At 34.8% G+C, this 109,408-nt stretch overlaps 15 protein-coding genes and 2 pseudogenes across 16 annotated transcripts; 11 read left to right on the plus strand and 6 right to left on the minus strand.

Annotated features, from left to right (window-relative positions):
* Nucleotides 1–2,655: 2,655 nt before the first annotated feature.
* On the minus strand, nt 2,656–4,951 carry LOC120260555 (pentatricopeptide repeat-containing protein At1g08070, chloroplastic-like). The gene has a single exon (XM_039268051.1). The coding sequence runs from the start codon at nt 4,932–4,934 to the stop codon at nt 2,844–2,846; it is 2,091 nt and encodes a 696-aa protein (XP_039123985.1). The 5' UTR covers nt 4,935–4,951; the 3' UTR covers nt 2,656–2,843.
* A 2,258-nt stretch (nt 4,952–7,209) lies between these two features.
* Nucleotides 7,210–8,040, plus strand: LOC120260172 (cyclin-dependent kinase G1-like). Its single transcript, XM_039267614.1, has one exon. It carries the CDS (start codon nt 7,357–7,359, stop codon nt 8,038–8,040), a length of 684 nt encoding a protein of 227 aa, XP_039123548.1. The 5' UTR covers nt 7,210–7,356.
* Nucleotides 8,041–9,356: 1,316 nt separating this feature from the next.
* On the minus strand, nt 9,357–13,687 carry LOC120261536 (serine/threonine-protein kinase STY13). 2 transcript variants are annotated; one of them, XM_039269457.1, is made up of 6 exons: nt 13,330–13,687; nt 13,118–13,250; nt 12,834–13,029; nt 10,002–10,126; nt 9,755–9,913; nt 9,357–9,671 (listed from the first exon to the last, which is right to left on the minus strand). In XM_039269457.1, exons 1-6 carry the CDS (start codon nt 13,458–13,460, stop codon nt 9,357–9,359), a joined length of 1,059 nt encoding a protein of 352 aa, XP_039125391.1. In that variant the 5' UTR covers nt 13,461–13,687. The 2 variants fall into 2 exon arrangements, with proteins under 2 accessions (XP_039125391.1, XP_039125393.1); XM_039269459.1 differs by having other exon boundaries at nt 13,334–13,465.
* A 5,411-nt stretch (nt 13,688–19,098) lies between these two features.
* Nucleotides 19,099–20,431, plus strand: LOC120260629 (fatty-acid-binding protein 1-like). The gene is made up of 4 exons (XM_039268157.1): nt 19,099–19,465; nt 19,563–19,809; nt 19,909–20,000; nt 20,111–20,431. The coding sequence occupies exons 1-4, from the start codon at nt 19,216–19,218 to the stop codon at nt 20,242–20,244; spliced, it is 723 nt and encodes a 240-aa protein (XP_039124091.1). The 5' UTR covers nt 19,099–19,215; the 3' UTR covers nt 20,245–20,431.
* A 962-nt stretch (nt 20,432–21,393) lies between these two features.
* Nucleotides 21,394–22,667, minus strand: LOC120261692 (annotated as a pseudogene).
* A 913-nt stretch (nt 22,668–23,580) lies between these two features.
* Nucleotides 23,581–24,317, plus strand: LOC120260173 (pentatricopeptide repeat-containing protein At3g16610-like). The gene is made up of 2 exons (XM_039267615.1): nt 23,581–24,257; nt 24,311–24,317. The coding sequence occupies exons 1-2, from the start codon at nt 23,581–23,583 to the stop codon at nt 24,315–24,317; spliced, it is 684 nt and encodes a 227-aa protein (XP_039123549.1).
* A 12-nt stretch (nt 24,318–24,329) lies between these two features.
* LOC120261378 (pentatricopeptide repeat-containing protein At3g26782, mitochondrial-like) lies at nt 24,330–25,265 on the plus strand. Its single transcript, XM_039269252.1, has one exon. It carries the CDS (start codon nt 24,353–24,355, stop codon nt 25,244–25,246), a length of 894 nt encoding a protein of 297 aa, XP_039125186.1. The 5' UTR covers nt 24,330–24,352; the 3' UTR covers nt 25,247–25,265.
* LOC120261377 (C2 and GRAM domain-containing protein At5g50170) lies at nt 25,266–30,292 on the plus strand. The gene is given in 10 exon segments (XM_039269251.1): nt 25,266–26,029; nt 26,559–27,746; nt 27,887–28,069; nt 28,164–28,447; nt 28,519–28,635; nt 28,714–28,976; nt 29,197–29,371; nt 29,551–29,823; nt 29,939–29,965; nt 29,967–30,292. Coding segments are annotated over 10 exon segments (3,021 nt in total). The 5' UTR covers nt 25,266–25,698; the 3' UTR covers nt 30,147–30,292.
* A 2,774-nt stretch (nt 30,293–33,066) lies between these two features.
* Nucleotides 33,067–34,016, plus strand: LOC120260174 (annotated as a pseudogene).
* An 853-nt stretch (nt 34,017–34,869) lies between these two features.
* On the minus strand, nt 34,870–37,656 carry LOC120262215 (ferric reduction oxidase 8, mitochondrial). Its single transcript, XM_039270293.1, is given in 9 exon segments — nt 34,870–35,148; nt 35,244–35,397; nt 35,399–35,924; nt 36,006–36,258; nt 36,368–36,428; nt 36,430–36,696; nt 36,779–37,016; nt 37,092–37,380; nt 37,459–37,656. Coding segments are annotated over 9 exon segments (2,130 nt in total). The 5' UTR covers nt 37,619–37,656; the 3' UTR covers nt 34,870–34,966.
* A 7,177-nt stretch (nt 37,657–44,833) lies between these two features.
* On the plus strand, nt 44,834–56,137 carry LOC120262344 (copper methylamine oxidase-like). Its single transcript, XM_039270443.1, has 12 exons — nt 44,834–45,412; nt 47,233–47,342; nt 47,413–47,718; nt 48,294–48,406; nt 49,477–49,807; nt 49,910–50,125; nt 50,234–50,470; nt 51,131–51,316; nt 52,608–52,748; nt 52,923–53,191; nt 54,242–54,323; nt 55,745–56,137. The coding sequence occupies exons 1-12, from the start codon at nt 45,193–45,195 to the stop codon at nt 55,865–55,867; spliced, it is 2,334 nt and encodes a 777-aa protein (XP_039126377.1). The 5' UTR covers nt 44,834–45,192; the 3' UTR covers nt 55,868–56,137.
* A 1,785-nt stretch (nt 56,138–57,922) lies between these two features.
* On the plus strand, nt 57,923–60,412 carry LOC120261328. The gene is given in 4 exon segments (XM_039269182.1): nt 57,923–58,472; nt 58,474–59,153; nt 59,155–59,665; nt 59,667–60,412. Coding segments are annotated over 4 exon segments (1,866 nt in total). The 5' UTR covers nt 57,923–58,097; the 3' UTR covers nt 59,967–60,412.
* A 3,179-nt stretch (nt 60,413–63,591) lies between these two features.
* LOC120262352 (ribosomal L1 domain-containing protein 1-like) lies at nt 63,592–65,124 on the plus strand. The gene is given in 3 exon segments (XM_039270451.1): nt 63,592–64,115; nt 64,117–64,569; nt 64,571–65,124. Coding segments are annotated over 3 exon segments (1,188 nt in total). The 5' UTR covers nt 63,592–63,653; the 3' UTR covers nt 64,844–65,124.
* A 961-nt stretch (nt 65,125–66,085) lies between these two features.
* Nucleotides 66,086–76,215, minus strand: LOC120261026 (F-box/WD-40 repeat-containing protein At3g52030). The gene is made up of 9 exons (XM_039268684.1): nt 75,926–76,215; nt 75,144–75,332; nt 73,756–73,810; nt 72,794–72,892; nt 71,470–71,573; nt 70,466–70,555; nt 69,037–69,179; nt 67,354–67,438; nt 66,086–66,652 (listed from the first exon to the last, which is right to left on the minus strand). Exons 1-9 carry the CDS (start codon nt 76,096–76,098, stop codon nt 66,301–66,303), a joined length of 1,290 nt encoding a protein of 429 aa, XP_039124618.1. The 5' UTR covers nt 76,099–76,215; the 3' UTR covers nt 66,086–66,300.
* A 4,364-nt stretch (nt 76,216–80,579) lies between these two features.
* Nucleotides 80,580–101,041, plus strand: LOC120260638 (histone-lysine N-methyltransferase TRX1-like). The gene is made up of 25 exons (XM_039268167.1): nt 80,580–81,358; nt 81,459–81,510; nt 81,593–81,667; nt 82,136–82,352; nt 83,337–83,460; nt 83,704–83,808; nt 84,988–85,190; nt 85,371–85,463; nt 85,616–85,713; nt 88,231–88,395; nt 89,368–89,493; nt 89,707–89,754; nt 89,823–89,940; nt 90,033–90,098; nt 90,193–90,254; nt 90,454–90,510; nt 90,630–90,698; nt 90,792–90,984; nt 91,551–91,817; nt 92,427–92,488; nt 92,573–92,650; nt 93,489–93,584; nt 94,758–94,861; nt 94,943–95,087; nt 100,072–101,041. The coding sequence occupies exons 1-25, from the start codon at nt 80,751–80,753 to the stop codon at nt 100,117–100,119; spliced, it is 3,279 nt and encodes a 1,092-aa protein (XP_039124101.1). The 5' UTR covers nt 80,580–80,750; the 3' UTR covers nt 100,120–101,041.
* Nucleotides 101,042–102,592: 1,551 nt separating this feature from the next.
* LOC120261753 (glyceraldehyde-3-phosphate dehydrogenase, testis-specific-like) lies at nt 102,593–103,416 on the minus strand. The gene has a single exon (XM_039269735.1). The coding sequence runs from the start codon at nt 103,221–103,223 to the stop codon at nt 102,747–102,749; it is 477 nt and encodes a 158-aa protein (XP_039125669.1). The 5' UTR covers nt 103,224–103,416; the 3' UTR covers nt 102,593–102,746.
* A 2,813-nt stretch (nt 103,417–106,229) lies between these two features.
* LOC120261703 lies at nt 106,230–108,525 on the plus strand. Its single transcript, XM_039269685.1, has 2 exons — nt 106,230–106,921; nt 107,017–108,525. Exons 1-2 carry the CDS (start codon nt 106,315–106,317, stop codon nt 108,336–108,338), a joined length of 1,929 nt encoding a protein of 642 aa, XP_039125619.1. The 5' UTR covers nt 106,230–106,314; the 3' UTR covers nt 108,339–108,525.
* The last annotated feature ends 883 nt before the right edge of the window (nt 108,526–109,408 follow it).

The following is a 109,408-nucleotide window of genomic DNA, read 5'->3' on the forward strand; positions in this document are numbered from 1 at the left end:
TACTTATAAATAAACCACAAGAAAATTAAAATTAGTTATCTGAATAAAATACCTGTAAGGAAAATATATTATCGCCATGTATTATTAACAAATTTATAATTCATCTTTATTTTTTAAAGTAATTTGGTGGACATTTTAAAATTTTTGAGGAGAAAAATGTTTTTTTTTTATTTTTTTTAAAAAAAGGGAGAACCTCAACAGAAACAACTACCAAGTACCAACAGCCAAGCAAACTATGAAGTAAAAACAAGCGAGCGCCAGCGACCTGGGGGTCATTGAGTACACGGGTCGCCGATGGAGCTCTCACCGAGTGGTGAGAGTTCGATTCTACTGAGCGGACATTTCGGGAGTTGTGAATAGTGGTTGTGTCTGGGTGGTTTCATGGCACGTGGTCATGCCCCGTCCCCACTTGTCTCCAGGCGCACATGCGCCCTCGCGGCCTCAGTGGGTTCGCCCCTGCTCCTCTTTCCCAAAAACAAACAGGAAACTCCATACAAAAGACACCAGTGTTGGTCATTAGGCCATCCAATGAAGGAAATTGAGAGGCCATTGAAATAAATTTATAATTATAAACTACACAACAAACAGCTTCTTTCCTGCCATTCTGCATCTTTCTATTTCTTTTGTCACTTTCATATTGTATGTATCTCCTTTTCTTGTTTCAAGTTTGATTAATTAAAAAATAAAATAAAATAAAATAAAACAAAGTGAAAGCAAAAGCAAATAAAGTAAAACAATTCCCTTAAAAGCAAGCACATGAGCTTTGTCCAATGCTGCTCATTGCTATCTATAAATCAGCACAGTTAAGACTTATGTTGCTCTATGAGCTCAAACTAATTTTTAAATTTTAAGTTTATAGAAAAATAAAAAAAGGAGATTATAAATCATTAATCTATGTTAAACAATATAAATACTCCTCATCACTTGAACAGAATAATATGAAGATCCAAATACAAATGATATAGAGGTATAATGATGTGTCTTTTGTCATTATATATGTATGGTAACATGACCTGGTCTAAATAAGAATAATTGCCATTTAGAATTTGATAGAAAATTTTATTCATTGTTGTCATATTGAAGTGGAATCTGTTTTGAATGAGTTTGGGGGGGATCAATGCAAGTATAGAAATACATTTTAATAAATAAACCATTTGGATTGATAGTAAAGAATGGAAGGTATTAATACGATTAATCAGACAAACAAATAAAAAAGGTCATCTATTTGTGATAAATATGGCTGTCCAAAGATGTCCTTGTTGGTACAAAAAAGTCATGGTCATGTTTAATGCTTAAAATTGTAGGTGACCTTACCTTTATACATTTCTGCAAATTTTCTAAGTTCTTCATTGTCTTCTTGACTAAGTCATTGCATTCATAGTTACCAGCACTTCCTAACTCTTTTTAAATAATTTAAAAGTATTTTTCTTTTTTGTGATTATATATATATATATATATAGGTTTATTAAAAAATAGATATTTTTAACTTTTTAAAGTAAAAGTTATTGAGTGAAAAAAACCCACAAAATGGATAAAGGTTTGAAACTTTACACACATGGTACTATTTAGAACGGTTTACTTTGGCACAATACTTTAAATTATTGTTTGTTAACTATATAATGTGTCAATGTGTGAGTACTCTATGGGAGAAGTCATATTTTTTTATCTTTCTAATATTACATGGTCAAAAAATTTACTATTATGAGGTTATAATCCATGATATATCATTTTAGATAGACATAATATATTTTTATTATCAGGGTGTTAGCTCATGCAAGAACATACATAGAAAAGAAAACATCATTTAGTTGATTTGGTGGGAAATTTCGAAAAAAACATAACAAATCTTAGAAGCATATGTTTTATATGAACTTCAATGTGAGAATGGTAAGGGAATCAACGAATTGTTGACTAGATCGAACCATATAAGTTCATCAGTTTTTAATTATTTATTTATATTAATTTATTTTTGGGATAGATCATCAATCATGTGTGAGAGGCTTAAAGTCAAGACATATACTAACCCAACTTATACTTGCAGCCTATAATTTTGTTAAGGTTGTTTTCAGATTAACAAAAAGTAATCAGAAAGACTCATCAATTTACAACCAAGCATTCAATAATCCAAGCCGTCCAACGTTGCTCATAATATTCAAATTTCTTTTCTGAAAACAACAGGCAATTAGGCAAGCCAGTAATAAAATACAAAAATGTTAGAACAATAATTGTAAACACAAAATTCAAGAGCCATCTCATGAAAACTATTGCAGAAAAAGGCAAACACTTGATGGGTGACTCTGAAGACTTTTCTTTTTGTTATGTATCTTGCCAATGGAAATGTGACCCTTGTCTAATGTTGTTAATCAATTGAGTTCCTCATGAATACGAAACTAATTACTTTGTTAAATACCCGGATAAGGATGGTGATAAGCTTAGTAATACTTTCTTGGAATCGAATGAAAGTTTGAAATAGTGGTCTTGATTTTATTATTAGATAAGTCAACTAGCATGAATGAAATAACACAAATTCTTAATTGAATCAGGGAGCAATTTGATCGTTTACTTTATGTAACAAAATTATAGTTTGAATTGATTTTCCCTACTTCAGAGTGTAATTAAAGACTGCAATATTTGAAACAAATGAACCAAAAAAAGTTCGGCAAATCACAGTATATAATATCTATTCATCATGAACTTAAGCTGTTAATCTCTTCAGCCATTTGGCATTAGGCACATTTCATTACAGAATGCAATATGGTTTGTCTCAATTTCTGAAATGTAAGCAACAACACTGCAGAAGATGAATATAGATCAACAACCTCAGTAAAGTGCTAATCTATGAGTTACCAATAGTCATTGCAAGAACAATCCCCATCTCTAAAATGATGGAATCTATTCCTATCTCTTACAACAATGTCCCTTTGGTACACCTTAGAGATTAGCTTAGTTGCTAAGTGGCAATCAGTGCACACCCTGAGATTCTTCGACACTCTGATGACACTACCAGGTTGAGACTTGATGAGCCCAAATGCAATTGCTAATTTTTCACTATGGTGTGAAACAGAGACTTCTTTCTCATCTTCTTCTGCGTCTAGTCTGGCCTCAGCTACGTTTGGCACATAGCCGGCTAACTTGATCTTTGAGACCATTTCCTCGATCTTCTCGTATATCTCCTTTGAGAGAGGATGAGCACTGTCTTCTGCAAAGAACTCATGGATCATCCCATCCATCTCAATCAGACTACAACCTGGTGTTTTCTTGATTCCTTTCTCCTTCATTTGGTTCCTCACAATAACAGCATCCTCCCATCGACCGACAGATGCGTATATGCTTGATAGTAGTATGTAATCCCCACTATGCTCAGGGTCCAGTTTGACAAGTTCCTTCAATGATTCTTCTGCAAATTCAACATTTTTGTGAATTTTACATGAAGACAGCAATGTTCTCCATATAACAGCATTGGGTTCTATTGGCATTCTCCTAATAAAATCATATGCCTCGTTAAGGAGACCAGATCGGCCGAGAATATCAACCATACAACCATAGTGCTCAATTCTTGGTTGAATCCCATATTCTTGACTCATACTATCAAAAAACAGCTGCCCCTCCTTGATCAGTCCAGCATGACTGCAAGCAGAGAGAACGCACACGAAAGTCACGTCACTAGGTTGTTCATTAGTTTCTTGCATTGCCGAAAAGAACTTGAGAGCCTCCCTACCACGTCCATTACTAGCTAGGCCCTTAATAAGCACCGTCCATGACCAAGAATTCTTCACTGGCATCTTCTCAAACACTTCAACTGAATTCTCAATACATCCACACTTGGCATAGAAATCCATCAGAGCAGTGCCAAGATTGACCGTGAGCTGCATCTGCTTTCTTCTTATATAGGAATGCACCCACTTACCAGTCTCTAGAGCTCCCAAAACAGCACAAGCAGAGAGGACACTAACCATAGTAACTTCATTTGGATCAACATTTGTCATCTGCATCCTATGGAACAATTCAAGTGCCTCTTTACACTGATTCAATTGTGTATAACCAGAGATCATCGCACTCCAAGCAACAACATCCTTAAAGGGCATTTCATCAAACAAAGAGCGCGCTTTATCAATCCGTTCACACTTGGCATACATATCCACAAGGCAAGTGACTAAATTCAGGTTACTTTTGAGCCCATTTTCCTCTATATAGTGATTAATCCATTCTCCTAAGCTCAACTCACCCAACCTCCCACAAGCTGTAAGAACACTGATAAGTGTAACCTGATCAAACTCAGCACTGGTCTCCAACATCTCTCGGAACAAACTAACAACATCCATCCAATCCCCAGCTTTGAAATACCCAGCGAACATAGCATTCCAAGTGACCACTCCTTTAACAGGCATTTCATCAAACAGTGCCCGTGCAGTCCCAACCTCACCGCAGGTTGCGTACATATGGATCAAACTATTGATCACAAAGTCAACAGAATCAAACCCGGATTTCAGAACAAGGGAATGGATTTCTCGGCCATGGGCGAGGGATTTGAGTCGGGAGCACGCCTTGAGAGCGCAAGAGAAGGTGAACTTGTCCGGTGAAACAGAGCTGGTGATCATCCGGCCAAAAAGGAGCAGGGCATTCTCTGGGGCATGGTGGAGGATGAAGGCACGGATGAGGATGTTGTAGGATTGAGTACGAGGGGTGGGGATCTGAGCGAAGACTTTGAGGGCGTAGGCGAGGTTGTTGGGGAGGAGGAGGGCGGAGGATTCGAGTAGGTTCTCGGCGAGGAAGGGGAGGTGGAAGAGGAGGCCTGATTTGATGAGATGGCCGTGGATTTGGCGAAGCTCTCGGAGGGTTTTGCATTGCTCCAAAAGGAGCTTTCTTGGATTGCTTAGGATTGATCTTTCCGGAACGACCAAGGGTTTGGCGGGGGCGGGAAGGATAACCGCCATGTTTGAATTTTGCCCACCCAAACACCTGCTCTAACATTATTATGATAATCATTTACTATAAAAATTATTATATATATATATATGACAAAAACTTTCTTTTGTTTAGATATTTATATGGAGCTGTGTAAGTAGAAAATTGTTGGAGTCACGTGGAGATTTTTAATAAAAGTTGGAAATTTTTTTATTATATATATATATATATATTAAAGTTTTTATTCTTGATTAATGTTTGTGTGCTTCAAATAAGCCGAAGTTAGAACTTTTGTCGTGAACTTAATAAATAGCCTGTGATTTAATATTTTTATCAACAGTCAAATCAATAATTCACTTTTTCAATATTTCTAAACTATATATATACATTGAAGAGTTTAGTTTGATCAAACACAATTTGATCGGTGATAATTATCTACCTCCAGATTCAATTATTATTAAGAGTAGACATATATTTTTTAGCAAATTCTATGTAGCCCTTAAATTCAATAAAACCAAAATTAGAAGAATTACTAACCTAAATTAAGTGAAGTATTGATTTCACTAATAAAATCACATATATGTTTGTTTTAAGAAAACTTTCAATTTTACACTTAAAAATCTTTGATTTTTTTACTAAACTAACTACCATAGATGGATGACATATTCATGGTATGGTTGTTACGTGTTTTTATTGTATTGATTAAATGTCTCTATTATGGAATCACTGTATAATAATTTATGCTAACTTAGTGAATGGTAGTTGGATTATGTCCATTTTTTTAGGGAGTTTTGTAGGTGTATCTCTAAATAATTTTGAAAATTATATATTTATCCCTATAATAAAAGATAATTACATACATACCTCCGAATAATACATATAATTGCATATATACCCCTAGGGGTTCAAATCGGTTGAAAAACCATCCATTAACAAACAAACCGATATATAAAATGACCATTATACCCATTTTCATATATACCCTCGAACACTTTTTTTAATTGTAAAATGACTATTTACAAGGATTTATTTTGGATTTTTTGTATATTTTAATCCAAGTTATAACCATAGTTAATAAAGTTTGATTAACTTCTGTTAGCGGAATCTAACAATAGAGCATATATACGATTACCTATATTTTTCGGGGTAATATATACAATTATGTTTTTTCTAAGGGTAAATATGTAATTATATAACTTTTGAGGGGTTTATAATTAACCAATTTTTCTTTTTTTTATGGCAAATGTTTAAAGTCATTTTTTGTTAATTAATTTTAAAAATAATAACTATTATTTGGAAACATTATAAACAATAAATCATTATAACCTTATACAGATTAATAAAGTAACTATCATAGTCAATCGATTGGATAAATTTTAACTTTTAGGGAGGGAGAGAGATTAGAGGTGTATTTAGATTAGGATGTGAAAACTAAATAGATAAAAAAAATTAAGACCATAAATTAAAAAAAAAATCGTGAAAACATAGATAAATAACAATTTAAAAATAATGGGAATTTTAATTTGTTTTTTGTTTTTAAGTCCATGATAATATATAAAATAAGTTTAAATTCAAATGTAAAATTTAAAATTTAAATTCTAAATATCTTCTATTGATATTTAAAAGGTTTTAATTAAAAAATCTAAAAGGTTTTTTTGGGTTGATTTAGCCAAAATGAAGTATGGTTCTTTTTTGAATTGGAGTCAAATTGAAGTACGGTTGTTTTTTGAATTGGAGTCTAACTCCTCCTGGCAATTATTATTGGTTTTTCAGATATTTATAATATTATAATAATGATCATTAGATTTTATTTTATTTTTTAAGAAAAATCATTAGATATTAACATGTGTAACTATTTCTCCTTACTAAATATAAATATCATCAAAAAATAATTCCAAGATTTTACAATGGCCTAAATTTATAAACTCTTTTTTTTTCTCCAACTTTCTAAAATGATATTGGATAAATATTTAGAAGTTTAATTATCGCTTCAACTCCAAGCTATCCATTCAAACACTCCCGCCCAAATAAACTATATAATCTCACCCTTACCTCTAACCTTCCAAATTTGCATTGCTCTCTCTCTCTCTCTCACTCTCATGGCGCTGGCGTTCACAAAATACATAGCAATGGAGCCTATGGATTTGGAAAGTAGACAATTAGAAGCAGATCATCGCCGGAAAAGCACAATTGCAAACTACCAAATAGTGAAGATGCTCGGCAAAGGAGCCTACGGCTGTGTTTTCGAAGCCATAGACCTTAGAACCGGCCACAAAGTAGCCATCAAGCCAAGTTCGTCAAGCCAAGTTCGTCTGTTGCACTGAAGACGTAGAAGACGTCCCTTCTACTTCTCTCCGTGAGATCGACATCTTATCATCGTGTCACCACCCGAACATCATCGGCTTCAGAGAATTCATCATCGATGCTGCCCTCCACTCCGTTTTCATCGTCATGGACCAGGCAGTCACAGACCTCAGGACTCACTTGATTTTAGCGCCGGGGGACTTGAACGAAGCCAAGGTGAAGAAACTCATGCTCCAACTTCTTCTAGGAGTTGCTTATCTTCACTCTCATGGGATTCTCCACCGTGATTTGAAACCCGGAAACCTCCTCTTGACCGGCGCCGGTGACATGCAGCAGCTTAAGATATGTGACTTCGGCCTCGGCAAACGTTTTCAGTATCTTTATTACGAAGAAGGAACGGAATATGATTTGTTATCTCAGACTGTGGTTACGCAGTGGTACCGATCGCCGGAGCTTCTTCTTGGAGATGAGAAGTATACCGCGGCGATTGATGTTTGGTCGGTGGGTTGTATTATGGCGGAGATGGTGACGGGGAAGCCGTTGTTTCCTGCGAACTCGAAGATTGATCAGCTTGATATGATTTTCATGGTGATGGGTACGGTTGGGTTGAAGTCATGGCCGGGATTGGATCAGTTGGTTATGGCTCCCTATTTTTTGGGTGGCCCGACGAGGTATAACACTCTCCGGTCGAGAGTGCCGGCGACGAAGCTATCGAAGGCAGGGTATGATCTGTTGAAGAAGCTATTGGAGGTGAATCCAAGGAAGAGGATTAGTGCAGAGGTTGCTCTCAACCATGCATGGTTCAGTGATCTTTTCATCCATGTAACTTAAATTTTTTGTTGCTTCTTTGTTGCCAAATATGTATATATATATATAATATTGAAGGGAAGCCATGGTTATTTGGTTTATGGTATTGTGATTTGCCTAGTTTGTAAAAATATATATATTATATATATACATTGAAAGGAGAGTTTGTCTTTGAATATATTACATTATAAAACATAAATTTTTAATTTTGATTTAATTTATAATTTTATCATGAGATTTTTTTTTTTTGTTTCGTTTATTAATGTCATAGCAGTAGCTTGTGATACTCTGACCAGAACCATGATATTTTTTTTGTCCCAACCTTCCTCTTCGAACTTTTAATTTCTCTCTTGATAAATATGATTTATTCATTTATATAAAGATCAAAAAAGAAAAATCTAAATAAGTAATGGTATAACTAATTTTTTTCAAAAAAAAAAAAATCTAAATACCAAACAGCAAAATAGCTATAAGAAAACACCCACAGTATGGAAACTTCTCTCGATTTGATGAAAATATCCTTATCAATTACAACTACATTTATTTTGAGATTTTGAGGACCAAAACCAATTTACAGATATGTAATACATTAACAAAAAAACATATTTTTGTCTAATGATTTTTATTCGCTGATTTTTTAGAAGTCACATACTTAACAAAATACTAAAAGCCCTATAAAAAAAAATAGTCCTTCCTACAAGTGTTTTACATATACCCAAAGATTTAAATTCGAAACTATTTGTTTAAACAACTCAATTCTCTAATCACTTGGACAAACACTATTTATCTGATAGGAAATTCAGTGCACTTCAACATGCACCCTTGTAGGATTACCATTCCAAGTTCCTGAACCTAAATGCAAAAACCATATTCATCTTGATGATCAGATCAGCTCTCAAAGAAAAAAAATTCTTGACAATGTTACATTAAACTTTAACACATTAACCCTGTCGTTTTGACTACCAGCATACATAATGATCCTAACAAATTTGATAGGCATGGTAGTAAGGGAATTATTCAATGCACAGTAACTTGTCATGGTAACAGTATGACCTTGCGGCTGTAATCTACCCATATGCTGGCTCATGAGCATGTTCGAAAATTGAAGTTACCCTAGAGCCATATCACCATCCTTCTGGAAGGTAGTTTACAAGTATTAGCAAGGTGTTCTGGAGCTGACTTCACTTTTCTAATTGCCAAGCATATCATCAGAACTGATGGGCCTAAAAGCATCGACTCATTCATCATCGTATTCAGATAAAGCCTGCTGCTGCAGGATCAGCATGAGCCCATTTTCGACATTCTCCAACATTGCCATGGCCGTATTTTGACTAGAGCAGCTAATAGCATTGTTTGAAACAGAATAGGAATCCTCCCGATTTCTCTTCTGACTGGGCCTTTGGAGTGTCACCCATATCATCTCGAACAGCCATCAATGAACTTGTCCCTGGAGATTCGGGCGGTAAGACCACATTCTCAGAACTAAATACTCGTGCAGGGACTACTGGTTCAGGTGGTGAGATAGTCGACAGATATTTCAGAAGCATCTGCACTATTTGGCTGAAGTTCGGTCTGGAATTCGGGTCTTCTTCCCAACAAGATGTTAAAATCAAAGCTAGCTCCTCAGGGAGATCTTCTGCACTGGGCCTGACATTCTGAAACAGAAATCATTGCCACTCTATCAAACATGGTATGATGATGGAAAGAATTGTTTTATGCTTTGGGCAAAAGAATTTACTTTGAAAGCTGCAGCATAAGCGGCTTGTAGATTGGACATTCCTTCAAATGGCAATCGATTGTGTAACAGCTCCCACAGTACTATGGCAAAGCTATAAATATCGACCTTGTGATTGTAATGTTTCTTCTCCCCATGCCTCAATGTGACAGTGCTGTATAGCTGCATAAAGATAAATATTTCAGTTGAAGAGGTAACTGATCACATAAAGTCAATTATCACAATTAACACAATGCTTTCCAACTGTTACCTCTGGAGCCATCCACCGGTATGTTCCAGTTTCAGCTGTCATCATCTCTGTTAGTGTCTCTTCCCTTGCAAGACCAAAGTCAACAAGCTTCACTGTTCTTTGATCGGCAGTTAGTAACAAGTTCTCTGCCAAAAAAAAAAAAATATAGCCGGTATTTATTAACTATTACAAAATTTATTTTGTAAGAAACATCTTTGTCTACATTATCAACAGTCAACAGTCAAACCATTAGAAACATCATATTCCTACAAAAGCCACATTTTGCACATGCATATCCTTATCTTCAATGAAAACTTGTTTATGATTTATTGGCATCATCCCAAATAAATGAAGTAAAGCAATATGCATTCTAAAACTGAAACAAAAATAAGAGGACAATTAGCATTTCTTTTGACTGATGACAGAACCACCGTGATTTGAAACAGGAATGAGCCAAATAATTCAATTTCTAGCATCAGCTCATGGTACAGATATGGCCCCAAACTAGTTAGGTGAGGTAGGCAGGTAGGATTGAAACTTTCAACCAAGTTTTAAAGAAGTTAGGCAACGTCAGAATATCAAGTATCAATATTTTGAGAATAATAGTACTTTAAATTAATTAGAATGCAATCGCAACCGCCAGATTTTCATGCCATAAAGTCAAACATTCAATATCAATTGACATGAGTACATACATCAATTGAGTTCCCGAAATTATCAAATATGGCAACATCTAAAAAGTGGTCATAAGAAATGCATACATCAAATTACATATGGTGAAAATTGTCAATTAAAAAAATTTACACCCACAATTCAGACTTCTGATCACAATAAATGTCCATTTCCAGAACGAAAATTTTTTTTCCCTAGATATTTATTTCGACATATATCCAGCTCTTTGTAAGGATTTTTGGGGATATTACATCTCAAGTTCTCAGTAATGGCAACAGAAATACAGAGGAAAACTGAAAAAAAAAATATACTAAATAAACAAAAATGTATTTGATTCTAGTTCAGATATTTAGCTCAAATTCATCCTCCTAAATCATGTCTTCTATGCCTTCAACTCTTGAGGAAATGTTTAGTGAAATTAAATGATGGATGTGATTAATATAGTTTTATTCTTTGAGCCATTAATGTTGCATTTAACAAGTTCTCCAAATATGATTAATATTCAAAACAAATGTAGCATTGTAAGAATAAACTGAACCAGATGGACAAAAAAATCACAAAATCTCCTACAAGACAGAAAAGAGTCTGCAGAAAGGGATGCGGATATTTGAGTAATGGCTGAATCACAAACAACAGCAAAAGAAATTGAGTCAAAGCCTAAAACACTCCCATACAATTGGACTATATTTGCTGAATGACAACAATATACCTAAAAGGTCTGCAGCAAAAATGAAAACTATTGGAAAACTAACTGATTGAAGGTTCACCATCCCAACATTATTTATTAAAGGAAAAAAGAAATGAAGCGGAAAACAATGTTCCAGAAGCTTTAAATATGAAACTCACAAAACTAAATTAAGAAATGAAGGGAAAGAGAACAATGGCATGGAAAAGGATATCCAAAAAAGTGGGTCACCAACTCAAGAGAAACAATTCAAATGAATTCTAGTTCACAAATTTTACTATCCTAGTTATAACATAGAAATGAAAACTACCCTAGTTACAAAACCATATAAATGTGAATTTTAATTCATATTAAACAAACACTAGAAGCTTAAGCCAACAATTCAAAAGTAACTACTATCTAGCAGTTTCATTGTGCTCCACTATTAAAAGCCAGCAGATGCCTCCAAAAAATTAATAACAGAATACACTATGTCCCTCTTGCCAAGTTCATACAGCACTACTTAAATTGCTATGACATTGAAGACAGATAGTAGGCTTATGACCACAAATCTCTGCTTATTGTTAGTTCAATTAGTGACAGCAACCACAAGTCTTTGCAAATGCCAACACTGCACTATTCTTAAAATTCAATATCACAACATAACTAGTTATTACAGCCAACATAGTAAAAACATAGTATATGGAAGACAATTTGACTTGCTAAACCTATCTCCTATAATTTCATTTAAGCAAGGAAAATCTAAATCCTGTAGATTATCTTATCTAGTAACAGACTTTCTTGAGCCGACAAACAAAATAGGAAGGCTAGACCAACCTTTCCAATCCCATATGGTATCAATCTCCCACCCTCTAGTCTACACATAAAAAAAAAATATCAAATCAAGACATCCATAAAAAACCCAAAATATAAAGCACATCAGATAACCTTTCCATCAATCAGAATTCAGAATGCACCCAAAAGGATCAGCTGTTTTGAACAACATGTATTTCTCAAACAAAGAACAACAGATCGATGTTCATAAGGTTTAAAACAAATAGATTCAAAGCCAAAAAAGTTCAAAACAGATAACCAATCCATGTATGGAACCATAAACAGTCATAATTTTTTTCTTTTTGCCAAAATTCATAACAAAAGGCAAGCCATAAAGTGCAATGGAATATCGCTCATTCTGGCCAAGCATATCTCATTACCCAGCAGCAGCAGATTAACCATTGAAGGAATAAATAAATAAGTTATTTGAAGAAGGGATCTACCAATTAAAGCAGAGATGGATTTCACCAGAAATTATGAATCAAATCTAGAGCTTGATCACCTACCAAGTCATTAGTATCATGCATCCAGCACCTTAGTGTCTAGCAGGTAACAATACTTCAAAAGACAATTGAACGAACTTAAAAGAGGCATAAACCAGAACAAATAGGCATTGCAGCATAAAATTCCCATGTGAAGAACAACTAATACAACTCAAAGAGTTCAAGATCTAAGAGAAATACCAGGCTTCAGATCACGATGAATGATCCCATGAGCATGCAAACACTCCATTGCCCGTGCTATATCAAGCGCAAATCCAACAGCAACACGAGTGTCCAAGCACCGGGGCCTCATGCTAACCATATACTTGCGAAGAGAGCCCCCAAGCAAAAGCTCAGTGACCACCACCATCACAGGCTCACTACAAGCCCCAATAAACTAACCAACCATGCACACATACAAACACTAAATGAGCACCAACAAAAACAAAAGCACATAAACAGAAGAAATTCAACAACATTGAAACCTTGACAAGATTCTTGTGCTGAACTCTAGACAACATGTTGACCTCTCTCATAAACCTAGCCTCCCTCTTTGCAGCCTCCTCAGGGTTATCCCCTTTATGCACAATCTTGATAGCAACATTCTGATTCTTGTACCTACAAAACCAGAACCACACACTCAAATCCCCAAATCAAACAAACACAGATCAAGAAAAAGGCCATTAGAAAACCATACTTGCCCTCATAGACTTTAGCATGAGCACCTTCCCCAATCCTAGGTCCAACAAACAACAGCTTAGGGTCAATAAGCAACTTGGGATCTATGCAAAAATTATCCACAGAAAAGAATCCATCCCCAGACTCCATCCTCCACAAACTCTCACCACCACCACCACCAGCAGCAAGTAACAACACCACCACCACCACAAGTGCTTGAATTGCCAGCCATGTAGTCAAGAACAACCACTACCTCATGCTCCCCAAACTCCATCTATCTCCAGAACAACATCCATGCTGCTCTCTACAAAAACTGAGCAAGGCAGAGAAATTCAAGTTTCATCAAAGTTGAACTAGGCAGAGATAAATGTTGACATGGTAAAAAGATAATGTTCAGTGACGTCATTCACATTAAAAATACCAATAATAAAATTATCTGGATCTACCTCAAGGGGGATAAAAATAAGTATTGATGGAAATGGTATCCATATATTTATGCTTTAAGAGAAGGTAGAAGGAACCATCCGATTCCCAGCCACTAGTGTTTTATCTTCTTGTTGTTTTATAATACAAAATTTGTCATTGGGGTTCACATGGAGGTTGGAATCGGAAAGACCACCGAGCACCAACCTCAACCTCATGTGGTCGAAAGCTACATGGCTCATGGATGTTGCTGCCGACTAGGGGTCATGACCTGATCCTATCATCATGCATGTATGATATGATTTGATATGATATGTTACTTACCTACTTGTTTCTACTTGTTCTGTTAAAAAAAAATTTCATTATTTTTTTTTTTATGTATGCCGTTATTATACTGAATAATTATGTATTTTAAGATATGAAATATTTATTATCATGTGTGATATAGGTGGTTTATAATTTTTTTTTTGTTTTTAAAAAATAGATAAATCACTTTAAATTAATTTTTTTTTTAAAAAAAACACATCATAAATCGATAAGAAAAGTAAGATACAACATAGATTTCCTACTAGATGTGAAACATCGTATGAAAGAGATTCAAAAAATTAGAAAATATAAATAAAATAGTACCCCCTCTCTAGAACAGGGATGTGAGCGATCGTATCATGAACCATTACTACTAAGTTAGTGCTTGAGCTAGTCATCGACTCTCTTGGATAGCTCATGTCATCTCCTCGAGACCCCAGCTTCTTTTAGTGTCGGTCATAGATTTCTTTAATGTAAGTGTTTTTTATTTTACAAAAAAATGTAGACACCCAAATAATGAATATATGAATGACTTTGGTTATGATCAATAATCCTGACGGTTCTAATGTGTGATTAAAAATCAACTCGTTTTTAACAATTCACACATTTTAAATAATTGCTTGTAAAATAATGATTTTATGTTATAAATTTTCTATGACACAATTTTTTTTTATTCTCTACTAATTATTTTTAGATTAATTATGAAAAAAATAAATTTATTTGAGTAAAAAATAATGATTAAAACGTGGTTTATCCTCCCCTCTTTCTTCATATTGTCACCCTCCCAGTTTTTCCTTGTATTTTTTTTTATAAAACATTATTTATCAATTTTTTTAAAAAATGATTAAATGTGATTTTTAAAATTAATTTAGAATTATTAAATTTAACTGAACTTCAATGAGATTTGGAAAATACTTTTAGAAACAAAATTGGATTCATTGCATGCATTATGCTTCCTGTGAGATGAAGGGATGGAGAGGTATTGAAATTAAAAGGAGATTCTTTAGGTCCCATTATTAATCATGTGAGTTGTGGTGGAGGTTGGCCACTATTAATGTAATTGGGACAAAATGGAAAGAAGAAGGCGGTGGATAGATTTCAGGGTCAACACTTTACTTGCCACAAGAGTCTAGTGCATCAGATATATGTCATGATTCATGCCCCTCTTTCATCCATCTCTTTTATATATATATATATATATATATATATATATATATTTATATATATATATATATCACTATTTTTTAAATATTGTTCATGTACTTTTTTGATAGATCTGGTGAATGCACATGTGAGATGCATGTGCTGATGTTTTTAATTAAGATAAGTGGGCATTGATCAAGCAACTCATTTTCATTACTGTTCCAATCACAGAGAGCTTAAAGATTGACATGATCTACTCCAGCAAACTGGGAAAGAAGCAGCTGCAATCAAAGCAAACATGAACAGAGCAAGCATCTAATGCTATTCTATTACTAGATGAAAAATTTAAACTAAATTATTAACACACTAATATATACGTTAAACTCCTCCAATCAAGCTAGCAAGCAATTCACTAATTACCAAATAAATACAAGAGTCTAAGTCTTTAGTTGATACTTTAACATGAAATTATATCGTACAAAGAGAATGACCCAAGAAAACACAATCAGAGAGCCCCAAAGTTTCAAGAAATGGAGCAAATGATAGCTCCCTTTGATGTAGATAATAGACAACATTTCCTCTCCTCTTGATTTACCCTTCCTTGTTGAGATCCCAAATAGCTCCAAATCCCTCCTTGATTAACCTCTTTGTCTGAAACCTTCATGTCCTAATCTTTTCAGATTAGGAACACTGCTTGACAGTTTGAGTCAGTCTTGGGACAAATGAATTCTTGCATGCACAAGAAGGATGCAATAAATCAAACTGCAATGTTGTTGTTGGGATTGATTTAATTAACCATATATTGTTGCCGTTTTATGAATGTAATGTAAACAAACAATATATTCAAGCAGGATTTGTCTTGCTTCAAATCCAAGGTATTGTGATTTGTGACTGGTATATGACTGACTAGGATTGCCTAACAAGCTACGCCATTTGTGAACACGCACCTCACTCAACCTTGGCTACTTTTATCTGTTTTTCTTTTACACCCACTTTGTTTAGAAAGTCAGCAAGACCTGACTTCAGAGTATCAACTTAATGAACTAGGTTTGATAGAAGTTGATTTGGCAACATTGTGACATGCGGACTAGAAGAAACCCAAATTTCAGAAATTGAATGTGTTTTTTGACAAGAGGAACAAACAGTCCGAATACACTGCTAAATCGTCAGGAGCGTGCACAAGCCTTGGTGGCATAAGTGGCCATGCACAAATGGGCACTGGGACCACCTGCTCACAACCACCGCTCACATTTCTCAGAAATGTACCTTCAGCCAAGAATCGAACTTTCACCACTCGGTGAAAAGCTCTATCGGCGACCCATATATCAATAGACTATTTGATCATTGGCAAATTTCAGAAATTGAATATTGCTATCAAACACAATTTGAACTTCACTACTATAAAACACACTCTATTTTGGAAGCTTATAAAAATTTATTTTGCATTGATGTAAAATAATAAAACTCCAAGTTGTATATGTAGCAATAAATTAATAAGATAAGATAAGCATATTATTATTATAGTGATTTCATGCAGTCAAAATCAGACTACATGAAATCAAAATGCCCTTAGACTTATAGTTGGGGTATAGCACAAACTACAAAGTGGAGGAGTGATTCATGCAGAATCATTCCTAGCTCATTTACTAATTGCGTTATTGCTATCTATTTGAAAATCATGTAGATAGCACAAGCTTTATAGGGAGGTCCATTCCCTAACGAGAAAGAGACAAACGTGTAGCATGCCTGCCATGAGCTGCCAATCTATCTGCAAAGAGGTCCAAGACCTTGGAATTATCTCTACTCTTTTATCCCCAGCTTCATTCAGTAAGTTGATAATAGTTGTTTTCACTTGTTCCAGCCTCCAATTTGACATCTCCTGGGTTTGATTTAAGCTTCTACAAAGTTCTGCACAGTCAAGAATAAACATAGTCAATTACAATATTAAAATCCATGGCTACTCTAATGCAATCTGCATTGCTTTCGCTTCTGCAGTAATGCTTGATGAGGCAACAACTCTGCTACAACCTGCTAAGAGGATACATATAATTAATTATTAGTCTATGCTATAACAAATATTGCACCCCCAAAAGAAATTTTTGAACCAACGACTAAATGGTCTATTGGTATACGGGTCACCAATAGAGCTCTTCATCGAGTGATGAGAGTTGAATTCTCGGTTGAAGGCACATTTCTGGGATATGTGAGCGGTGGTTATGTGCGGGTGTGTCCCAAGGCCTATGTGTGCACGGGCTCCGCCCTCCACTTGCTCCACCGGCGCTGATGCGCCCTCGACGATTTAAGCGAAAGCTTTTCAGGGCTGTTTGTTCATTTTGTCAAAAAGAAACTTCTGAATGCCAAGAGGCATCTGAGAACAGCATAGTTTGAGGATATGCAAGGGTGTTCAAATTAATCAGAAAGCTTTTCAGACGAGTCACAGAAGACGAACTATATTCCTCAACATAGTTTACAGCAGCTTAGCTACCCAATTAATATGATTGAGGGGATTGTTTTTGAATATAGCATTGCACACACATGGCTTTCCAAATCCACCGAGTAACTGCAGCGCACACTGAAGCTTTGAATTTATACTCAGGCGACTTGCTGCATTCAAGCCAAAATGCCAGAAGTAATCCCACCCTCAAAATCAGACATGATATAAGTAAGCCTATGGTCCTATGGACCTCTCTCCAGATGTGTCCAGAATGGTGACACAAATTAGTCAGCGACTCAGCCCACAGAAATGCAAGAAGAGGCAGGGCCATTGTTTAAGGAGTGAAGATAATCTTTTATTTTTGGGACTTTTGACCCTGCCATGCAGTCGACCGTGGTGAAGTCTATATTTCTGTGTGTGTGTGTGTCTTTGTGTTTCAGCTTTGTTATTATTAGTTATTATACTCAAAGGTTGCACTATACCTTGGCATTCAAATATTAGACTTCTTAAATAATATCATTGTTCTGGAAAAAAAATTATATTCCACCTCTAATTCACAATCCACTCTTATCTCTAATTGTCCAACCCCAAAAAATTTGCTTTGGAGTGGATTAAAATTACAATGAGTTTTAAGATCACTATATTTTTGTTTCCTAAACATTTCCATGTATACCAACCATTCTCTTTATACCCCTCAATCAAGACATGGATATTCACTATTCTGAGGTGTACATGTTTAATTAGTTTAATCAAAATTTTACAAAGGGCTTCACTCTTGTTTTAAGGAGGCCAGAATGGCAACTAAAAACAGAGAGATGAACTAAGTGAAAGAGAAATGGTGTCGGCAGACAGAGATAAAACGTAATTAGTTAAACAGTAATTAGAGGGAATCTTGGAGGGAAGGTTTACACCTATTTTTAAAAATAAAAGACCATTAATGATGTAAATTATATATAAGAAAATATTACTAGATACTTTTTCTTTTCTTTTTTTTGAGAAAAAATTGCAAATTAAAAGAATGATATAAATGAAAATAAATAAATGGTCAGAGTTTTTGTTGTGTTTTGTTTGATCCTTTCAGTCTTTTTGTAGTCACTTTTTGTGGTTTGTTGTTTTTTATTTCTGTATCTTCTGTGTTTGTGTTGTTTATCACTGTATAGTGAGGTGTTTTTTTTAAAAAATTTTTTTATAATTTAGAATGGTTTATCCAATTTTTTTAAAAAAATAATAAATAAATAAATAGATAAATAAATGGGTCAGCGACATGGATCTACTCTCACCGGTATGAAAAAAATAGGAAGATGGTGATATAGAAGCCTTCATAGATGTGCCATCATGGATGGCTACTTTTGAACTCCTGCACTTAATTACGTCTCAGAGACCCATCAAAATTGAATGCATCGCCAAACTTTCAATCCTCTCAACTACCTCATCATGTCAGTCTATAATGCTCTTGCTGTCCATTATCCATTTATACAACCAACTCAAACCAATCCCATCCACAACACATTCATATGCTCACTCACCCCTTGATCAACTGCAACCGCTCTTCACTCAGATCACTTCGTCTGTTTCTAGATTCATTTTTAGCCTTAAAGAATGAACAAAGAGAAGGATTTGGAGACAAAAGTGAATGAGATGAAGTTGGATAATCAGAAAGATGGCAAAGAAGGAGAGACCAATGCTAAAAAAGTAGTAGAAGAAGAAGCAGAAGAGGAAGTGAAGATGGAGGTTGAGGTCAAGACCGGAGTTTCATTTCCAGTTAAGTTACCGGATGGTAAAGCGCTCAACTCTGTTGGTATTCGAAAGAAGAAAATCCTCGCCCTCGGCATCAACGTCTACACTTTTGGTATATGTTTGATACTTTCAAGGAAAAAAACAATATATAGCTCTGATACCATATTAAAAATAATCAAGTATGTATCATTACATGGTTTTGCAAACAGGGATATATGCTGATAATGCTGCGCTGGGAAAGCTTCTAGTGGACAAATTTACTAAGGGCGCACCAGAAAAACCAACTAAGGAACTCTATGAAGCTGTGATCAACAGTGATGTAGGGATGATGGTGAGGTTGGTGATTGTCTTTGGAGGTCTCACCATGAGTATGGTGAGGAAGAACTTTGATGAAGGGCTTGGTTCATCCATCAAGAAGCTTAATGGTGGTCAAAAGAATGAAGAGCTGGTTAACAAGTGAAGCATTCTTAATCCTTCACTTGCTATGTACATGCACACACATACACACTAGCATGTTGGTTTTAACCATTAAATATTTGTGGCATGATAACACAGGGTTATGGGAGAAGCAAAGGATAGCATCAAACTTCCATCAAAGTCCATCATAGAGATCACTAGGTTGCCTGGATTTGTGCTCCAGACTAAAAGTAAGTGAAAACAGAGAATTTTTTATTATAAAACTTTGTAACGATTTTATAATTAGTTGAAAGTAGTAGTTGGAGAATATTTAATGGGAAATTGGATTGAATATGTGCAGTTAAGGATGAGTTGGTAAGTCAAGTGGAGAGTGAGCTGTTATGCAGAGCCTTCTTCCATATGTATTTGGGTGATGATCCTTTTGACAAGGAGGCCAAAGACAAGTTTGGGGAACGCTTGCTCACCCTTTTCTAGGCATTTGGGCGCTTGTTTAATTTTCATTTGTCTTTATGGTTTGTGTGTTGTGTTTGAAAGAGAATAAAAGAACATTTACATGTGGTTTTAGCTCCCACGTTTTGGAGCGTCTGAAGTGAAACTTGTATGAATAATAATTGTCATGAACTTTCTGATTAATAAGTAATCAAGTGAGGAATGAGGATGAGATGGACCATGGTATGTATTAGCTTGGTTAATGAACTTTATTATATTTATTTCAATGGCGAGTTATTAGTGTGTGGGGCTCCGGATCACATGCACTTCTGAGCAAGTTCAGTACTGTTGGTACGTACGAACATCCACCTTAATTCTTTCTCTTTAGTGCCAATATGATATTACTTATCCAGTGAATATGCACCATCAAGATCAAAATTTAATTGAAATGAGAAAGAATCTCTATGAGGCTCTGAATCCTTTCTAAGGTTTCCTAATTTCCTGAAATGCATATGAGTGTCATGAAGACAGTTTGTAGTTTAAGTGGCTTAATTAGTAACATAATTATAATTTTTTTTTTTAGCCAACGACCTTCGGGTCTATTGGTACACGGATCGCCGATAGAGCTCTCACCGAGTGGTGAGAGTTCGATTTTCGGCTGAGGGCACATTTCTGGGAGTTGTGAATAGTGATTGTGTATGGGTGATTTCAACGCCCATGTGAGTATGGCCCCGTTCTCACTTGTTCCACCAAAATTTGTGCCCGTCCCTGGGTCTCTAGTGGGTTCGCCAAATGCCACGCAATTTTTGACACAATATTTTTGGTTCCAGAATCCAGTACATTGAATTTGTACTCAAATTAAGTATTGACAAGAAGGAAAAAAGCAAAAAGAAAAACAATTATATTATAAAAAGAGTTGAATATGACTAATTTTTTTCACTCATTTTCAACCAGAGATTACTTCTAAAGAAATACCATGTGAATCCTCTTCTTCTTCTTCTTCTTCTTCTTTGATCAAGCAAGCTTTTAGTTATCCCTTGCTTCTAAGCAGCTCCAAACATTTAATTTAAGCAAAAACTCCCTCACCAGGCAAGGTAAAAAAATATACATTTTTAATTTATCTAATTAATATTAATTCAGAAAACAATACCCTCAATAGGCAATAATAATAATAATAATAATAATAATAATAATAAAACATAATATTCTACATATGTTTTGGTGGAAAGAAATTAATCCCACGCCCACATTCCAAAATTCCAAATCCATTCCATCTTTCTGCCACAAAACCAATATCCTCTTTGACCCTAAATTTAGAAAACAGTGTGTGTGTGTTTTTAGTAGTCCCTCCCAAATCCCAAATTTCCACCAAAATCCCTAAAATTTTTCAACATCGATCGCAGCAGCCGCAGCAACAGCAGCTACCGATCATCTTCACCCATCCCTCGTCTCCGAATCAACAAAGCAAGAAAGCTCGCAACCGCGCAGCAGGCAGCCACGAAGTTACCCTCTCTAATCAGAAATCCTGAAAGCAAACCCAGCGATGTCCCCAGTGATCCTCCGCCCCTCGCGGACGAGCGCACGGCGAGGTTTCCCAGCAAACGCCAGCAGCACCAAGACCGTGATCCACGTGACCAGAGTCGCCGGCACCGCAACAGCCAACGCCGCCCCCATGGCGAGCAAGCCAAAAACCCCACCGTAAAGCACAGAAGCATAAAGCGTGGGCCAGCCGATGGAGGTGGTCGGCCGGCGGTGGGAGATGGCAACGTTGTACCAAGAGCGAATAGAAACGACGAGGTTCCAAGAGGATGAGAGGAGGAGGGCGTAGACAAGGAGGAAGATGCACACCCAGGTTCTTCTCTTGCTCATCGCCTTGAGAAGGAGGGAATTCCACTGGAGATCCGCCATGATCGAGAGCTCGCTTTCCTTTGGGTATGAAATGAAGGTATAAGCACGTGATGAGGATGTACTGCGGGTGGTGCTGGTGCTGGTGTTGGTGATGGCGTGGTGGTGGGTTAATAATAATAATGTTCGAATGGAAAAAGCACTGACTCAAGTGTCGAGTGAGATTCGGGTTTGGACTCAGAGCTGTAGCTTGTTTCAGGGCTTAGAGCCTTAGAGCCAGATGTGTGTTTGTGTGTACTATTTTTGACGTATTTAGAACGGCTTGGTGGCCTACTTCTTCTTCTTCGTTTTGCTCTGTCGTGTCTTTTTATGGTAACTGTGTCCTTTTGTCTGAGGGTAAAAAAGATGACTAGTTTTACCCGTGAGTGAGTGATAAAATTGTTTGCCCTTTAAGAAACAAAGGCTTGTGAGTTGTTCAGTAAGTTCGAGTTCTAGTCCTTTTGGTCCGCCCACTGTTTTTTTTTTTCTAGTTAAATTATGATTTTGATAGAACCACAAGTTTATCATGAAACCGTGCAATTGTGTGTGTGTGTTTTTTTTTTAAAATTAATGGATAAATAACTCAAAAATGAATATAAACATTATAAATGTAGAGCAGATAAATTACAACAAATATATGTAGCTAATATTGGTATAACCGAAAACGTGGGAAAAATCATGAGAGATTAAAAAGTTAAATCTCTGAACATAGTGAATAAACATAAATAATAACACAACAGATACATTACAGGTGAGATATGACAAGTGGATAGAAGAAATAAATGAAAGAAGAACTATACAAAATTACTAGATATAATTAGATTTTTATAAGATAAAGGTACCACCCTACTAGGTCGCAAAATGATTATCAGTTTATCACAAAGTCTATTTTTTGTTTTTATGTATATATGTGTTAATTTGGATAATAAATAAAATTTAAACTTGTTTATCTTCGTGATTTTTTCACACATGTCACAGTCAAATGCTTGATCAAAATAAAATATAATTATGTGGTTTGTTTGTCCACACATTTAAGAATATGTTTTTAATTAAAAAGCCAAAACTAAACAATAATCTCCCACTATTAATTATTAAAAATAGTGTGACGACTCAACCAAATTCAAAACATTTTCAATAACTAACTTTCAATATATTATAAACATACATATTAAATAATCATATTTTAAAAACAATAAGTCAATGTGGGTTCCACATCACATCAACAGTCCAGCAAACATTTTCTCATAAGCACTGCAAGACCGATACTTAAACAAGTGATAACCAATAAACAATAAACATTATTAACACTCTTCCCTTGCGTTGCAACTTGCATGAGACTTTTCCATCCAACTTCTCTTCTTCCCCTCAAAACTCCATCTCTGACAAAACACGTAAAACAAGCCTCCTCTTCGTCTTCAACCTCTCGCCACCCACAAACATCCATCATCTCCTCCCTCTTGAAATCATGCTCCCATCTCAACCATCTCAAGCAAACCCATGCCAAGATCCTTATCCCTCGCCCTCCACCATCATCACTCCTCCTTCATCTCCTCGCTCACCCTCGCTTACATCTCTCACGGTCTCATCCACTCCGCCCACCTCCTCTTCCACACTATTCCCAGTCCATCCCCCTATCTCTACAACCTCATGATCCGCTCTCTTACTAATCATGGCCATTTCCACCACTCCCTCGGCCTCTACTCCTCCCTCCTCTCCTCCACCACCCACCGCCCTGACAAGTTCACCTTCCCTTTCGCTCTCAAATCTTGCGCTGCCCTGTCCGACATCCACAACGGCAAACAAATTCACCAGCATTCCATTTGCCTTGGCTGCGAGAATGATCCCTTTGTGCGTGCCGCGCTGGTCGACATGTATTCCAAGTGCGGATACATTGACTCTGCTCGTCAAGTGTTCGACAAAATGCCCCAAAGAGATTTGGTTTCTTGGACTTGCATGATTTCAGGCTACGCTCATAACGGATGTAACTTTGAAGTGTTGGAGTTCTTCCATCTCATGAGATCTTCCGGTGTGAGGCCTAATCGTGTCAGCTTGCTTAGTACCCTGTTGGCGTGCGGCCGTCTCGGAGCTCTTTGCAAAGGACAATGCATTCATGGACATGCCATCCATACCGGTTTCGATGCCGACGTTTTGGTGGCCACATCCATCATTGACATGTACGCGAAATGTGGAAGTTTGATTGTTGCCAGATTAATGTTTGATATCACAGATGGTAAGGATCTGGTGTGTTGGAGTGCGATGATTGCTTGCTATGGATATCATGGTCTTGGAAGAGATGCCATTGATATCTTTCAATTGCATGGTGCGAGCTGGCACTAAGCCAAATCATGCCACATTCACAAGCCTGCTCTCTGCTTGTAGCCATTCTGGACTTGTCAATGAAGGTCGTAAGTGTTTTGATTCAATGGTATCAGTACATGGTGTTGAACCTAAGTTGAATCATTATGCATGCATGGTGGATCTTCTTGGACGTGCTGGTAGAGTTCATGAAGCTTTAGAGCTAATTGAAAGAATGCCGATGAAACCTGACTCTAGCCTATGGGGATCTTTGCTTGGAGCATGTAGGATTCACGGTGACATTGATACCGGAGAGAAGGTTGCTGATAAGATCTTTGAATTGGAGACTACTCACTCTGGATACTATGTTCTTCTTTCAAACATATATGCCGCCAAATCTAGGTGGAAGGAGGTGGAGAGAGTGAGGAAGTTGATGGTTGGAAATAAAGTGAGCAAAGTTCAAGGCTTCAGTTTGATTGAGTTTGGTAACCAAGTTCATAAATTTGGGGTGGATGATAGGTCCCATCCTCAAGCGAAGGAGATCTACTCCTACTTGGAGGAGTTAACTGGCAAATTGAAGCAGCATGGTTATGTTCCTTTGATTGATCTTGCACTGCATGATATTGAAGATGAGACCAAGGAAGCTTCTCTGCTTTACCACAGTGAGAAGCTTGCTATAGCTTTTGGCTTGATTAATTTGAGCCCTGAAGCACCAATACGTGTTACAAAGAACCTTCGCATTTGTGCAGATTGTCATGATGCTATAAAGATAATTAGCAAAGTTGTGAGCCGGGAGATAGTTGTGAGGGATATGAATCGTTTCCATCACTTTGAGAATGGATATTGTTCTTGTGGAGATTTCTGGTGATTGGATTTTGCTCAAGTATTTGTTGCCAAGTTACCAAAATTTGGACTTATAAGTGATTTGTTTAGTGTTTCACAGTCAGATGAGCCATGGAACTTATTAGCTGCTTAATATTTCACATTGAAAATAGGGGAAATCGCTAGGTAAGCACATATCAAAATTCTCCATTCTAGAACATAGCAGCAGTCAAAGAAAGCAATCTCGGTGCATGTGAGCTGATGTAATGAGAATGGCTTTCTTCTCTTCAGGAAAGCAACACACGTCCAAGAGCAGCCACTTGGAACGCCCACAGACGTCCTCATGCTCACAATAATTCCCTTTGCCGCCATTTGTTTTTCCGTGGCACCTCCTCATCCCCTCCACGTTTCACGCCATGGATCCCTCACCGCCTCTCTTTCCTTTAATCTCCCAATCAAACGTCTTCCCCCTCGTCTTTTCCTCGTCATTGATAGGCAATGAGGCTCTACGTGTACGTCCTGGAAGCTCGGGGCTTTCCTGCCGTGAAGGCCTCCGATGGTGTCTACACGAAGCTGCAGGTTGGGAAGCACAAGACGAGGACCAGGACGGTGAAGAATGGCACCGACCAAGTGGCATGGAACGAGGAGTTTGTGTTCCGGTTGGAGGATGAGAATGCTGATGTGGAGCTCGAGGTTAATGCTGTTGGTGGAGAGCTTCTTGGGACCGTCCAGGTTCCTCTCCGCTTGGTTCTGGATGATGGTGCCTGGGCATTGCCGCCTACTTGGTTTCCCCTTCGATCCAACCATGCTGGGGGTTCCAAATCCCCAGGTAAGAACTGCGGTACACGCACTTCGTCATCCTTTTCTTCTCGCATTGATTATCATCATCTGTAACGCCTGATTGGATAATGCAATTGTTAACTTTGGGCTTCCCAAAATTTGTGATCTCTTTAGCAACATTTTGATTGGTCTATTTGTTGGAGAGGTATACCACTCTGTTTCGACTGAAAAACACTCGATTTTGCAATGATTAATTGATCGGCTGATTTGAGCAGGAGCATGTTTTGCTCAACAACCTATCATCTACTTGTACATTCTACGCACTAGAGCTAAGATGCATGTCAAATTCTTGATGATATGGTTATGTTCTAACACCTGTTAAATTTAGGAAAACTAGTTGTGAACATCTGTGCGGCCAGTCTTAATGAGAAGGCTTCATTTTGCGCTTAATGTTTTAATGGCAAATTCATAAAGTAATCAACATGTCTTTTCTTCTGCTTATGCATTAGACCTTCTAGAGCTAATATGCTTGTTAAATTATCAATATTATGGTTATGGTCTAACTCTTGGCATTTTAGGAAAAATACTACTGACCATATCAGTGTGTGGCTGGTCTAATGGTCATAAGGCTTCTTCTCCCAAAGGCTTTTTTCACAACACCAGTGTGCAGGAGCAGACAGACGGAGTGGTTAGAGCTTCCAACATTCATGCCGAGATAGACACCATGGGAACCATGGGCATTGATAGACCCAAATTTGCTTCTGAACAAACACAGATTGCACAAACTCTTGATAGTTCTTTGGTTCAAAGTTTTTCCCAAAAAAATGAAGAAAACCCTAGAGCAAGTTCAAGCAATAGTGATCCACTAGTTCCTTCTGCTACTTTTGAGAAAGCACTTAATGCCATGCAATCTGAAGATGAAACTGAAATGCCTGATAATCTTCAAGGTGGTATTCTTCTTGAACAAACATATATTGTAGATTCTAAAGACTTGAACCTGTATCTTTTTGGACCCGATTCACACTTCAAGAGAGATTTGGCAGAATTAGAGGGCATAACAGATTTCCAGGAGGGGCCTTGGACATGGACATGCGCAGAACGAACTTGTTTAAGAAGAACATTGACTTACACAAAAGCTAGTAAACTTGTTAAAGCTGTGAAAGCAAGAGAAGAACAAACATACGTCAAAGCAGATGGAAGAAGCTTTGCAGTATCAACCTGCGTGGTTACACCAGATGTACCATGTGGTAACTGTTTCGAGGTTGATTTGCTCTACAAGATCATGCCTGCCACACCATTATCATCAGGTGAACCATTGTCTCATCTAGTAATATCCTGGAATGTAAATTTTCACCAGAGCACTCTAATGAAGGGCATGATTGAGAGTAATGCTCGTCAGGGACTCAAGGAGAGCTATGAGAAATTTGCTGATTTGCTTGCCCAAAATATCAAGCCTGTGGATTCTGCAGAGCTTACATTGGACAAGGAGCGCTTGTTGGCTCCATTGCAGCTAGATCACCGGTCGGATTGGGAGCTGGCTAGGGAATATTTTGTTAATTTCACTCTACTTTCTTTCCTTTTCATGGCTCTCTATGTTCTTCTGCACATTCTCTTATCAAAGCTTGGTAGAGTGGGAGGACTGGAGTTTAATGGTCTTGACTTGCCAGACTCTTTTGGAGAGTTGATTACATGTGGTATCTTGGTTCTTCAGGGAGTGCGTGTCTACAATATGATGTCACATTTTGTACAGGCAAGACTTCAGAGAGGTGATTCCTCTATTTTCTTTTCACAACATGAATGGGCAGCTTCCCAGGTTTCACTTCTGGAGCTGCTGGTGTACACTGAGTGAATTCTAATCTTGTTGAGTATGTGGTTTGTTTAACATTTTTCTTTTCCTCTTTTATAGGTAGTGATCATGGGGTCAAAGCACAAGGTGATGGTTGGCTTCTGACTGTAGCGTTGATAGAAGGAAGTAACTTGATGTCAGTGGCTTCAAATGAACTTGCGGATCCCTACGTCGTCTTCAGCTGCAATGGCAAAACCAGAACAAGTTCAGTTCAACTTCAGACACGTGATCCTCAATGGAATGGTTAGTTTGTTTTATGCCTTTTATTATGGATGTGCATTCCTTGTCTTTCATGAGTTCACTTGTTTTTCCATTTTATTGACTAGTGAATTTGCAGAGGTATTGGAGTTTGATGCGATGCCCGAGCCACCATCTGTTTTAGATTTAGAAGTTTTGGATTTTGATGGCCCATTTGGTTTAGCAGTCCCCCTTGGCCATGTGGAGATCAATTTTCTGAAGCATACCTCTGAAGAATTAGCTGATATCTGGATTCCTCTTGATGGAAAACTTGCTCAAACATCTCAGAGCCAGCTGCATTTGAGAATTTTCCTAGAAAATACGAAAGGAGATGAAACCATTAGAGAATATCTTAGAAAGATGGAGAAGGAAGTGGGGAAGAAGGTGATTAATTTATAGGATCTGTTTGATGTGCAATCTTTTGTTGCCTGGCTAATCAGTTTGTATCCTACCAGATAAATCTTCAGTCACCTCACAAGAATGCAACATTTCAAAAGATCTTTGTGTTGCCACCAGAAGAATTTCTCATCAATGATTTCTCCTGTTACTTGAAGAGAAAATTGCCATTGCAGGTTCCTATTTTCCTGTTATATTAGTTGAGGATATCTTTGAAAGATGATTGGATTGAATAACATTGATTTCTTCTGCAGGGAAGGCTTTTCCTTTCAGCTAGAATTGTAGCATTTTATGCTAATTTTTTTGGTCATAAAACCAAATTTTTCTTTCTCTGGGAAGACATTGAAGATATTAAAATGATGCCCCCATCCTTGGCAACAGTAGGCAGTCCAGCCCTATTATTTGTTCTGAAGATTGGTCGAGGCCATGATGCTAGGCTTGGTTCTAAGTCTTGCGATGAAGAAGGAAGGTTGAAATTTCAATTTCAATCATTTGCGTCCTTTGGTAAAGCAAGCAGGTATGTCTTTTTCCACATACACGTTTTGTCTTTGATGGAAGGTGCGATCAGTATAGGAACCATGCTGCTATTATATTGGTCAAAATAAGAAAATAAAATTTAGATGCAGAATGGATGGTTACTTCAACTGCTAAGAGCTTTTCTCACTGATCAAGAACTATGCCATCCTTGCATATTAGTCTCTCTGTGGAGAAAGTGTTAATTTGACAGCATTTTTTAGGACAATCATGGCTTTATGGAGGGCCAGAACCTTGACATTTGAGCAGCAAGCAAAGCTAGAGGAAGACCATCTTTTTCGTGGTGATAAGTCACCCCAAATTGAGAATATGGACTCTGTTTCTTGCGGTGAAGATAATAAGCTTTCGAAGTGCTTTCAAACAGATGTTCCTTTACAAGTGAGCTCATTCTTCACTTATATCTGTGCCTATACTTCTAAATTTTATGTTGCTAATGTTGACAAGCTTACCAATCCGAATGTTAAAATTTACTCTTTAGATACCTTGCTGCGGACTGAATTCTATGGTATCATCTGATTCAATCTTTTCCTCACTAAAATTTCTCGAGCTGTCTGCAGATCACGTTACTCATGAAAATATTTGATGGTGGGCATATAGAAAAGAAAATAATGGAGAAAGTTGGATGCGTTGGTTATTCAGTTACACAATGGGAATCTGCAGGACCTGATTCCCATGAAAGGCATATTAATTATAAGTTCAACCACATTATGTCGATATTCGGTGGTGAAGTGGATAGCATGCAGAAGAGGACTCCTACTCCAGATTGTAATGGTTGGAGCATCGAAGAAGTTATGACTCTCCATAATGTGCCATTTTCAGAACATTTTCATGTATGCTTATCTCATTATGCTTTCAGCTCTGTTATAATGTTTTATTAGCTATATACTGTTCTTATTCCTTTTTTTTTTTTGGGTTAGTTTATACTTATTTGGTTTTTTTTTTTAGATCCACTTGAGATACCAAATTTGGACCAGTGGCAGCAGAGGATGCCATTGCGAAAGTATCTGTTGGTGTCTTATGGACGAAGAAGAACAAATTCCATAAACGGATCACCAAGAATATATGTGATAAATTATGTCATAGGTCTCAAGAAATTTTTGAAGTTGCTGAGGATGAATTACTTTCTGCAAAAGCTCAGGAGCATGTGACCTAGAACCAGAGGTATCTTACAGCTTATTGGTTCCATTAATGTTCTAGAATTTGCGTGTGAAAATCCATTCAAATACAAGTGTAGGCATAGTTGCTGCAACTAAAGTTGTTCCATTAGTTAGTATTATTCATCATGTGTCATTTGTCAAATTTTTCTTCTTTAAATGGATAAACCATCAAATTCATTAAAGAGGTTAGTATATTTTTCTGATGCAGAAAGTTGTCTGCCTGTAGTGAAAGTAGTGACAGTTCAAATTTGAAAGAAAATAACCAGTTAGCAACATATATGATATCTTAAATTGCTCTTTTAATCATACTTTAGATTTAAGTAGGTCGTTTTGGATTGCAAAATTTAGTAGAAGGCTGTGCAAACACTAAGATTAATGTTGGATGGGTCTTCTCGGTCTACTCATGAAATAGATGGGACATAGGAAAATAGAAGGAAAAGCACCTGCTTTCATGTTTGGTCTAAGTTTTAGCCTTAACTCACAACACTGACCGTCCACCAACCAATTGGTATGGAATTGCTTTTTGGGTATGTTTGCTTTCATTCAGAGTAATCCTTCTCACAATAAACGTATTTCGTTTGCTCCATAAAATTCAATAATTTAGAGATGTCTAATTAGCTCAAATCAGTGTGTTAATAATATTTTTCTAAGATATTCTGAATCAAAGTCCATGGTTCCTGAGAATAAATTATGAATTAATCCAATTGGCACATACATTGAATTGTGAGAGATGGTGATTCACACGTCTCATATGGATTCTCCACAAACAGCCACTAGACCCCACGGTGCCATTTAATCTTTTGAAAGTAGTCAAGAAAAGTAAAAGTTATCATGAGGCTTTATGTGCAAGGATTTACTAAATGATTAGACAGAAATTTAAAATGTAAATTTATTTTTCCACCAAAAGAAAATCAGAAAAAAAAAATGAAACAGAGCTTTATCCTGTCAAGAGGATCATAATCCTCTACCAAGAATTGATGGATTACCACAGAAAACAATTCACTAATGAATAATTTGTTCTTATGATTAATAAGAGAGATAACACAAGAAAGAAAGAAAGAAAGAAAGAAAGAAAGAAGAATTCCACAATTTCTCATGACTTAAACATTCCATGAAACAAAGCATCTAAATAGAAAAACCAGTTCATAATCAGACACAGAGACACATATATATATTATAACAAAGAGGAGAAGGGACAAACAAATTGAAATAAAATAAAAGAAAGACCTATATAGTTTGGGGCTTGATCAATGGTGGTGCACAACACAAACTCCACGGCGGCGTGGCCTATAGCAGAGAAGCATAAGCATGAGAGCTATGATAAGCGCAAGGAGGAGGCCGGTGATATTGGGACCTTCATCTTCAGTCTCAGTGCAGCATACCTTTCCCATTGAAGATGGTCAGTGATGGATGGGAAACACACCACTAACTTAGAAGCCTCTGTCAACCACCACCACCACTACTTTCATTGTTTCATTACTAATTGTGACCCATTATTAGAGTTAGGACTAAGGAGCTTTATTTAATGCGCCAACTGCAGTAACATTTTTAGCTATCAAGAGAGTATTTTAATATATATATATATATATATTAATACTCGGTATTATCAGTTTTAAATTTTTTATAAAAAGAACTTTGCTTTGCAACAAATAGTCGAGCTATTAAAGTATTTAATTTTTATATAAAAAAATAGAGTTTAATTTTCTCTCAAATTTTAGTTAAGTTATAAATTATAATATTACAATATGTATGTGTTTTGTATGGTTGGCGATATTATAAAAAAACTTTTTGAGTATTATCAATTTTAAATTTTTATAAAAGAAAGATTGCTTTTTTTTTGTGCTTCATAATTTGGTGAGTGTATATATGAGATGTAGAAAGCGTCCCTACAATGAAAAAAAAAAGTTAATATTTTATTATTACTCTCAAATGTCAGCGTTTGATCCGTGATTTATCCAAGTTTTTAAAATATTAGCATACGATTTAAAATATAATTTTAATCATTCTATATAATTGTACACATGTGCACAATTATTGATTTGTTAAAAAAAATATGAAAATATCTTACTGAATTATAAATAATAAAATAACTATGAAAATAATTCTTTTAAAACTCAAAAAACATTATATTTAGATATGTAATATAACAAGGGGTTTAAAGTCTAGTGATATTGACTTCACTTCATAAAGAGTTGGCCTGAGATTTCAAAACCCTCAATTCAAATTTCTGATTATGTTTAGGGACTTGTAGCTTAAATCTCATGTCACCAAGTGAGGGTACATGGGTTAAACGATCAAATTTCGATCTATATACACACTCACTGTATACACGAGCTTGTGATATTTATCATATATATAATTCTAAGTGAAATTTAAAAAAAAAAAACTTAAACCGCATTCATTAAAAACCCGAGTAAAGAGATCTCCAACCCAGCATTGGATTTGAAACAAATTGTCTCCAATCAAACGCCATTTTTTGCGCCAATTTTAATTTTATGCTAGATGGCGCGAGGATATATGCCACCCTGTAGCTATGCTATTTCAATTTAAATTTTATTTTTTTGTTTGTTTTCAATTTCAGTTTTGATTTTCTGTTTTTTAAATTTTTTTTTTATTTTATTTGTAATTTTGCTTTTTAATTTTTTTAAAAATTTATATTTTTTATTTTATTTTTTTATTTTTTTGTTTTGATTTTCGGTTTTGGATTTTTGTTTTATTCTTTTTTAATTTTGCTTTTAATTTTTTAAATTTATATTTTTTTATTTCTATTTTGATTTTCAGTTTTGATTTTCTATTTTTTAATTCTTTTTAAATTTTAGTTTTATTTCTTTACAATTTATATTTATAACTTTATAATTTAATTAAATTAATAAGTTATAATTTAATTTTATATTTTTTAATTAATAAAGACATCAGATGTCACGAAGTTTATTTCCTCGCATTGTTGGGGCAGTTAAGAACCATAATAGTTACTTTCAACAACGATGGTCTTGGTCGAGGTGGGTTATCTACTTTGCAAAAAATTACTGCTGCTTTTCGAATGTTTGCATATGGTTTACCTGCTGATGCTACAGACGAATATATCAAAATTGGTGAATCAACTGCAATTGAAAGCTTCAAAAGATTTTGTCGAGCACTCGTAGAGATTTTCACTGACCAATATCTTAGATCACCTAATTCTAATGATATTGCAAGACTCTTATACATTGAAGAACAACGCGGCTTTCCAGGAATGTTAGGAAGTTTGGACTGTATGCATTGGAAGTGGAAAAATTGTCCCACGACATGGGCTGGACAATATAGAGGAAGGTATGGATATCCAACCATTATTCTTGAAGCAGTAGTAGATTATGATCTTTGGATATGGCATGCTTATTTTGGTATGCCAGGCACCAACAATGACATAAACGTTTTGGAGTCTTCTAATTTGCTCTCCAACCTAGCACAAGATATTGCTCCTCCTGCTCATTATATCATTCAAGGAAATGAATACAATTATGAGATATTATTTAGCTGATAACATATATCCAAAATGGTCTACTATTGTACAAACTATTCATCAACCACGAACTCCGAAGAAAAAATATTTTGCAATGAGACAAGAAGCATGCCGAAAAGATGTTGAGAGAGCATTTGATGTTCTACAATCTCGTTTTGCAATTGTGGGAGGCGCCTTGCGCTTTTGGAGGAAAAATGGTTTACACGACATAATGACTGCATGCATTATAATGCACAACATGATAGTCGAGGATGAACGAGATATCATTGCAGCAATCGTGGATGTAAGAGAAGTGACGACCCCAGTAGTTGAATTGGTACAAGATGAAGATGCTCGATTTGAACAATTTCTTGGTCCTTACAGGTAAATTAAGGACAAAGATGCTTATATTGCACTTTGCAATGCCTTGATTGAACATTTATGGTTGCGCTATACAAATAACGAAGATAATTAAAAACTTATGTGTTACTCTAGTTTCCAATAATGTGTCGTTTTTACCAATGGTGCTTGTTTGTATGTTATGTTTTTATTAAGTAATTAATGTAATATTTGTTTTTGTATTTGCATTTTTTAACCAATTGAATTTTATTTTATATTTAATAAGTATTTATAATAATTACAAAACTTAAAATCATATTTTAAATAATTCAATGGTTAAAAGTGGAAAAGATTTAAAGATGATTAAATTTGTGGATAGTATGAATATATAAATTGTGAAATATATTTTTAGAATATTCTATTTTAAAAGCTTAAAAAAATAGAGATGTTGATTTGGAGAAACTTTTACTCGTAGAAACTCTGATTTTTGAAAGTATCAAGACTAAATATAGAGCTTTTGGGATTTGGAGATCAAACCTCGCTTGCTCTCTCACCACCTTTTCATTAACTATTTTTATTTGATTATTTTGCCCCAACAAAATTTTATTTAAAAGTTTTAAAAAAACAATAAAACTTCTTGTCCATGAGGTCACATTAAATTGTCACATTTAGCCGACAAAAACAAATAAATAAATAAATAAACTACAGGAACTTCGTTGATGTGGATTTTGGCATTTTGCTGATGTGCCAACTGCCAATAATAACTCTTTTGGCAGTCTCATCCCTCAATTGTGAGCCACCAAGTCATGGTTAACATTTTGGCTTGGTTTAGAAACCAAATTGTAATTTTTTTTCTCTTTTCTTTTTGTTTTTACTCAACACTGCAAATAGAAGTGGAAAAATTACTCCTAAAAATCACTTACATTAAGATTAAAAGTTCAACAGCTACCATGTTATTTCAATGACAAATTAATATTAAGTTGGACATAGAACATACACCTACAGAGAGAAGTTAATTGAGTGAAAAGTAAATAAATTCTCATGTTTTGTTCCTCCTGAATGTTTCTTTTTCCCATTAGTTTTGCAAAATGAGGCCACTGCTTGTTTCATAGACTCCGGGCCACATACAATAACACCAACTTCATCTTCACCTGTTTCTCTGGGCAACTCTGAAAGCACATCTGTAGACAAAATCATATTAGTTAGTGTTTTTAGAACATATTTACATGCTAAACTTGATGTTTCAATTAATTTGCAGGTCTGAAACCTCACTCACCAACCAAATTTGGTCTCTTTCCAAAATTTATTTCAATATCTTCTTGGCAATTCCTTATTTCCACATCTTGAATTTCTGAGGCTCTAACATTGCTCTGTGAATCATAACACATATCCTTCACTGACTTCCTCAACTTCAGTAAAGATGGTGGCCATGATGGTAACACTTGCAGCAATTATCAAGGAACATAATACTAGAAGATCATTAACCCATGAGGGTGCTTTGTCTTGTGATGCTCTCTTTCCTTGATGACCGAAAACTCGGTTCAACACAACAACACAAGCTAGAAATGTTAATGAGGACAATACAGTGACTGTAGCCTTCCACAATAAACTTTCAGGCCTGATTACATCTTCTTGAGATGATTTTACATCCAAGATAACAGTCTTTACTTGACACATCTCATGAAGTATTTCTCTAGCTGTGGCAGAGTATTTCTCTTCTTGTGTAACAAAAATCTTTAACTCAAGTTGTCGAAACCCATCTAATTCATTGTACAAAAGTAATTCAGAAATTGGGGCCAACATACTCAGATCTTCTGACCTTTTTACTGTATAAATTAGCTGTATTTTCACAGCACAAGTATTTTTAGGACCAATTCTTTGAGCAACAATGTCTTGTAAAATACTCAAAAATGGTGTGATACCAGATCCTCCAGCAATTAGTATTAAGCTGTCATATCTGTCAGAAAGCATAACGTCTATGTAAGTTCTCATGTTTTATGAGGAATTTCTGATTCTGAAAAATATTGCACATCTGTACCTTTGGTAGGGAAAAGTTGCAGGTCCATATGGACCTTCAACTGCAACAGAGAGTTTCTTTTCATGATCATTATTTAACATTGCCTGAATCCGGTTGTATACTGAATCAGTCCAGTGTCCCTGGCATTTAATCAACACCGAGAGTTTGTCACCGTCGATGTTTGCACTTGAAGTTATGCTAAAAGGATGCCACTCAACTTTTGATATGCATGGTATCTTTAGAAATATGATACTTGTAGGGGTGTATTTCAATCCTGCATAAAAAACAGACAATGGTTTGAACCCACAAAAGTTTTTTTTTGGTTGTCCATTTGGAATGGATACATTAAAACTGTTGGCTCTATTTTGCAGGTAAAGGCTTACTAGGATGCTTTCGGAGAGTGAGTTCTACTGCTTTGCATGTTAGTATGTTTGCTGAAATAATATCAACAGCTTTGCGATGACTGAATGAAACGCAAAATCTTATCGAGAGCAAAGAGGAGTACACCGGAGAATATTAAGTAGAAATGCCTGTCTCCAGCATGCAGCAGGAAAAACAAAAGGAAGACAACATATAAATGGTGGAATGAGTAGAACATAAGAAACTTCTTTTTTCTTATTTGAGGAAGAGATGTCATCCAAATAAAAAGGCCAACAACAAGTGTGATTGCACCAGCAGGATATACCCGTCCTGTTCTCTGCCATTTTGTTATCTACCAATTGAAGTAGAACAGTTATATTATTAGTATACATGAAGCATGTCAAGCCAGTGGAAAGTAGAAGAAATTAATTTACCTCCTCTAAGAGGCTGTTTTTGGCCGCCAAACTGAACATGATAAACAGACCATGCAAAACAGAGAACATAATCAGTGTGTTTCCAATCCAAATATGGTATCTTACTGAAGCCTCAAACTGAATACCAAAGAGTCTGAACAAAGCCATCCCTCTGAGAACTGGCAATAACAAGACTGCAAGGCATGCTTCACTGAGTGAACCAAACCTCACACCTAACCTCATTACCTTCAGTTGCCATCTGAAATTAGATTCTGGTCAAATGGTCATCCAAATTCATAGGAAAGTTAAGGATTTTAGTGATTCTTGCACAAGCCTGCTCAGTTTCATAGACTTTGAGGATGTCATACTCTTGAAGTCACTGGAGACATTACTGTAATATGTCCAAGCTAGGAGCAGAATGAAGATAGCCACAAAGATAAGCTCACCAATTGAAATTACTCCTACAGGACTTCTCACAATGAGTGGGTTAAATTTTCCCAGCCTGCTGAGCAATTCAATGAACCCATACCTGACCCTCCCCTTCCTTGCACCCATATGAATATGAACATAAACCATGGCAGCCACAGCCAAAAGAGGGAAACAGAATACTACTACATTAAAACCTGCAACAAAATAGAGGTAAAGAATCAATAATACAAGATTTTTAAAAAAAAGAATGAAAATTAAAGCAGAAAAAGTACCAGAGGCTCCCAGAAAAGTAATGGTTGCCCAATCCTCTGCATCATGCCAGGAGCTTTTCCAGACATGGGTTGGTTTGAGAAACCAGAGGCAAAGCCAAGCTGCAAAAATGACAGTCATGGAGAACTTGAGGATGGAAACAAGCAGTGCTTTTGGCACCATGACTGACTGGCTCACTGACTAGAGCTTTGTTTGTGATAAGATTATTTTGGAATGAGGCTACACAATATATATAAAAAGCATTCTCGTTATACTTGTACGGTTCTGACACGCATCAGTTACAGTAAAATGCTATAGAGATAGAGTTGACGGTGATGGTCTTCTTCGTGCGCACTAACAGAGATAGAGTTATTAGTGCTGGTCGTCCTCAAGTCTTCACTTGATTGAAGTCATTCATGTCCATTGTCAAAGAAAGGTGGTGAAAAATCACTAGCCATGTGTGGTATTTAGAGAGGATAAACATGATGATCAGAAACACTCACAAACACGGAAACACTCGCTCTTGTGGCTATTGCGACAAAATATGTAACCGTCTTGGTTGGCACAAAATGTGATTTGATGGATTAAGCACCTTTGGTAGGTCCAATGTTAGCATGATCATCAGTGAACGAACCAAAGAACTTGAGTTTTTATTTAATAACAGAAGAGTTCTCCAGCTTAATTCTTTTTCCCCTCAGAGATATTGAAATTCAAAATAAAAATATATGATTGATTTTGATTAAAATCAAAATATCCGCACCTCGAGGTGTTTTTCACCAAGATCAAATACAGTCTTGTTTTTACGAGAACCAAATTTTCTAAGATTAATTTTAGTTGAACCGCTAGCATCAGTAAGTGAGCCAGTTGTGACCCCTTTTGATGGTGCCTCCTTAGACTGTGTTATTCTGCATCATCCATCCCTTGGATGATTTTTTGTTCCCAACTTCTTTTTCTATTAGCTTTTTATCGGTTTTTTCTTTTTTGTCCCGCATTTCATTTCTAGTGACTTGGTTCCTTTTGTTTTGATGTTGTGTCCCTTTCTGTCCTTGTTTTTTATCTGTCTGATTGTCCCCACAACTTTGCAATGCATTTATGGATAATCCTTTTTCCAAAGCATGCATTAAAAAATCATTATTAAATATACCGTAATTTTGTTTTGACCAAATATTTGAAAAGAAATTAACCCCAAGAGTTCCCCAAATATTGCTGAGCCAGGTCTGGAGGCTAACTCTTCCAAAATACTACACTTCAAAAAAAAAATCCCTAAGATGGATGAATATATAACTAAAAGGTGATCAACAAATTCTCTGCTGCATAAGATGGCCAGCAGCCTTTTGTCTTGAGTTATGTATGGTTTTTTTTAATATATATTTTTATACAATAATACGTTGATATAACTCTTGGGAAAAAGATATTTGGATTATAATTTAAGAAATTTATTAATATCTAATGGGCTTATGCATGAAATCAGGACAGCTCCCCTCTGTATTAGTTTTACTGGGCTTGCACGGGCCAGTCCATTCTTAGTGCTTTTTGTAATTTTTATTTTTTCTTGCGCAGAAGAAAAATTTACAAATCGGTTATAAGAAGATATTGTGACAATGGTTTAAAAGGTTTGAAATTGAGAGATTTTTTTTATAGTTATTTTATTATGTTTCAATTAATATAATATTATTTTTGTAAATTTATGTCAACTAATATTAAAATCTAATATCTTTTTTTATGTTGATAAAAATGTAATTTTATGTATTTCAACAAATAATAAGAATGTAGAATATTTCACTTTACTATGCTTCCACATAAAAGTATTTCTAAATATATATTTATTGTTATTTTTGCATTTAGTTATACTCACCTTAGATAAATTATAAGTGATTAAACATATAATTTTTTTTTAAAAAAAATATAAACTACATTTATTCAAATGATTAAACCAAAATATATATATAGATATATATATATATATATATATATATGACGGGGGTGGACATGTTCGGTTTATGAATAATAAGCCCAAGCGTGACGAAAATAGTAGACTTATGAATCCACATATGAGAAATCGAGAAGCGCATCTCATTCCTCTTGTATGTCATAATATATTATATATTAAATACTATAATGTGAATTAATAACATATTGATATATTATATATTTTATGTAATATATCTAATAGAAGTATACTTGTATTGTTCTCAAAAAAAATTATAAAATACAATTTTTATTTATTAAAAATATTATATATATGGAGAAAAAAAATTATATCCATCGGCAATTCTACTCAAGAATATTTATATATATGGCGCAAAAAAACTAATAAATCTGTAAAAATGTTGTAACATGTAAATAACTAAGAAAAAAAAAAGTAAATATTATATCTTTTTAATAAAAAAAAACCTTACACCTGAAAGCTATTTTAAAAAGGAAAAAATTTAGAAAAACAAAACAGCGATATAAAATCTTCATACCTTAAAAAAATAAAATAAAATAAATAAATAAATAAATAAATAAATAATCGCCTATATAGGTATACTCACAAATCAGAATGTTGACTCTCCCATAAATCAAACATCAAAACATGAATGAAACTGCATCAATTCCAAGTCTATCAAATCATAAAAAAAGTGTAACTTTCATTTAGACTATAGAATTTCATGTGTGACTCTCATAAGTATTTTAATTATTTACATGACAGATTACATTCCAATATTAATTAGAAAAAACAACTTTTTAATGTAGAATAATTTTATTATAATCATTATCATTAATTGAGTTTAGATTTAATGAAGTTATAGATTAAAATTTGATTTATAAAACAACTTCAAACAACCAAACACATAAAGCTTTATAGTTTAGCCAAAACCAAAGCAACAAGCAACAATTTTCAATCAATTGTCTCTATTATATATTTTTTTATTAATTACTTGGATGATATTTAGAATTTTTTTATCAATGTTTTAAATTTAGAGTTAAGTTTAGATTTTGCCATAAACATGAGAAAAGAAAATTTTAAATTCATATTTGATTATTATCATATGACTCATATCAATTTAAATCTTAACGTATGAGAAACCAATAGTATAGTTATAATTTACTACAATATGTCAAAGGAGTCAAAAGTTTGAAATTTTGCTTTCATAATACTATTTTATCAGCATTGATTACACATTATGTACTATGCTATAATATTTTTACTAGTCATGATATAGATTTATATAAAAAAAATATTATTTTTTATCAATTAAAATTATGTAACAGATTATATATATTTAGTGATTGTTATTTTTTAAATCATTATAATTGATGTATCTCTATCTGATTATTTTTTTAAAGTGAATTTGTTGCGTGTTATTAGAACAAAAAATTATAAACAGCTGTGGGTCATTATAGGTACATAGTTTGTTATGATGGATACCATTAGCGCTTGCCAGCAACAAGGCTGGTACTATTTTGCAATCATTCCATAAAACGCATCATTTTTAAGCTTAGAAGTTAGAACCAAAGCGCAAATATCTAGCTGTTTTCCAATTGTTATTATTTTTTCTTAATATATACTTGTATTTAAAATTTATTGAAATTTTATTTAATGAACAAATATCTACGATCTGTATCAATTTTGATTATAAATGATGTGACCATGACCTGCACCTGCCTAAAGTGATTGATGGTTTCTACTTTAGACTTTATTTTTCCAAATAGTGATTCAAAAGTGTGCTCAGTTTTCAAAAATGGCCACAAAGACTAATCTATGGGAATATCCAACATGTTATTTAATTTAACTCAATGGATTCAAAATCTATGCTTATTTTCAACAAGAAAAACATTTTAAAAATTGCAAGTCTTCCATTGTTTTAATGTCATGAGAGCGAAGGTTGGTTAAACTTAGAAGTTAGAATATAATCATAGTAAACTATATATATAAAAATAATTTAAATCCATTAGTCAAAACTGAAAATTGCAACCAATTATTATTATAATTTTTTTAGATAAATATGAAATAAACCACTGATTTATTGAAAAATTAAAAGACAACCTTATGAAATGAAAGCAATCTGAAAGACGCTCAGGAAATGAAAAAGCGAAATATTACAAAGAAAAGAGCAAAAAGTATCTGAAAATAAACATTGAGACCGACGAAAGGCACCGATATGGTAACCAATTACTTCTCTACTTTGTCACCGATATGCACTTACTCCGCAATTGTTTTTGGGAAATTATAATTTTTTAAAAAAAGTTCATTTATTTATCTATTTATTTTGCCATATCCAATAACCCAAAGTGGGGCAAGCATAAGAATGAGTATCCTTGCCAGTTGCCAATATGTTTGATATGGGACTCTTCGCGTACACCTGCACATCTTTTGCCTGCCAGATGGGTCACCCCCACGTTGACATATTGATGCGTTTTAGACAACCTTGATCCAAATATGAAAATAATATATATGTATATATTTTATCAAAATAGATAAACTATTATTTATAAAAATAAATGAACAACTAATACATTTTAAATAGAAAAATTATAGTAAAATAAAAGGATATGAATAAATTATCAGATTAACAAAAACAACAAAGAAATATTAAAAATAAATATAATAAGAAAAGACATAGAAAAAAGTGATACCGTGACGATTAATACAGGGGTATTATCCCTCTAAATAATATAACCTAGCAATGCTATAAAAAGAACTTAATCAAAACTATTATAGATTGTAGATTGTGGAATTCCAGAATCACTGATATATAACTTCAAAATCTCAAAACTTTTCTATATAAGAAAATATTAATTTACAGTACTTAATAAAAAAAATGCGAGTATAATACATATACATCATAGACACACTCAAAAGCCTGGATAAAGATGAAGCTAGGGGGCAAAAACGCCTCCCAAAATAATTTAAAAAAAATAAAAATTTAAGCTGATCAAAACATAGATCTGTTTGAGGACGAGGGAGGGTGACGTCCATGAGAACTAGCCAGCCTGGTTAAGTGCAAATTAATGTTTAGCTCCTTAATTTTTTAATTAAATTTGACCTCAACTAATTGAATCAACAATATTCATATATAACGCATAGTTTGTGTTTCACTCCGGTTCAAAAGTTTTGAGGATTCCAAATTTTTTTTTGTGAAAAAATAGGTTGTTTGTTATTTTTCAAAGTACGGTTCTTGTAAATTTTTTTAGCGTGCATATAATAGGTTTTTATTGTTTCATATATATGGTATCTGATTGAGTTATTAAACTTTAGGTATCAATAAACTATCATAATTAGTGTAGTTTTACATATTTGTCTCTTAAAAAACTCTTATGTAGTTGAAAATGTATTAGATTTTTAATTACAAGCAGTTGTAAATATTGGAGTTGAAAATCGCAGGAGAGTTAGGAGAGTCAAATCTAGTGATTAATTGACTGTATTTGAAAATACTGGATTTCAAAATTTTATATTTGTTTTGAAGGATTTGTAAATTTGAATTTTGAAAACATGTGTTTAGTTGGATGTATTTTAAGATATAAACACCCTTGATGAGATTGCCCCACTTTGGATCATCATTAAAATTTTTATATAGATTAGGGACTTTATTAAAATAAATATTAAAATAAGTTTAAATGTTTAATTACAATACTTATCTTAAAATAAATAAACAAATAAATAAAATTACACGTTGTACATCTTTTAAATTGATTTTATATTTCAAACCTAAAAATTGTTTATAAGATTGCTTTATCTTCTCAATATTTTCACAAATATCTTTATTTACTCTTTACTTTTATGATATAAATCTTATCAGTTTATAATTTCTTCATATTTCAATCCATACGATTTTAAAACATATTTTTAAATATAAATTATATTTGAGTGATGATACACTAGAAATTAACACTTTTATACATTTTTTAATCATTCAGTTTTCACGTGATACCATGTGTGAGACTATTAAATTACAAAGTGCAGGATTTGGGTGTAGTTAAAAATCTAACAAAATTTATTTAAAAGTTTTCAAATTCAGCTAAACGGACCGTAGATGTTAAGAAATTATATAATTCTAATTATATGTAGTATTATAACTGGTCAAACAAATACATCCTTAAATGAAAGACAGTAGTAATCTATTGTTATAAAGAATAAATAAATAAATAAATAATTGAAGATACTAACGAAAGGCAAAGACTCACGTCAAAGGCATGCATTTGATGAAACGAACAAAACATTCTTTGGAATGATATCATTGGATATAATAAACCATATTCCAAGCATCTCATGCTGCTCCAAGCATTTATAATAACTATTAGTTTATAGTGTCTGCCAGTCTTAATTATGTTTTTTTGCGGTTGATACTTGATAGCCCTGGTACACAACAACCACAACAACCACAACAAAACACCGTTTACAAAGAAGATCAGAATTCCACGTCATCCCCTGGATAAGTTCTCATTATTAATTATTCGCCTCCATTATTAAGCAACATCTCATCTCTCTTGCTTATCCTATCTTTTACTCTGTTATACATAATCAAAAGTGGCTCAACTTCTTTATTAATATGATCCATACAAAAATAAACTCATGTAATAATTTAAACTTATTACTCAATTGTTTTTTAATCATCAGTGACAGTGATTATAATAAGTGGTTTATATATATATATATATATAGATAAAGAAAGGGTGGGTGGGTGTCAATGGTAGTGACTGAGTGGAAAAGCAGCAAAAGAAGTTAGTCAATAACGCACCATCATAAGGACCCAAGTGATTGTTATAAATTAGATACTATTGGACAGTCCTTCTCAACTCCAACTATACATATTATTATATAATAAACTGAATTTTTAAAAAAACAATACTAAAAACAAAATTAATTTATGTACTTGACTGCCATGCCAGCCAAGCGCACCCAATTAATATTTTACACTAAAATCTAGCTAAAGGCTCATGCCATGACAACACACCATCCTCTCCAATACTGTTTTCTTTATATATATATATATATGCTTGTCCCTTTCAACAATGCCTTCTGGGAATGAGTAAAGAAATGACAATGGTGCTGCAAGCCAACGTGGCGATGCCTACTTTTTGGACCTTTGTTTAATCACTTTGTATCAGTGCTAGTTCCATTACAAGCTGGTGGTGCTCCTATCACCCTTTCCTTTCCCTATCGGTTGCCATAATTGGTTTGACTGGGTGGTGAGTTTAGCCAGGTTGAGACTAAAGATTACGAACGTTGGGTTCGTGGTGATGGATCCGGTTCGGTTGGGACGGGTGGTGACGTGACCGAGTCGGTGGGTGCGGTGGTGAAATGATAATATCTCGTTCTTATCTGAAGGGAGGTGATATATGGTGTTTATTATTATTATTATTATTATTTTATTTTATTAATAATTTAATCACGTGAGCCGATACGAGAAGAGACGAGGCGGTCCTGTTCCGTGGAGCAGTGTATATCTCTTTCTCTTTCATTTCTTCTTCCGCTTGGCGGCGAGAACTCAAGAGAAAAGGTTTCGTTTTTGGGAAGGAGAGAGGAGTCTGGTTTTATCTATAAATAGAGTTTCATTTTCTTGAATCTTGGAGGGAGAGAGAGGAGGAGGAGGAGGAGGAGAAGGGGGTGTGTGAGGATTTGAGAGAAGAGAGGGAGAAGAAGAAGGGAGGGAGAAAGGGGGGGAAGAGAGGAAAGAGGGTTTGAGAAGGGGAAGGCATTCGGCTGTTTGCTGTATGTCAGATTGCTGTGAGGAGTACTACGGCGGATTCGGTGAGCTCGCGAACCCTTTGCAATGGCCACAACTGCGGAAAAAGCGACGCCTTGCTGCTCTGCCAACCGGGGAACGGCTGTCGGTGCTGCTGCCAAGGTGAAGGCTGACTCGGTGCTACCTGTCGGCAATGATTGGACCGTGGATCAGAAGCGGTCTGCTGCTTCTGCTGCTGCTTCGTCGGCCGTGACTGCGGTGATCCGCCCTGTTGAGGAGCCTGCCATCTCTAAGGCTCCGCCTAAGGGTAACTCTCCGTTCTCTCTCTGCTAGGGTTTGTTTTTCCCCCCTAATGTTTGTTGAATCTGGTTCTGGTTGCTACTTTTGTGATCCAAAGCGATGTGCCTGTGATATTCTGTGTCTTTGCGTTGGATGATGGCCTATTCCGGAGTCGAAGATTATTCTAAAGTATTATCTTTTAGGTTGAAAGAATAAGTTAGTCAAGTCTGTTGTTTCGGATTATCTTGCGTTTTTTGGTTAATGTGCATTCTTATTGTATGGCTGATTAGTCGCCGTAATGGAGAAGTAGCTTGCTTCCAATTTGCATGGTCATGTACCTAACGCCCAAATATCTTTGGAGACTTACCTGCAACATGCAAGTTCTACTTACTGTGCCATATAGTGGTAGACCTGCAAGATCTATTCTAGTCAATAGCTGTTCCGGATGCATTCCCACACCTCCTGGTAGTTTGTTTTCATTGAAACAATTGTTTATCTGAAAGTAGAAATTGCTGGTTAATGAAATGTGTGCAGGATGTTGTTAGAAGCGAAATTTGCATGAGATATATGTAAAATATGAAAGGATTACTGTTGTTTATCTTCCATATTGCGTTGGTTCTAGCTGACAGCAGATATCTTCTGCACATTTAATTAGTGTCCAAGCTAGGCGAAGCTAATATGTGTTTTGTTGTATCGGTAATAGCTGTAGCTATAAGAGATGCAGGGAGTGCAACATGTGAGAGAGCTGCCAATTCGATTTTGTTCTGTGATAGGTGATGATTGGTTTTTGCTGTGTTTCAACTTGCCTGCAGGGGGAGCACTTGCACTCGCTTGTAGTATTTCTTACTTGCTCATCCATTTTCAAGTATTTTTAATATGTTGAACACTCAGAAGCCTCGACAATAGGGAACAATTATTTGACATTAGATAACACTCCAAAGTGTCAGATCATTATTGTATTGGCTGGCATTTGCCACGTAATGTTTATTCTACCAATCTATCCACCTCATCATGTTAACCTATACATTTAGATTGTTTCAATATAAACTGATGGTATTTTAAGTCATAGTTAAGCATCTTGTGTGTAACCTTTGAAAGTTGCCTTGTTTATTTCTCGGGAGCGCTCAGAGTTTCAAACTACTATATTGGACCATGGAAGCATTTGCATCTTTTTCTTTATTTTGTAACCCTTGTTTTTGTATGATGTTTTTCTCTTGTTGCAGTTTCTGTTCATAAGAAGTTCATTAGGTCAAAAATTTCTGCTGTTTAAGGAGTAATATGAATATCTCAAATGACTTGTTTGTAATGAGAAACCTTCCAAATCAGAGGCTTGTTTGTAACAAGTAGGATATTGAGAAGGCCTATACCTTTACAAGTATGTTGTTTGAATGTTAAAAGTGAAATAATTAGGGAAGTGATGATTTTAGGAAAATATGATGCATGTTGTAAGCATTTTAATTCTGGTTGAGGTGTTGTTGTGATTCACTTTGTATCAATCAACTATTGGAAGATAATTTGTCATATAATCTAATGCTTGCCTTGTGCAATAAGCATCTAGAGCAAAAATCCCAGAGATTAGCCATATAATTTTATAATACAGTTATTTTTTATTGCAGATTTTCAATGTGGGTGAGTGAACAGGTTTCTGTTTAGTGCATTTCAACCTGTATAGATGTAGAACATATGCTGAAGTCTACTTGAGTGGCTATTTTGCCAGTGGTATTGTGTTTCCGGTTGATTAAGTCTTGTGACCTTCTTTTTACATGTGTTGATTACCTAGATTTGAATGTTTGTTTGACTTTGGTTATTGCTTTCTTGTTAATTCTAGTTTTTGTCCTATGATTTCAGGGGTCCAGTTACTAACAAGGGCTCAGACAATGCACCCTTTAGATCCACTATCTGCTGCTGAAATCTCTGTGGCAGTAGCAACTGTTAGGGCTGCAGGGGCAACCCCAGAGGTAACACCTCATTGTGTAACTTCCTGGTTATATGTGTACATGAATAATTTGATATAAATCTTTTGCTCAGGAGCGAGATAGCATGCGTTTTGTGGAAATTGTGCTGTTGGAACCTGAGAGAAGAGTTGTGGCATTAGCTGATGCTTACTTCTTCCCTCCTTTCCAACCTTCACTACTTCCGAGAACAAAAGGTGGTCCTTTCATTCCAAGTAAGCTACCCCCCAGGCGGGCTAGGCTTATTGTGTATAACAAGCGATCAAATGTGACAAGCATATGGGTTGTTGAGCTATCTGAAGTGCATGCTACCGCTCGAGGTGGCCATCACAGGGGCAAGGTCATCTCATCTAAAGAAGTTCCTGATGTCCAGCCACCAATGGTACATAGCTTAGCTTTTTAGAAAAGCTATTATGTGAAAATTTGATATGTTTTTATTAATGATGACAAATTAAAATATAAGTGGGCATAAAAATAGTATCTAGAAGAAAACCCAGTGGATCTAATGTTATTTTGAACATCTTGAAAAATATCTTTTTCAGGACATATTCACAGAAAAGTCAACTTATCCCTAGGCTATGCAAATGGTGCTATCCAATAGATTGTCCATTGATTATGTATTCATGTGACATCAGGTCCATATGTTATTCTGTTAATCTGGCTGAAATGCAGAACCAGAATAAATTACACCAATCTACCCCAAACTTGGCGGTTAAACTCTACCGCGGTGATGATACTTGGGGATATTACGTTTCTTAGAAAGTGTTATCGTAAAATGTGATGTTACCTGAATTGTATCTTCCTGTTTCCCTTTTCTAACACTTCCAGAAGTTTATGGCTAAATTGATTGATTGGGTCTTATGATTAACTTTAGTTATAAAAGTAGTTGACTAGTTTCCGATATTGTAATTAAAGCATTTCTGTTGATTGTTGTACTCCTCTTTTGCTTGACCTCAGGATGCGGTGGAATACGCAGAATGTGAAGCTGCTGTAAAGAGTTATCCTCCTTTCATTGAAGCAATGAAAAGGAGGGGCATAGATGATATGGATCTTGTCATGGTAGATGCCTGGTAAGATATTTCCGAGTACTAAAACTCAGTTGTAACATACCAGTTTTGGTCCAATGTTATCTTCAATTGTTGTCATTTGCTGAAATTATACCCTTTTGATTACTGAACCCTGAGTTTAAGTTAATTGCATCAAGGGCTTAATTTATTTAGCTAGCCTATCTTGTATAAACTATGAAGGAGCCTGGGCCTCCTATATGATTTTGCTTGATTAATTGATTACCAAATCATTAGACATTTCACGTATAAGTTAATTGCATCAAGGGCTTGATTTATTTAGCTAGCCTATCTTGTATAAACTGTGAAGGAGCCCTGGCCTCCTATATGATTTTGCTTGATTAAGTGTTAACTAAATCATTAGACATTTCACATAGATTAAGGTAGAATTAGTTGATTGTACCATTGTATCAATCTGTAATACCTGAGGTTATTTGATTGGGCAGAAATTGATCAAAATCCATAGGCATTTCAGTGCGAATATGATTGAACATTGAACATGTCCAATTCGATGTCTTAATCATATGATTAAGGATAAACCAATGACATAGTGTAGATAGGATACGTTGGATTTTAATTCACTTCTGTATCACTATATGTGAGGGATTTAGTCAAATAGATGAAGTATGGGTTGATTTGAGCTTTGGTGAAAAGTGTTCTCTTTGTGGTTGGTAATAGTAGGCCAAATTCAAAACAGTTATGCTTGAATTGAAGCTCAATTAGATAGCAATATACTGTCACAGGGATTCTCTTGAATAAATTGGAATTTGTAATTTATTTTGCAAGAACACTTTATGGCATGCCAATAATACTGTGGTGGTTTAACTTTTTCTAAATTTACTTTGCAACTCCATTTTTTGTGTGTTGCACCCATTTTAAATTTTAATAGAAAAATCCCTTGAGATGATGATTGGAAGCTAATATGACCAAATGGTTTGGTTTCAACTTTCAATCCAGAGTTAAACCAAAACTTAAAACCATGATCATCATCAGAACTTGTTGGTGTGAAGGTGCTACAGCCAGTTCTTGCAATTTTTGGTTTAGAAGTGTCAATATTGTTGGTTTGTGTTATGCAGGTGTGTTGGTTATCATGGTGAGGCTGATGCTCCCAGTCGAAGACTTGCTAAACCACTTATTTTTTGTCGCACTGAGAGTGACTGTCCTATGGAGAATGGTTATGCAAGGCCTGTTGAAGGCATTTATATCCTCGTTGATATGCAGAATATGGTAATAATAGAGTATGAAGACAGAAAGCTGGTGCCTCTTCCTCCAGCAGATCCATTAAGAAACTATACCTCAGGGGAAACCCGAGGAGGGGTTGACCGAAGTGATGTGAAACCCCTGCATATTCTTCAGCCCGAAGGCCCAAGTTTTCGTGTTAGTGGCCATTTCATTGAATGGCAGAAGGTTTGTATGGCCCGAATACGTTTATTCCCCTTCTCCTCTTTGATGCATTACACTTTTTATTAAACATGATCTGAAGTGGAAATTAATCTTGTTGCTTTTCAGTGGAATTTCAGAATTGGTTTTACTCCCAGGGAAGGCTTGGTTATCTACTCTGTAGCATACACTGATGGCAGTCGAGGTCGTAGACCTGTGGCTCATAGGCTGAGTTTTGTTGAAATGGTGGTTCCTTACGGAGATCCAAATGAGCCACACTACCGTAAGAATGCATTTGATGCAGGGGAAGATGGTTTGGGCAAGAATGCACATTCTCTTAAGAAGGTCAGTACTTTGCCTTAACATGTTATTTTAATAGAATATCGGTTCCAAATTTTTTTTCTGTTCTTGGGCTTCACTGTGCTTATATTGTGGATAGCTTCAACGATACAGGGATGTGACTGTTTGGGGTACATAAAATATTTTGATGCTCATTTTACAAATTACACTGGAGGTGTTGAGACTATAGAAAATTGTGTTTGCTTGCATGAAGAAGACCATGGGATTTTATGGAAGCATCATGATTGGAGAACAGGCCAAGCAGAAGTTAGGCGATCTAGAAGGCTTACTGTTTCATTTATATGCACGGTTGCTAATTATGAGTATGGCTTTTTCTGGCACTTTTATCAGGCAAGTTTTGATCCTTCTGTTTGAATTATCCAAATTTTATTATGAACCTATGCCTGGATTGTTTTTTTTTGACCCTGAAAGACTAATTCTTAAATTATGGATCTTAGTTTATATGTATGTGCTAGTGTTTTTTGAAGAAGAACATGGTAGTAATGCTTCTTGCAAAGTTTTACTGAAGAAAAATAAGTGTCACTGTTCCTTTGTTTTGCACTCATGTAAACATGTGCCATTCTGTGGAAGTTTTAGCTAGGTACTTGAGCAACTATGTGATACACCCTCAAGAATGCTTTCCCATGTCTGTGGCACGTAGCCTGTCTGAGTACTGGAGGCTTATCCTTATTTCATATTTCCAATAAAAACACAATCAAATGAATAAAGCATTTGCCTTTTCTTGGTTGATAGATATATCATCAAATCTTCATGACTCTTGAGGAACAAATGCTTAATTTCCTTCTCCATTGGAAGGATAAATTTATCTGACTTTTGCATTCTAGAGGTTTTGACTTTCGTTTACTTCAGTGAAACTTTATTCTGGTTTAGCCACTTTAACCTAATTCTGGTTTGCCACTTGCCAACATTAGTAACTGGTATTGCCTTCCGATTTTAATTTAATCATGTTTATTTGGTATCATTTAATAGGGTATACTGTTTTAAATGCAGGATGGTAAGATTGAAGCTGAGGTAAAACTTACTGGCATTCTCAGCTTAGGAGCATTGCAGCCTGGAGAAACAAGGAAATATGGCACTACTATTGCTCCAGGTTTATATGCACCTGTTCATCAACATTTTTTTGTTGCCCGCATGGACATGGCTATTGATTGCAAACCTAATGAAGCCTTTAATCAGGTGATGTTGCATTGTGCATATGCTTGTAGTTGCTTCAGGTTCACAAGACATTTAAATTTGCTCATAACAATATCTGCATGTAAAAGCTTGAAGTGAATTGGAGAGTCTCTGCCATACTCAACAGACTGTTCTCCATGATAATTTATTTTAATAAACTATCATCACTTGAAATGTTGTAAACATATACCCTAAGCTCATCCACTTCATGGTACTTGCAACCCTTGTTCTTACTTAGCACGCCCTTCAATATAGATGGATGAAGCTTCACTAACTCGAACTTTGAGTTATACTCATTTACAGTGCAAAATTAAGATCAGCCCTTGTTTTCTAATTTGGTGCTTAAACAAAATTCAATCTATGTAGTGCTCAGGGCTAAGCGGCTAGCCCAGGCTCTGCATGAAGCCAGGTTTGCACAACAAGCCTTAAACCTGAGCTTAAGCCATAGTAGTAGACACCCAAGTTCCTGTCACTATGCTTGATTGAATTCTAAAATTATGTACCCAAGTTCCTGATTTGATTAAATTTGATACTGATCTCATGTCTTTTTTGACTTTTGTGCTCCAATTGCTTTGTTTATTACACCAATTCTGGACAAGATTTTGAATCTAAGTTATATGGTCTTGACTTCAAAATTAATTCAATTGAATTTGTGGGGAAAAAACTAATTTTCTTATTCCACCACTCCAACAGACTTGACTTGCCCAGCTAAAGTATGGTTGCAGGATTTTAGTTTACTCAATTGACCACAAATTATATGCAACTGCTGAATGTGTTTGGAACTATAGAAATCATCTGCATGTAGGAAAGATGAGTCCAATATTTTCTGTTTGCACATGCCACCTGATGCAAATGCTTGAAATGATTTGAACTATATGTTTCTGCTCCTCACAATTAATGATTTGACACAACTTGTCATGTTGGTTTGCTTTCCTTTTCATTTTAATGCTATGTAATCAGCCATGTTCTTTTACTTACAACAGGTTCGAGATTCGAGATCATTGTTGATCATTTGGTGCACACAATGCAAGTGGAGAACACTAAGACCAAGTAGTTAATTGCTAGTTTAAATTTGTCCTTGATGTATATCAGTTTTCTTCATTGTTGAGCTGGTTGATTGCTTGTTGGTTGTCTTCATTGTATATTGTTATTGTTATGTGTATTTAGTTTCTTTTTTTTTTTGGCCAACAACACCTACTAATATAATTACTTTATGATGAACAATGATTTTAACTTTGATGTCTTATTTTAATTATTGCTTCATCATTTTTGTGCCTTATGCTCTTTCCTGTAGGTGGTTGAGGTGAATGTCAAAGTTGAAAAACCTGGCCAAAACAATGTTCACAACAATGCTTTTTATGCTGAAGAAAAAATTCTCAAGTCTGAATTGCAAGCTATGCGTGATTGTGATCCTTCTTCTGCACGCCATTGGATTGTAAGTTTCATCAAAACTAGGGTTTTATTATTATTTTCTAAGACTATTTGGAAAGTCTTAAATTAACTTTTTGAAAAGGCAGTTCATATGAGCAAACCTTAGCTGAGGAAATAGTTTCTCATGAAAATTTTCACTGAACTTTTACTAACCTTTGATGCCTTGCTTGCAATTCAGGTAAGGAACACAAGAACTGTCAATCGAACCGGGCAGCTTACTGGATATAAGCTTGTACCTGGTTCAAATTGCTTGCCTCTTGCTGGTCCAGAGGCAAAGTTTCTAAGGAGAGCTGCCTTCTTGAAGCATAATCTTTGGGTTACTCCTCATGACCGTGAAGAGAGGTATCCTGGAGGAGAGTTTCCAAACCAAAATCCACGTTTAAATGAGGGATTGGCAACATGGGTTGCGAAGGACAGGTCCCTTGAAGAAACTGACATTGTTCTCTGGTTAGTTTCTCCCATATTGATTTATATTTGACAAAACTTGGTCTTCAAATATGCACTATCTACTTATGTGAATTGTTCTTTTTTAAGTTTCTAATGTTGATTTCTATTCTTTGATTTCCCTGATTTCACAAGTGAACCGTTGTCATTTCTATGTGCCAGGGAGGACATTTGTTCATACTTGAGTATTAGTTTTGTTTAGAGCGGTAATAATGTACGTTTAAAAGATAAGAGTATCAATGTGTTTTTGGTTAAATTTAGAACCCTAATCCTACCCTTATTTAAAGAGAGTTATGCCTCAAATGTATTTTGGTGTGCAAGACTATCCTTTCAGTTGAAGTATTGCATCCTTTTGTACTAGTGTGTTTGCATGTTGTGGATTACTTTAATATGGTATCAGAGACAAGTTGTGAAGAAGAAAAAGGATATAATATTTGAATTAAAATAATGGTATTTCACACCCATATATAATTGGGGCACAACTCTGTTTATATAAGAGTAGGATTAGGGTTTTCTAAACTTAACTCAAATGGCATTAATACCCTTATACATGAAATATATATTATTACTACTCTAACAGTTTTTATGGATCTTGAGGGCGTATAGCTTCCAGTGATTCTTTATAGTTGTTTTTATATGGCTTTCGATAATAACCAATATTGATAAACTGTTTACTAAAGCATTTTGATAATGTGGCAAAATATATGTGATGATCAACTGTGTAATGTTCACTGATTTTCCCTAAAGTTAAGCCCAAATAATAAGTTTAATCAACATATTAGTTAACATTGTATTCTAGAGAGTTTGTCTGCCTCATGTTTTTGTAAAATGAAGAAAGGGAAAGATCTTATCTGTTTTGGTAATTTTTTTTTTAAAAATTTTTATAATGTTTTGGGGTATGTTAGGCTTAAGTTTTTGAAGTTGTTGGTTTTCAGCATCTGAATAATTTCTCCAGTTTTATGTAATTAATCGCCATGATTTCTGGACTACCCAAAGGTTACATGATACGGTCTCATAATTTTCATTTTTTTTTTGTCTATGATTTTATTTCAGGTATGTGTTTGGCGTCACCCACATTCCTCGGCTGGAAGACTGGCCTGTCATGCCAGTAGAACGGATAGGTTTTATGCTCATGGTATTGCAGTATTTTCAATTTGATAGTATTTTCAATTTGATATTGCTTTCTTTTCCTTTGGGAGTTATGTTTTGTTTATTACTATGAGGTTCTAATGTGGTGAGCATTATCATTCCTACATTGGGTTTTGCCTCTTACTTTGAAACTGCATTGAATTGTATAGTTTGAGAGGTCCAAAGACTCCAGAAGATTTGTCCTGATGATTCATTAGCATGTTAACAATTTAGATTTACTGGCCAATTAGTTACTGGTAATTATCTAAGAACTGAAAAGTTTGTAGTTACTGTCCTTTGTTGCCAATTATGGTGGCCCTGTAAAATTATAAGCGCTAAAAGGCTTGTGGGCTTGCATTGTTTGTTATTTCAAGGTGGATTACATGAGAACCTTAGAACAGATTTGCACATCTTCTGTAAAACGAATTCCATATTCTTAATGCTTTGTGGTTGAAATGAATGTCTAAGAGAAGGTTCAGATCGGTAATTTTGGCTTTTGAGGTTAACTTGTCTAGAAGGCAGGCTTCAAAATTGATTCGAAGTAGCAAACTCGAATCTTAGTGTATGCATAAGCTTCTAATTTTCCCTATCTCTACTGTCAGAAATTTATACAATATCCATAGTTGTAGCATTTTGCATAGTTTTTGCTGACGTTAATTTGAGAAAGTGCGGAAAGCTCAATAGAGGCTGTGTTGCTATGGTATTACAGAACTAGTTGTACTGGAGATGTCAGTTATTTGGACAATGACTTCCATCTTCTTTTGCAACTTTATTAGATGTTCATGTGCATTAACTAGTCAAATCAGATTCTATCTTTTGTTGAATAAGAGACGAGTAACAGATGTTCTTCCATAGCCTTCCAGTATAAATCTCTGCTGTCAGAAATTTATACAATATCCATGGTTGTAGCATTTTGCATAGTTTTTGCTGACGTTAATTTGAGAAAGTGCGGAAAGCTCAATAGAGGCTGTGTTGCTATGGTATTACAGAACTAGTTGTAATGGTGATGTCAGTTATTTGGACAATGACTTCCATCTTCTTTTGCAACTTTATTAGATGTTCATGTGCATTAACTAGTCAAATCAGATTCTATCATGTTGAATAAGAGACTAGTAACATATGTTCTTCCGTAACCTTCCAGTACATATGTTTCACTGGCTTGCTATTGTTCTTTCTGTCAGTTGTCTGAAGCTGATGTTATTGCACATGCATTTTTGTATTTCTTTGGAAAAGGGAAAACTATAACATAAAGCACTAATTCTTATCCTAGGTTTATTTATTATTCATTTGTGTGAATTTTGATTCTCCACAAAGATCACTGCATTGTTTAAGTTTGTGCGTTAGTGACTGTTTGAATCCTTGGTAACATGGATCATGCGAGTTTGCAAACTTCTAGCCAAGCCTTAAATTGACTTGCATTTTATGCAGCCTCATGGGTTCTTCAACTGCTCCCCCGCCGTGGATGTCCCGCCGAGTTCCACTTCTGAGATCGAACTTAAGGAAACTGGTGGATCGAAGCCCGTTTCAGCTGGTTTGCTCGCAAAGCTGTGAAGGATTACCTGAAGGTTGTTAATGATGTCTATCAAAATAAAATACTTTAAAACTCTATTGCTGTTGACAATGTCTAGTTTGAGGTATGCCTGGTTGTGTATTTTGATTTACTTTTATTAGATAAAATATCCTGTTAGATACAACTCAAGACTAGTGGGGGGGATTATGACCCCTTCCGAATATTTCTCTAGATGCTGTGAATTTGGATGTGATAATTTTGCCAAGTGGCTATCAACATACAAGAGTTGTCAGATTTGGGGTATGAAATCACATGTTGCTATTTGGTTTTTTATGTACTTTGTGATGATAAAGCGAGTAAACTTGAAATTATCAGAGTTATGAACTGAGTTAAGCATTTGGTCTGAGGGAGATGATTGGCCTTTTATTGAAGCATGTTCAGATGTGGGTCAATGCTTGGCATGTTTCTGCAGCTATTCTATGGTCTTAGATTCATACGGATAAGCATGAATCCTGTCATGTACTCTGATTTGGTGTTGGTACCTAATTAATAATCTCCTATAAAACACCATCCGACGTGGCGTTTGCCAATCAATTGTTCTCGAAAGGAGTAGCAGCAGTAGCTGCAATGTCACTTCAATCAGTGCTTTGTGCTAAATAAAAATAATAACATTTTTTTTTTTTATGTTTCTGAATAAAATATCAAGAATGTTCCTTCATGCAGTGTGTTTTGTGCTTCTTGTCTATGTCCCTGTGGGATCATTGTTTCAATTCCCCTTATGTCATCTGTTTGGTAATCACATGTTAAATACATGGCAATTGTTCGAATTTATTACTCTTTTACTCCCATGTGTTATGGTAGTTTTTATATTTGTTTATGTCTTTATTATATTCAATTGAACTCCCAATTGTGATATTGTGATATCTTAATGTTTGTATGAGGTTTGGTAGACAAATTAATTAATGCTATTATAGAATCAACAATGGAATTGAAAATTTTCATTTTATTATTTGGGGGTAAATAAATGAGCTATAAATTATTTTTTTTTTATTACGTTCAATGCATTTGGAGCATATTCCTGTACAAAGTGAGTCAGCTTGTTAGTTCTAATTTGATCTCAGATTCATGCCAACATGTGGGCCCATTACACGTCGGATGCTTTTCAAATATGCATCATCTTTACATTTAAGAGACGTTGCTTACTTAAACTTTCTAATCATTCTAGATTGTTAATTTATCTACTGTTATAATACTGTTTCAACAAGAACACATCTAGAGCCTTTTATTTTTTTCCATCATAATCTTCCTATCTTCGTATTAGCTTGATTATTTTAATTTATAATTAACAAAATAGAGCAAATTTATTATAATTTAACATCCAAATTTACGTCATTCATTAGAATAAATGTGGCCTAGTGATCTATAGACACAAACTAACTAGTGGTATAGTATTTCTCATAGCACTCAAACTAAAACTAAAGCTAAAGCAAGTCAAAAAAACTATATTAATTGCAATAATCAACACAAAATTCACAAACTACTCATCAAACCTTTTATTTAAAAAATAAAATTAAAAAAAAAAGAAACGCATTATCTAACTTTATAAAACAAGCAGCCCAATCAAATGATTCTAAAATCATATTTCCTTTAAAAAAGCAGTCTAGATAAATAATGAGGCCAATTATTCCAAAACATTTAAAAATTTAAAATACACATACATATATATATATATATATATATATATTATTTCAAAAAAAAAGTATATTAATTAATTAATTATATAAAAATTTAGAGAATTATCTTTCTAAAATATATATAAAAAAATGCACATATAAAATTTATATCAATTAGAGATAAGGTACGTATAATTTAACAAAATAATAATTTTTAATTTAACAAATAAACCGAGAAGACCGGTATAGTTAGACTGACAAGAGTCAAGAACACAGCATCAAAACTAGAAACGTAATCTGCAAGACACCACCGGTTCACCGGATACTACTACGTGGACCGAGGGCAATTACGTAAAATCGCTCGAATCAGAACAAGTGAGAAAGATATAAAAATTCTAGCTTGACCGGGTCACCCAACCCCCGCAACACACTCTTTCTCAGCCTCACACTTTCCTTCTTCTTCTTCTTCTTCTTCTTCTTCTTCTTCTTCTTCTTTCCATTCTTCTACTAGTCTTTTTGGTCTCCAAACCATCTTCTCATGCTACCCAGCTTCAACCCTTAAAGACCAGCTGACCCTTATACCAAGACAACACTTTTGATGATGGCCGGACCTACAGCCGCCGCCTCCGCCGTCGCTGTGACTTCCGCTGGTGCTGGGGGTGAAGTTGCCAAGAATCTTGATGAGGTGTTGGCGATTCCTATCTTGCTGGCTGAGCGGGTTCGCAAGGCCGTTGCTGAGGCGGAGTCGTTCAAGTCCGAATGCGTCGAACTTGGGCGCCACGCTGATATCTTGGCCGACATGCTCCGCACGCTCCGCCAAGTCGTTCGGCGCACGGCCTCGGTTTACGAGCGCCCCGTGCGACGAATCGTTGGGGAGGTTGAGAAAGCGCTGGAACGATCCCTCGCACTCGCGCGGCGTTGTCGGCATGCTGGTGTGTTCCGCCGTGTGGTCACGATGACCACTGGCTCTACCGATTTTCCGTAAAGCTCTGACCTTGCTTGAAGCTTCTGCTGGGGACCTCCGCTGGATTCTCTCTGTTTATTCGGTTGATGATCTTGACGAGGGTGTTAGCATGCCGCCGATCGCCAGCACTGAACCGATCCTTTCCTTCGTCTGGAACCGCATCGCGGTTGTGCACATCAGTCGCAGTGGCGTCGCGCTTGCGGATTCCGCGATGATCCTCGCTAACCTCGCGCTAGACAACGATAGGTACAAAAAGATCATCATCGAGGAAGAAGGTGCTCGTCCGCTTGTCTCGCTTCTCAAGGACGGCCCCTCTGTTGAGTCCCAGATCGCCGCCGCTACCGCTCTCGCTAACCTTGCTTTCGATGGCGAGAGCGTGGCCGTGCTCCTCAGGAACCTCGTGGTTCCTGCGATTGTTCAGGTGCTATTTGATTCCCCGACGAGACTCCAAACCCTAGCTGCTCAACTGATTTCCAAGATGGCTTATCACAGTCCTGAGGCTCAAGAAGAGTTCGCTAGAGAGAACGCCATTCGACCCCTCGTCTCCCTTCTCTCCTTCGAAGTCCCCCTCGATGAACCCAAGCCCGCCGCCAAGAAACCCACCAGCATCCACTCCGTCGTCCAGATCAACCGCGATCTTGGTAAGGGTCTTAATCCCTGGTTCTTTCCATTCCGACAGCGGAAGCAGCAGGGGTGGTTCTATCCGAGACAACCATCACAATCGCATGAAAGAACGGGAGAACGAGCCTCCGGAGGTGATGCTTAAGCTCAAGGTCGCTTGCTCGGACGCTCTCTGCAAACTCTCCCGCATGTGCATCTCCAATAGCCGCAAGATTACCGAAACCAAAGGCCTACTCTGTCTCTCCAAGATCATTGAGAGAGAGAAGGGGGAGCTGCAACTCAATTGCTTAATGACAGTGATGGAGATCACTGCCGCAGCAGAGTTAGACGCTGACCTCCGCCGTTCTGCTTTCAAGACGAATTCCCCTGCTGCCAAGTCTGTGGTTGATCAGCTTCTAAGTGTGGTGTTGCAGGGGAACATCCCAGCTCTGCAAATTACGGCAATGAAAGCTATCGGCTCATTGGCTCGCACATTCCCCGCCCGGGAGACGAGAATTTTGAGTCCTCTAGTCAACCAGCTCAGCCATTGGAATCCTGATGTTGCAGCAGAAGCTGCCAGAGCACTGGGGAAAGTTTGTCCAGAGTGAGAACTTCCTCTGCGTTGAGCACTCCAAGGCCATTATTGAGTTCGGGGCAGTGACTCCTTTAATGAGACTGTTGAAATTGGGGGAGAAAACACAGTTGCCCGCATTGATACTACTCTGTCTTCTTATTATAAATGTGCCAAACAATGAAGATATTGAGCGTTCAAAGGCATTGACTGCTCTTGATGTGTTGACTCGGTCCCCTGTTGCTCAAGATAACTCTGTCAAGGACTTGCTCGACAGGGCCATGGAAAGTCTTGAGTTTTATCATGTTACCCATGCTCATCGGCACACATAGGATATCATTTGCTAAATAACACTGGTTGGAAATGCTGGACAATGATGGTGTTTGCTTGGGAGAACAGTTGCTTCAAAAAGCTCTAGCTCTGATATTAGTTAGATAGAGGTGATTTCAGGTTTCAAGGAGGATAAGAAATTTTATCTTGTTTGATCTTCTCAATTGCTTTGTCTCCTGGAAAATCATAAAAATTCTTGGCTTGGCACGCACTTCTTCAAGCTTAGAAGTTAGAAGGAAGCTTATTATGGATCAAGTTGTTGAGGACGTTTCAGGTTGTACATAAATTAGAGAGCATTCTTTGACTTGAAAATGAGCAAACACGGTATTGATTCTGTGGTATTCTTGTGTTATTTTTTTACTTGGCCTCTTCCCTCAGGTACTATTGGTTACTAACATTGTTATTATGTCATCTTTGGTGCACCATTCAAATTTATCCCCTTTTAGCATATTCTATATCACAAAATTTTGGTAATCTCTTTTTTCTTTTTTCCTTCAGAATTTCAAGCAAATAACAAAATGTTCCATGAGCATTTACATAAGAATACCATTTCATGAAAATATGAAATCGTGATGCTCTTTTGGGATTTTAATGTATATATATATATATAGCACCCATAAGAATTAAATTACATTTCTATATCCTTTAGAAATTGTTTTATCTGTTGATCAGATACACAGAAATTATACACACACACACACATATATATATATATATATATTGAGCTATATTATTAGTAGTTATCAATTTATCAAACTTTTTAAATACTGATGCAGGTTGTTATGACATAAGCAAATAAAATTAATAACTTCCCTTAGTTTCAAAATTCCATGCCTGGGAACTTGCGGCCAATTTGTTGAAAGTTATCAGTTAAGTACTTTAAGCAACTTACCACACTTGAGCTGTTCTACACACTGCCCTTGAAAGTTCCCTCCCATGTCTATGGTACATAGCCTTTTGCATATTAGAGGTTTATATTTGTGCTTGTATTAGTGTTTGATTGAATAGCACACAATAATCATCAGTTATTGTTAGAACATGATATGTATAATTTATATAGTTGATTGTCAAATTGAAATTTCAATATCTTCCTCTAACTCAAATATGAATTTATCTTGAATTTGCAATGTGGTGTTTGCTGTAGATCATGTTTGAATTATCATTGGATTTCATGAAGATATCCCTTGAGAAGCTCCACCCTATCAAAATTTATAGCACTTTCTAACCTGCTTTTGTAGAATTTATGAGGCATTGCAAGGTGCTATGATAATTGCAGATGATGCCTTATTGTTGTGTTACGAAATAGATGTTTTCTACAGAATCATACATACATGATGGGGAATCGTAGGTCAGGATGCTATTTAATGGATTTTAGGTTTCCAATCAAGGTACAATTCTTCCTTCAGTATAATATCATAGTTTCTATAGGTTAGCATATGCTGAGTAATTTCTTGATAGGATTTAAGACTTAGGAAGAAGCTGTTTGTTATCAAGTTTAATGTAAATTTCTAATTCTGCTATATATTTATCATATGTAAATATTTTGAAATAATGTGCAATAAAAAGAGCTACATATCAATAATGAGAAAGATACTGCAGAAAAATTTGGTAAGGTTTACTCCATTGACTTTCTTTGGTTTGCCACATAAATCTAAAAACCAAAATATTTTTCTTAAGTTAAGTTTGGTCTGTGTCAGCCAGTCAGCCAATTGTTGTAATTGTTGCAATGATCAGTAAAGGTTCAGGAATGACTATCTCAAATTTACATAGATATGTCGGATTTGTTGGCTGCATGTTCTATGTTTTGGACAGAAAATGAACAGTGTTTTACCTGATACTCATTGCCATCTATGGCAAGTGATGTCAACATTGCATGCAAGGGAATGAAAATTATTATATTGTTTTAATCTCGTTGAGCTATGATCAGTGGTGTTTTTCTGAGCTTTTCTGTTTTGATATGTTCCATTCCGGTTTTAAATTGATCATGTTTGTTTAGGTTATGCTGTTTAAATTGCTGGATGGTAAGATTGAGGGTAGCATATGTCCTGAGGAAATAAAGGAGTGTGTGCACCATTTCTTCAGGTTTGGATGCTCCTGTTCATCGACATTTTTTTATTTTGGTTGCCCATATGAATATGGCAGTTTACTTTAGATCTGTTGAAGCTTTCAACCAGGTGAAGTTGCGGATTTGATATGCTTTTATCTGCTGCTAATGATGTTCATGTACATTTGTTCATGGTTTGCTTGACATTTAACATGGTTTTGCTTCTAATTTGGCATGGATGTCAACTGATAAAATTGCCAATGAATGCGGCTAAACTAGTGTACTTCTTTGGATGGTCCATCTTTTTCTATTTTTCTGAAACTATAAGCCCTAACCAGCAAGGCCCATATATTTTACCTGTTATTCCATTTTGGTAGCTCCCACAAATGTTTTACAGAAATTATTCCCTAGTGAATCATTTTGTGCACTATTTGGATGCATCTGAAATCTTAGCGATTTTGACTCTTTGGATGATAAACCGGCAAGTAGATGCTCAAAGACCTAACTTTTGTTGTCTAGAATATTGCATGTGCCATTAGCTGTGAATAGATTTGGCTTGAGTTCTCACAGCAAACTTGTTAAAAAGCTTGGGATGAAGATTATATCAATTCAAGGCTTCTGAGGTGCAATAGCTCATTAGTTGAACATGATTTTTTATTTTTTTTTAAGAGATGGAGAAGAGACACACGGGTTTATATTGTTATGTATGACAAGGTTATTAAATATATATATATATATATATATATATATATATGTAAACCCCCAAAATTAATTATATATATATATATATATGTTTTTTATATGGACAAGTCTAATGTAAAAGATGTGTGCAGATGTGGAATTATTACATTTGTGTCAATAGAGTAAGAAAGAGATTGGAGCATTTGTGTATGGATGTGGAATTATCATACTTGTGTCAATAGAGTAAGAGATTGGAGCATGTTTCTTCGGTAGAACACATGACCACTCAAGAAATTAAGTATTAATAGTCTAAAACATTGGCAAAAAATCATTCTTTCCTCTGAAAAATTGTTTGTGTATATATATTTATAAATAGCCATGTTAACCTATCATGTTTGTAGGATTATGACAATGTTTGTATGTGTTTATTTCTTTAAAAAAAAATTTTTCTATTTATGCGGCATATAATATAACACTTGGCAGCTGAGGTCGACTGACCATGCTAGTTAATCTTGCACACCATCATGTGTCAATATAACAATAGATTTATTTTTTTATATTTACTACTATAAAAATGTTGCTTCATAAAATAAATTTTTTAAAAAACTAATAATAATAACAGATTATTTTAAGTTAACAATACTTTTTAATATAAACTTTCTTAATATATTAAGGCATCAATCATATGAAATATAAATTATCTTATTATATGGAAATACGAAATATATTTTTAGGACTTTTAGTAGAAACCTATGATAAATATATTTATCACAATGGTGGTCTCTAAGTTTTTATAATAAAAATACAATTGAAATTTTATTAGATCATTATTAAAGTAAGCAATTTCGCTAATTTTCAGGGGGTGTCAAGTAAAAAACCCTTATAAAATCCCAATCTTCTCATATTAGGGTTTTGGGTTCTTCGTGTGAGACGGCGTACCCCGAGCTTTTGGCCTCTCCCTTCAATGGCTTCCACCGATGCTCAGTTGGCGCCGCCGGCATCCCGTGTCAGCCGTGAGGCAGCAGGCCGCGCGGTGGATGCTCTTCTCAAGTGGATGCGTGGGCAGGCTAAGCAACGCAAAGCTCAGCTCCTGGAGCACGACGATCTCCTCTACCTCGTGCTTACCCTAAAGAAGATCCCTCCCAAAGGCCGCATCAACGCCTACCGGATCCCTCTCCCCCACCACCTCTACGACCTCTCTTCCACCTCCGCCTGCCTCATCGTCGATGACCGCCCCAAGTCCCCTCTCTCCGCCGCCGCTGCCCTTGATGTCGTCCGCTCCCTCGCCCTCCCCGTCTCTGAGGTCATCCCACTTTCCAAGCTTCGCTCCGATTACCACCCGTTTGAGGCCCGCCGCCGCCTTTGCGACTCTTATGACTTGTTCTTCGCTGATCGCCGTGTCATTCCATTGCTTCCCAGGCTCATTGGGCAAGCACTTCTTCAAAAAGAAGAAGATCCCGCTGCCTCTTGAACTGTCCCGCAAGTCTTGGCCGGAGCAGCTCCGGCAGTGCCTTGGTTCGACCCTGCTGTATCTCCGGTCGGGAACTTGCAGCGGGCTAAAGGTCGGTAGGGTTTCACAGGACCGGGATCAAATCGTTGACAATGTGCTCGCCGCCATCGATGGTGCTGTGCAGCTCGTGCCAAAGAAGTGGTCCAATGTTAGGTCTCTACACCTCAAGTCAGTGGAGTCCGTAGCCTTGCCAATCTATCAAACATTGCCCGAATTGGGTTTGAAGATTGAGCCTTTGCAGAAGGAGGAGGAGAGGAAACAAGAGCAAAAGGAGGATGATGCTGCTGATGAAGTTGTATTACAGACCCCCAAGCTATCACAGAGTTCTAAGAAGAAAACTAAGAGGAGGGGAAGGATCCACGAAGGACTTCTACCCTGATAGTCATGGGATGCTTGAACAAGGGGATGACAAGAAGGTCGGTCTGGACGATGACATTGCTGTTGAAGGTTCGGAAAGGTTGATAAAGAAGAAGAGGAAGAAGGAATTGAAGGTTGGAAAAGAAAAAACTGACAAGAAAGATGGTTTACCATTGATGATGGATGGAGACTTTGCTGCTGAGGATGAATTGAAGGATAACAGTAAAGTGAAGAGCTTGAATGGCAAAAAGGTGAAGAAAGTTAAAAAGAGTAAGGTGAGAACTTAAACAGATTGATTTAAAAATGCCTGCTTGTTTTTTTGTTTGTGGCTTGAGCTTTATTTATTATCAGAAGGGATTTATTGTATTCCTTTTCTAGTATTCGCCTTCTGATCTGTCATCCATGTTTTGACTTCTTTTTGGTATGATAAGGAGATATAATCTATGTTGGTCTCTTCATCTTGTTCACTTCACTTGTTGTTTTGCAAGATTGAAGCAGAAAGCTAGGCATGTTCTTTTGAATTTTTATTCAGTTATGATGAGGAAATTAATCAAAGGCATGTTCTTGATGAGAGTGTATGAGTGTGCAATTTGCTGCTGTTAATATTGTTCAATATTGCATATGACCACGGTCCCTGCACTGCAGTTCCCGGATTATTTTTAAATTTTTCTTAAAATTAAGTGGTTTATTGAAAAATATAATATCAAAATTAGTCCTTCTACTTTTCTTTCTTTTTAGTCTCTCTACTTAGAAATACTCTCAAATAATCTGAAGATATTAAAAGTAAAAAATTAAATTAAGTCATTTTTAAGAGTAGAGGGATTAGTGGAGCGCATTTCTCAGTAGAAGGACTAAAAAAAGATAAAAAGTATAAAAACCAATTCGGGTATTATACTTTTATTGAATGGTTTATCTTTTCTTCTCTCCACCTCTCATCTGATCCTTAACTGAGCTCGCCCCTTGCCAACCTAGCCTTGTGGGCGCTGGGCGAGCTTGCCCTGGACCAACAGTCTCACTGGAGCCAGCCTCTGGTGAGCCAAGTAGAGGCTCCTCAGGGTGGGACAATTTCCCTCAGACATGGGCTTGTCTAGGGTCTGAGACAAGCTCCTTCAGCCATGGAGAAAACTTACCTTGTCCGGTGAGTCATGTTATGGCTTCCCTTGGTGGGGCAGATCCACAAGGCTGGGGCTATGCAGGCTTGCTCAGCCCTTATGCAAACATAGTGAAGCTAGCTCGTTCAGCCTGGGTGAGCTCGAGCTCAGCTAGTAACCAGTTGGGAAAAAAAAAACCAAAAGCAATAGTAGGTATAAGATGTTTTCCTACAAAACCACAAGTTGATGAGGTAAGGACCTAGAGGTTTTCTAAAAATAATTGCTAATAACTCAAAAGTCCTTTTCAGTCTTATTGACGAGCCAAAACTCGTAACTGCACCAATGCCTTCGCATCAATAATAATTGCTTATTTTCCTGTTGGTTTAATTAATGTCTCATTTTATGTGCCGCATATCTTCAACCGGTGTTCCTGCAAGCTTTAGTTTAATCTAAATTCATCATTTATGTTGTCTTACTCAAAATGTTTACCCGGCTTTCTTTCTCCTTTTTCATCTGACAAATAACAAATAGTGAACTCCAGGCTGTACCCATAACGGATGGTATTAGACTGAAACAAATGCCTGGATATGAAAAAGTTCATATGAAGATTAACAATAGTGTGTTCACTGAAGCACATACCTAAAAGTTTCTACTTATGCTGAAAACCTCCACATCCTGATATACTTCTGTCCATGTGTAGTAACTATCTTGTTCATTCCAACGGCAAGACGAGTAATGGGAGGGCGCCTATACCTAAGAATGCTATCTAAGTTGGAGTCATCACCGAGACTTCTGCCCTTTATTACTTCAACCATATCATGGCCGGTACTTGTTGGGGCTGCATCAGCCACAAAGCTTGAAAGAACTTCACCAGTGTCTTGATTTAGAATGCGAAGCACACCATCGAGACCACCAACAGCCAACGATGATGAATAATTGGCAAGATGATGCACAGCATAGATCACATTTGGACTAGCTCGGGTCTCCCATAGTGGTCTCAAAGTCCTGAAACAATGAATTAAGATAACTATTTTTGTGTTATAGAGGAATTTCCACTAATAAGTCCAGTCCATGGGTATCTTTTAGAAATGATTCGAGAATACCATTTAACATAATTAAAGCCATAATGCAAACAAACTTCAGTATGCATATTCAGATTACCGTAATCACATAATTCATACCTACCAGGCTGCCCTTGTTCTTCTTTGGATGTATGCAAGGAGCTGTATACTCAGAACGTCCAATATTAACTAGAATGATTGACATCTAAAAGTTTCATGAATTTGGGATAACAGGAAATTTATTAACCATGTTATCCATCGTGCTTACGTGACTTGATCTCCTTAAAGATAGCGAAAATCTCCCCTATGTTATTAAATATAAAGAATAACCAATGTGTAAAACATACATGAAAACAACTACTATTGAAAGAATGGTGATACAAAATTGGAATAAATGACATTAAGCATGTAAAACCCACAGATCATATCAAGCATGACTGATGATTCTATCCTAGTAGACATACTAAAATTATGCTTCAAAACTAGAATCCTTTGATCATAAGCTAATGGACAGTGTACATGTCTATTATGTTCACATGATATGTTTGAATGATGATAATGTCTAAAGACATATTAAACCCACAATAAATTTCTTATGGCATAGGATGTGCTTGAATGACAATGGTGTATGCTTGAGTTACTAACCGTAGATCCCAGCAATGAGCATAACCGGAAGTAGAACCCGCATACACTCGATATGAACTTGTGTTAACAAACAAGGTCTTCATCCCTATTTAAGATAGTTAACAAACATATAAAAATGTGAAGTATATATAATTCATTAGCGAAACAAAAGAAAATCAGCAACAAAATCCTAGCGAACCCCATTATCAACAAACTAGCCACCACATGCCCAATGTTATATTAGAAGCCCCTTTTTTCTTCTTAAAGTAAATCTGGCACTTGCATGTGGCAGATTCAACTGAGCCCAAGACTTCCTCATCACACATTTTGAAGGCAATCATCAACAAGAAACAAGTCTTAATATTGAATGAGATTCTAGTTATATGATTACTCAAGAGAACAACACAGTGGAATTCAATGCAGTATACAAGACCAGATATACACAAGTTCCCTAGAACCTGTAAGGTTCCTTTGTTTTTCTGGTATGAAAAAAAATCAATTATCTTGCTATTATTAATTGTCAATCATTTAACTATATGAATGACAAAATTCAATAGTCAATCAAGTCATTATCAGTATTCTTATAATATAAATAAATGACAAAAATAAACCAAAAAAAAATCAAATCAATTTCATATTATTTAACAGTAAGTGTTCTAATGCGCTAGAGACTATAAAAAAAAATATATGTATTGCTCAAATTTATATTGTGTTACAAGATACTTTGATGTTGCTAAATATAATATGCAATGATTGCCGAACAATATAGACGGCATCAAGCCAGAGTTCCTCAGTTCACTCATGTTTGGCATAGTTCAGCTCAAGTGAAAGGTCAGGGAACCCAAGCATGAGTTGGAATTGTACCCATTATGATATTATCAAGCTATCAAGCTGTGAAAGGGTTTCTCATATTTTTGCAGTATTTCCAAACAAATCACAAAGTAGGAACTTCGAAACTAACAGGTGTTGACTGCAAGAATCCTTTTGCACCTATCAAGGTGCAGATCTTTATTCTAAGCACTTGAATTATTCCTTAAGAAGTCACTCCATTTCATTATAAATGATCCTCTTCTTAATCTCGTCATCATTTACCTCAAAAAGAAAATGCGAGGATTAAACTCCCTGTCATGCTGATTATGGTCATTGATGCATATTAATCATATCATCTCAATCATCTCCATAAATTTTATTCTCAATCCACTCCACCTCCATTTCTGTAGTCATTTTTCGTTTTGCAAGTCTACCAACCCACAAAGTTCACCATCAAAGTTCACCATCACCCATTTATTTTCTCTTCATTGTCTGTTAAAATAATATCTTCTAGCAGGCATGGCTCATTCCCATAGCTTAAATTGCCACATTAGCCTGAAGGGCCAAGATGATCAATCACAAGTTATTTCACTTCCATAATTATTCCAAAGATGGTATTAAGCTTGGAGAAGCTGGATTAAGTTAGGATAAACTAATTTACACAGCACGTCTAATAGGCATATTCACTAGATTCTCCCCAGTAAATAAATTTTATAAATTGAATCAAGAGAACAAAAATATGTATCATCTTCAACTACATATATTATTTTCAACTGTAGAGAACTAGTTTTAAACTTTTAATCTTTCACGTACTAATGATACTAAGATACAGATATTGAACTTTTTTGAATGATCAACAAAGTTATGTTGTACATCAAAGATTGCAAAATTAACCTGTAGGTGAGATAGAAGATTTCAGAAAACCCAATTGTTCACCAGATGAGATATCTGCAATGGCTACATGTCCATATGTAGAACCACCAAGAATTAGCTGATCCTCGGTTAAGGCTATGCATGTCAGTGGTGCAGAATGCATCCTGCAATTATAATCAACCTATCATAAGTAGAGAGTCTCACTTAACCTTTGAAGAACATTACATATAGGATTCTGCAAAGTCTGGAGAAAAGAAAATGAAGGGGCAAAGTACTGATACATGATTAAGAAGAAAAGGCATCAAATTAGTATGCAACTAAAAAATCACATTTTAACTACTAACACATGGGAACAGATCCATCGATGGATAATAAATCACTCAAGACAAGAGGTTAAGTCCTCCAAAGCTACCAAAATCCTTCTCAAACAAAGATATTACTGAGGAACGACAACAAGGTGGAAGGAGGACATTTGCAGGATCTAAACACACCCCAGAATGAGAGACATTCATTTGGACTGAAATTTCTATTGAATTTTTCCTTTTTTAATTATTGGTTGCAAATCAGCCCATGACTGAAATCCTTGAATGTACTCAGGCTTGCATGATCTTACCATGACAGTACAATTGTATTAAGGGCATGCACTACCATAATGTATGATTGTAGTGCTCGCATGCATTACCTTGCATATACTTACCACAGGTCCTTGATTGTATTTCTCGCGTGTACCAAACATTTCTGTACATTTCTGAAGTTCACAAATACAGCCTAAAATCCCAGATCATGGCACAAAACCGTATATATCTTCTTGTTATTGTCTTTGGCAATTATAATATAATGTCTTCAATCATCCAAATATGTGATAATTATCCCTTGTTTAGAAAGGGGAAGCAGAGGTTTAACTACTTCGCTTTAGAAGCGTAAGAGATAAGGTGATCTTAATTCCTTCTCCAGCATCTACTTCTATACTCTCAAAACTATCAAAAATTAATGCTTCCGTTAATACTTGTTAAATGGCATAAAAATCTGTCATGTTGATACAAAGTTCCTTATTTTCATGAACTCTTGATTTTCTGTTCTAGATATTGGATAGAATTACATGATAATCCATCCAATCCAACAACCTCACTAATTCCCAGTAAGATACCACCCTAACAAGATTTCTGATGAAACAGTATAACTCATCTCAAACAAGTAAGTATGAATACATACAATTGAAGCTCACTACATGTTGGGGGACTATCTGTGAATTATCAGGCCATTGTCCTAACAGCTAGCCATTTAGATAAATATAAGGGATGTTCTCACCAAGAGAACTATCAATACCTTTCTGTTTCACAAAACTTGGCTAACCCATTTTAGGAAGTGTACATTCTTCAAACCCACAACTAAAACAGAATTTCAAGGAAACAACAGAATTGAATACTGTCAAAATAATTTGTGCCTTTACCTAATAATTCGAGTGCAACTCCCACTATACAAATCAAATATACGAGCCCTGCCATCCTCACACCCCATCGCTGCCTCTGGATCAATATACCTATTTTTGAATATCAGTGGCTAAATAAGACATACAGAGAAATGACTAAAATAGAAAAGATGGAATAATCAATGCAAAAAACTAAAGAGATTAAAATAATTCAAATAAAAAAGAATAGATTGTTGTATTCATAAAAAAAGAGAGGCAGTAATACATAGTTTATGAACTAAATCAAAAAATTTCTCGAGAGAGAGACAGATTTTGTATCATAAATATAGAAAATCTGAAAGCATCCAAAGAAGACCTTAACCAATTATCTCAATTTCATGTTTTCATTCGTAAGTTCAAAAGAGGAGTTAATATATTAAAATCATTGCATCCAAATGATCTATTAGAAACATGCAAATCTGTACTCCAACATTTTGAGCTTTAACTCTAGCACCTTTGCAGTGGGATGTTCACGAAACAGCTATGAAAGAGATTTACTGTTAACCTTGCTGAGATAGTATAGATGATGAATTTGTACAGGGATGATGTAAAGCTTACGTGCTTAGACTTGTAAAGATGTGTGACAGTGTGAGGACAAGTTTAAGATTAGTTGATAGAAGTTCCATAATTATCAAGGATTTCCATAAGGAGCCAAAAGAAGTGAAACAGAAGGACCTGAAATAAACATTTGACCAGTCTCCACTAGAAAACAGATAGTGTCTGAGACTCTGAGGTTGCTGTAGAAACATAATAAAAGTAAAAGAATAACAAATATTTCATGCAGGATGTTTTCATCAGTAGGATAAAGAAATGCATGCTGATTGCTACATAACAAATATATATATATATATATATGTATATGTGTATATATATGTTAAGTTACGAATATAATCACATATTCCCTTAGTAAGGTGGTTTTTAACGTTCAGAAATGAATATGCGCAAAAGATAGTAAAATTTAGTGGGCTATATTGAAATTCACATACCCCATGCATAAGCCACGTGTTAAGGTACTTTCACGTGATCGGAAGATGCTTCTGCGCCCATTCCGCCTCCAAATGCATAGTTGAGATCCAGTTATACCAACAATCTAAGAAATTAAAGAAAGACTTGCCAGAGTTATGAAATTTCATTAATCAACTCTAAAATCTTTTGTTGCCAAATGAGAAAAAGTAGAAGACAATCTAGTGATCTACTAATAATGATCATTTTAGGTCTAGGCTAGGCATCAAGATCGTAAGAATGCATCATATAATATACTTATTGGAAAAAATCAATGCAAGAATTCATGAGCCTCCATATAAATAGAGACTTGCCAGAGTTATGAAATTTCATTAATCAACTGTAAAATCTTTTGTTGCCAAATGAGAAAAAGTAGAAGACAATCTACTAATAATGATCATTTTAGGTCTAGGCTAGGCATCAAGATCGTAAGAATGCATCATATAATATACTTATTGGAAAAAATCAATGCAAGAATTCATGAGCCTCCATATAAATAGATAAAATCCACATACAAGTCCACAGAATAACTTGAGTATCCAAGCAACATAATAATAGTGATAACGTGGCCAAAATTAGAATTTTAAGCACATTGAAAAACTAATCCATACAGAATGTGTGGTTGCACATTTAAAGAAAAGGCCATCTATTTGGTTGATGATTTGAATCCCACACACCCTAACAACTCCAGCAGAGTAAAGTCCATGAATTACCATTCTTCACTAGTTTCACACACACAAACACGCCGCAAAATCTACCATCAATCCTTCTTACAAAGGTTGGCCAATGAGCATTACATATCCCAACTTGACTTAACAAGTATTTGGTTTACATCTAACATGATATCAAAGCTTTATTAATTAGTTCATTTATAACATGACAAACAAAAAGACTAGAACATATCAAAAGGCATACTAGAGTAACTAATAGTCCCACATTGGTCGATACAGTAAACTTGGACTAAATATACACATTTGGGTATCTCACCCTATTAGCTTACTTTTGGGGTTGAATTAGGCCTAGACAATAGGCATTTGGTTTGCACCTAACAATTTTAAGAATTATATTCACCAAAGACACATTTTCTGCTATGGTCTAAAGAATTTTGTAATTTCTTAAACTCAATCATTTAGTTTTAATAACAGAATGATGGCAAATCCAATTTAAAGTCACAACTGGCTTCAGGAAAAAAAAATCAATTGTACAACAACTACATTGATAAGAGTGCAAATAAATTCAGCAAACAACTCACAAAAACAATGTTTACAGAGAAAACCTTAAAAGACTTCATTCACATAAGCTATTCACCTTGTTCTCATCAAAATCATAATCAACCAATGGGTCCAAGCCAGAAAACGAATACTGATTCAAACATTTGTAGTTTTCCGATGACCACAGCCGCAATAACTGAAACAATTTCATTGAACTAAAAAATAGATTTAAATGTATATAATAAAAAATGCACATAAAAAAGTAGATATACTCACAAGACCAATGCCAGCAATCTATTAAAAAGTAGGAAAGGAGCAATGTATGAATAGAAACTTTTAGAAATATGTGCCAGTAAAACACCAACAGCGTAAACACATGAAGCTGAAATGTAAGTGTCGCCAGCCATTTAGAAGGGTACAACCAGCAGCCCTTAGTAAGTCAGATATTTTATTACAGGCAACTACAATTTATACATCTTTAATGTTAACTAATTATCAAGGACTGTATCAAGCCATGTAAACATCCCTGTTTAGAATCTAATACAATAATTGTTCATTAAGTGACAAATTTTCTCTTAATTGCATGTGACAATCCCCATTCCCTTTTGGGGACAAGATTGAAAATGAAGAATTTATCTCAGAAAGTTTACAAGAAGAGCAGCATAAGTTCCCAATTATTGAAGTGGATTTAAGATCTAAAAATAACCTGCTTACTTATAAAGATGGCTCTCTAAGCACATATTTTTTTTATTTTTTCATTCAACTAGACACCTAGTATATCAAGAAACTTGGATCATTGGCCTCAAAATTCTAACTTATATGCATCATAATAGTGCTAGCTGCAAGAAGTTTTATGCAGTGCAGTTTGCAACATGCCCTTTAGCTCCAAGCACCGTAGGCACCAGCCTCATACTTTTAAGTAAGCCCAAGGTAATGTAATATAACGAATACAACATTTCTACTAACTAACCAAAAGAACCAAATAAAATATGTCACAATATACTTATGTAGTAACAACTAACAAGCATATCCACAGTGAAAATATTAATGGCTACAGACCTTATCCTCTCCTCCTGTGAGAATCACACCCCTCTTCATACGACAAATATTAACCCTATTGAAAAATATCAAATATCAGATTAAAGTGGCAGATAAGAACATTTAGTTAAAGATTTGAAATACGCCCATGTGTTTACCTAAATGAACTCAAATTTCTAGTGCCTAAGCAAAACAAAGAAGCAGAATCATGAGGTTATCTTCTTAGGATCCCTTAAAACTGACCTTTATCTAGGTTAAAGATCCAGGTAGTTTATTCAGTATGTTCTCTCCTTTAGCTGCTGATCTAGCAGTTCTTCATCTTCTCTTTTTTCAGGAGAACAACGAAGCAAGGAGAAAAATTCTTTAAAACAATGTGCCTTAAATATAAAATTCAACCCTCTTTGCCTTAGTCTTCCATATCAAAAAGGAAAATTACAAAGGCTAGTTAACCAAGGAAGACCAATACACAAATTTATAAGCATTATAACACGAATGGTTTTTAGACAAACTAAAGAAGATAAGGCCTCTTTCACTTTAAACTACACACAATCATGATTAATAAATTGCTTCAATACAAAACTGGAAACATACTCTCTAACATAAATGTTAGTTAACATTTTCGTCATTCATGTCCCAACAAAATTTTTTAGCAAAAGATCAGTTGTAACAATTTTTATCAACTTGTCCAGAAAAAGAATCCCTACACAAAATAGCACATGAATGTCCAAGTGTCCAACCTTCTAACACCCCACTTTTTTCTCAACTTGTGTGTCCATCTTATTTCTTCTTCTTATTCATGTGTTTAACACCTTTTTCTTCAATATTCATTATCTTTCAAACTTTTCCCAGATAGAAGCATAAATAATACATATATGATCAGTTAAGAGAAATAACAAGGCAACATCATATTTGTATGACCAAGATTTAACAACCTAAACATACAACATTTCAAACCCTAATAGCTAACTTCAACAAGTCCGAGTTCTAGCTATTTTGCTATAGTAGAATTTATTTTAGACAGCCTTATCAATTTCTCCGAAGTACTAATGCAAAGGACACATGTGGAAAATTTTGGTCGATGAAATATGTGATAAGTCCAGTTTACATAATTCTCAAGTGTTAGATTAATTAATGTAACTTAATGACAATTTCTTAAGTACCCAAAAATTGTTACAAGTTGAGTTATGTTGACAATTATAACAATTTGACTCATATTATAAAAATATTCTCCATCTTTCTGTAAGTGAACATAAAAGATTGTGAAATTACATTCTGTCCCCTTCTTGCTACTGACCAAGATATGAATGGAATAAACCTTTCAAAAAAAATCGCTAAATAAAGGGGACAAAATAGTGAATCCTGCAGCAGTCAGGAGCCATGGTCATAAAGATGACACAAAATAAGCAAACCTGGAAGAATGACCATTCCATTGATGAATTTCCGTTGAACCGCTTAAAAAGGACACCCTATGTTGTTCCAGAGCCAAATCCTTCAGCGTAGCTATGGATGCTTGTGGGAAACTTTTATCATACTTAGCAAAAGGATTCTTTTTATAATATAAATCTTCTACCAATGTGGATGTGTAGATAATCTTCTGCCTGCAATAAATTAACTTGAGAAAATAAGCACAGTATAATGATGTTCCCAAACAGATCATGGATCACGTCACAATTGCTAGGAGCACAGGAACCACTACTCTTAATCAAACATTTCAACCCAATAAGAACTAACCAATAATCTTTAGAGATGCTATCACGGTCGCATAGTAAGATCAATTTTTGAAATTTTTAAATCCAATTCTTAAAGTCTTAAAGGAACCTAACCTGAAACTGGATCTCATGAATATATAAGTACATTTTTGGGCACAAAGTAGGATTGTTTCAGTTTTTTTGAGCAACCACCTTTGAAACTTCACAACAGGTGTTGTTAGATTCAAACCTCCATAGCAATTCTATTCTATCATTTTTTCCCCCAAATGAATCATGCCCCGACTGGATTAGCACAATATTAACTAAAAAGTTGGCATCTTTCGGAGCATTGAAAGAATTAAAACAACAAATTTTCTTTTTCCCCCTCTAATTGGTCACAAAAACACAAGCACACGAGATTCGCAAGACAAAAGGAATTAAAACAAAAGCCTTAAATAATACTAGAATGAACAGAAGAAAAGCAAAGAGATAAAAGCACCGGCCATGATTTGCAAACAGCGGAGCAGCGGACAAGATCGAAATGGTCGAGAAGAGTGAAGATGGCGCAGAGGATATCCGCACCAAGAGACTGAGCTGAACCGAGATAATCTCCCGTGTTTCTCATGGTTTTGCTCCTGGATCGTGTGCCAGCGTCGCTGTGGCTGCTGCTATCCATCTTCCTCTCGGCCTCGATCTTTCTTTCAATCTGATTGCAATTTGCAATTGCAGCTGATGCGAGAATTCGAGAGCAGAGCTTTATTCAGCAATCACGTTCCTTTGGATAGCGTTTCGCTTCTGCGGTTTTAATGTTTATTTATTTTTGGTTTTTGTCATTATTGGCAAAAATGAGTTAATTATTTTGCCCTTTTTAAAAATAATAATAAGAAGAATAAGAATAAGAATGATAACCTATAACATTTGAGTTGATTTTTTATTTTTTTTATTTTTTTAAAAGCTGCAAACGTCTGTTTGTATAACACTTGATTGTGGGCACAAAAATTCAAACTCTCATCACTCCACCTACCATATGAGAGATTTATTTTTAATGTTGTTAATTACAAAGTAGTCTTACCATTTGTGTTGAAATTTTTTTAGTAGAAAAATTTTTTTAGAAAATATTATAAAAAAAAATTAAGTTAAGTGGTTCTTTATATTGAACAGGTTATTATAGTTCATGAATATATTGCCTACATTTTTTCCTACAAATGCTTATTTCAAAAGCATTGCTAGATTTTTTATTTTAATAAGTGATAAGTATTTTTTATTTGAAAAAATTAAAGACATATACATAAATGCATAGCTCATATTTCAAACATTTGTACTCTCTTTTTACATGAATATTTAGATTTGATCTCAAGTTTTTTCTAAAATAAACATTTTACTCAAGGGATCTTATATCGATAGATAAAGAAGTAATTAGCTTATAAAGATAATTTTAAAAATTATTATATTATTTAATTTATAAAAAACATAACTAATTAATTTATAAAATTTGAGTGATTTTGATATAAAAAACAAGGGTTTAGTGACGGTCCCAAATGATCTGGTATAAATACATTATTTACTTATTTATTTTTGATGAGATACCATTGTTTCAAGAGAAAATTGATCCCTTAATAGCTCTTCACAAGAGAAATAGTATGAATAGTAACAATATCACCATTGTAATATAATAATTAGCACTTCATTTTGTACTATGCCCGAAAATAGAAGGTCGGAATCCGTGGTTATTTGTGTTTTTTTAAAAATAAATTAATATTAATGGTTAATATATAAGTTTTGAGTTATGAAGTCCTCACTTCTCACTAGCTCAATGGACTTGTTTTACATTTATTTTGGTTGGTTTTGTTGGAAAAATATAATTACATTATAGCAAGCATGTTTGAGTTGTGTATTGTGCTGTGCGATAAAATAAAGAAGTCTATTAAAAAGACAAATCGATATAGAACTGCATAAATTATAATGATTTAACATGTATAAAATTATAACAATTACCATAACTTATAATATCATAAAAATTTACCATATGAGATTAGCTAAAATGAGGAGAATAACCAAAGTTGGTTACATACGTCCAAGATAATATATTTAATAAAATAATAAATACATAGTATTATATAATATTTTTATAATATTTTACAATTCTTGAACTACCTACCTATACATCATTTTTAATGAAATGCACTGGGCTGGTGGTGATCGTCTTCTAATTCGTTTTTAAATAAATACATGGACAAATAACTAATTCCCAATTTTTTTTCTTACGAGCAATTTGAACTATTCAAATAATAATAATAATAATAATAATAATAATAATAATAAGGAAAAATTATTTATTAGTTCATGTTACTTTTCAAACATACCTTTAAGTCCTTTAAACAAAATTATATACCATTAAGACACTCTTTTTAAAACTTCATCCTTTTAGGTCCTTCTGTTACTTTAAGCCGTGATACTTTTAAAAATAAACTCAATTGCACTTGTGCTTTTTGGATAAACATTGATGTAAGGTATTGTCAAACATTAATTGGTTGTCCTTTTTAACTTAAAGAATAAGCCATTTGTTTTTTTTTTATTATTCTTTTTTCTCCTCAGTCTAAAACTAAATAACTTTTTTCTAAAATAATCAAATATAATTAATAATGAATATATAATGTAACAAATAAATGGATAAGCTAGAAACTAAGTAACACACTAATTACTTGTTAATTAAAGAATTCATCTTAAAACTGAACGGCAAACATACGTTTTAATGAATAATAAACACCGATCATAAATGTTTACATACTATAATAAATGACATCGAATTACATAAAATAGAAAATACTCATATTAAATGAATTAATCTAAAACTATGTAACACACTAATTACTTGTTAATTTGAGAGTTAAGAAAGATGGTCATCTATTGCATCTTATCCAACTATGCAAAACCTACAAGTTGCTTATCCTAATAGATCAAATTAATTAGTATTGGAGATTGTTTGACACTCTAAACTATTTTTAGTGGGTTCATTTTTCCTTTTCAGGTCTTGTTTTCATGAATCTTGATGGCTTTATAATAACCCATCATGTATTCCTAGAATTGACTTGTGCTAAAATGATGAGATCAATCTCAAACTGGTTTGTTGGTTTTAGTTCAAAAAATTAGTGAAAAATAACAAACATTAGCACAAAATGTATAATATAGAATATAAATATTTTTTATAGCATTAAACAAAAAAACACACTAGTAAATATGTTGTGTATAAAACTAAACATGTATAGTACAATAATAAACAGTTTCTTTACAAATTAAATAGATATAAGCCATAATAAACAACTAGATATAATAATTTGTTGCATCATATTTTGAACAGTACAGTATAATATTGCATATTTATGGCAAAATGTGAACAATACAACCTAATATTAAGGTAAAAGTGATAAACTAAACATAATAAAAAAATATTGCCCACTAACAAAGTATTATTAATGATTTATGTGATATAATAAAGTGATAACGATATTATATCGCACAAAATAAATTGATGATATCTCAAGCTTGGGGTCATGATAGTAATGTTTCACAACTATTATTGCATTTGCTTTCCTTTTCTTTGATTAGGCCTCTTTCTTCTTACTTTCGACCTTTGGCTTCATACTTTTATTTTAAATATGGGTTCTCTTTGATTCGACAAAATTCAAGCGCAAACATCAATGACATAATACACAAGCACGGTTATCTCTCCAAAGTTTTCTTCAGTTTCGGGTAATGAGAACTCAAATAAAATTGGTTTTATCTAAAGACATTTATGGAAAACTAGAAAAGAAGAAGAGCTATTTTCAAGGATTTTTATTTTGGAATACAAAATGACTTGATGGTTTGATAGTTATGGGCTTTGAAAAACTTAAAATCTTAGAAAAATTATTTATTAGTCTTTGCCACTTTTCGAACATACCTTTAAATTTTTTTGACAAAACTAAAAGCTATTTAATAGTTATGGGCTTTGAAAAACTAAAAATTTTAATATATAAAAAAGAGGCATAATGGTAACTACATTACAAACTTCACACCTCTACCCATCCTTGGATTTAAAAAATATTTATTAAAAAAAAAATGTTTTAGAGATGTCAAAAAGTGGTAATTTGTTCAAATGACAAAAATGCAAGGAGGAAATGAGCAATTCCTCTAATAATAATAATAATAATAATAATAATAATAACTCCCTGGTCCTTTTGGTCAACTGATGAGACATGCTGTAACCTTGGATTGTTGGACATCTTCCTCTTGCCTTGATACACATGTCTCCTATGCGGCTAGGCCCCATCATACATGGTACTTTTTTTGGGGTTAATCATTGATACTTGATCTAATGCCTACACATTAATAATCTCATTACGATGCTCAAATGAAGTTACCATTATTTATCATCCTGATAACTATTTTTTTTTATTCTTCCCTTAATCTCATGCGCACTAGACCGTACAAACGTGCATATTTCACAACAATTATTTTATAATATTTACTACAATATTCCACACTTTTATCACACACGCTCTAAAAACTCCTAAAGTAAAAAAAAAAGAAAAAGAAAAAAGAAAGTGCAAAGTTCCCATCCCCATGCATGGCAGCATGGCATGGGAGAAACATAACCATATAAAACATGTCATTAATTCAATAAATTTTTAAATCTGCTTGTTGTAGAAATTATGAAACAGAAAAATATTACACAACTCTTCAAAATAACAAAAGATAACAATTACATGTCAGGGGAAAAATGTTATTAATAATATAATTTTTTTAATCTTTTATAAAAAATATCTCTTTTATTTATTTTAAAATTTTATTATAACAAAATATTAATAAGCTATGTCATTAATATATATAGACACAAAATTAACATCTCAACCTATTTGAATAAAAATACAAACAACAAAAGGCATGGTGCCAATATGAGATATTTTTACATATATATATATTTTTTAAAAATAGTTTGGGCTTAAACTGGGATAGCGTTTTGAAATAAATAAATAAACAAAGAAATAAATAAATAAATAAATAAACAAACAAGCAAATAAATAAATAAATAAATAAATAAACAAAAAAAAAAATAATAGCTTAAGGAAGAAAGTGAATGTGGGGATCACACGATTCACACACCTTTAAATAGCACCGAGGCAGGCGAATAGTCATGTAGCCCTAGGCGGGAAAACGGCGATTCCGCTCAAAAACATCCTCCTTGCTGCCTCGAATACATAATCCGTCCTTCAATCCTGATTCTAAAACCCTAGAAACCCCGGCCCGAACCCTAGCCCTCACGGAATTTCTCCATCGGCGCGGCGGCCAATGGAGAATTTCGTGCACGAAGAGGAGGAGGTCGATCATCCCGTGCGGTATCTTCCCATCGGGCGTTTGTATTCGCCCAGCCCCACCTGTATCAACACCAGTGGATCGTCCAAGATAATGTCGAAGAAGGTGAAGGCTCGGAAGGTTTTGGAGGACGAGGATGACGAGTTGGGGAACACCGTCATTGATCATGATGGTGTAGATACTGTGAAGCTTAATTCTCCCGTTAAGCCGTTGCTGGTTTACAAGAGGGCGTCCAAGAAACATCGGTCGCCCTCGGATCAGACATCTTTTCTTGATAAAGTCTCACATCGGGCTGAGTTGCAAGGTGACGGTGACTCGTCCGTGAAAGGGAATGTGGCATTGAGCGTGGTAGACCTTGAAAAATCTGAACTTGGTTGTGATCGGACTATTGTTGGGAAAGACGCAAGGAAGAGGAAAAACTCGGTGAACTATGAATTGCTTAGTCTTGGGGATGGCATCAGAAAGAGTGCTCGATTAAGTGGAAGTGCCAGCAGTGAAAGGACCAATTATGCTCATCTTAGAAGGCGTTCTCGTGGTGATTGCAAGGAGTCCAGAAGTCTTAGCAAGCAGAAGAAGTGGGTTGAGTGAGTATCCCCTGCATTTCTTACTATGATCAGCTTGTAATTTGTCCAGTAGTTTGTTCCCCAGAAAATTATGATCTCAGTGGCTGTGTTTTCCCTGTAGATTGAGCTATCAGGGTGTCGATCCACATGCATTTGTTGGTTTGGCTTGCAAGGCAAGCACCTCTTTGCATGCTTTTACTTCCCTGCTGTAAATTTTACATAGTTTAACCTTGGAATTCTGAATACAAAATGCAGGTTTTCTGGCCTATGGATGACGAGTGGTACAAGGGATCAGTGACTGCATTTGTTTCAGCTTCCAATCATCATTGTGTAAGAGGCACCTCCTATCATTAAAAAGGATTAAATGTGAACTTTATGCAGATAATTTTACTATAAAAAGAATGCTTTCAAACACGTGGAGTGTCATGCTAGTTTGTTTATAATCTGTGTCTGTATATCGGGCTCTCTTAATTACTCATGCTGTTATCATTGAGGGCTTTATGGGGAGATTGTGTTGAATGATGCTTGCCATGCATCACGTGTATTTTGTCCTACTCTTGAATCTATATTCACATTTTTAGATTGATTACCATTATTCTCTTGCTATGTTTTCTCAATTAAGATACTTGTTCTGATTCTTGGGCTGATGTTTATAGTTTTACTAGAATTAATTTATTTGTAATTTTTTATGCTTATGTGCTATTTGTTTAGCCAAAATTATATATATATATATATATATCCATCTGTCATTCATTCATTCAATATACAGTCTATTTATGCAAAATTAATCACCTACAGGTTGAATATGAAGATGGTGATGTTGAGAACCTTGTCCTTTTGAATGAGAAAATAAAGTTTCATGTATCCCCTGAGGAAATGGAATGCTTGGATCTGAAGTTTGGAGCTCCCAATGCAGATAATAATGACCTAAATTATGATGAGATGCTAGCGTTGGCTGCGAGCTCTGACTGCCAAGATCTTGAGCCTGGGGATCTTGTATGGGCGAAACTTACAGGTATGCTTGATTATGAGAAATATGCAAACTACTAAAACTTCGTGTTTCATTTTTCAGAATAATTGAAGATTTGGTTATTAGAGATGAGCTTTATAATCAGATCATCGTCTTCACCTCTAATCATAAATGAAAAGTTGTCAAATTTATGGTTGTTTAATTACATTGACATTTATGGAGACGTATGATGGTGAATAGGTTATGCTATTTGTATGCTTGTAAATTTTGGAGGACATAGCTTGGCATATGCAAATAGAAACTTCAACTGATGATGATATGAAAACAATGCAATTTCTTCCCGCAAAATGTTAATTTTGGTCTAACACAATGAGTGATATAGTTGTATTTATATGTTGGACAATTATTATAGCTTTGTATTTGGTTTAATGTCCCACCCTTAAGCTGAATTATATAAGAAGATGATGAAATGTGTGTGTGATGTTGAGAATGTCTGTTGATGACTGTGGAAGTGGAAGTTTGTTAAGATTACTGTGTCATAAAATCAAGAGAGACTAGTTGATCAAGTAAGATTGAGATATGAGACCCTTTTGGGTTAGTGGAAAATTCATTTTAAAACAATGGAACGTTCAACAAAAACCAAGACTTTGTTTTTATGATAAGCCATTTATGTGATGAATAATTGTCAAAGTGGATAGTAAGGATTGATTGAAAATCCACTTGTACCATCAATGTACCTTGATGTTATCAGGTCTGGTGGATGATTTGGGTGGAAGAAAATTGTTAGAGGCTTATTTTTTTTTTCTATTGCTGGAGTTTTGCATGAATATTTCTAGCTTGTGGTTTCCACATTTTCTATGTTTTTGGTTGTCATTCATCCTTGACCAAATCTTTTGAACTTATTTCCTCAACTTCTTCATCTTTGACCTAATTTTTTGAACTTATTTCCTCAACTTCTTCATTTTTGACCAAATTTTTTGAACTTATGTCCTCATTTTCTAATCATTAACTTCTCATTTTCTTGGACAGGGTATGCTATGTGGCCTGCACTCATCATGGATGAATCTTTAATTGGTGGAAGAAAGGGTTTGAAGCGCACTAAAGGGGATCGATCAGTTCTTGTACAATTTTTTGGAACCCATGATTTTGCAAGGTTTATACCTCTGTCACAATAGTTTTATAGAAGTTTAAGGTTAAGTGTTATCTTTCCTCATTTTGTATGATGTATAATGCCTTGGTTGGGGTTACTTGCTGATTTATCTTAGTTCTTGGAGCTTGAGTCAGCTTCTCCTTAAATATTACTTCAAATGTTCTTTATTATGTAGTTTGTTGGTAGTTTAAAATGTTATTTCATTATCTCATGCCATAATTTCTAAAGTTTCTTTTGATTATGCAGGATCAATTTGAAGCAGGCAATCCCATTTCTTAATGGCTTACTGACTTCCCTGCATCTCAAGTGTAAGCAGACAAGCTTCTGTCGAAGCTTGGATGAAGCAAAGATGTATGGGTTATATTTGCTTTTGAATCTTCTTTCCATATCTGGTTATTTTGATGTTTTCAACATTTGATTTGATAATTTTCTTGTATTTGTATATATATTCATGTGCTTTTTTCTTTAAATTGTGTGTCATTTCATGTATATTCCCCTTAATATGGTTTGAAAGGTAATAGAGGTGAGCCTAAGATAATTCAGTCTTGTCCTGACCACAAAACCATCTTTCCATTGTTTTGTTCGTGTTGTTTGTGTCTATAAATTAAGTTTGATATATCTTAGCACTCCGTTATCTGACGTCATAACACAACCTACATAAGCGATGTTTTTGTTTAATTCATTAAAAATGTTATTGGACACCCTGAACATTGTTGATTAAAATTCTTCCATTATTACTTATATGCCACTTATTTCTGTATGATCATGGTTGTTTTTCTTTAAATTACTTCATGGTAATCCTCTTGCCCAAGGGATCAAGTGCTGAATAATGTAGGGGGTTGAACTTGGAACTTTGGTTATGCCACTCAAAGGCCTGACAAGCTAAATAACCTTTCAGTCTTTCATACATAAGAAGGAAGTTGTGCAGCAAGAGGGCATCCTCTGCATCCCTTGTTCTTTTGAAAGAAGAGGTAACAAATGCTTGGGAGTAGCTTCTTTGTTGGCCTACAGAAAATGTGGCTGTGACTTGACTAAGATTTAGGACTGCTTGGTCATTTCTCTTTCCTGCCAGATTTAAGATATTTTGATTATCCTGCTATGAGTTAGCCATGTCGTACTTCATTTCTACATGTTAAGGACATATATTTCTTAGCTGTCTTTGGTTTTCATTACTTAGTTGTATTTTATAAATCAATAAACTATATTATTCAGAATGCGCATCTGGGTGAATAATTTGGAAAGATTGGGAAAGCATAACAACTAATTTTTTAGACTTTGATATTCACAATTAATATTCTTTTATTTGTAACACATGCCTTTCATGTCAGTTGTCTTCCTAGTTGTTTTCACAAGATAATTGTGTGAATATGGCCTTAGTTTGGTGCTTTCTTCTGCTTGAGTTTATCCTTCTAGTCTTCATATCTTATTTTTCTGAACTCCTACTCCTGCCATTATGTAGAATTTTTGTATTCAGCGTTAGTATACTCTTTTCTGTACAAACTAATACTTGTGTTACTTTGCTTTTACCAGATATCTCAGCAATCAGCAACTTCCTGAAAGAATGCTGTTGATGCAACAAGGCATCGATGCTAAAGAATGTAGTAGTGCTTTTAATGAGGATGAAGAAAGGTGTGGCTCTTTTGAAGACAATTCTGGCGATGAAGTGATGCAGAAAGCTGTTGAGTGCATAAAAACTCCACTTGATTTTGGCAATCTTCTTCTTACCAACTTAGGTTATATTCTCAAGATATTTTTAATATCGACATTTATAATTTAAATTCCAGTTAATGATCTCATCAAATTTTATAATATAGAGTGTGTTTGTTTGTGAAGAATGAAGCACATTCAATTGTGCTCTCTTCAGGTAACTTGCTTAATTCTTCATTCTGTTTTTCCATGTTGTAACATTACAGGAAAGGTCGTTTATGATTCAGAGTATTTCCATAACAAGCAGTATATCTGGCCAGAAGGGTATACTGCATTTAGGAAATTTATTTCTGTAAAAGGTAAAACATTTTCCTGTCTTTATTCATTGGAACTTTGCATGACGTCAATCTTTTATCTCCAACTGTGTTTCTTTTCTCACTTTTATGATGTTTCACTTGTTTTAAGATATATGCTCATAAATTTAACTTATTGCCATTTTCTTTTAGTGCAGATCCAAGTTTAATAGCTTCATACAAAATGGAAGTTCTGAGGAATCCTAAATTTAAAGGGCGACCAATGTTTAGAGTAACATTAGATAATGGTGAACAGGTAATCCACTTGACTTGTACCTAAATGAAATGTGAATTTGTTCCTTTTGCTTTGGCTTCCAAATATTATCCATAAGAAAGCTTGTACAACAATGTGATCTTCTTTTTCTAAATGCTCCTCAAATAACCTACATTGATGAATATATGGGTTTTTATGCAACATTCAGTGCAGATTAACATGTGCTGGGTTCACCACAAGTGGGTCCTTTGCTATAGAAAAATAAGCTGTTGATTTTAGACCCTTTGGTAAATGATTTATCAGTGGGATTAGTTTTTTCTTACATGTGATTAGGTATTAAGCTCCAATTTGATGAACCTGCTTTACTCAAGCAAATTGTAAATGGTGGCAAATCCGTGAAAGAATCAAATTCTTGCATACTGTTTAAATAGACTATGCTTATGAGTCCTCTTTTGATTTCAAACTACTGCATAAAGGTTAAATTGGTCTATGTGTGTCTGGTATAATTTGGAGAAACAGCCTTATAAACTTGCACACTCTATTTAAAATACAATGTTTATGGTGTCTGCTGCTCCAAGAAATGCACTACCAATATATTGTGGCTGATCGTGCTTCTTAGTGCTTGATGCTAAGCTGCTGCCTCTAATCCTACAATGTAAACTTATTTGGTAGGCATATATAATAGTAAGTGATGTTAATTTAATTGAACCATTTTGGATGTTTGTCCAAGGAAGTCAAATTTGTCTCTCTTTGTTTGTACTTATTCTTCTTATTCTCCTGTTGTTAATACAACATCTGAGATGAATCAGGATAGATTAGGGAGTTTTGACTAGGACAGATTGATATTTTATTGGATTAAATAGCTAAACTAAGTACAACCAATTGGAAATTTTGCTAGTTGATTAGTGGTGAAACTAGATTGTACTGGTTCAGTGGCTCTTTCTAATTATAAGTTGACTTCTATCCTCTTTACTAGGACTGTTTGAAGCATTTGAAATGCATGAAGAATCAGTACTTCCAATAGTTAGGCCATGTTTAGGTTCACCTTAGCTTGATTCCCACATCCAAATTTTGTATATAGCTAATATCTTGCTTTAGTTTTGTGTGTGTGTGTGTGTGTGTGTGTGTGTATTGGAAAAGACTTTTTACACTCATTTGGTTTGATTGTCTACTCTTTTTTTTTCTTTCTAAATGTTAATATTATTTGTTTATGATGATGTGGATTGACTTATGAGTTGACTTCACCGACCTATATATATGGTCCTACGTTCACACGATCCTGAACTCTAGGAATTAATGTGAAGGCCTAGATATCTATTTGATTTTATTTATGTGGCTTCTGAACCTACAAAAAATGCTTGAAATGCACATGTTAATTAAAATCATTATTTACATGTAGCTGAACTGAGATCTCCATCCAAAATATAGGATTATGTGGGATATTGAGCTTATACACATACATGGATTCTTTGTTTTCTTTGAGGTTTGGTTTTTTGTACAATTGTACATGGAAAAGGACATTATGCTCTATTTTGATTGATGGGAAAAAAATGAAGAAATAGAGAAGGAAAGAAAGAAAGAAAGATAATGGAAAATAAGGATATGACAGAAAACCCACATCATTCACTATTTCATTTTCCGTTATATTTATTTCCTCCAATGAACTGGTTTTTTTTCCCTTCATGTCTTTTTTATTTTAAATCTCTATTTTCTTTCAACACAAATGCTTTTTTGCCTTTAACTAGGAGAAAAACATATAAAGTGAGCTTAGTGTATAATTTACGTTTTAAATAATTGCAGTTAGATGGTTCAAGGCTTTCATTTATTCCTTTCTTTTCTTAATTTTGCACCTTTTTCTACTCAGTAGAATCATTAATTGATGTTGATGCCATTTAGTTGTGATGTGCGATGCTGTTTTAATTCTATTTTTCTTGTAAAAGTATGTTGTCTTGGTGCCTGATGTGTCATGCTTGTGAATAAGCCATCAGGAATTTAGAAAGCACGCACAGTAAATTGTTAAAGAACTCAATTTTAGATGTCATGGAGTCTGTTTCTTTTTTTCTTTTTTAAAATTTCCACCTTATAAGGTTTTTTATGAAGAATCAAGATCCAGTATACAAAAGAAGTTACATATTTTGAGCATCTTCTTCAGGAGTATCTCAATATCTTTTTCTCCCCACTTCATGAGGTGCTGATCTATTCTAATAGAAGGTTTTGAGTATTTTGTATGGGTTACCAAGAGTGAATTTCAGAATGCAGGACTAAGACGAGCAAGATTGCCCATGTCTGTGACAATCTTAAATTAATTGGAGCATATAAAAATGTGTTGACTGAATGCACGTGATCGATATTAGTTGAAGCAACAATTATGAAACATGCTATTGAGAACCTAATTGAGAAACACAATTTTATATGATATATATATGTATACTTAGATTTATTTTTGGGTGATTTATATTTTTTAAGTTCTCTTTCTTGGCATTAATTCTTTCATGACTGTAAATAAATGCTGTCTAATAGAGTTTGTTTCCTGATATTTTATTTTATTATGTGTGGCAGATTGATGGACCCAATCCAACTATCTGTTGGGAGCAAGTTTATTCCAGAATAAAAAAGATCCTATTGTGTCATGGTCAGCCTGCTGAAATCGAAGGGAGTGATTTTCAACAGTCTGGTTCTTACATGTTTGGCTTCACGAATCCACAGATATCCCAACTTATCAAGGCATGTGTAAAACCTGCATTTAGATTTTTGCTATTAACTTTTGATTTATGATTTTCGTGTTGTCTGTTGTATAACCTGTTTGGTTAATAGCAAAACCTATTTAGGACAGATGTAATTACCAATTACCGGGCGATGAAATGCTCTATCAAGTATCAATTAAACTGAGAAAGGGACGAGAGAGAGAGAAGATCTATTAATTTTTGAAAATTAAAAAAAAATCAATATATTAGAACCCATGTTTTGGCTTAATTTGAGAATTTTAGAAATTATTTATTTACTTATGGTGTTGAGTAGAGATAAACATGAGTAGTTTAGAGTGTGGGCTGGTTCAGATGAGGAATGGGAGGGTTGGTCAGCGGTCTTGATCATCATGAGGGGCAGATTTTTAATTCTATCTTTAGCTGTTAATATATCCTTTATCAACCATGTTGGCATTTAATTTCCACATGAGGATTGGTAAGTGGTCTTAATCATCATGAAGGTGGTGATATGATTGACTTCAAACAATAATGTGCTAATAGGTTCTTCAATAGAAAAATCGAAACACTGCAACATCTTTTAATGCTCTCTACCAAGGTTCTGGTACAGAAAAGACTTGTAATGCCAAATCAAAGAAACAGATGCTGATTCACTAGTTTTTAAATAAAAATAGTCAAACTAATAAGGTAAGACATTAGTTATTGACTTTCTTTTTATTACTGCCAGAAAGTAAGTGATTTCCATAGTTCTTGTACCTGGTGGACTTGTTTCAACAACTGATGGAATTGTCCCTATACTTGAATAAAATTTCATGATCTGACTGTCTTTTTGTGGTGTACCTTCATTTTTTTTCAAATATGTAATTCATTTTGATTTGGGAACCATTTTGTCTAAGCGCTTAGTGATTAAATTGGTAGGCTTCTGATTGGCCTCAAGTATGATCACCATTATTTTGCCTTTTGATGATTTAATTGCAAGGCTTTATTATTCCAGGACTTGCCAAATTCAAAATTTTGCTCCAAGTACTTTGGCAGCTGTCGTGAGTTACCGGTAGGTTACAGAGCTGTTCATGTTGAGTGGAAAGATCTTGATAGGTGCGGCGTTTGTCATATGGATGAGGTACAGTTTGTCTATAACTTATCTGCCTTTCTTGCTTACCAAAAGGAACTTAATTTTGTGAATGTATTCCTCGCGTTTGTGGGTCTTTCACTTTTAAACCATTGTGTAAGCTTTTCAGCAGCTATCATCTAGTTTGGTGAATGTATGTACTAGCTTTTGTTGGATTTATTCTGACAGTATTGATTTCCACTCTTCTACTGTTCTTTCAATAAGGAGTATGAAGACAACCTTTTTCTTCAGTGTGAGAAATGTCGTGTGATGGTGAGTTTTGGTGCTGCCTAATTCTTGAAGTATGCATTTTCTGAATAACTGATGACATAAGATTTCAGGTTCATGCCAGATGCTATGGTGAATTAGAACCTTTAGATGGAATACTTTGGCTTTGCAACTTATGCCGGCTTGGGTCTCCTAAATATCCACCACCATGTTGTCTCTGTCCTGTTACAGGTAACTTCTGTCCCCTCTAATAAATGTACGCTCACATTTTGTCACGCTGATCATCTATGTGGCATGAGAGAGATCTAATATATTTGTTATAGGTGGTGTCATGAAACCTACTACTGATGGTCGGTGGGCTCACTTGGCTTGCGCCATGTGGATTCCAGGTGTATATTTGAACTAGATGTTATTTTTCTGTAGTTTCTCCAGCTGAACTAATTTGTATTATTCTAGTATTTAACCCGAAAATTTTCCATGCAGAAACCTGCCTTTTGGATGTGAAGAAGATGGAGCCTATTGATGGTTTAAATAGAATCAATAAGGTTTTTGTTTTTCAACTGTGTCAATTTCATTTATTGTTAGTTTTGGTATTGAAAATTTTCCTTATGAAAAAAGGACTTATTTCCAAACTGAACAATGAAAAAGTCAAGGCATTTGGGGAAAAAAGACCACTTGCATGGTGTTCTCACTCAAAGCTTCAAAGGAGAATTTGTACTTACTCATTTTTTCTTATGGATGCAGGATAGATGGAGACTTTTGTGTAGCATTTGTAGTGTTTCTTATGGAGCTTGTATTCAGGTCTAGTTTGAAAATTTTCAATATCTTCTAGTGTTGATCTTATTCTGATACTCAATCTTATGTTTAGCTTCATAAAAATTATATGGTGCAACATAATAAACATTTCCCGCTTTTTGTAGTGCTCTAATAAGTCTTGTCGAGTGGCATATCATCCTCTTTGTGCTCGTGCTGCCGGCCTTTGTGTAGAGGTATCCTTTATTTTCTGTTGCTTTTTTTCCTTCTTGGTCATCCCTTCTACAAGTTCTTGATATTTTTCTAATGTTCTTTGCTTTGCTATTAAGCTTGAAGGGGATCGTAATCTCCATCTTATGGCAACGGATGAGGATGATGATAATTGCATTCGCCTGCTTTCATTTTGTAAGAAGCATAGCCAACCATCTACTAAACATATTGCTAAGGAAGAAAAGCATACATTGCCCCCTCAAAATGATTCCAGCTGTCCGATATTCTCTTCATCTGGTTGTGCCAGAAGTGGTAAGTACTTGCAAGTAGCACTGTCATGGAGCTGAGCCTGGTTGTTTCATGCATAATATGGTCTGCTAATGCTATGCTGGTACCTCCAAGTTTAAGGTCCAGAGCGGGACCGAATGGTCTCCAAAACATAAGTTGTCCTGGGCTGCTAAGAATAACAAGTTTTGACCTAGGCCTGTGCTTAGGCTAGTTTGAGCCTTACCCATCAAATGCCCTACTCATGAAATTCCTTCTCATCTTTTACAATTAATGAGTTCTTGTTCTAAACTATTTACTACAATCTATTTCTTTGAACTTTTGGTTGGTGAGGCAGATAGTTCTGGAGTGAAATTTATTTAGCAGCATTTGTCTGTCATGTTCTTCTGCTAAGTGTAGCATCAATAGGCACACTTACTATCCACTTACTATCCTGTTTAGAATTATATTTGTTTCCTTTTTTCCCTCTTTCGTTTTGGTCATAGATAAGATTTCATGTTTTAACAAGATGTATTTCTTCTAGCCTACCTTATTTTTAAAATCATGATATTCTGTTTCCCTTTTTTTTTTTTGCTCTTGGTTTTTTCTTGCAGAACCTTATGTTTTCTCTGGGAGGGTAGTTCAGAAAGATTCCCAGGTCTTTGCAGCGACAACAGTGAAGAGACGTTTTCTGGAGGACACACCTTATCTGGTTTCTGGTTACTGCCAGAATGGAAGTAGGCCTTCTTCTTTGCATGAATCGGCTCAAGCTCTCAGTTTGTCTGGTGTTTCAAAATTGAGAACGCAATCTGAATCTTTTGGGACAATGGCTGAAAAGTATGAAAGTATGAAGGAAACCTTAAGAAAAAGGTTAACATTTGGTGAGCAACTCCCTTTGTTTTTAGCAACTTGGCTTACCATTGTATTTTGGTTGCTCTTTCTCATGTGACAAGTATAAATTTTTCTCTTTGATACCATATTTTACTATGTATTGATTTGATGACAATAAATATGTGCAGTTGCTGCCCTGTGAAATTCTCCTGTTTAGTTAATTGTTTTTCAATCATAATTGCTATATCATTAGGTAATTGTCCTGCATCAGTTAATGTGTTAAATATGTCTGCAAATATATGGTCGATTCTCATCCTATTAGCTTAGGCCTTTGGATTGAATAAAAACACAGCAAATTTGGTTTGTTTCTAACTGCATCTTATCAACTGCCAAACCTATTTGCATCCCATTGGCTTGAAGACTTGTGCGCCAGACGTCATTTTTCTTTTTAGTTTTTGGTTTTTTTGAGCTTTGCTCCTTCATCCAAAAAAACCTATTTGCATCCCTGTTTCTATAAAGTATGCCTTTCTCTCCTTTCTCTAGAAATTTCATACTTGATTAAAATTCTAGAGATACAGGAAAATGGGAATAGTTTGGGTGTTTACTTTCAAAACACTCTTATTTCTGGCATTGAATTTTATTTTGTTTGCGATATCTAGGGAAGTCAAGAATTCATGGTTTTGGTGTTTTTGCGAAGTGTGCACACAAGGCTGGTGACATGGTGAGCTGATTATAATTAATTACACTTTTTTTTAAGTTCCATGCATTTAATTTTTTTATTTACAACATGGTGTCTATGGCATAGGTAATTGAGTATACGGGAGAGCTTGTGAGGTCACCAATTGCAGATATCAGAGAACATAGTATATACAATGCATTGGTGGTAAGTTTTCTTTGTTGCCTGTAAACATGAACTTACAATGGAGTTACTGGTCACATGTACTGCATGTCTTTTTTAATACACAGTTTAGAATGTATTTTTGGTTTTTTCCTACATTTTATTGACTTCTACTTTTTTTTTACATGTGATTATATATTTATATTAAAGAATTTTTGCCCTCTTACAATGCATGCATCTTAGGAGTTATGTAATTATTGGAATTTGAGTTCATGGGAGAGGTATGGGGAGATAAATCATGCCTATAGGAGTGTTGGGCTCTGTCCTCACAATCAGGCAAGTTTAAACTTTAAACTTCAGCTCAGAAGTCACGTGTGTGATATTTTCATAGATTCTGTTTTATTAGAAAGGCAAGCTCTCCCAACTAGGACAACATGTAGCATTTTGATATGGCCAACTATTTATATTTGGTGGGAGACCACAACATTGACATAGTCTGTTGTTACTTTTGATATAATATCTTTTTGGTTTGTAATAGTCTAACTAATTAGATAATGAAGAAACCATTCCAAAAGCTATGTGGGTAAGGCTGTTTAACATTTGTCAGTGATTCAGTCAGTTTTTGCCTATTGCCTGGCAACTTCTATGGTTTATAACTAATAACACCAACATAATTGTGCATCTCCCTGTTTAAATTGTTTTCTATTGAATGGGGTTTGCATTTGCCCAAAAGGTATTCTACTTGGTGTTTTGTAGGCTCGTATACTAACTTCCTCCCCTTGAATACCTTTTGGGATACTCATCTACTGTATTTTGTTATGTCTGTATTGGTGAGAATATTGAATAACTTGCCAAGTTTTAAGTTCATGATTTATTTTTGCAGGGTGCTGGGACATACATGTTCCGGATAGATGATGAACGTGTCGTCGATGCTACCAGGGCAGGAAGCATTGCTCATTTAATCAACCATTCATGTGAAGTAAGAAAAAAAAAAATATTCTGAAAAGCTTATTTAGAGCTAATGGCTCGTTGATTACCAAATGTTTTCCATTACACTATTGAATCTATATTATTTTATTTTACTTTATTTTTGACACTGATCTAGTGATCAATAGCATTAGCATATTGGGCTGTTAGATCTTAAGGTTTTGAGTAGCCCAGTGATAGGTTTTATGCCACTCATCTTTTCTCCTTTATGCTTTAATGAAGTTAAAGCTTTGAATGTTCTAGACAAGATAATCACTACTTCATCACAGGCATAAATCATTTCTGAACGTAATGTTTGCACTTTATGTTGGATGTTATTGTAAGACTATATGCGCAAATTTTGCAAAAATATGTCCTACTAATCAACATAAATTTAGATTTTATCATTTCTGCGGCATTCTCTGGTCACATGATAGCATCCCTACACAGAACGCTTTAGCCAAGCCAGAGATTAGGGAGATTGAGAACTCAATGTAGTCTATGATAATTTTGTAAACTTAAAATTTGCTGAGATTTCTTTCTTTGTATTTTTTTTTTTTTGAATAATTTCTTTCTCTATTCTGATTGATATTGGTTTCATTTTTCACTGAATGCCATTGAATTGGATATGAGCTAGATGTTAGAGGCTGTGTTTATGATAAACTTCTATATGTCTCTGTTCATTTTCTTGCTAGAGTCTTTTGTCTCCAGTTATGAATGCTTTGTATCAGTAAGATGTTTCTTGGTATCTGGAAATGCTTTTGTACCATAAGCCACTTCTCTTATGAGACCATTTTAGACTAATCACATTCTTAGGTATGCCTCATTTATTGAGAAATTATTTGTCCTTTTGTTACATCATATGCATAGTCCCACTATCATGCGTAAGAGAAAACGTTTTTTAAATAAAATAGTACACAATGTTAAAGTAGTATTAAATATAATACAAACATGACACGTAATACTTGCAAGTTGCAAGCATTCATCACCAGTGTTTAACAGGAATATCTACAGTTGTGGTATCTCATGATGATCTATAGGGCTGTGGAAAATATGGTAGTATTTTGTTGTGTCCATGTTATTTATATATATATATATATATATAGACACACATACATATACCTTGTATGGCAGAACTTTCTTGCAGAGTTATTATTTACTGAGCTCCAATTTTTCTGTTTTTTAGCCTAACTGTTTCTCAAGGATGATAAGTGTGAACGGGGGTGAACATATCATTATATTTGCAAAAAGAGATATTAACCAGTGGGAAGAACTGACATATGATTATAGGTGTGTTCAAGAGATTACTCTTTCTTTTATCTTCTTGATTTTTGTGGGCGCTGAACTTTATCATGCATAATTTTGTTTCAGATATTTTTCAACTGATAAGCAACTGGCTTGCAATTGTGGCTTCCCAAGATGCCGTGGGGTTGTTAACGACATAACTGAGGTGGAAGAGCAAGTCACCAAAATGAGGGTACCTCAATGCGATGTGGTCCTACACAGTGAAATAGAAGTTAGTAAAACACCTGCATCCTCTTAGTTTTGTCTTTACTGAGGCATTTACCTATTTGATTCTGATTTTTATTTCTTTTAATTTGACTTTGTATTCTGTTTATATAAGAATGTTTCTTGCAATTTTGAAACGGCATTGTCTGAAATTTCATCTCATTTGACCTTTAATGGCTTTATAGCACTAGTTTCTTTTTCTGGCAATTCAATAATCTTGTGGCGAAGATGTTGTTATTGCCCTTAAGTTATTCATGCTGCAGCAATTAGGATTAATATTAAAATCAATTCATTTGTAGCTATGGTTCATTTGCCAACTTGAGAAACATGTTCCACGTAATCAATTCATTTGTAGCTATGGTTCATTATGGAATATGCTGAATCTTAATCATCCTGGAAATCCATTTTCTTAAATATTGTTTTCCATATATCTGGTTTTTAGGACTTACTATGGTTGGTGGTTGCTGTATGTAATTTTTTTTAACCAAAAATATCTTGTCATTTATCCAGCATACAATACACATCCTTACTGTCAATTTTATAGCCGTTATTTACTTAAACGAGATCAATGTGCATACTCTATGAAGCAATGAGCTGATTATACTGATAAGTATTCATAGTATCTTATGCTTTTGTTCTAAACTGATGGTTTCTTTGATATGGGTAAAATTCATGTGAACCGGGTAAAAGATCTATGCTTAAACATTCTGAGGCTTGAAGATAATACTTAATGAGCCTTTTTAGACTTTTCAACCCTCCACGTTTCGTAATTGATATCCGAAACAAGATTAAGAGTTTGTATTGAAATTGAAAGAGTTAAATGATGTTAAGTTCTGTTTCATAGGATTATGTTATCAATCAATTAAATTTGACGAAGGATAATTGCCAAAAGGAAAGCTACCTTGTGAGCTGACAATTTGACAATTTATTTGCTGTCATATATGTTTTTTAATCATTAACAATGGAAAATTGAGCTGAAAAGAATTCTAGCTCTGATGTATCCCCAGACAAGTATATGTTGTCAAGAGGTAGATGCTATCCACCTCATTTAATATCCTATACTGTGCATCAAAGAAACATAATTTTGCGACCATTAGGGTGGTTGACAATAAGGTCATATTTGATAGCCTAAAATGGGCTGGAATGGAATCCCCATCCTAGCTTCCAATTTCCATTCACGCAGCTTGGTTGTCCATTAACAAGGGAGAGTGGACATTCCAAGATCTTTCAAAAGTGAGAATGAGCATTTCCTTTGTCGAGATGAGGAATGCCCATGTCCAGCATACATTATGTGGTTGTTGGTTACCTGTAAGTAGTTGTAATATAACTAGTTTTACATGTAAAATGTTGTTCGGTTTGCTGTGAAATGAGTTTTACATGTAAAAAGTTTTATAGTTCGGGATACTTTCGCAGCATTTCAACTTACATGGCTGTAAGTTGAAATGCAACAAAGCATTTGGGTTAAAATCACTATTCTCCACCCTCCACAGGAAGCTTCCATGGTGATCCATTGTTAACATAATTAAACATATAGTTATTTATATTTTATTTACTTTAATATTGTATTTTAAAAATACCAATGTTTAGTTAATTTTAATTACAAAAAATATTTTTTAGGCATAAAATTAAAGAATATTACATATTTCTAACTTAATAAATGATCATTAAATCAATTGTAATTAATTATTTATTTTACATTAGTGCTAATGGTTGATAGTAAGAATTAAATCAATTAATTTTTTTAAGCATCAAATTAAAGGATATTATATATTTTTTTTTAAATTTAATAAATGGCTGTTAAATTAATTAATTAATTAATTTTCTTATATTAGTGTTGACACCAATGATAGATAGTTAAAGTTAAATTAAATAATTCATTTTAAGTAAAAAATTGGTTTAATTGCTATACAAGTCTCTGTAATTGTGTACTTTCTGCCCTTTTAGTCCTTGCAATATTTTTAGGCACAATTAAGTCTTTTATATTTAGTCGAGTTGGATCATTCTAGTCCGTGTTGTAGATAGGCAAGTGTAAATTGCAAGGACTTAATTGTACTTAAAAATATTGCCATGGACTAGAACGACCCAACTGGACCAAATATCAGGACTTAATTGTACTTAAAAATATTAAAAGGACTAAAAAGTAGAAAGTACACAATTATAGGGACCTGTACGGCAATTAAACCTAAAAAATTAAAGTATATTACATAATTAAAGAATTTTATGAATAATATTAAATAACTAGTGTTAATGATAGTTAATGGGGTAATCTTACCATTCCATTTGCAATGGTGATCATATCCCTTAAATTTCCATCAAATGAAACAATGAAAAAGTAAATACAACATTTTCAATTGCAGCAAACCAACCAATAATGATGTAATTTGAAATATAATATTTTCACTTACTGTGATTTCACTTGCAATAAACCTAACAACCCCTATATGCACTTGGATATAAATCCCTTGAAAATTTTGAGTTACATTTTATCCTATTAAATCTATATAACAAATGCCCTTTAAAATTTGGATTTACTTGGATTAATTTATGCTATAAAAATAACATTATTACAAAGAACCCTAAATTTTCTCATATTTAGGTTCAGGCTTTTTGACTAAACTGATAATATATATATATATATATATATATATAACCCTTCTAAAGTTGAGTTATGTATAACTTATTTTGCATCGTTATTCTTCTAAACTAAAAAATATTTTATGTATTATAATTATGATATGAATTTGCATATGTAGTTCTGAAATTAATAGTTACAGATACATACCCCTTTTAACCCATATATTGGTATTTATGTTGGCATAAACACTTGTGCTACATATATATATACACCCTTTTAGAGTTTGGAAGTTTATGTATGCCTTTAGTAATATATTTTTTTGCTATTCAATGGTTAAACTAAGTAATAGGAAGTCTAATAATCCAGAGTTGCTATGATAATAATTTTATAATCTATATTTAAAATATGAATTAATAAATTTAATTTTTTTATTTTACACATTCCATTTGTTTGATGATTTATAACCCAATTATGAGAATGGGAAGAAGTTGGTCACTCATGCATTTGCACGCAAATTATTGTCATTCAGATTCTATTCCAATGCCAATTTAGTTCTAACTTCAATCCATTTCAGACTGCTATATATCAGCTAGCAGTTGAGGTATGCCTTAATAAAATGAAATGGGATGATATGCTTATCTTCAAGCTGTCATGCATGGGTTTTAACCATTCAAACTAGAATAAGAACAGCTGAAAAGAGCTTCAACTTCAAGAAAATCAATTAAATAGCTTTTTTACTGATAGGGAGTATGTCGTTGCAAGTAGAAAATTTAAATAATGTATATAAATTTAGTCATTCAAACTTCAACACAATATGTTATACTTATTGCGAAAATGTTTTGTACTACCTATATAAAACCCTTTCAAGGGCATCATTGTCTGGAATACTCAATTGGACGTTGCTCCAGTGTAAAAATCCTTTTCAGTTCAGCTCTGTGATACATGTGTGTGTCTGTATTTGTTAATCAATGAATTTTTTAACTTGATCTGTCCTGTTCATTTTCTTGGGCATGTTATTCTTAGATTTGACAAGTTGTTCTGGTATTCTGTTACTGTTTAGAATTTAAATTTATTTATTTTTATTTTCTAGCAGATAGATAGGCTAGTAAGTGTAGTTGCAATTTCAAATAACACGAAAAACTTAGTATGCTGAAGTGGTAGCTTACATTTGGAAGTCTAGTTGTCTTTGCTTTAACACAGGTTTCTTTTACTTCCAGCTTGTTTACTGGTAATCAGTGTGGAAGTCCTTTTCTGTATGGGGGGAAATAGTGGGAAAATTGTGCACAGATGATGGAAGTTCTAACTGCTTAAATGCGCTGCCTAGTGACCTAGGAAGCACAATCTTCATCAAAGGATTCTAGAATAGAATTAACTTTTAGGATATTGTTCCTGAGTTCTTAACTAATGTGAACAAGAGTGTTAACAAAAGCTACTAGATGAAGAAACTGAAATACAAAAGGTGTTTCAAAGCTGAAATTAGCCCACCTAAATTTTAAAATAATGCATGATCATGAGATTAGCTGACATATGTTAGAATGATCATGAAAGTATTAATTCCAACACAAGTGAAGTATTAGAAACTACAAACTTTGCTTTGATTACTTTGACTTTATTGAATTGAGTTCATAACATCACTTGTTTAATCACTTCACTTGGATTTGGTCATTTCGATTAATTGATTTTTGTTTATTTGATTATTTAACTTGTTTTATAACTTGAGTTTGGAAATTTTGATTGTTATTAGGTTGGATTGATCATGGTTAATAACTTGGGTTTGATCTCATACTGGATTGGGATGCTTTATGACACTAGAGATTTACTTAGATATTGGACTTCACTAGATGTTGTTTGGTCTAACTAAAACAATTAGAACTAATTTGTTTTGTTGAATACTAAGTAGGGAATTGGTAGGCGCCTTCTAAGTGGTCACCTATGAAACTGGTTGAAAGCCACCTAGTAATCCAGATGGACCATTGGATGTTCAGTGACTTAGTGGCCATTGATCAAAGGTCTCGCCCATGTATGAAACAACCTAGGTGTCTAGGCTTGTGTGGTCAACAGCATTGCATAAGTTTTTATTAACTGATGGTGGCATGGTAATCTGTTGCTCTACAATGTAATGGATGCCTCCGGGGGAGACCTTTGATACCTCCGTTGCAGTTTTGTCCTTCTTGTTTCTCTCCTGACAGTATCCTATTGAGGTTCAGGGAAAAGGCATACATCTGATTATAATTGTCTGAAAAACAAATTGTATTTATATGTTTGGACTGCTTTTTGTAGAGTAGACTAAATTTTTTTATTACTATTCCTTTAAGGAAATTATTTAGTTAGGGACTTTGGAAAATCAGGTTACATGTAGGGTATTTCCTGTTTCTTTACATCTTTCTGTTAAAAGTGATTTTTCTCTATTTTTCAGGAAAATAAAGAGTTTTCTGCAGTGCCACAGTGGCCAAGTACACCATAATGAAGCCGTAAGTTTATCCCTAGAATGCGGATTTATATTTGTGCCCATTTCCCTAGGATGCCACCAGTGAGTTCGCAGATTGCATTGATTTGCTTGATCCAGCAGCAGCTTATGCTGTCATCAGGTGACTGAGGCCAAAATGGTGGTAATGCGTAGGAGATCCTTCTTTTCTTTCAATTAAGTGGAAAGCAATTCAACCTGATTCACTTTTGTCCATTTTTAAAATTAAAGACTCAAGTCTGACGAATTTTCTAGTCATTTCTATTCTTGGGTGGAGAAATTAGGAGAAATGGTTGTATAAATGTAGAATTCCTGATTATTAAATTGAAGAATGTTGTCATTTTAGTTTGACACTCCCAAACTAACCGGTTGATGTTGACAAAATTCCAATGCTATTAATGTAAAACAAATTTTTTTTAGCTTATACTAAAAGGCTCTAGACCTGATGTTTTACTTTGATTCTTAATTAGTATGTTTTGTTTGTGAATTTTAACCATGTGGAGATCTTAGAACTGGTGCCAGCTATGAGCAATGGCCAGCCACACTGACTTGGAAATAGATGATGGTAATATGAAAAAAAGGCTCTTCAGTCAATGGTTATTCGTCTCTGAATGGAGAGGCTGAAAGAGTGGAAGATGAGGATGCGGAGATGTAAGTGTATATTGCCGAGGATGATATACAAGTTTTTGTACTAAGAATTGCATTAACTTATAAATCTATGTATTTGCTTCTCACCTTTCAATAGCTTTTGTTGGTATGTAATCCTTGAACATCAATTACAGAGGTTGTTTAATAAATTTTTTTTATGTTTTCATTCCGGGGGGTTTTAAGAGCTTTTCCATCTTATGTTTTGTACATTATTTGCAAAATTTGCTTAGTGGTAGCTTCAACTTATCTGGTTCTGTAATTTTATTATATTATAGTGATGAATGCTCAATAAGTTGTGGAATTGGAACATATGATACAAGCAGTTGGTGGTATTTTTCTGCATCTCAATCTTGAATATATTTGATGCAAGGATTATTAATACCTGGAGCATGCAATCTGATGCCTTGAGACTATTGGTTCGCCACATCATTTTATAGTTGTCTCTCAATTTGTTGTATCGGCATTGATATGCTTTTTAACATTTAATGGTCTGGAATTAAGTACACAGTTTTACCTATGCAATTGTATTACATGACTCATGCTGAATATAGTCATAGCATCAATTTGAAGATGTCTTCTGATTGCATTCAGTAAGCACAAGTTCTCTGACTTTTCTGGTGTTTCAAAGGTTAACATTCTATTGTCTAGTACCTTTTTTTTTACAAGAGGAGCAGGGGACCCGCTAGAATCGTCAGGGGCGTGCACAAGCCTCGGTGGAGCAGGGGCTCGTGCACATGTGGCCGCTGGGACCACCCACACACAACCACTGCTCACATCTCCCAGAAATGTGCCCTCGGTCGAGAATCAAACTCTTGCCATTCGGCAAGAGTCCTATCGGGGACCCATGTACCAATAGACCGTGTAATCGTTGGCATTGCCTAGTAGTTGTTGCCTTAATCTTCATTTCTGTATCTCTTCATTTGCTCTTTGTTTGCAGAAACTGAATTCTTCTGATTTCTTATGCTCAATTCTCCCAGTCTCATTCTGCAGCAAATTCTCACATTTTAAAGGTAAACTATTTTGCCCTTATTTCAGTTGATTACTGTCCCAGATTAGCTATGTGTGAAAACAATCATCTGAATGATTGATAGTCTGGTATTTCAAGCTTGGAAATAGGAGAAGTTTTTTAATTTTATACCTTTTTTTGTTATCTGACGCCTTTCAAACATGATTTTTTGCCACTTATTAACTGATAGAATTGAAATTTAGTCATTGTTTGCTTTATCACAAGTAAATATTTTAATGGTGTTAGGTGATTTTTATGGTAGTAACTTTTATTGCAATGGTTATGTCTTTCCATATCTTTTTAAGATAAACTCTTATTACAAATAGCTATGCACTTCTAATCAAGGTCACCTTGTAACTTTGTTTGATTAATAAAACATCTAATAAATACTTACAATAAGCAAACCATCACAACAAGCACGAGGAAGAATAAGATTTACAAATATATATATATATATATATATAAGTAATTTGTGAGATACTCAACATCACATCTTTTATTTTCTTATGTTTTTTTATAACTTCATATAGAAGGTTTAGTGTACAAGTTAGCTGTCAGCAATAAAGTAGAACACTAAGCTTAAAAGGATGACCTAATTAAGTCTAATTTTTTATTTCTTCTGAAGGCCATGTTCCTGCCAAATAAATCAGCAAGTGAATGATTTGCTTTATCATTGCAACGTACACTGCCTAGAATGATTAACCAAATATATTTCACTTTTGATTTTTGGGGATTGATGGTAAGAGCCATCTTTTGATAAAGCAAACTAATACAGTAATACTTCCATCAAAGTTAGAGAAACCAAGAAGAGGAGCAGGGGAAGAGAAACCTCACAAGATCTTGTTAATGATGGACCATCATTTACAGTATAAAGACAAATCATACACAGACATGACTCCCAACCATCATTTAACTAAACTTTTGCATTCTGTGCACACAATTCATTTGATCATAACTGCTTGTAGCTTGCTAGTTATTGACTGAACAGAAAAAGAGGCAGAACCAGCCATGAAAACAGTTTCAAAAGGCAAGAAACAGACAATGCTGAAGTCCATGCGTCGGAGGTATAGAAATAGTAATAAGGATTTGAGGGTGCTCCTTTCTGCCCCCCAATTGGTGGTGGTGGAGCAGAGGTGATTATCAAGTAATTGAAAGGAGGAGGAGGTGCAGACTTTGTAGTTTTTGGCGGTGAAACAGGTGGTGGCGGATGATGACCTACATAAATTTGTGATGGTGGTGGCGGTGTAGATGACAAAGGCGGTGATGGTGTAGATGACAAAGGTGGAGGTGATGGTGGTGAGCACAACGCCGGGCATGTCGCGCACTCACTGATGCACAGCAATCCATCATCAGTTACTCTAGTAACCATCTTTGATTTATCAGCTGCTCTTGCTCTTGTGATAACCAGGAAGGCAACAACTGCATTGATGAAGGGTCGGAAACCCACCATGGCTAACAAGCACTTGTTGTTGTTGTTGTAGTTGCCTCTGTAAATTTGGAACTTCTGAAAGTTGAATGTGTTTGTGGATTTTATAGGTGCAAAGTGGCAATGTATATATTCCAGAATTGAAAGACAAGATTTAGCTTTTAGTGGGCAAAAGAATAGGAAAAAGTGAGGAGTGAGGTTGAATTTTGCTGTAAAGGATTTCTGGGTTGTGGGATTCCTTGCTAAAGGCTTTGTTTAGGAGATTCTTTCTTTCAAAGTGGTTTTGTTTCAGTGGTTCATTAGTAAAGAAAAATGATATCTATCTATCTATTAAGGCATCTGATTCTTATCTACTCTTTCTGTGGGTTTGGAATTTTGGTGATTGGATGAATTTTATTGGCAAGGACTATACTTTGGCTTCAGAGTAGCCCAAGGAATAATTAAAAAAAAAAAAAGAATGAATGGATGTGTTGTATGGTTTCGGATTTAAATGTTAATGTAAAGTCTTATTATTATTTAGATCATGGAGATTGTCATATGATGTTTGTTTGTTTGTTTGTTTGTTTTTGGGTGTGTGCATTTATCTTGATTTTTCAAGTACTAGAAAATTTTGATGAGTTTAAAGAAACTTTGAGGATGTATTATTTTGTATCTTGGATATAAAACAATATCAAGGATGAGTATTGCATCATCAATTACATCAAATTGCTGGTCAAGAAATCTGAGAGACCAATATGTACAATCTTTTGTCTTGAATGTCTCATTCAACCTTCTTGTATGGTCTAGACAAATGCGCGTGACATCATTTATATCCTAGACGTTGTCTAATCACAATATAAATTTGATTATGAACTATAAAAGTAAATATGTTATAAATTAATAAGAAAATTAATAAATAGGTATTTGCAGAAAAAAAATAATTATAAAAATATTATACACTGAGCAATGATATTAAACACATAAAAAACAGACAGATTATCTCTGCATCTTTACAGTAAAAAAGTTGATATTTTATTTCTCTCCTAAATCAAAAATTGAGTAAGAGTTGATGTCATTTCTCTCACAAACCAAAAATTGAGGATGTCCAATCCCTCCCGATTCATATTTATGGAAAAACAAGAAAAGATAATCATCTTTCACATATGAGTAATTAAAAAAAATAATAAATAATAAAAAAACTTTCTATATAAAGTCTATGCTGACTCAAGATATCATCTTTAAATATTGGTTGATCTATTCGTGGGAAAATCTTTTATTTTTGTATTTTTTTTGTTTGCTAAACCATTTTTTCAAGGTGATGTCAGGTTATTAATAAATACTTTTCAATAATTAGAATTAATTATTTCAATTAAATCAAAATTACTTATCAATAAAAAACAACTCCCTTAAACACCAATTTAACGGATCAAATGGTGCTTATATATACTAAGACGATATGAGATGTTTATAATTTTGATTTAAAAATAAGATTTTTGTTTTTTTATTAACCATGTAGACACCCACACACAAACCACAAACTCACACACGTCCCTACAAAAAATACAATCCTAAAGTTAATTGAAGATGGCATTTACCATGAGTATGAGAGAGACAAAGAAGAAAACAAACTAATTAAAAAAATAATAATAAGATCACCACAAATTCATAAGTATTTACATGATAACAAATCAAGGATTAGAGTTTGAGACTCATAAGCTTATTAATTTTTTTTTAAATAATGTGAATAAGCTACTAATCTCAACTAATGTTATGAAAGAGATTTAATCTTTCACTCTCTCACTTAATAAGATTAAGAGTTACCATCATGGTAATGTCAAAGTAGTCATGTCTATCAACTTCATTTGAGTGCAACGGTAAAACATGAGCCATATTTTCCAATGCTTCTAATGACCTTGATAATCAAGTAACCAACTAGTATTTTTTTTATATAATAAAATATGATAAAGATGATTTTTTTTTTTTTGAAGAAAAAAAGACTAGAGTATCACCTGCAATGGCATAACAAGGAAAAAGTGATAGTGACTCAAAAATTAATAATTACATTTTGAAAACTATGTCGGTAATTACATGACATGATATGCTTTACTCCTGCTGCTCATCATCCTCCATTCAAAATGAATTTTATTTCCATGTGATCCCTTTTTTCCTTTATTCTTTATTTTCATGTTTTTCTTTTGCAACGATATCATCGTCATGTAGTAATTAGAGTTTTTGTTTTTGTTTGTCTATTTTGATAATAATATCTATTTTTATTTTTAATTTATTGAATTATTCTCACTAGTTTATCTGTTTATGAAGCTGGAGTTCAAATGAAGGGGGAAAAAAAGTCATAAGCGTAAGAGGAAAGCTCTTTCTAAATGAAGTGATGATTAAAATGCATTACTCAATGCATTTATTGGTGAATATTTGAGCAATAATATGAATAAAAAAAAAGTAAGCATTGAATTGACTAACTGTCCGTTAAAAAAATAAAGTAATAACTTTATCAAATTGGTTTCCCAAATGGTTTACAAATCATCTTAATCAAGTTAAAATATGTCGTTGTAAATTATGGCTAAGTGCTCTCTATTAGGTAAGAATAATATTAAACAGGAAAAAGTTCTTTTTTATCGGTTTATGTATATATACATATGTATATTTATTTTGAAGGCTGTTTTCTAGAAAATAATAATATTCATTAATAAAAAGTTCGAATATTGTTATTAGTTTTCAGTTACTATTATGATTATGTTCCTAAGAATCCAGTCATGAATGCTCCAATAATTGACATGCCAAATGACCGGCTGCAATTAACACATTATATATATATATATATATATATATTTATTCCAACTTTTCCATTAATTTTTCTCACAAATAAACAAACAAACAAATAATAATAATAATAATAATAATAACAATAATAATAAAAATGATAAAGTGACGTAAAGAAGTCCTAATTTTTCTAAATAAACACCAGATCTAACTTATTACAATAACCAGAGTCTCCTTCATCTTCTCCAGTTTTCACTAATCTAATAACCCTAAAAATCACATTTTTATTTATTTATTTATTTATTTTTCTTTTTATTATTTTTATTTTCCAAGCATCACTGTCTTCTTCTTCTTCTCGTCCATGGCGTGCCGCGAGATCCACAGCTGGACGCTGTGCTCCATGGTCGGAGCCTACCTCGACCTCGCCTTGGCCTATCTCCTTCTTTGCGGATCCTTCATCGCCTTCCTTGCCGCCAAGTTCCTCTCACTTCTAGGGCTCGACCTCCCCTGCTCCTGCGACGGCTTCTTCGGCCTCCCTCACCCGCCGGCCACCCGTTGCCTTCAAGGCCTCCTCACCCACTGCCCTGCCGACAAGATCACCTCCGTGCGGAACTCGGTGCTCCGTCGCTTCCCCTTCGATTCCATCTTCAACGATCGCTGTGAGACCACCCCTTGTTGTTTCGATGTGAAGTTCGTCACGGATAACAGCAATAGGTTGCTGGAGACGCACGAGGTCGAGCTTTCCAGATCGGTCTCTAATGGAAGGCTGACACTTCCCAGCCCTGGCTTCGAGTCACAGAGCTCGTCGCCTTCACGATCCGTCCTGCGACGGCGGAGAAGAACCTTTGCTCCCCGATCAGCTCCCTCGTCCAGACCTAAACTTCTGGACAGCGGAGAGCAGCTGGGTATCTCCGAGGGTTGTTCATCGTCTGCGGATTTCACTACCAGTCCTGAGGATCATCTTCTTGGTGAGTATGAAGTTCTTCAGCTTTGACATTCTTGTTTGATTTCTTAGTTTTAGTGAATGTTAATCAATGACTTGTGATCATAAACCTAAAATCAGGTAATTGTACTGATTCTTTAGTGGAAAAAGATGGTGGTATTGTTGATAAGGATGTGGATGTATCTGAGCTTAGTGAAGTAGAAGTGATTAAGAAGTTGGAGAAAGCACTAGAGGAAGAGCAGAATGCATATGCTGCTCTTTGTCTTGAGTTGGAGAAAGAGAGAAGTGCTGCTGCCAGTTCTGCAGATGAGGCCATGGCTATGATAGTGAGATTGCAGGAGGAGAAAGCAGCTATAGTGATGGAGGCTCGGCAATATCGTAGGATGAGTGAAGAGAAATCGGCTTATGATGAGGAGGAAATGGATATTCTAAAGGAGATTATTGTGAGGAGAGAAAGGGAGAAGCATGTTTTGGAGGGTGAGCTTGAGGTTTACAGGCAGATGATGGTTTCCGATGAGCGGTTTCAGAGTAATCTGGTTGGTGATTGTTTTGATATTGTGCTTCCGGTGGAGCAGAAGCAACTGGTTGATGAATCTTTTGGCAAGAAGGAGGAGAATGATACACCGTGCATCGACAAGGATTGGATGGGTCATGGGCATTGGATTGATCAATCTGGTTTGGAGACTGAATGTTTGGATGCAATGCAGGTTCCTACAGGTACTAAACTGAACTTTGGAGATGAGTGCGAGGCTATGACACAAATTTGCACATATTCTGTGAAAACACAAGGCTCTGTGTTTGAGGGAAGTTCGTCTAGTAAGGGAAAGTCTGATGATCTTGGTTCTGTTGTTCCGGCTGATGTTTTATACAAACAGAACGACAGAAATGCAGACCATAGTTGCAACGTCTCAACAAAGACTGAGATTGAATCAAGTATCCTCGATGTTCATGTCATTGATGATGGAAGGCTGGAGACTGGCCATGAGAAAAACAGAGAACTTGGTGATACTGAGAACATCTTAAGGAATAATAGCCCAAGAATTGAATCTTCAGGGAGCAGTAATGCTGATTGTCCGAATGTTCACCCAGGTACAAAGTGGAGGGTACCGGAAGGGATTCAGAGAAGTAGCTCAGAAAGTGAAATGGTAACCCAAATGACTGATTCTCCACCTGACTCAACACCTCACAAATTAAAGAGTTCAAAGTCTTCAGTTGACAGTGAAAGAATTAAACTTGAAATTGAAGTTGAGCTCCTGAGGAAAAGACTAAAAACGGTCCAACAAGGAAGAGAGAAGTTAAGCATTGAACGTAGAGAAAAGGAGGATTTCCAGCTGCAACTTCTTGAGGAAATCTCCAGCCAACTAAGAGAGATCAGAAAGGCGACAGAACCTGTGAAGGGAGCTCGTCGAGCCTCTTTACCTCCTCAGTTCTCCAAGGCTTGATTTTTCAAAATTCAACTGATTTTCATTGAGGGATACAAACTGTTCATTATGTTTATATACATGTCAGTTCTTTGTACTCCTCACTGATCTTCCAAACTCTCTGTACATGAAACTCGATGTTGAATTAGATTTTCCACTGCAAGTCTTGGTGCTTCTAAACTTCTGGGGGCGCAATGTGCTTGATGCATGATGGGGTTTACTTGTTATGGTTCTTCTTGTGATGTTTTCCACAGGGAATTATACTTAGCAGATGCAGTTTATCAAACTCTAGTGAGTAAAGTATGTTCACTCAAGTTGGCATGTTGCACAATGAGCAGGGTACAACCAGCAGGATCACGGATTCATGTTCATTAGAATATATTATTTTGTGAATTCATTTTCCAGCAATCTTTGTGGCCAATCTCCTTGGTTTCTTTTATGGATATCACAATCTTTGATCATCTCCCACATGCAGTGTTTGATAATTTTATTTGTTAGAGGATTTTAAGATATGAAAATTTGCATTTATAAACCTCTGGAAAAGCGTGTATCACCACAAAACGCTAAAATATTTGATTTATGGGTTCGGTTACAGGTCAAATAAATTTATTTTATATGTTACTTTACCTCTGCTTATTTTTCTCTCTAAGGAATTGTTGTCATATATAGCAAAATATGGGGATTTTTTTAAAGCAATATATATATATATATATATATATATATATATATATATATATATTTCAGTTATATAAAAATCTTTTTTAAAATATATAGCATATATGGATTTAAAAAATGAAAATAAAATAGTAAAATAATACCCATGCTTATCTCTCTTCCACCCAAACAACAAAGTCTTAATCCTAGGGTCACAAGTTACAACAACTAATGGTTATAAATAAATTCCAATAAATAAATTTTATTAATTTTACATTCCCAAGAATATACAACGCAAATCAACCTATATTTTCATGATATACAACAAAAAATAAAATAAAATAAAATAAAGATAATAACAACCAAATAAAATAAAATAAAATCAAATATATATAGTAACCTTTTTTAAATTTAAAAATATAAATACAAATATAAAA

Source organism: Dioscorea cayenensis, chromosome 5 (genome assembly GCF_009730915.1).
Source record: "Dioscorea cayenensis subsp. rotundata cultivar TDr96_F1 chromosome 5, TDr96_F1_v2_PseudoChromosome.rev07_lg8_w22 25.fasta, whole genome shotgun sequence".
Lineage (NCBI taxonomy): Eukaryota > Viridiplantae > Streptophyta > Magnoliopsida > Dioscoreales > Dioscoreaceae > Dioscorea > Dioscorea cayenensis.

Bases quoted from the DNA above. Each gene is read 5' to 3' on its own strand.
- LOC120260555 (XM_039268051.1), bottom strand. From the start codon at position 4,934: ATGGCGGTTATCCTTCCCGCCCCCGCCAAACCCTTGGTCGTTCCGGAA.
- LOC120260172 (XM_039267614.1), top strand. From the start codon at position 7,357: ATGGACCAGGCAGTCACAGACCTCAGGACTCACTTGATTTTAGCGCCG.
- LOC120261536 (XM_039269457.1), bottom strand. From the start codon at position 13,460: ATGGAGTCTGGGGATGGATTCTTTTCTGTGGATAATTTTTGCATAGAT. The intron at 13,251-13,329 runs GTATGGTTTTCT...CTGGTTTTGTAG, and splicing joins GCTAAAGTCTATGAGGGCAA to GTACAAGAATCAGAATGTTG. The intron at 9,672-9,754 runs GTAAATTCTTTT...TTTCTGTTTCAG, and splicing joins CTTATGCTGCAGCTTTCAAA to AATGTCAGGCCCAGTGCAGA.
- LOC120260629 (XM_039268157.1), top strand. From the start codon at position 19,216: ATGAACAAAGAGAAGGATTTGGAGACAAAAGTGAATGAGATGAAGTTG. The intron at 19,810-19,908 runs GTGAAGCATTCT...ATGATAACACAG, and splicing joins AATGAAGAGCTGGTTAACAA to GGTTATGGGAGAAGCAAAGG. The intron at 20,001-20,110 runs GTAAGTGAAAAC...GAATATGTGCAG, and splicing joins ATTTGTGCTCCAGACTAAAA to TTAAGGATGAGTTGGTAAGT.
- LOC120260173 (XM_039267615.1), top strand. From the start codon at position 23,581: ATGCCAAGATCCTTATCCCTCGCCCTCCACCATCATCACTCCTCCTTC.
- LOC120261378 (XM_039269252.1), top strand. From the start codon at position 24,353: ATGGATATCATGGTCTTGGAAGAGATGCCATTGATATCTTTCAATTGC.
- LOC120262344 (XM_039270443.1), top strand. From the start codon at position 45,193: ATGGCCACAACTGCGGAAAAAGCGACGCCTTGCTGCTCTGCCAACCGG. The intron at 47,719-48,293 runs GTACATAGCTTA...GCTTGACCTCAG, and splicing joins CTGATGTCCAGCCACCAATG to GATGCGGTGGAATACGCAGA. The intron at 50,471-51,130 runs GCAAGTTTTGAT...TTTTAAATGCAG, and splicing joins TTTTCTGGCACTTTTATCAG to GATGGTAAGATTGAAGCTGA.
- LOC120261026 (XM_039268684.1), bottom strand. From the start codon at position 76,098: ATGGATAGCAGCAGCCACAGCGACGCTGGCACACGATCCAGGAGCAAA. The intron at 73,811-75,143 runs GTTTGCTTATTT...ATTTTTCAATAG, and splicing joins TGGAATGGTCATTCTTCCAG to GGTTAATATTTGTCGTATGA. The intron at 69,180-70,465 runs GTAAAGGCACAA...TTATAATTGCAG, and splicing joins AGTTGCACTCGAATTATTAG to GATGCATTCTGCACCACTGA.
- LOC120260638 (XM_039268167.1), top strand. From the start codon at position 80,751: ATGGAGAATTTCGTGCACGAAGAGGAGGAGGTCGATCATCCCGTGCGG. The intron at 81,511-81,592 runs GCAAGCACCTCT...TACAAAATGCAG, and splicing joins TTGTTGGTTTGGCTTGCAAG to GTTTTCTGGCCTATGGATGA. The intron at 83,461-83,703 runs GTTTATACCTCT...TTGATTATGCAG, and splicing joins GGAACCCATGATTTTGCAAG to GATCAATTTGAAGCAGGCAA.
- LOC120261753 (XM_039269735.1), bottom strand. From the start codon at position 103,223: ATGGTGGGTTTCCGACCCTTCATCAATGCAGTTGTTGCCTTCCTGGTT.
- LOC120261703 (XM_039269685.1), top strand. From the start codon at position 106,315: ATGGCGTGCCGCGAGATCCACAGCTGGACGCTGTGCTCCATGGTCGGA. The intron at 106,922-107,016 runs GTGAGTATGAAG...ACCTAAAATCAG, and splicing joins TCCTGAGGATCATCTTCTTG to GTAATTGTACTGATTCTTTA.